Source organism: Hemitrygon akajei, chromosome 10 (assembly GCF_048418815.1).
Source record: "Hemitrygon akajei chromosome 10, sHemAka1.3, whole genome shotgun sequence".
Lineage (NCBI taxonomy): Eukaryota > Metazoa > Chordata > Chondrichthyes > Myliobatiformes > Dasyatidae > Hemitrygon > Hemitrygon akajei.
In genome coordinates this window covers 157,513,303-157,657,481 of record NC_133133.1, presented here as the reverse complement: position 1 = coordinate 157,657,481, position 144,179 = coordinate 157,513,303, and the positions used below count along the sequence as shown (strand labels likewise).

Below are 144,179 nucleotides of genomic sequence, written 5' to 3'. Positions count from 1 at the left end.
AATGCACCATCAGTAATTTCAAACAAAAATCTATAGTGATTCAATATCATAAATCAAATGCAATAAATAAGTTTCTTTTTCTAATCATCCTAATACCTGTAGTAGTGTTATTCTGTTGAGGGTCAGCTTGTCTCTCCACAAATTCCTGTTGCATTTTTAAGCATTATTTCAGTTGGAACAACCATCTTCACAATCTCATTTAAACTGTTTCTTGTTAGTAGCTGGGAATTCTACTCACCCCAGATTTGATACTTAAGTCTGCATCATCCAAATTCATGATACTGAACACTGTCCAGTTCACAGGAATCCAAACTATTCAAAATTTAAGAGCTGTCTTGTCAATTCATCCACTCAAATGACCTGTCAAGCTGAATAACTTTTAAATCAATTTAAATTTCTTTTTTTTTTTGTTTGTCATGTGGTATAAGAGCACAGCAACAAAATATTTTAACAAAGTCAAAGATTAAAGGAAGAGTCTTAAATTGTGCAGTCAAGCGATGCTCTGTCAGAAACTTCACAGAATTCAGTTAAATTACCTTCAAAATAGCATATGGAAGTCATTTGTAGGTTTTTTGAAAGACCCTTGATGCAAAGTGGAGGTTGTCCATTTGTCACAAGGAAAGGGTAAATTTGTACTATTTATGGAAATGCAGAATGACTGCTTACAAGTTAGTAGATATTTTGCTGGTTTAAGCTAAGTCAAGATGAGTTACTTGCTCAAACCAATGCAACAAAGCTAATAGGAAGTGTCTACAGCCAGTCCTCTGGTGGTGCCAGATATGGAAAAATATAAGAAGCAGCTCCATTGGAAAAAGCACTTCATATTTAAATGCGGATGTTTCATAACTGCTCGCCTGAATTTGCAAATTGTTTCCACAGATGATAACTGCTACACCTTCAGGTCAGAGAGTCAACATGATCAGCAAAGGATCTCAGTAGATCATATTTAAACTGTAGACCATATCAGTAGGAGAGTCAAGAACCAGAGGGCGCAGCCTCAGAATAGAGGGACGTCCTTTATAACAGAGATGGAGGAAGTTCCTTAGCCAAAGAGTGATAATTCAGTATAATTCATTGCCACAGCTATAGAGGCCAAGTCATTAGGTATATTTAAAGCAGAGATTGATAGAGGCTTGATTAGTAAGGGCGAAGACAGAAGAATGGGATTGAGAGGGGAAATAAATCAGCCATGTTTAAATGGTGGAGCAGCCTCGATGGGCCAACTGGCCTAATTCTACTGCTATGTCTTATGGTCTTATGTTTATCTTCACAGCTTTTGCTTTTTATCTTCTGGAATAAGGCTAAAGGAATTGAAGTAGTCATTGTGTCTCAAAGCTACTTGTCCCGGCCTAGACAGTTCCTCAAACATGTATAAACCACGCTATAAAAATGAAGTTAAATTCTTGAACCAAGATCTCATGTGACATTATTGCTCACTATGATTCCCCTCCATTACCGACCACCATGTTTCTTCTTCCCCTACATTTCATCCTGACAGATTTTCCTTGTGACCTCCACACTGGTTGCAGCTTCCCAGCACTTTCCAGTTACTGACTTCCTGGAGAGGCAGATCCTTTAAGGAGCTTCTTCCGTTTCTAGTCTCTTCCCTTTGCATGGGTTGTCCAGCACAGGGAGCACGGGAAAATTGATTATATATACAAATATTTCTATAGCCTTTCTTATTGTGTTTTGCCTGATATTTATCCAATGCATTACTACTGAGTGCCCATGGCCTTGCAGTTTGTCCTCATCTGAAAACAGGTGGAGGGTGACCGGAATGTTCAGGATATGCTTGAAGCAATAATTGCCATCACATTTATAGCAATGGCAAGGCCAATACAGTCAACAGCAGGTCTTCAGAGAAAGTAGAAGCAGGAATTGGACACTTGGCCCCTCAAACCTGCCCTGCCATTCAACACAATGTTTCATCTGTGACAGAATCAACTTCTCTTTTATGACACTCACGTTAAATGTCAATTCCTTGATTTGACAGATATTTATTGATCTCCATCTGGAATATGTCTAATGATCCAACTTTCACCAGCTGCAGTGCTGAGAATTCCAGATATTCAATACCCTTTGAGAGAAGAAATCTCTGCAGAGCTCAGTTTTAAATTGCCAGCCCGTTCTTTTGTAAATACATCATATTCGTAAATCTCCCACTAGTGAAAAAGACCTTAAATCCTTTCCACACTTACCCGTACATGGCAAACTGCAGCCTCCTTCAGTTCCAGCAACTCCACGCTCAACACATGAAAGTGTAGCCTACATCTCCAATTTACTTCAGAAGCTGCTTATCTGTCAGCTGGTGGAGGGAGGGATATGGGGGAGTGTCACCCTTCTTGATCTAAAAATGTTGGACACCACTTTATCTCACTTGAGCAAGTGCTGGAACGTGCCATTCTTAGAGGTTTGGATATGTTTCCATAAGGTGAGTTATCAAGGTCAAATGTGCATTAAGGAAGGTGAATGAGACAGTTGGAAGGAGTGGGACGTTCAAAAGGGACAGTGATGCAGAACAGTCAGGTTCTGATAACAAGGTCTCTCACTACTGAAGACACAGTATGCTTGCAAACTTTATCTCAGACACAAAAGAGCAGAAATCCAACTTGTATCAAGAATTCATGGATGATATGGTGACCAACCTAGCCTCCATGAATATGACGGTGACTGCTGCATGACCAAGTCTGCAGTGACACCTCTGACAAATTCCATGGCGACTGACACCACACCTCCTGATGCTCACATGGTGTACAAACAGGAGAGCGCAAAGTTAGTGTGAGTTAGAGTTTCTCTGGTGAACGATGAACTTTCCTAGGTTGACAGCATGGATGTGCCCTGGCTATTCATTTGTCAAATCCCCTGTAGCACAGAATGGCCTGGCCCATGGCACTTTCCCTATAAATAAAATTAACTGAAGAATTTTTATGAAGTCATGCCCTTTGGGGACTTGGGATATTTACCCTTCCCATTTTTTGAGTGGAACCCTGTTTATTCCACAAAAAGTTATTGCCACAAATTCTGGAAGATGTCAGATCCCACACATGGATCAAAGTAATTCAAATTCACATGCAGATCTGCTCCATGATATTATAGAATGATAGAGCTACACAGAATGGAAACAGACTTTTCAGCCCATCTCAAAACTTTACATCCCTTATCTAGGTCCCTTTTCTAATTACTGTAGATGAATGACTGATCAAAGTGATTCATATTATTGCAAGACTTTACTTTTGTGTAATAATCAGCTTTAATCAGGAACAACTTGAAATGAGAAGATCTTGATTATTCAGATTAAGGCAAAAACAAATGCTTGCTGTTAAATTTGCAACTCTTATCTTCCAGCTTTAAAACAGGAACAAACTTTACAGCAACAAATGAAACTTGGATTCATTGACTCATTCCCTTGGCCTGCTTACCTTGCCTGACCTAAACAATTCACATCTTGGATTGTGACCCACATGACTGCAATACATGAATTTGAGTTTCTTTGATCTATATGCAGCCTGAACTTTTCAGAACTTGTCACATCAATGCACGTAGGCTGAACCTGTCTACACCAGAAAAATGGGAAGGGGTTCATGAAGGGCAAGTGCTTGTGCCCCTTCCAGGTAGCCGAGACCACACACCAATTGTTCCAGTCTGCTCATTATCACAATTTTGTCTACCACCTATTTTAATTGCACTGTTGATTGCCTCAGAGAATTTTCAGAGTGAACATCATTAAATGAAGTTAGCTTGCGCGACTTAAAATCAGTCTACACATATTAACAGGGCGGTACATTGTGGCTGCAGCAGATGGTGGAAATCATTTTGGTAGTGATTGCAACTTAATAGAAGACGTGGCACAGTATGAGAGAGAGTAGGTGCTACACATTTTTTTTTAAAGATGCTGCTCAGAAAAACAAGCAGAGAAAGTAGGAAAAGAGGAAGGAGAGGCCCAGGAGACTCCAGACATGAGCTGAAAAGTCAAGCTGGGAACAACTGTGCAGAGGAATATTAAGAGTCAAGCCTTGAAGAAATGAATGAATTATAGCAAAAAATGTTCACTGAATTCATATGCATGATCAAGGTCAGTTATCAAACCATCTCCAGTCGCCTTATCCCAGCAAAACAACTATTAGTTTCTAACACTTTTCCACATATTCACACCTCCGTTGAAACAGTCTGCTAAAGCCCAACAGAGTCCTCTAAATCTTACAACCTTTGAGATTCTCAGAATGTGGCTTTTTTGTTTTAAGTGATTTTAAAATACCATTCCTAACAGCATTTGTAGACTTTCAATCAAGATTCAAAGTACATTGATTATCGAAGTACAACACTGAGATTCATTGTTCTACAGATAGGCACGAAACAAAGAAAACCTTGGAAACTGTTCAAGGGAAAACATCAACCCCCAATGCTTCCCCCCCCCCCCCCGAAAAAATCACACAGATGCCAATAAAATTGAGGGGAAAAACACAGAATATAAAACACCAAACCACAAAGTCATCAAAAGGGTCCAGTGAAATTCAGTCCAGCTCAACTGAGTGCCCTGTCATTCCTCATCTGCAGACCACAGAGTCAGGCCAAATCGTACAAAATAGCAATAAGAAACGGAGTGGCCAGAAACCAGAAACACATCAGAATGTGAACTACAGAGTCCAATCCACAAACTACGTCGATAAAGTCTTGCCCCAGACCCAGGAATTAAGATACCAGGCTTTAGATGTTTCAGAAAGGACAGGGAGGGGGACAAAAGAGCTGGGGACATGGCACTGCTGATCAGAGATAGTGTCACGGCTGCAGAAAAGGAGGAAGTCATGGAGGGGTTGTCTACTGAGTCCCTGTATGTGGAAGTTAAGGGAAGGGATCAATAACTCTACTGGGTGTTTTTTTTATAGACCACCAAACAGTAACAGGGATATCGAGGAACAGATAGGGAGACAGATTCTGGAATGGTGCAATAATAACAGGGTTGTCATTGATGGGAGATTTTAATTTCCCAAATATTGTTTAGCATCTCCCTAGAGCAAGGGTTTTAGATGGGGTGGAGTTTGTTAGGTGTGTTCAGGAAGGATTCCTGACACAATATGTAGATAAGCCTACAAGAGGAGAGGCTGTACTTGATCTGGTATTGGGAAATTAACCTGTTCAGGTGTCCGGTCTCTCAGTGGGAGAGTTTTTTGGAGATAGTGATCACAATTCTATCTCCTTTACCATAGCATTGGAGAGGGATAGGAAATTGGAGTAAGGGGAAATATGAAGCTATCAGGGAGGAACTTGGAAGCATAATTTGGAGCAGATGTTCTCAGGGAAATGTATGGCAGAAAAGTGGCAAATATTCAGAGGAGTTCTGCATAGTGCATTATAATGAGACAGGGAAAGGATGGTAAGGTACAGGAACCATAGTGTACAAAGGCTGTTGAAAATCTAATCAAGAAGAAAAGAAAAGCTTACAAAAGGTTCAAAGAGATCTAGAGGATTATAAGGCTAGCAGGAAGGAACTAAGATGTGAGAGAATAGGACCAATCAAGTGTGACAGTGGAAATGGGTGTATGGAACCGGAGGAGATAGTGGAGGTACTTAATGAATACTTTGCTTCAGTATTCACTATGGAAAAGGATCTTAGCAATTGTAAGGATGACTTACAGTGGACTGAAAAGCTTGAGCATATAGACATTAAGAAAGAGGATGTGCTGGAGCTTTTGGAAAGCATCATGTTGGATAAGTCACCTGTACCAGACCAGATATACCCCAGGCTACTCTCAGAAGCAAGGGAGGAGATTGCTGAGCCTTTAGCAATGATCTTTCCATCAATGGGGATGGGAGGGGTTCCGGAGGATTGGAGGGTTGTGGATGTTGTTCCCTTATTCAAGAAAGGGAGTAGAGATAGCCAAGGGAATTATAGATAAGTGAGTCTTACTTCAGTGGTTGGTAAGTTGGTGGAGAAGATCCTGAGAGGCATAATATGATTAGGAGTAGTCAGCATGGCTTTGTCAAAGGCAGGTCATGCCTTATGAGACTGATTGAATTTTTTTGAGAATGTGACTAAACACATGATGAAGGTAGAACAGTAGATGCAGTGTTTACGGATTTCAGCAAGGCATTTGATGCAGTACTCTATGAAAGGCTTATTGAGAAAGTAAGGAGGCATGGGATCCAAGGGACCTTGCTTTGTGGATCCAGAATTGGCTTGTCCACAGAAGGCAAAGAGTGGTTGTAGACAGGTCAAATTCTGCATGGAGGTCGGTGACCAGTGGTGTGCCTCAGGAATCTGTTCTGGGACCCCTTCTCTTCGTGATTTTTTATAAATGACCTGGATGAGGAAGTGGAGGGATCGGTTAGTAAATTTGCTGATGACACAAAGGTTAGAGGTGTTGTGGATAGTGTGGAGGGCTGTCAGAGATTACAACAGGACATTGATAGGATGCAAAACTGGGCTGAGAAGTGGCAGATGGAGTTCAAGTGTGAGGTGGTTCATTTTGGTAGGTCAGATATAATGGCAGAATATAGTATTAATTGTAAGTCTCTTGGCAGTGTGGAGGATCAGAGGGATCTTTGGTTCAGAGTCCATAGGATACTCAAAACTGCTGCGCAGGTTGACTCTGTGGTTAAGAAGGCATACAGTGTATTGGCCCTCATCAACCGTGAGATTGAGTTCAAGAACCGAGAAGCAATGTTGCAGCTATATAGGACCCTGGTCAGAACCCACTTGGAGTACTGTGCTCTGTTCTGGTCGCCTCACTACAGGAAGGATGTGGAAACTATAGAAAGGGTGCAGAGGAGATTTCAAGGATGTTACCTGGATTGGGAAGCATGCCTTATGAGAGTAGGTTGCATGAACTTGGCATTTTCTCCGTGGAATGACGGGGAGGAGAGGGGGGGAGAGAGAGGGGGAAGAGAGGGGGGGAGAGAGAGGGGGAAGAGAGAGGGGGAGGGGGAGAGGGGGAGGGGGAGGGAGGAAGAGAGAGAGGGGAAGAGGGGAGGGGGAAGAGAGAGGGGAGGGGGAAGAGAGGGGGAGGGGAGGGGGAGGGGAAGAGAAGGGGAGGGGAGAGGGAGGTGAGGGGGAGGCAGGAGAGGGGGGAGAGAAGGGAGGAGAGAGGGAGAGGAGAGGCAGAGGAGGAGGGGGAGAGGGGGAGGGAGAGGTGAGAGGGGGGGGAGTGGGGTGGAGAGGCAGAGACTAACAAGGATACTATATCTACTGTGCATTTACTGTGTGCTTACAGTACTAATGAAAGTTGACTGAATTCTCCAGCATTAAGATTGCACAACTAAACATAAATTCATCTTAAAGAAACGTTACCTTTTGTCTGGAGAAGTACATGTTTTCAACCCAAGCATATGCATAAGATAATGCCACCTATTTTGCGGGTTAACATTTTATTTTAAACTATCATCATCAGTCGTGGAAATATGTCTCAGTTGTCAGGATCTCCCAAATGAAGTTATTTCCCTCAATCACCCGGGAAATTATGAACATACTTCTTATCGATGAATAACTCCATTCCCAATGCTATCTTGTCTGATTTTAAATGTATCTTTTCCATTATGGTAATCAAATGATTGTATGCTAAAAAAGATCAGAGGTTTTAAATTGAAGACTTCAAACAGTACAGTCAAAGAGAATAATTTAAGTTATCAAATGCAGCAAAAACAAAATATATTGAGAATACTCAGCAGATAACATCTATAGAAGGGCAAACAGAATTCAGGTTTCAGGTCAATGACATTTCACCAGAACTACAAAAAGTTATACATATACATTTTAAGAGGTAGAGGAAGTGGGAAGGTCAGATGAATAGAATAGAATAGGACTAGGCCCACTGGTGCTTCTCTCTCTCTTCCCTTACTTCCATGGTCTTCGAGGCTCTCCTATCAGATTCCCCTTTCTCCAGCATTGAAACTACATATCAAGCCCTGAAGATTATAATGCACAAAATGATAATTTTATTGCCACGACACAAACAGCCAAAGAAATAAGGGCCAAAACGGAAGAGTGTTGGAGAATTAATACACAGGCAACCAAAAGTTTGACATTATGGATAGAGAGATGTTCTGGAAAGTGATTATGCTTTCTACTTTTGTGAAGCACATGCTATAGAAAGAATAATATCAAATAATTAACACTTCCTGGCTTTTGTCCCTTCATTTCATGTCCTTTACTTCAGATAATGATTCTGATTAATCATTGCACACTTCCTCCAGACCAGAATCAGGTTTAACATCACCAGCATGGGCCGTGAAGCTCGTTAACTCAGCAGCAGCAGTACAATATAATATATAATTATATAGAAAGAAAAAAATAAATACTGTAAGGAAATCAATTACAATCTGTATGTATAGTTTACTAAATAGTTAAGTTAAAAATAGTGCAAAAACAGAAATAATATAAAAAAGTGAGGCAGTGTTCATGGGTTCAAAGTCCATTTAGGAATTGCATGGTAGAGGGAAAAAAGCTACTCCTGAAGACAAATCTTGTTTTTTGATTTATCCTATTCTCCCTCACTCTGCACTCAGATCTCTCTTTTTTCTTCAATCTCTTTTGCCTTCCATGCTACATTGTTCTACCATTTTGTTCCCTCTCCTCATCCCCACCACCTCCCATCCATTCTTTTGCATCTTCAAACCTGCTCATCTCTAACTATTCACAACACTGATGGAAGCTTATTGAACAGCTCATTCATTTTGTTCCTTCCTCTACAGATGCTATCTGACTTGGGTGGATATTTCTTGCAATTGTTTTTTGATGACTTTTAAATTTAGATTTCAGGCGTCCATATTGGTTTCCTTTGGTATTCAACCTCACTGTCATTAGGTTTGTAACAAGATTTTAGCTGCCCTTCTGAACTGGAACCTTCTTTTCAGACGCTAGTTTACATTCCTCTTAAAAGTCCAAGGATAGCAAAACAATAATAATTCAAGGAAAAGAATTAAAGATCAGAATAAAATAGTTGAACACAGGCACAGATATAGATGACTCCAAAACATAGGAAAACAACTGGGGACTTCTTTCAAAATCTAGCTTCCTTTCAGTATCACAAGAAAACCACAACTTTGTATTGTACAGTTACAGCTTCAAGAGGAACAAAGAACTCTATGATACAGGAGCTAAAATGAACATAATTAACATTGAAATTGATTTGCTGTTTCTCCCAGAGTTCTAATTGGGAATGCCTTTATTGAGTGAAAACGGTTATGTTTTTGAAACTCCAAAACAGATCGATAAAAGAAACACGGGAACCATAGAACCATAGAAAATTACCGCACAGAAATAGGCCTTTTGGCCCTTCTTGGCTGTGCCGAACCATTTTTCTGCCTAGTCCCACTGACCTGCACCTGGCCCATATCCCTCCATACGCCTCTCATCCGTGTACCTGCCCAAGTTTTTCTTAAATGTTAAAAGTGAGCCCACATTTACCACTTCATCTGGCAGCTCATTCTACACTCCCACCACTCTCTGTGTGAAGAAGCACCCCCCCCATGCTCCCTTTAAACTTTTCCCTCTTTACCCTTAACCCATGTCCTCTGTTTCTTTTTCTCCCCTAGCCTCAGTGGAAAAAGCCTGTTTGCATTCACTCTGTCTATACCCATCATAATTTTAAATACCTCTATCTCCTCATTCTCCTACACTCCAGGGAATAAAGTCCTAACCTATTCAACCATACTCTAACTCAGTTTTTCAAGTCCCGGCAACATCCTTGTAAACCTTCTCTGCACTCTTTCAACCTTATTAATATTCTTCCTGTAATTAGGTGATCAAAACTGCACACAACCGTTGTTCTGGGTCCCCTTACTCTTCACTTGCCTTTTCCTTACTGAGGTGTGCACATACGATGTGATGTCATAAGGACATACAGGTATGCCACTCACGTACTTCTCACCTATAACCCGTAATGAAGTTTGTAAACAAAATATAGAACATGTTACATCTCAACTCACATGTTTGTGTTCTCTCTCTCTCTCTCTAGATATATATATATATATATATATATATATATATATATATATATATATATATATATATATATATACACACACACATACTATACTATTTAGCTGGTTCGTCCATCGTTGTCGATGAAGAATTCAACACCATTAGTCATGATGATGATGGTGTTGAGACTAGTCCTTGATTTGGATTTAAGTAAGGGAGAGTTGCGCAGCGTCAGCCTCACTCTCTCTTCCCAATTCCCATCTGGATCCAGTGGCAAGACAAGAGTTGAGATGGCTGGAGATGGGACTAGGTGCAGCGGATGACCAGGACGTCTTCTGTGTCTTGTCGTGCTCTTCGCGTTCCACAATGCTTGCAGAGACCGCCTTCTTGACCGTTGGACCTTCCGTTGGTCTCATCCGCTCGAGTCTGTTTTCACATGCTGGGATAGACAACTCCCTATCTCACCAAGGGTTTGAGACTCGTCGGCTACCCTCACCCGGTTTAGCCAGCTTGTCAAAGCCATTGCCCGGGGTGTGGCCGCTGTCACATGCAACCAGCTACAGGGAGTTATGGGGAGAACTACTATAGAGACTTCCACAACATAGCAAGTTTTAAATTGCTCCATTCAGGACTAAAGATTTAATTGCTGTGGAGAACTGCTTACTCATGTAGCATATCGCATCTCCTAACAAGAAAATCTATCTGCTTGGCAGGTAAGACTTGTGGCTGTGAAACAATCTTAGGTCCTGGGCATCCTCTGTGGCGGTTGTAGGACTTGACTCTGGGACTGCCAGAAGTGGACTTGAAAGCTCTGGACACCCTTCTTCTGGATGTGTTGACATCCCGAAAAGTACTTGACAGGGTGCTCGAACTGCTGATCTACTAGACAGAGCTTCAAGCCAACACCTCCATTTTGACCACAACTAAATGACCGGCATGCAGCTCCTCCATGTTTTATTTCTCAGCGCAGGTGGTACTCCAACTCTCAATCCCCACATAAGGCAACCCCCATCAAGAGTAAGTTTGTCTCAGCACTGGTAAAAAGGGGGAACTAGAATTTCTGCAGCATATTCTACCCATTTTGTGTGGCCATGTACACCCTAGACTATGTGGGGTCTTTTCAGTTTTCCTTTTTGATTATCTCTGCTGAAATCAGGAGATGTTCCAATTGCATTAGGGAGATTATATCAAGAAGGGAATCCTCTTTTTAAATGTTTCTGGCATTTCCTTTTCCAAGGGTAAATGGGACAATCCTTCAGCACTTCCATGAATAGTAGTACTCTTGAATTCTATCATGTAATTGGTGTCCTCCAAGAAGCAGAGCCCAGCTTTGTATTTGTGCTGCTGCTGTTGGTGAAATACACTTCTGTGGATTGAAAATGGACACTAGTGGTTAATGATCAGTAACGAGGGTCAGCTGCCTCCCATACAGGTACTCGTTGAAACATTTTACACCCCAAACCAGACTCAAGTCCTCTCTACCAATCTGTGCATAATTTTTCTCTGCATTGATAAGGGAACATGATGCAAAGGCTGCGAACACTCACTTCCATCTCTCATAACATATGACATGACAGCACATATACCGTAAGATGAGGCATCACAGGCAAGCTTCACTAGATGATGTGGATTATAATGTCGGAGTACAGTGTCTGACATCACCATTTCCTTTGCCTTTTGAAAAGCCACCCCACACTGCTTTGTCCATTGCTACTTTTTCCGATCTCTAGTAATGAGTTCAAGGGGTGAAGCACAGTAACCAAATTTGTCAGAAACCTGGAATCGAGAAAGCTTAAAAAGCACCACCTTTATAACATATTCTTTGGCCTTAGGGAATCATCTACCACTCCTTGAATTTTCTCTTCACTCTTGTAAAGTATCTTGATGCACAAGAATTTACACATCACCCAAACCTGCCTTTAGAATTTCGACCCACATGCTGATTGAAAGCTAGCTCTTTTTATGCTCCCCTAACGTTGATTGCCCAACTCAGAGAAAACTGCCGCAAAGTTCTGCTTGTTAAATCTTGAAAGCAGACCTGACTGAAAGGTCACCCTTTTTACACTCTGATCTGCTAATCTCTTTAACACTGCTTTGAGATTTTGGAGATGGTCCTTGTCACTCTCACCAGTAACGATGATGTCATTGAGTGTCTGGGCAGCTTGCTGGACCTGTTCTATAGTTTTATGCCAGAGTGCAGGTGCAGAAGCTTCTCCAGAAATAAGCCTATGACAGTGATAAAGCCCTTTGTGAGGGTTTATAGTGAGAAATACTTTGGCTCCTCTTCCATTTCCAACTGGAGGTGGGCCTCAGCTAAGTCCACTTTGCTGAATTGTTTCCCTCTAGGAAGGTTTGCAAAATAATCCTCTGTCCTCGGCAGAGGTTATTGATCTTCTTTCAGTACTGGGTTGATGGTGACCTTCAAATCAACACAGATCCTGACAGGCCCATGTTTCTTGGCTATTGTGTTCACTGGCATTGCCAGTGGGTTCCACCCAACCCTGGAAAAATAATTCTTTAGCTTCCATGCGATCTAGCTCACGGTCTGCTTTATCACAGAAGGTACAAGGAACCAGATGGGCTCTTTAAAAGTTGGGTGCAGCATTTTCATTTAACACATTTTACCCTTGATATGTTTGAGTTTTTCAATGCCATCCTCGAACACTGCTGTGGCATCATCCAGTACCTTTCTTAATTCACTTTCAGTTGACTCTATTTCAGGGGATGTGGCATGCAAATGGTGGATGGATCTCCAATCAAGTTGTTGCCTCAGCCCATTATAGCCCCACCATGCTGACCCTCCTGTTTTTTTTGAAATACAAGCCTAATGTTGCTTGTTTGTCATTGTATTTCACTATTACAAATGTTATTCCCATGGGAGTTACCTTTTCTCCAGTATACATTCTTAGTTGGCTATCTGCAGGCTTCATTTCAGTGTCTTTGAAATGCTGTTCAAACTCACTTTGTGGAAAGACTGAAACAGCTGAACCAGTGTCCAATCACAAACAAGAGAAAATCTGCAGATGCTGAAAACCCAAGCAACACACACAAAATGCTGGAGGAACTGGCCAGGTAGCATCTGGAAAAAAATACAGTCGACATTTTGGACTGAGACCCTTTGGCAGGACTTTGTGTGGAGCCAGTGTCCAATACCGTTGTCATTAATGTGCCATTCATTTCTGGTTTAAACCATATTTCTTGCCTCTTCATTTTCATATTGTAAATCTTAAGGCTACCCAATCCTGTGTCACTCTCATCGTTAATCAGATTTTTCATGAACGGCATGAAGATTAGTGCTTTTGAAACTGCATCTCGACTTTTTATCTTTATCTCTTCCCTGTGCAGCCATTGATTTTTGTCTGCTTGACTTGGTCTTTGTACGTGTCCAACTTTGTTGCAGTTCTTGCAAGTCTTTCCAATGTAACCAGCCGTTTCTGCTTTTTTAAATTGCTTTATTATCACTGAATAATCACTGTTTATGAACTCCTGAATTTTGTCCATTTTCTGCCTTTTTTTAAAGAACTGGAATGTCCCTTTCCCCTTCTGAAGAAAAAATGTGCAGCATTTTTTTGAAGAAAAACTCAAACATCATTCTCCCTTTCTGAAGGAAAACATGCTGCACTTTAATTTTTTAAAACACAATTGTCTCTCTCTCATCCTTACCGAAGAACAATGAGCTAGACAGTCATCTTCGGTTCATTTTCAAACTTCCTCATTGCCACTGTGACTAATCAAAAGAAAAAAACATAGGAGGTGGGGATTTCTGTCTTCTTAGTTTTTACTTTCCTTTCCTTTAGTGAGGCATGTACATACTGCATGACATGGTGTTGTAATGACATACACCATTCATATACTTCTTACATATAATTCGTAATGAATTATGTAAACAAAGAATGCTTACCTTAAACAAAGAATCAATAATTGGAAGCCCAAGAAGAGTTTATTCATCATATATGCCAGGAAAGCACTGGTTCCTTTTTCAAAGAATACTTAATCAAACAATACATTCACAATATGACTGGCAAGAAACAAACAGCAAGACAACTCAGAACTTTTTTGCTCACTGCAGTTTCAAGCATTGAGGCTTGGAGATGCAGGAAATGGCCAGGACTGAAAATAAAACAATTTTACTACTTCAACATGTTAGAACTTAGAAAGAATTTGAAGGTACTGGCAATCATCTTGATTGTTACAATGAAAATGAAGGTTTGGAGGATGCAAATGATGAAAGCATAGTATGAGGACAGTCTATTATCTGCACTAGGTGCCTGCACTAATATTGTTCATGTGCAGTCAATCGAAAGAACACGACAGTGTACATTGATTGAATTACTCCTTCGATAACCATTAGGAACTAATACAGTTTTAGAGTATTGCAGAAGTGTTCTAATGTGTTCTGTATTTCATTAAGTAATTTGTAATTTAGTTAAATAGCAGTTTGTCTTTTTTATACCTTTTCAACTATTTCCATGAAACTTTAGTTAATTGGGCCAGGATAGTCTGATCCAATGTGTTCCAATCAACCGGGATCCACTGTACATGCAAAGCGAGGCTCTCAGACCTGGACACAGTGAGGGTGCAAAATTACATTTGGCATTGGAGATGAGGGGGACAAAAAGCTGGTAATGACACCTAAAACCCTTACTGAGTAACTTATATCTTACATAAATACTTTTTGTTATGTGTTTCATAAGTAAAACGTTAAATTCCTAGCAAGAGTGACACTGGGAATTATTCATAGGTTTTTTTTTAGGTGCAGATGAATACAGGATGACAACACTGGTATTATTGCTATTTACATATTTGAAATACACTGGAAATAATTTGCATAATATATTGTAGCTATTTACTCTTGGGAATTGCATTCTAACATATTGGTGCTTAATGAACTCTGAAAAAAATTAATTTTCCACAGAGTAAATTACAGAATGCATTATAGCTGTTAAAGCAATCTTAAGGGAAATCGTAAGTTTCCACTGCAGCAACATGCTTGGTAAGTAATAAATTACATGTTATACTTATTTGCCTTAATTCATGCTAATTTTGCCCAATTAATGTATCACAGTAATTCGGAAGCCTGTCACAGGAGAGCTAATTATTTACTGGATTTTTGTCTTCTGTTTTCTGGGAGTTTACTAGCAAACAACCTAAAGACTGTCTTTCATTTGTAGTTGCTATGATATTCTTGGGCTTGTCTGACTTGGAGAACAACTTTTGACCCCTTTTTGAAATTGTTGAGATGACTTATTCTTATCGAAATTAGGCTTTGTTTACCTCTCTGCAGCATAAGCAGACACATTTAGTTTTACCTGAATCACTTCTGGCAGTTATAAAACATACATATCAAAATAAGAAAACAAAAATCAGAAGTGCCAACTTCTCTTAGTATTTTCTATTGTTTGTTTAATGTACTTACTAAGACAATAAGATTTAGGAGTAGAATTTGGCCATTTTGCCCATCAAGTCAGATCCGCCATTTCATGATGGCTGATCTATTTTCCCTCTCAATTCCAATCTCCTACCTTCTCCCCATATCCCCTCATGCCCTGACCAATCAAGAATCTATCGACCTCTGCCTTAAATATACCAATGACTTGGCCTCCAAGCCAACCGTGGCAACAAATTCCACAGATTCTTCACACTCTGGCTAAAGAAATCCATCCTCACCTCTATTCTAAAGGGACGCCCGTCTAGCCTGAAAGGATCTCCCAGGGTTACTACTACCCCAACAAAAACAAAACATGTCAGTTATTTCCAAAAGAAGCCTTCACTGAAAAATTTTTGAGAAGCATTTGCAAAGGTCTGACAAAAGCAAGGAAATTGTGTTGCTAATATCAGTTAGCTACTAAACGTTACTGGTCAGCAGCCAACTAAATTTTACTACAACACAATACATAACAACCATTTGAGGGAAAACAATTTGCCCCAGGAGTCAGAATTGAATGTCAACAGGCAACAGCCTCAGGTGAGTAATTTTTGACAGCAACTCCTAATGCAAATTAAACATGTGGCATGGACAATTTTAGTATTACTAATTGATCTCCCATGGTATTCCAGAACTGAGTCAGGAACATATGGTGGCAATAGGAAAAGATTTCCCAGCTACATCATTGAAGGATTCCTTAAAACGGATTAAAATGCACTCCCAGGACATGGCACAAATCTTAACTGTTTACTTTGCAAAACACCACTCCTGTGTAATGTGCTCAAATGCAAGCCATGGTTAATCCTGGTTGAGTATCCTTTATCCAAAATGCCTGGGCCAGAGGAATTGGGATTTTTTTTGGATTTTGGAATATATAATAAGATGGCTTGAGATCACCATCATTTTCAACTCTGAATTTATGTGCTATCAGTAAGCAGTCTTTGTCTTAGTTGTCCATCACACATATGTACGTAACAGTAAAAATTATAATGTACTATTGACATATTGAAAATATGTTGTATGTAGGCTAACAAAAGCAGCATCGGGAGAACACCTGAATCAGCTGTTTGAACAAAAAGAACAGCAGGTTTTCAGTTCCCCCTCCCTCCAGTGTCGTGCTTTGATTAAAAGACTACAGTACACTGTATTTGGATTTTACATTTTTTTTAGATTTTACGTAAGGTATGAAAACAATCAGCATTGGAGACAGACTTATTCTGCGTGCTAGTTTTTCATCAGCAATACGTTAAAAATTTAATGCTGTTATGTAAGGTATAAAAACAATTTGCATCATAGACTGGTTCCAATGCTAGATTTTCATGATCAGTAGATGCTTTAAAAATTTAATGCTATTTCTTTGCTTATATTTCTGCAACCAGCCTGCTGAATATTCGCAATTACCTTCAGTTTTCAGTTTGTCGTGATAGGTCTTCGCTTGCTTCATGATTGTCATACCGTTAAGTGGCATATGCTCACTCCATCGCTGGTGATACAGGATGGAGATCTTCATTTTTCACTTTATGCCGGTTTTCCATTTTTCCATAAACTTCTGTTCTTTACATATATGTTGCCGCTTCACAGAACTATCTATGATCCGTAGAGACCTGGAAACCTTCTTGGCACCTTGTCAAACTTTACATTTTTGACGTTGTGTCAGTGCTTAAAAAAAAATTCAGATTTTAGAAATTCGGATAAGGGGTATTTGACCTGTATTACCAAATGAAAGCCATAGATAAATTGGTGAGGATAACACAGAAATCAAAAGCCTATGCTATAAATTTGATGCCATAGATATGGATTGAATAACCATCAAAAGCACAGAACAGAATCTCAGGAAAAAGCATAGTAATTAGTCATTTCATGAAAATATGCCTGGGTTAGTGAAAGATCTTGAAAGAAGCAGTATTTTTGGATTTTCTGTATGTTTTTAATAAAGTTATTTTTCATGATAGAATCTTGTATATTTGGTAAGCTACGGTAGAGTAATAATAACAATATTACTGACAGGAGAAGGGGCAAAGGCGGACCACTGGCGCCTTAAAACCAGTTGCTCCGGGCAGATGGGGTTCGTTAACCACGGATGGTAGCTCATCTAGGAGAGGGAAAACTCTGATTTCAAACCTCCGCTGCCTTGCGGGTATACCCGCTCACGGGAAAGGCTTTGGGAGTAAACCCCAAGGAAAAATCCAGAGTCGGAGTCCCGAAGGTGGCTGATTGCTGTACCCGCCACTGGCACGGCAACTCCTGCGATGCTGCTGCCACCAAACTGTATCGACTTTTGTCGTTCCTTTGGACCTGTCATCAGCATGAAGAGGGGAGTCCCACTGCATGGGAAACGGACAGCTCTTCATATCAACTGCCCTGGAGAAGCCACTCCCAGAGACTACCAGAGGCACGGTATCCATGGTCAACCACGACCGACGGAGGTCACACAGTTATTAATAGTCGTTGATCTACATAAAGATGGTTTCTATTGCCTTCTCTCAGAGACATTTGCTACAATTCTTGTTATTTATTGACTGTAGATGCTTGGCCAATGTTTAGCAAGTCAACTCATTATACAAGGATTCATGCAAATGTTTGACTTAAGACATAGACATTGACCCACATTTGGTGAATGCTATTTAATTTGTATGAAATAATTTGACAAATACAATATTTAGATGACATGGTACAGAATTGGAAGCAAAAGAGGCTCTGATATTTACAGAGCTCCTTTAACAATTAGAGGACATCCCAATGCATTCTACAACCAGTTGAAATGTAATACATGGGAAGTACAGTAATTGCAATATAATAAGAAATATTTCAGCCGAGTTTTAAAATCAAGCAACTATATCCTATCAACATCAATAAACAGATAATTTATTTAAGAGATAAATTAGGGACAGGAATTTGAGAGAACTTGACTGCGGAATAAACATGAACTCGAGTAACAAAGATAATAGAGATAACTCCTTTAATCTATTTAGACACAATCTTGTCCCATTAGAATTTTACATTCAATTGAGAAAAAACGGGGCCTCAATTTAATCCAAAGATTAATCCAAAATAAAATCTAACCTCTGGAGATTAGATGTACTATTTAAATATAATCACATAAAGCTACATCTCTGCTTGACTGATCAACAAGGTATATGCATTTTAACGATGGACATAGGAAATTAATTGTCAAAATTTACACCTGTCTCTAAGATAACTGCATCACTTTTGGCAAAATCCTTGTGGATATAGGTAATGGACTGGGCTGATGATAGGGGGCAAGGATGAAATGAAAAGGGACTTCATGAACACATCCTCTCAGCTTCAGATACAAAGTGAACAAGGTTCAATGCCAAGGCACAGACCCAGTGGAATGTCATACTTTTGCATCGAGGGCAGAATTGTATTTAGCAACTGTCACGTTATCTTTTCAAAATCAGATAAGTTCTGAAGAGAGTTGGTAGCTCTGAATCAGGCATCCATGAGGCACTGTGGTCATCAGCAATAGACCATAATATTCCTCACCACAACTGAACAACCAAATCAACCCTGGAACTGTGGCCAGTGCAGAAGAATAGGCCTAAATGAAGCAACAACTGAAAATGAGGTGCCAATATGGTGAAGGTACATCACAAGACTGAACACATAATGGAGTGTGAAACCAACATATTATAAACAGAATTAAGTAACCACACAGACAGTTTGAAAATCTGAAGTTCTACCATCAAAATTTCCTCTAATTTTGAGGAAAATTAGAGCCTGGCAATAGTATTAAAACAAAATTAAAGCATCTGTAATCCTGATTCATGAATTGTAGTTTACACAAATCAAGGAAACAATCCTTCACTCAATTCATTTCACTAATAATGGAATAAAGATTGAGTGCACTGAAGACAAGAAGGCTCCTCATAATGTGGGAGCTTTGGTACTGAAGATCAGTACAGCAGAACTTGCCAATACAGCTTGATACAGCTACAGATATCTGCTGATGGAGTCCAAACAGACTAGGTATATTTTGGCAATAATACAAGCTAAAGGTAAATCAGAAAATTGCCACCTCTTCAATCTGCTCTGAGTCAAAGAGATGAAAGAAGTCATGCGGACCTACCATTAATCAACGAGTCTGTTTTCAATAAGGATCATTCAGCTTTAGACGTCATTGAAACCTTGGTCCAAAGTCCATTGACCATGAGTGGAATCAAGAAGCTCCATTTGGATTCACATCCTGCACAAAGAAAGATGCTTATAGCTTTTGGAAGTCAATCAGGATACAGCTGCATGAATTCCTCTTGGCAGTTTCATCTACTCAAACAGCAGGCAACGTAGCAACATTGTCATATCAAAAGTGAGGAATTTTGCTGTTGATGGCATAGTACTTGGGTTCAGCTGCAAATCATCAGATAAAGCAGCACTCAGAGCCAGCTTGCAACAAGACCTGATCAACGCCCATCCAGTAATGAACTGAAAAGTTTTAGATAACATTCATGCCATGCGTATCCCAGATAATGACTGTTGCCATCAGAAGACAGTACAATCACCTATGCTTCTTTAAACATTCAACATCACCTTCTCCCGTCACCAATATCTTGAGGAATCATTATTAATTAAACCAGTCAGGTGAATATAATAGCTATAAAAAGATTTCTAGTGTGTGGGAATCTTGCTGCAAATGACTTGCTTCTCCTCACTCCACAGAAATGCTTCCTCAGTAAGAAGCATTTAACAAGTGCAATGGAAAACTCTCCACTTGTCTGGATGAATGCAAAGTTCCATGATGCTCAGCACCATCTAGGGCAAAGCAGCCCACCATTATAATAAACTCCTCTTCTTCAAACCTGTTACTCCTAATACCTGATGAATAAAGGAAGCAAATAATTCAGAAACTAAATTACTTCCAATTCATATATCACATTCATCTTGACGTACACCAATTTGTCAGCAAAGCCAATATTCTGAAATTCTCTACCTAACTTCATTTATCTCTTCATCACAAAGAATCAGACAGTTCATCTCATCACCACCTTCTCAGGAGCAATTAAGGGTGGGCATTAATTAGATTAGATGGCAGAGTATGCCACCTATCACCAAGTATATCCTTATATAAAGAATGACACATCAAGGAACAAATGTCGAATGGTGAATACTGTTCAAGAAATACTGGACCACTCTAACACTGAAGAAATCATATGATATAAAATACAGGTGAAAGTAATATAGGTCGAAGTGAACATAATCTTCTAGAAATTATATTTTAAAAAGTTTCTTTTACTTCGAAAATTTCCTTCGATTCCTCCTCTGTTTATATAACTGCAGCTGCACAGAGCATGTTACACATCATTGGAACTTGAGCTTGCTCAATAAATCACCTGTATTTCTTGATCAACATCGATATTGTTTTATTTGGATTAAATTCCTCCCCTCCCCACCCCTTCCATTATAAAAATCGGTATTCACTTTTACACTGAATACTTCAGGTATCAATTAGTCACTGGAAGCATAGCTGGCTCTCATTGGAAAGAGGGTTTGATTATGACTTCAAGTTTTCCACCAACAACCATGCGGACACAGGAATGGATAACGAAATGAAAAATTGGTAGAATGTGTACCAAGTTGCAAGAGTTTTAAGGTATAATGTTACGATCCACTCCCAAGCATTTATTAGCCATTAAAATACAAAAAGACAACAAACTTGTTTTGAATTACTAAGCACATTTTACAATTTCTCTAGTAGTTTTCTTTGCTGGCATTTTACTGATCCTGAACAGAACTTCTTATTATAGATTATCAGATACTAGAGAAAAAATAAAATTTACCCTCCATTCATTTTCATATTAAGATAGCTGTTAAATCTATGTTTTAGCAATTTTGTAAATGGTATACTTTAAGTAAAATGATTTTTACAAGCTTTTGCAGATTTCTATTTCTATGAGTTGTTGGGCTTGAAATTCTGCCCTGTGTTCGTTTAGGAAGAGAGACAACTTACACCGGAATATTACAAAACGTGGCTTTATTGCAGAATTCGTAACTGGCACAGCGAATCCACGGAGTCGCTGGAGAAGGCGTTCTGTTTTCCCCTTACAATCTGCTCTTATTTATACCCCTTTTCCCCCCAGCACAACCCCGCTACATATTAGGTAATATCGGGCACTTGTGTCCATCTTATTGGCCCGCAGCCATATGCTCACGAGTTACCTGTTTCTTTTGTTTACTGAATCGCGTGACACTAATAGTATCGGTGTAGCGGGGTCCCCAGTTTCGCTCCCCCCTCCCTCGCATTCCGGCCTCCTAACATTATGTGTGTTACGTGAGCCACTCCTGACCTGTAATGGCAGTCTCGAATTAACCCCAACACTCCCTCCCTTGGCCTCCCAGAGGCCACATCCCCACATCCCTTACAATCTTTTCCGCGGCTGCCGGGATCAGGCAGAGAGGTGAGCGTCCCCCGGCACTCTTTGGCGTGTCCTCCCTATTTGCTTATCCTGATTTGTCCGACCTAGGGTCACAAAATATGGGTAGGGGTTCCCTAAACATCCGCAATTTTTACAAGTAGCATGCAACATTTCAGAAAACTTAATCAATAACAAATTCACAATCCCCCCCTTGCCATGGTCCATTTCAGTCCGTGTCCTCACATAGCGCGTCCGCTTTCCGGGAGGGCCGTGTCCTCCCCTTCCACCGGGAACAAGGGTGCCTGGTACGCCGGTGGAGGTCCATTCTTTCCAGTCAAGGCTCGATCTATAGTCCGGATGACTAGGGTCCTAATACAGGGTATGCAACAACAACCACACGTGATAAAGATAGCAATTTAAATAGACAGTCCTAGAGCCGACTGTCCCAGAAACGCTCCCCACTTGCCAGAGGTCTTATTTAGCCAGTAGAAAATGATGCCAGTTATTGTCCCCCTCCCTTCTTACCTTTTAATGCCCTGTTGGAGACCTCGGCGACAGGGTATGGACCATGCCACCGTTTTCTGTTCCAGGTGAGCTTCCCCGGGCCTCGGAGGAACACTTCCACTCCTACCTTGATGGTGTCCGACCCCTGCGGCTGCTCACTGTTAGATTATTGAACTCGCACAGTTATCAATTTTACCATATTTCTAAAAACTCTCATATACTCTGTTACTCAACACACAAATGTCTGAGTTTTGGTAACTCGAAATTGAAGTGCTCCATGGCTCCCTAGTACACAGAGAGGATCAAATGTGGGACGGTCGCCTTTCAAAACCTGACCTTCGCGTGGGAGATTTCTCCTCTTAACAACCAGTCTAAGGTAGGCGCCGTCATTATCCCTGTGTACTACGGTGTCCGCAACTTTTCTCCTCACTCCTGAGACTTTTATGCCCATCGTGGACGGCGGGTACCCTCACTCAGAAGACTTTTCCACGGGCGGAGAATTTTCCTAAAAACAGATAAGAGTTAGTACTTACCAGTCACGATTCTGCACCGGGAATGATCTCTCCCAGGGTAATTTGGGGTTGGTGAGGGTCCGTCAGCAGACAAGATCTAACTCAGTGATTTGACTATCTAGTGGAAGTCTTAGATATAACAGGCACTTCCTGACCTTAGTCGAGCTTGCGGCCGCAAGTTGTCTGCCGTCGGACCCGCCAGCCTGTGTTGTCTCTCCCTCCCCACGTCGGGGTCACCAAATGTTGGGCTTGAAATTCTGCCCTGTGTTCGTTTAGGAAGAGAGACAACTTACACCGGAATATTACAAAACGTGGCTTTATTGCAGAATTCGTAACTGGCACAGCGAATCCACGGAGTCGCTGGAGAAGGCGTTCTGTTTTCCCCTTACAATCTGCTCTTATTTATACCCCTTTTCCCCCCAGCACAACCCCGCTACATATTAGGTAATATCGGGCACTTGTGTCCATCTTATTGGCCCGCAGCCATATGCTCACGAGTTACCTGTTTCTTTTGTTTACTGAATCGCGTGACACTAATAGTATCGGTGTAGCGGGGTCCCCAGTTTCGCTCCCCCCTCCCTCGCATTCCGGCCTCCTAACATTATGTGTGTTACGTGAGCCACTCCTGACCTGTAATGGCAGTCTCGAATTAACCCCAACAGAGTGAAGGAATAATAAAAGAGATGGCATTGTACCAAAATATTACACAGTAAGAACCAACTTCTTTGATAAAGATTCAATATTTGAGAAGACATCAATCTTGATTCAACATGGTCCAAGAGAGAGGGACCCACTCCCCTGTTGAAAGACAATGCTCACACTTCAAAGATTCAAAGCACATTTATTATCAAAACAATGTATAAATTATACACCCTGAAATTTGTCTGCTTACAGGCAGCCACAAAGAAAGAAACCCAAATGACCCAATTTAAAAAAAACTTTTTTGATAACTAATGCTGCCAGAAATTGGTTCAACATACATATTTTTCCTCAGTTCAAGTGTCAGTGGCTATAACTGAAAGAATGGTTAATATTGTTTTCTCAACAGCAAATAATTATGATCTTTATAGGATTTATGCTGTACATTTTCAAAAATAGGAAAAATCATATCAAAGGTTCTTGTGCAACAAGCTAGGTTTATCCTGTACAAAATATGCATAAATTACAGCTGTAAAAATAGCACCTGGATTCTGAAATAGTACTTGGGAAAACAGCACCAACACACATGCTAGCAGCTGTCTACCTGAGATAACATTGTGACAATATTTAATCAAAGCATGCCCGTTGGGTCATCACCTTGCTGAATAACCCTTTGTACTAAGCCACAAGTAGTCACTTTATGCAAAATGAACAAATGAAAAATCAGGAATTTCAAACCAAAAAAGAAAGAACATTACAACTCACAAAGAAGTAATCCATTTTATTTTTAAACTCCCACTGACTTATCTACTGTCCACATTCTGCAACATCGGCCAGATGTATCACCGTAGATAACTCCCTCCTAAATCATTGGCATTCATTTTTTGCCAGAAAACTTGATCTACTGATAAATTATTTGATTTTGTTCAAAAGGGAAATTTCTTTTTCCTTCGTATTTCCTAATGTTCAAAGCTTGATAGAAATATATAAACTAGTTTAAATTAACGTATAAATTGAAGAGCCCTGTTGACATTTAAAAACAAGAAGTTTCTGTCAATAAGGTTACAAAAGAGATAGTTAGAGAAACAAAACCCTCTTTGATGCTCTGCCGAATTGGAAATACAGTTTCAAAACCCTTATTTTTTTACAAGGTGGACCAGATCTCATGCTGTGATGTCAGTAATGCAAAACATTAAACTACCCTGGTCTGCTTTGCTTTGAAGACAGCAAAAGAGATCTGAATTTCTCAATTGTTCAACTCCCTCAGACCTTAAGGAAGAGGCAACAAGGCACCCATACCCTTAGTTTGTCAACAAGAATCTTGATTCAACATCCTGGTTGTCAGCCCAATCATTTAGCGAATGAGTCAGCTACATCAAGCCCTAAAATACGGAAATGTTTTACATTTAAAGTATTATGCAATTATAATTGACAGTAGAGGCAGCTGTTATAGAAATTGTCCGGCAGAAGTAAATGACTAAAACTGTGTTTAGCAACACTTTGCAAATACAATCGCTTGAGTTGGTAAACTATGGCAACTAAGAATCAGACAGTTAGTGGAATTAAAGGCCCTGAAGCCTAAATGTTACCAGTCCAAATGGATTTATCACTTTGCAGCCTATATAAGGAAACATTAATTTTAGAGGACAAAATCCACTGAAAATAATTTAATTGCCTGATGAGGTTTCAAAGAGCCAGCCAAAAATAACTTGCAAACCAAATTCAAATTTTGGAGATATTTATTTCTAAAATGAATTACCAAGAAATGTGTGTCCAGCAGTGAGAGATCTCAACAAGCATCTCTGTGGTTCTTTGCTTAATATGACAGCAGTCAATGAAAGCTTTCCTCTCTTTCTCCATCGTAGCAGCTTTCTTTGATGGCACACTGTGATAAGCGGCTTTCTTCTGCCCGGGATGCACTTCCGTAATTGCGGAACACAAGCTTTTCCATAATATAACCCATCTCAGAATGAGTCCCATAGCAGTGGAAGCCAGCTGCCCTACACTCATCTCTGGACATCTGTACAGTAAAAGCCCCTACGTTAGCCCATTGTTTATTGATGACAGCTCTGTCTTCAATACGATAATTCCAAGCAAACTCATCACCAAAAGTTAACACCTCCCACAGCAACTGGATCCTCCACTTCCTGACCAACCAGTAAGGATAGACAGCAACAACTCCACCATGATCACTCTAACAACAGGGACTCCATAAGGTTGCGTCCTCAGTCCCCTACTCTATGATATCCCTGGCTGTGTGGCCATATTCTGCTGTGACTCCATCTACAAGTTTGCACCATAGTGGGCTGTATCACAAATAATGATGAGTCAGAGTATAGGAAGGAGATAACGAGCTTAGTAACATGGTGTTATGACAACAACATTTCCCTTAATGTCAACAAAACAAAAGGGCTGGCGATTGACTTCAGGAAGAGGAGTGGGGGGAGGGGGAGAAGGGCGGGGTTCCTGTTTACGTCGTCAATGAAGTAGAAAGCTTCCAGTTCCTAGATGGGCGAAGTAACATGTTCTGCGAAACTTGGGCTTGCTTGAGCAAGTCACAGCAAGTCCGGTCTGTGGTCCAGCTATGGAGCACCCAGAGAATGTTCTGTGCCTTATTTTGCTCTCAATGCTTTTTCCAAGTCATTATTGAGTCAAATTAATACAGCACAAGAACAGAGCCTTTGCCCCAACCCGTCCATGCCAACCAAGGTGTCCACCTAAACAAATCCTATTTGCGTGCATTAGCATTAGGCCCATATCACTCAAAACTTTTCCCATCTACGTAGATATCCAAATGTCTTTTAAATATCGTTACTGTTCTTGCCTCAAGCATTTTTATTGGTAGCTGGTTCCCTATACACACCACCCTTTACCTGAAATTGTCCATCTTTTAAATCTTACCCCTCTCACCTTAAATCTATGTCCTCTATTTTTTGATTCACTTAGCCTGGGAAAATGAACGTGTGCATTCACCCTGCCTATCCATTCATTATTTATACACCTCTACGGCCACCCTAAAGTCCCCTTTATCCTAAGATATAAAGGTCTGATTTGCTCAATCTCTTCCTATGATTCAGGTCCTTAGGTCCAGGAATATTCTTGTAAATCTTTGCATTCTTTCCAGCCTAACATTACTTGCTTCCCTCAGTTGCTGGACCAGTAATTATCAGGTTTCCTTGCCCATACTTGACAAATGTGTGAGAATCTGCAGACCATATTGAAGACTCGTGCAAGGCTAATGCTCAATTCGATAAAGAACAAAGAACGAGGGGATGAAAATAAATTATTGCTATTATACAGAAGTTGTCTTTGAAATAAAGCGGGGGTACACATTTGGAAAATCATAATTTTTTAAAAATTGATCTATTGAAGTGCAATACATGATGACAATTATACTTAGCTGCAAAAGTTTGGAAAATGTTATAAATACCACAGAAGGAAACAGACAATCAGAAATATTTCCATCTATGGAATAGCACTAAAGCTATTAATGCATTTCCCAAGTAAAATAGCAATATGAGGCTAATACAGGTAAAGCAGTTGAGAGACAGAAATTCTTTTCTTCTTAAACTGGAACATGTGTTTAAGGCAGCTTTCTTGTAAACTGAGGTCAAATTTATTTTGGAGTATCATGAATTAAATCTCAGTTAGCAGCCTAATGAAACAAATGGAAAAACATACTCAGAATCTACATTTTTTCCATAAAGTAATACGATTGAACTGTGCATACGGCTCTCAAGGGATCATGCAGCTCACTTTGGCCTGCTTTCTATTCACTCTATTAAAGCAAACGTTCCATCATTGATCGCGCTAAATAAGTTTATATTCTCAATATCTGATCACATGCCAACTTTACAGAGGTTTCATTAGAAAAGTAACACGCTTTAAAAAAACTTAACTCTATTTTGATCATTTCAAAATAGTCAAAAAGACAAAAAGTCCTAACAAAATTGTGTACTTAATCACACAAGTCAAATAAGGCAACTTTATGAGCAGGACACTGCTACGTTTATGCATTTTGGTAAAAAATACTAAACAATTTAGCAGTTCCAAAGAAAACTGTAAATGTGTTACATTTGCCTTGAAAGGCAGAAATTTGTTTGAATATATTCAGTAAAACACTTAGTGATAGTAACCTTTGATAGTAATGTTCAAAGTAATTTTATTATCAAAGTGCACCCTGAGATTCTTACAGACATTCACAATAAACAAAGGAATCAATGCAAAACAGCACATGACAGAGACAGATAAACAACCATGTGCAGAAATCAACTAATTGCAAATACAAAAAGAAAAAAAAGCAATGATCATCAAGAACATGAGTTGTAGAGTCCATAGGTTGTGGAATTAGTTCTGTGCTGAGGTGAGTGAAGTTATCCACACGTGTTCAGGAGCCTGATGGTTGAAGGATAATAACCGTTCCTGAACCTGGTAGTGTGCGATCCTAGGCTCCTGTACCTCCTTCCCAATGGCAATAGTGAGAAGAGAACATGGTCTAGATGGTCGGGGTCTGTGATGATGGATACTGCATTCACGTGATAGCACTCCTTGTAAGTATGTCTGATGGTGGGGAGTGTTTTACCCCTAATGGACTGGTTGTATTCACTGCTTTTTGAAGGATTTTCGATTTAAGGGTACTCAAGAGTCAGTATACTCTTCACTGTGCATCTATAGAAGTTTATAAAGGTTTAAGATGACATACCAAATTTGCACAAACTTCTAAGTAGAGAAGCTGCCGTGCTGTCTTTGTAATGGTACTTACATTCTGGACTCTGGACAGATTCTCTGGAACACTAATGCCAAGGAATTTAAAGTTGGTGACTTTATCCACCTCTGATCCCCTGATAAGGACTGTCCCACAACAGTGGTGTCGACAACAAACTCAAATATGGCATTGGAGCTGTCCTTGGCCTCAGGGTTCTAACTATAAACCAGGTAGTACAGGGGGGCCTGGTGGTGCACCTGTGCTGATAGAGATTGTGGAGGAAATGTTGTTGCCATTCCAAACTGACTGGGTTATGGAATTGAGGAAATCAAGGATCCAGTTGCACAAGGTCTAGGTCTTGGAGCTTATTAATTAGCTTTGAGGGAATGATATTATTGAATGCAGAGCTGTAGTCAAAGGAGAGCATCCTTATGATCTTCAGATATTCCAGGGCTGAGTGCAGAGCCAATGAAATAGCATCTGCTGATGGCCTGTTGTGACGGTGAGCAAATTGGAACAGGTCCAAGCTTCTCCTCAGGCAGGAGTTGATATGTTTCATCACCAATCTCTCAAGCATTTCATCACAGTGGATGCAAGTGCTACTGGACAATAGTCACTGAGGTAGGTTACCGAATTCTCCTTGGGCACTGGCATAATTGAAGCCTGCTTGAAGCAGAGAGGTTGAAACGAAAGGTTAAAGACATCAGTGGTGTCATCGGTGTGTGATCAGTTTATCAGCAATGTGAAGATTTTTACCTCATGGTTCAAACACTTCAATCTTTCTGCAAAATTAGAAATTTCAGACTGTAAGATTTTCCAAGTTAACAAGTTACTTCTAGAATACGCCTTCCTTTCCTGCTGGTTCTCACAACAGAGTCAGCAACAGGCACTGTCATGCATGTGGAACAAACCCCTTTATCTTTTAACATGGACCGCTATATTCCAAAGTTTTTGTTCTTTTTCATAATCATATTGAAAGAGCAGCTTTTTCCATTTTAAAATATGTATACTGATTGAAGTGAATAAAATTTTCCTCATCTGGAGAATCTGCCAAAAGTGACTTAAATTGTACACATTGTTGGCACAAAAATATCGCTCACATTTTCATGGACTGTTATAAATCTGAGCCCATTTTTCTTGCCAAAGTTTGACATCACAATGTGATCCTTAACAGCGAGGAGATAAATTCAACAGTCAATACAGAAATGTAATTGTCATGTGTATTATTTCTAATAAGAAATCTTTAATGAACATTCTATCAACAGGAAGGTCTAATTTGTGGTAAAAATGCTTTTAAATATAATTAATTGACAGTACAAATTAATATGCAGAATGATCAACAAGTCCAGAATTGTAGGTACTTAACAAGTACGTAACCTTGTTGCCTTGATTTTGCACTTGCCTGCTCACAAAATACAGCAGTAGCGAAAAAATTTGACAGTAGATAGAGAACCTTGCCAGATAAAAAATTAAGCACATACCATACAAAATGCACAAGAGAGCTTAAGTAGATTACAGAGTAGTTAGAAAGCTTGTATGATTCCTATCCATTTGTACCCGAGGACATTGCACTCAAGAACCAATCTCCCCTTCATCAAGGACATTGTCAAGAGATGTTTATGGAAGATGGTGGCATCCATTATTAAGGATTTGCGCCACCTGGAAATGAGTTCTTCTCATTACTACCATTGGTAAGCAAGTAGCCTGAAGACACACTCAACATTTTAAGAACAACTTCTTCCTCTCCGTTTTCAGGTTTCTTTACGGTCAATGAAGCCATGAACTCTAACTTATTCTTCCCCCTTTTCATTATTTATTTTTGTAGCTTTATGTCTTGCACTACAGTGCTGCCTAAAAACAACATGAAGCACGTTGGTGATGATAGACCCGCTTCGCCGCGATGGCGCTAAGACTGTGAAAACTGCCCCGGCTGCTCTGCTGTGTGCCTGCTAATATGATGAACTGATAAGCAAGACCTTAGGCCTACTCTGGGCTGCTCCAGGGTTCAGATCTGAGGACTCAATTTTGCCTCAGAATGTTGCTTACTCACTTCAATTGTTTGTATGATTTATGTTTTTCTTTCCCCCTTTCTCTTGCAAATCTGTCTTATATTTTTATTTTTTTCTTTAACTGGGTTCTCTCAGGTTTCTTGGTTTGTGGCTACCTGAAAGCAAACAAATCTCGAGTTCATATAATTTATACATTCTTTGATAATAAATATACTCAGAATCTTTGAGTCTGACACTGATTGAGGAGAAAGGAATCCTCTGTACTCATCCTCCTTTAGTTTGATTGAGTAATTTGCAATGAGAAACAGAAGTTGGAGGGTTAAATTTCAGGTTATATCAGGCAGAGGTCCACGTACCCCTTGCTTAATTGTATTGGTCCATGGCTTTTAAAAAAGGCTAGGAATCACTGGATTAGAGAAAGGAGAAAAATGTAAATGAAAATGAATTGAATAAGTAAAGAGTATGCCAGAGCAGAAGGCTAGGGTTGTAGTATGGTCTGATATGACAAAGAACGCAGCTACAAAAGGCTACAGCTCATATTTGACCTTCAACACCAAATTCTGCCTGGAAACGAAACTGGATGATTGGATAGAAAGCCCAGAAAGCAAAAAAAAAGCAAAAGTCAAAACAAGCCAGGTAATATCATCCACACAAATACATCCAAGACAGGCGACTGACATATCATTAGATATTTGCAACACCATGAGATTGAATGCAATTTCTGAAATAATTCAATTTTCTCACCTAAACCAGGTTCTCATTTTCAATTTCTCCTTACTGATATTCTTCTCTGAAGAATTCACATCATTATATAGCATTTTCCAGGATCAGAACAATGGTGTTCAAAAAGTACTCATTCCTTGCGTAAAGCAAGACAGAAACTGGATGCTTTTAATCATGCTTGTGAATAATAAAGGTGGTCACAAAGTATTATTTGATGTGCAGTATATTTCAAAATTCTTCACTAGTAGATCATAAGGACTGATCTATCTAATGGTGTTTGTAGCAGAGCAGGATTAATCTTTTCGAAGGGTGGGGATTGGCAATAACCCAATCCAACAAATAAGTAGGTAAATAAAAAAAATGCAGATTTGAATTGACCACATACCATTAGCCCCAACTTGAACTTCCAAGTAAATACAGTACTTGACAACATGCATTTAACATTTATTTACTTAGAATTGTTTCCATCATGTCAAAAATCCAAAATGCTCATTTATGTGTAAAGGATGAAGTTTCAGCAAGATGCACTAGAGCTACATTAGGCTGGAGAAATTGGCTTAAACAAGTGTTTGGGTGAGGAATGAGCACTGTGCAACAAAGGCTTCAATTTAATTCCTGGTAATTTAAAATAAAATACGATGGGATGCTGGTGCTAACTTGACAGTTCATTACTTATTTTGAAAAGCCTATTTTGAAGAGCATCAACCATGTATATTGCCCTTCAGTTTAGTGTCATTTGGTATCTTGTAAATGAGAAGTCTGCTGAGCTGAAAGTTGTCAATAATCCCTCCAGATGAAGGTTGTCAGTAATCCCCCTTTCCTTCCTGAGGCAGCAGAGTGAGTAATCCTGTAGAACAGTACAGAATTATAGAAGCAGTGGAAACTACCTCAGTAAATATATTTAAGATGAGGTTGGATAGATTTTTGCATTGTAGGGAAATTAAGGGTTAATGGGAAAAGGCAGGTCAATGGAGATGAGTGCACAGCCAGATCAGCCATGATCTTATTCAATAGCGGATCTGGTTCCATAGACCAGATGGCCAGCTCCTGCTTCTATTTCTTTGTTCTTAAGTTCAACAGGAAGTGTCATTCCACTTGGACTTTCAGACCCCGGCTCAGAGACTAGTTCACAGCAAAACACAAAGAGCCCCAATGTGAGCTTTACTCAGCATCAGCAACAAGGTTAGAGACAGAATGGTCTTAAAAAAACAGTTCACTAGAAGGAGAACTCGTATCATGTGTCTAAAGCGGAGGATAGAGATGAAGAGAGCAAGCCACCAACGTAGGCGAGAGGAATGGTTACATTCCACACAATTGCTGCCCAGCAACATTGAAAATAGAATAAATAATTGTCAAGCTCCAAAATCATGCTTTCTACATGCAAAGCATCAAAACCACATTATTAATCAGACAGTCAGTGGGCAGCGAAGGAGGCCCCATTACAATGGAGTCTTTACTGACAGCACTGGCAGCTGCAACAGAAGCTTTAAACTGTTTGGTTGATTTTAAAAGAAAAGGGCTTGAAGGATCTGATCTGCCAAAATAGTTACATGAAGCAATGGGAGTTCAAGGTTTCAGTCCTCAGTCAAGCTTGGCTTCGTAGTCCAGGCAACTGCTGTCATCTCAGGGTGTTGTCTACACACAAAAAAAATTACTGATGCCAGAGGTCCTAAACCCATTGCAGCAGGAGAATCGTTGGAATTTGCCAGAATAAACATCATAAGTGGTTTCAGTATAGTGATCCTTCATTATGGCCATTGGAGAACAATCTAATAAGAATTAGCAGAACATAACCAAAAAGAGAAATTAGGTGCCAAGTGTTTGCACAAGAGTAACTCAGTTGTGTAACTATTTGTTAAACATGACAGAAGTCCTTTAGAATAGATATGTGCATGTGTCATTTGGTCCAGCTGTTGCACTGGACTGTAGCAGTAACGGGCATCAAGTGTACAGCTCAAAGGGATTGCCCCAAATGCCAGATCTGGATCAGAAGGAGTGGTATACTCTAGCGAGAGGGTGAATATGGAAGGAGAATCTCTGCTCAATAGTTCAGCTTCAGAGATTATTTGATAACAAGATGAGCCTTGTCCTCCAGTCATAAGGCTTCTGTCCAGTAAACTGAGTGTAATACAATATTGGAATTTAATATTGGCTCAGAGCAAAGAATGTCTTTTGCTATCAAACTTGGCACTTAATATGCCCTTACAAAGTTTATGAAATGGTCATCAGTACATTTCCAAGGAAGAAATTGTTCTTTCTGAGCTGGGCATCAAAATAATAACCAGCCACTTAGACTGAATGTTGATCAATAAACAAAGGAAAGGATTTCCTGTTGAGAATCAATTACGTGAGTAGTTCAGCCATTAGAAAATAATGGACACCAACCAAACTCCAGCAATCCAGCAATGCTCATTTGTTGTAAAGCTGCAGGGGTAAGAAAATGAACATTACTCTGGAATGAATGCTGGATTCCTGCATGCAACTAATTGGAGTTATAACGTTACTAACATCAGTTTGCAGGAAATTATAGCCAGAACGACCTTCACTACCACAGATATCACACTGTAGAAAATCCAATGAAAGACGCCAATTCTATCTCCACCAGGTGGTAAAACAAAGGCACAATACACATGGTCAGCTACAAAGGTTGTTCGAACACAGCGATGACTCCTAAGCGCTGTAACACCTTCTTCCAATCCAAGCTGCTTTTGCAACTGCTCCTTCTAATCAATTAGACCTATGGCAAACTACTGTAGAATCAGAAAACACACTGTACTGACTTCTTGCACTTTAATGAAAGAAGATAAATTCCACACGAGAATTTTCCCCTTCTCTCTAGAGTTGATGTTAAATTTACACCATCTTGTTATTTAATGAGCAGTATCTAATCGCTTCAAGCTTTTCTGCTTAGAAACTGGATTACAAAAATCATTTTGAACATCTTCTAAAGTACAAATCATGAAGGAGAAAAATACAGCTCGCATTTTGATACATTTACACCCATTATTTAAGTATCAAACATCAGGAAGTTAGTCCAAACACTTCCTGTCATGATTCAGCATAAAGGAGCTGTCATTTCCTTATATATTGTGTATGTGATGACTCAGTGTGGAGCACATTAACACACTTCGATTGAAATGTCAGGAGCTGAGATTCTCCTCGAACAGTCAAGTAAAGCTTGTGTCGGTCTGAATGTAGGAAATTAGCATATGTTAAAGTTGCAGTGGGACAAGACTGCTCATAATACACACACACTGCATCATATATTTTTCTAAGACATCCATTTCAGTTATTTCAAGTTCTTAAAAATTTTCATTACCTGCTACCTTGAAAACAGAGTGAAGCATGAATGCATCAGCTTGCACTTACCTCTATGGCCCAACTTAGTCACTGCCTGTGGTCGCTTGGGCTGGTGCCAAAGAGAGGATTTCAGATAAAGACTTGGGACTTGTGTTTTGTTTCTATTCTCTCCCCTTCTTGACGGTCCGAGGCTCCAGTGGTAAAAGTTCTTTCAGACCAGACTACTTCCCACGAGCCACCAGATGAACGATAGCTCACCTGCCTAACTGTGATTAGGTGTTAAGGTTACTTGAAAAGACAAGTAAGCACAAGTAAAGCAAAGCTATTCCAGTTATTTCCCCCGACCACATGATCACTAATTTGTTTCACTGTAGAAGTATCTCATATTATTAGGACTTCAAAAATGGATGTGATCCAAATTTCTAGATATTTAGGATGAATTTAAAATCCAAAGCCTTTCTTAGTCTGAAGAATAGAGCCCCCGTTATAGATTATTATACCATATATAGAATCATACTCTGTTGTCAATTGGAAATATTTTTTTCTGACCCACTGTATTTGGGCATCCTGAGTTCATTTGCCAAACTGGATACCATTGTAAATGCTGCAGAAATCTTTTACTATATCAATTGCAAAAGCTAGTTCAAAATATTTGTGTAAATCAGCTGAGAGAAGGCAACTTAATAGGCACTAACGCAAACAAGAGGAAATCTGCAGATGCCGGAAATTCAAGCAACACACACAAAATGCTGGTGGAACGCAGCAGGCCAGGCAGCATCTATAGGAAGAAGCACGGTCGACGTTTCGGGCCGAGACCCTTTGTCGGGACTGACTGAAAGAGAAGATAGTAAGAGATTTGAAAGTAGGAGGGGAAGGGGGAATCCAAAATGATAGGAGAAGACAGGAGGGGGTGGAGTGAAGCTAAGAGCTGGAAAGGTGATTGGCAAAAGGGATACAGAGCTGGAGAAGGGAAAGGATCATGGGACGGGAAGCCTAGGGAGAAAGAAAGGGGGAGGGGAACACCAGAGGGAGATGGAGAACAGACAAAGAGTGATAGGCAAAGAGAGAACAAAAAGTGGGGGAGGGAATAAATAAATCAGGGAAGGGGTAAGAAGGGGAGGAGGGGCAATTACGGAAGTTAGAGAAATCAATGTTCATACCATCATGTTGGAGGCTACCCAGATGGAATACAAGGTGTTGTTCCTCCGACCTGAGTGTGGCTTCATCTTGAAAGTAGAGCAGGCCATGGATAGACATATCAGAATGGGAAGGGGATGTGGATTTAAAATGCATGGCCACTGGGAGATCCTGCTTTCTCTGGTGGACAGAGCATAGGTGTTCAGAAAAGGCACCCGTATGGGTCCCAGCTATGCCTGCCTTTTTGTTGGCTTTGTGGAACAGTCCGTGTTCCAAGCCTATATGCGTATCCATCCCCCTGTTCCTTCGCTACATCGACAACTGCATTGGTGCTGCATCCTGCACGCATGCCGAGTTCGTTGACTTCATTAACTTTGCCTCCAACTTCCAACCTGCCCTCAAATTTACCTGGTCCATTTCCCACACCTCCCTCCCCTTTCTGATCTTTCTGTCTCCATCTCTGGAGACGGCTTCTCTACTGATATCTACTATAAACCTACTGACTCGCACAGCTACCTGGACTATTCCTCTTCCCACCCTGTCTCTTGCAAGAATGCCATCCCCTTCTCACAATTCCTCCATCTCCGCCTCTCAGGATGAGGCTTTTCATTCCAGGACAAAGGAAATGTCTTCCTATTTTAAACAAAAGGGGTTCCCTTCCTCCACCATCAACTCTGTTCTCAAACGCATCTCTCCCATTTCCCGCACATCTGCCCTCACCCCATCCGCCCACCACCCCACTCAGGATAGGGTTCCCCTTGTCCTCACCTACCACCCCACCAGCCTCCAGGTCCAACGTATAATTCTCTGTAACTTCCGTTACCTCCAATGGGTTCCCACTAACAAGCACATCTCTCCCTGGCCCCCCTTCTGCTTTCCGCAGGGATCACTCCCTACGTGACTCCCTTGTCCGTTCGTCCCTCCCATCCCTTCCCACTAATCTCCCTCCTGGTACTTACCCTTGTTAGCGGAATAAGTGCTATACTTGCCCTTACACTTCCTCCCTCACCACCATTCAGGGCCCCAGACAGTCCTTCCAGGTGAGGCGACACTTCACCTGTGAGTCAGCTGGTGTGGTATACTGCATCCAGTGCTCCCAGTGCGGCCTTTTATATATTGGTGAGACCTGACGCAGACTAGGAGACCATTTTGCTGAACATCTACGCTCTGTCTGCCCCTCCTCCCCTTCTTACCCCATCCCTGGTTTATTTATTCCCCCCTTTTTGTTCTCTCTCTGCCTATCACTCTTTGCCTGTTCTCCATCTCCCTCTGGTGCTCCCCTCCCCCTTTCTTTCCCCCTAGGCCTCCCGTCCCATGATCCTTTCCCTTCTCCAGCTCTGTATCCCTTTTGCCAATCACCTTTCCAGCTCTTAGGGCTTCACTTCACCCCCTCCTGTCTTCTCCTATCATTTTGGAATTCCCCCTCCCCCTCCTACTTTCAAATCTCTTACTATCTTTTCTTTGAGATAGTCCTGACAAAGGGTCTTGGCCTGAAACCTCGACAGTGCATCTTTCTATAGATGCTGCCTGGCCTGTTGCATTCCACCAGCATTTTGTGTGTGTTGGTTAATAAGCACTAATATTTTTGCAAACTTTATAATACCATTGATTAAATTGGAGAAAGCAAATGATTCTGAAGTGGAGTTTGTTTCTCTCAACCTTCACCCAAGTTCTCCTTTCCAATTCAAGTAGTTCTACTAGGATGAAGTTTCTTCTGAATTCACAGACCTAAGGGAACTAGCCCAACTTCCCATGAAACAAAGTTTTGGAAATACTAACTATGTAGATGCTTATTACTTGAAAGTAAATTCATAAGTGATTTGCTTTCTGATATTTTTGATTTCTATGCAATATGCATTGTACTGTTACTGAAGTGAATCTTAACCTAATTATACATTAAAATATGGAATTTGAATAATTGGCTGCTCATTTAACCACCAAACTAAGCTTCAAATTCAAGGTGATAAGTCAGATGTCATGGACAAATACCAACATACTTCGATTGAAGTCTTCAGTCAAGCTCCAAATTTGAACCGCATCATTAAATTCACCATAATCATAATGAATCATTTGTCATTTGTTCTTCCATAAGGCAACAACTTAAATATAGCAAAATATCTTTTCTAACAAGGCCATCTTGAACAAGCATTCTTTCACATGTACACAATGTCCTCAGAAGAGATTCCTGAAAGAATGAGCTCAATGTTACATATCCCGTAACTGGATCACTTACTAGCAAAGATAGAGAGGTCCGCTGAAGTCTGATGGTACCATTTTTAAACGTTTTTATTTATAAAGGGGCACAAAAGTAAGGTTAATAGAAAAATTCAGATAACCTACGTCGTCAATACTCAATCTAAAGCGCAGGTATAGTAATAATCAATCAGAAATAAGCTCTATCGTTGTCTAGGGGATAATATATTGTCCATTTGGAAATATAAAAGTCATTCAAAAGTCTGCAGGCTTCAGCCTCTTGGGAACCGCTGGGTTTCCCGTGTTGGAGAGAGAGAGAGAGAGATTGGTGAGAAAAGGAACACTTGCCCGGGTCCTTACAAAGCAAAGCCGTGGAATCAGGGGAGCAGGCTTCCCTGTTGTTAGTTAAAAGCGATTTTCCGTGATTCCAGCCACAGATTCCCGATTCGGAATCTAACGCACATGGTTTCCTTCAAAATGGCTTCCCGCTACGACGGGATCGCTATCGTGTCTCCTTGGTGCGTCTGAAGGGGTCGTCCCCCCCCCCAGACCCTCCTTTATACTTCCTCACGGGATCGCAGGTGTCAATCAGGTTGCCGGTGTCAATCTCTCTCTCAACCAGCCCACTTTGCCCAAGGGCTTTACACGTGGTCTTCATGAGACAATAGTCAAGGTCGCCTTATTCTGCATCTCGGTGGAACGCGGGATTCAGCATGTCTCTCTCTTCTCTTGGGTCATTGACCTCCCCTTCACTAGGGCTCTTGCGATTCTCACAAAGGAGGGGGCTGGTATCATAACATCAATCAGAAACCCATTTATTTATTTAGAAATTGCGGGCGGGTGGGGAATGGAGAATTGGCTCTTCTGGCGCAATGAGCTGCATCACCCAGCAACCCACCTAATTTTAACCCTAGCCTAATCACAGGATAATTTACAATGACCAATTAACCTTCTAACTGGTACGTTTTTGGACTGAACGAGGAAACCAGGACACTTGAAACACATGTTGTCATGGGGAGAATGTATAAACTCCTTATAAGCAGTGACAGAACCGAACTCCAAACTCTGACACTCTCTGATGCAATAGTGTTGCACTAATCGGTGCATATTGCCACATGGTTCTCATTGTCTTTTCCATCATAAAGTCTTACAGGTTATTATCGTTATGAGCGAGAACAAAATGTGCACAAATATTCAACACATTAACTGGATTATGCAATCATACATTTCAAAGAAAACACAGTCAAAGTTTTAACTAAGTCTAATTGTTTTTATTTTAAAAATAGTCTTGGTTGGTTTTAGTACATGGCCTGGACCAATGCTCTAGTCTGTTAAAAACATAAGCTATAAAAATATATGGTCAGCCTTTGTTTCTCTCAGAAAGAGAAGCTACGTACAAATTAAAACAAATTATTTTTCCCCTATTAACCTGCATTGCTTTTCAACTTTATTTGACTTATTGCTATTCTACTCAATAAGTTTCCAGAAAAAAAGTTCTTAAATTAATGAAATATATGACTGTATTCAAAACCTCTCCTAATTCCCCATGCAGGTAGGCTTAAGTTGATTTATAATTTATAACAATTCATTCAAGAAAATAAGCAGAGATGAAGACTTGTTACAATTGTTCCTGTTTGATGGACACAACAAAAAGGAAGTTTTTACAAAACTTGTTTTTAAAGTCAAGGCACTAAATACAAAGATTATACACTTTGTTTACATTAAGTTCCTCCAAGGTTGTCGCAGGATTAGGAGGCTTGTGTGACTCAATGACCCACAGAGCTGTGCGGGCTGGAGTCGGGGCCTTGTGCTTTGGCTCTTGGTAGAGTATGCCAAACAGGTCATAAGGTAGAGGCCAGACAAAGCGTGATCCACTAGTCCTCCAGTTAAAAAAAGTTATTTAACAGCAATGAAGAATCCTTCTATATCTGTATGGACAGACAGAGATAGAGGGCCTTCATTGCTGCCCTAAACACCAGTGGCGTAACAGATAGCCAGTTATATTAATGAGCATATTGTTAATAATTTAGTAGGAAAAGCAACCAAACCCATTCCTCTAATTTGAATTTTTAAAAAAACAAAAATAATCAGGACCGAGAACTACAAGCCCAGATTATAAACTCTAAGTGTATAATCCAATTATCCAAAACACATTTAATAACAATACGTAACATTAATACATAAAAGTCTGTGCAGAATTTTTTTGAAACTATACATAATCTAATCATAGACAAGTAAAATATTCCATAGCAACATCTTTACCTAATAATAAAGCAACATTTGCAAGCTTTAATGAAGTTTTTCCTGCACATTTAACAAATAAACATGCCAGATCATTGCCCATAATAGTTCAGAGATGATTTTTATTTCCACAGTAATTGTTTTTAATACCGATGTAAAAGCTTATATGTATCTGGTCTGTTGAGAATAATCACATGGGTACATCACGTCCATGAGGAGGCATTATGTCGATTTTTGAAAAGCAAAGCTTTAAAAAAAATGTTAAGTCAGATGATCATGAAGGAAAGCATATCCCACAGCATTCCATACAGATTTCCAAGCAGTCTGAGGACTCACAGCAGGCATCCATCATGCCACAGTCCATATCACATGGGCAGTTGCAGTCATCCCCAAAGTCATCTGGTCCACAACAGCAGCAAGTGTTTTCAGATGTGCATATACCACACGAAGCTTGTCCCAGAATAATGTTGCAAAAGGTGACAAATTCACAGAATAGGCAGGCGAGAATGCAATGCACACAACCATCTTCAAGTGTACATCACCACCCATCCAGCCGATTATAAAATGGGAAAGAAAAAAGGAAAAGTCACATTAAATCAAATCATACTGACATAACTATCTTTTATTCCATAACCAACTTTTTTTTCAACCATCAGCATTAGTAACATTTAACGGAAATAGTCAAGAAGCTCAATATTCTATTGCTACATGCCTTATAACACTGCCCCACCACTATACCCATCCCACAAAAACATTGACACAAAATCCCACCTTGGTGATAGAGACTGAAGCACGATTTCTGTATGTCGTTAGTTAGAAGTGTTAAAAATTAAAAAGAGATCAAGATAGTCAAAATATTTCTGATTACTGTGTGCAATAACCCTAAACTTTCCAAGCCTTTTACATCCCCAAAATGTATTACATTAATTTAGAACAGCTTGGCTCAATCAATACATGCAATGGAGTTCTTTAGAATCTTATTTAGCCAGACATACTGAAAAAATAGTTTAAGCGTTTGATATAAGTCATAACCAAAACTCTTACATAGAAGCAGATGAGAAAGCAACTCTATTGAAGGATAAAATCATGCAGATGAAGGGAATACTCAACAGGACAGGTACCATCTATGATCACAAAAGCAGTTAATATTTCTTAACAGCAGACCTTCATTTGACACATCACTGATCCGGAACATTAATTCGTTTTTTACCCTCCGCAGATGCTAACTGATCTACTATTTCAAGGATTCTGCACATCTTTTTCTTGCTATACTGAAAACCGCACATTAAAAGATTATTACTTAATGCCCTCTAAACTTCATTCCAACTGACACTTTATTAAACTTCACCCAAGCAACACATGATAAACATCTTAGAATTATGTTAAAATGCTGTTGGTCTTTAACCTCATACCGATCACAAAAGCCCAATAGTAGCTTTGCATAAGAGACTGGGTTCAGTTTACATAGGAACCATGCACACACTGTACAAATATCTCAGGAATCTGGGTTCAGTTTGAACATGGATAGTAATTGGGAAGACCATATCCAATCCTCTACATCATCTACTTCCTTGATCATTTACATTAACATTTTAATTTTGCTTTTCTTTTATGCAACCAGAAATTTAACACAAGATTTGTGCAAACTTGCTAAATAAAAACAGAAACCTGGTTTATCCAAGTTAAAAGTAGTTTTTATAGCGCATCAATTTGAAGATGAATGATGTTTGGGCATACAAGTTGAATGATGCAAACACTTCAAAATTGAACTACGTATTTCAGCATCAATTTCAATGGTTTTCGCCTCAACAGTTAGCTTAAAATCGAACAAGACATTAACATATACAAGACAAACCTTGGTCCTGGTCATTTTATTTAGCTATGCTGGCAGAGTTCAGAACACTCTAAACAAATTTCCAGACATTCAGTTGTCTCACAGCAAGAATCAAAGAGTGTAAAGTCGAAGTCACAGGCACAGTTGAGATCCTCAGCAGGGGTCTCCTGAAGGCTGATGCAGCAACAGCCACAGCAAACACAGCAGGAATCACAGAAACCATGCTGACAGAAGGAGCAAACTTCAAGCAGCCCAAGGGTGAGCTCGGTGCAGTGACAGAAAAGACAGGCCAGAACCAAAGAAGCACAGCAGTCTAATGCAGAGAGAAAGATTTGAACAAAGTCAATAAAGTAAATGCAGCTTCACTGAAAAAAGCAGATTTAAAAATTTCTGTATGCATACTTACAACTATCTTTACATTGTATGTCTTTGAGTTCCCATATCCTACAGAACACATAGCATTACAGCTTAAATATTCACTTATCTATTACAAATGAAAAAATATCGTGGAGGCTGAAAAATGCTAGAAATACTCTGCAGGTTAGGCAGTACCCGTGGACAGAGAAATGGAATTAATGCTTTAAGTCATTGATTTGAAATGTTAGTGGATTCCTCCCATTACAGGTGCCTGGCCTGCAGAGAACGAAATACATTATGCTTTTAATTAAAATATTTGATTTCTTTCTTCATGCAGGATAGAGAAAGGAGTAAATTGAAAAGAGGAAAGAAGATTATAAGAGAAAAGAATAAATAATGTTGTTCCTTTGAACAAACAAGTTTTAGATTCAACAATTATGATGAACAGCTGAATGGCACCTTCCACAGTTAGCTGGAGTTTCAACTAAAAGGAGGCAAATCCTAATTATGCTTTTACATCCATCAACTGGGCCACTAGATTAAACACTGTGGGAAAGCACCAAATTTAAGGAGCCCAGTAAGGAGAGGAGCAAAGCTTCTAACCACACATTATTGCCCTCTTCACAAGAAAAACATGTCAGCAAAAACTTCAGTGTAGAAGTTAATAGGAACAGAAATAACAATCGAAAAGATTTCAGGTGCTTTTTCCTCACTATAAGTTGAAAGTTTCTACTGAAGAAATGGTTTATGTAACCAGTAAAGATGCAACAAATGCAACCAAAGTTTCCCGCAGCACCTGATCAGCTCAGTAACTTAAACTTCCTTTGTTTGCATGGGCTCCTTGGACTTCAATAACAACCTAGTAGGGCAACTTTCAGACACCAATGTGGAAATAAAAAATTACAACTATTAACTTTGTGCAAGGGAGGGAGTTGGGGGTTTGGGGTTTGATGTTCTAGCTGCTGTTTTCTCCCTGTGAGTGATCTGTTAGTTTTTGTGTGAGGAAGGGGGTGGGGGGTGGGGCTTGCAAGTTTTGCTTCCGTTTCTTTTTCGTGCGGGGGGAGTTGGTTGATGTCTTGGTTTTCAACAACTCCCATGGTTTATCCTTTTTCATGGCTATCTGAAGAAGACAAATATCAAAATTGTACATACGTACTTTGACAATAAAATGAACCTCTGAACTTTAACTTAAAACATTTCACAGAGCACAATATTAAGATTGTAATATACAGATGGCAGATCAAGCTTTTAAAAATCCATGTATTATATTTTTGTTTATCTAACGTAATTAAAACCTACACACACAAACTCAGAGCTGGGGAACAAAAACGGTGTAATATTTATTGTGGCTGACCATGGCAATAACAGCTCATTCAAAATGTTAATTTTCCAGAGTATTTTACAGCAATATTAATATGTACCTCAAGTTCTCACCGTGACAATTTTTCTCAATTATGTTAGAGAAGATTGCAAAAGAACATACTTCCAGAACAGTAGGGCATTGTTGATTTCAACCTCAAAATTTTGGCATCAACTCTTCCCGTACTGTCAGGTTGGTGGTATAATGACACCAAAATATTGGTTTTACAAGTACATAATCTAGATCGATATTTCACTGTCCCAAAATTGTGCAGATTATGCACATTAAATAAATGTACAATATTTCTTAATTTTAGTACAGAGTAGATCCTAAATTGATACCAGTAAGTGCCAATTTTCACTGACTGTAGAGCAATTTATTAACAGAACCTCATTGTAGTGCCTACTGGATCTTAAAATGTTTTAGATTCAGGAAGGTCTTTTTTCAAGTATCTAGAATATGGGGCTTAAGAATCAAGAGCACCCACTGGGGTGTGTGCAGAAGAGGTGCTACGCTGTAAATTATTTCACCCTGTTTCTGCTTCACTTGACCACATAGAAAGATTATCAGTAGGGGGTTTGAAAACAATACAATAAATTAATTGTAACTAACTGAAAAGGAAACCCACAGGTAAAATACTGACCTTGTAGGTCATATTAGATTCCAATAACTTCAGTGATAGTAAGTAAGCAAGCAAAGTGAATACCCACCAATACATTAGATCCTAGCAGTCTCCTGACAGGTAAGATAAAAATTACTTATGCAGACTTGCAATATTGAGTGGCCAATAACCATCCCATCTTGATCTGAGGTCATCTGTGCAGAAATCCAAGCCCGCAGACCATTAAACATAGGAGCAGAATTAGGCCTTCCATCCATCAAGTCTGCTCCGCCATTCCATCATGGCTGATTTATTATCCCTCTCAACCCTGTTCTCCTGCCTTCTCTCCACAACCTTTGATGTCATGACTAATCAAGAACCAATCAACCTCCACTTTAAATATACACAATGACTTGGTCTCCATGGCCATCTGGAGCAATGAATTCCACAGATTCACCAACCTTGGTCTAAATAAATTCCTTCTCGACTCTGTTCTAAATGGATATCACTCAATTCTGAGGCTGTGCCCTCTGGTCCTAGTCTCGCCCACTGTAGGAAACATCCTTTCCACCCTTACAGGATGCTTGCTCTTGTGTATTGCCACAAACAGTCGGCCATACTTACTGTAGCAAAGCATTTTCTCAAGAATGCTACTGATTCAGCACATCTCATTTCTGAAGCACCCCCTGTAGTACCCGACATTTCACCTTTGACTTATTACTCAAGGCAAGCAAAATTCCAAATTCACTGATCCGCCAGTGGTAGTCATTATGACAACTGTCATTCACTGCTTTAACCGCATACGCAAACAATAACTGCAAATGCCGACTTCTCTTATGGCTGACACCTGAACATTGTTCAAACAATGGGACTTACAAAGCACAGGAATATAGAAACGTGGGGGAGGGGGCAGCGGGGAAAGGAGCAAGGTTGCCAGACAGTATATTTCATTTGATTCGAAGTGGGCAAAATTGTGCACTAATGTTAAACACTGCATCAGCAAGGACCTGCAATCCACCACAATATAAAGCAGTGATGAATGCAGTTTCTAGTAACTTTTTCCTTTCATGTATAAATCATTATGTCAGAAAAGGATTCACAAAACAAAAAGCATAAAATCTCTGAATATTTATATTCTATTGATGGAATAATTGTGATTATTTTACAAATTCATACAAATTTCCTCATTTTTACCTCAAAACATTGCAGCATTAAGTCAACAAATGTCCGTAATCAACGATTTGGTTCTTTAAGAAAAAAATCAGTCATTAATATTCTATTTCAAGGAGTCCTCAGCTCACTTCCTTTATGTCTTGTACATCCTGTTTGGATTTCCTGAAAAATTAGTTGCTCCCTAAAGCCTATTAATTATCGTTAATATAACTGACTGTTAGGCCCCGAAGGCAGAAGCAGTAATTGACTCATCAATTTATCTCCACTTTCAGGTATTATCCAAGTTCATGACATCGATTAAAACACTATAATGTACTTTCTAGCTTCACTAAACCTGAAGTGATTCAAGAAAAAAAACAAAAAAAACACCAAGGACAAGAGTTAACTGGTATTTCATTGGTTAAATATGAATTCAGGAATTACTCGCATACTCCATTATTAAATGCAAATAAGGCACTGGTAAAATAAACTACTAGGTTTGGTTTAACCGAAAGAGAAATTTGCACATATGAATAAATCACATTTTTATTCAATGCAGATCAGAAACTGAACAGACTATTCTCCGTTTAAATGCAAATTAGAAAAGGAGCTAACTAAGCATTTGATTAATCCCATATATTTTAAACCTAGGGAAGGGATAACGTTCAGAGATTTTTATATTTAAGCAACATAAATATGAACCCTAGAAGAGATCAAAATAAAAAAAATTGAATACTTATTCCTCAAAAATATGCACAGTACCATTTGAATTATAGCACCATTGAGCGCCATTTGATGATCAGCACACAGTTAAGCAAGACTTTCTTCTCTTTAAGACTAAGAGTACATTTGTATAACACATGCTTCTGCTTCTCATCATGTAGAATCTGGACCAAAATATCTACTTGAAAGGTGAATTTTTATATATTTTTTAAAAACTATAAGAAGTGGTTTTACAGCCGAGTTCAATACTTAATACCCATCCTCAATTTCCCTTCAAAAGATGGAACACAGTCACCATCCAATCTGCTTTATTTTGGTATGAAGTTTAACACTTTTAACCGTATGAGGATAATGAACCAATGATGCACTTTCAAATCGGGATGTATGTGCTTTTTTTTTAATGTGTCTATTGTCTTTGACGTTATGGTAAATTAGATCCAAATCAAGATCAAGCGCAGAAGCTTTGTCAAGCCCCTCCATTTTGCAAATGGTACAGACTGCAACTATGAAGAACCATTGGTGGACAGATTGCTAATTATGCAAGCTGTTTTGGCCTTGATTAGTGGTTAGAATTCTAATTATGCAAGCTGTTTTCACCTTGATTGTACCAAACAACCCAAGCACTACCCTCTGCCAGACAAGCAAAAGGGAAGTTCTATCAAATTTCTTACTCATGCCTTCAAATTATGGGAAGACTTTAGACAGATAGGTGACCTAGCCACCACAGAACAACTACAAGTAATAAAACTACAAAGCCCAGATGTTGGTCCCTATAAGGTCTACAGACTTACACCCTCTTCCTTCCAGGAAAATGATTCAAGACTTGGCAATGGTAACTCCAATGCCAATTAGCCAGAGGTGACAAGACCGTCTTTTTGAACAGTCACAACTTGACACATAATATTATATATAAAATATTAGTTGGCTTTCTCCAGCAGTTAGATTCTCAATGTTTAGACTTTTAATACAAGTTTATCCTCAATTCAAAGGACTCTCTCAGCACCTCTTACTATATTTCCACTTGATATTAATAACTGACAGTGCAATGTTTCTTCTATTCCATTCTAGAAATATTGGATTGTAAAAAAACCTCAATTTACATTGGTTCAAAGCGTCTAAACTCTTTAATTTTGAACAGTTCTGGTTGAGCTGTAGCAGCTTTAGCACTGGTAACAAAACTCAGTCAAAATCATTGAAATGAAGTAAAGAAACAGGCCTTTCAGCCGAGTCCTTGCTGACTGTCAAGTAATGGATTTTACACTAACACTACCCTAACCCATTTTATTCCCTCTGGATTCCAATCAGGAAGAAGATTTAAAATTTGTCGGTCTGCATAATTTAGCTTAGAGCAGAGGGCAAAAGCAGTGAGAAAGTAATTCCTAGTCCCTCCCCTCACCCCCTAAAATGTAGTGGAAACTGGACATTGTAATCCACTTGGAAACAAAATTCAGAATAAGAGCACATAATTCTGAATGTTATTTGTTCTACAAAAACCAAGAACAAAATTCTGGCCCAGTTAACCATCGCTGCTTTAAAAAGGACTCTTGTTTTCCTCTTAAATCCACCCAAACTGCCACCCATTTTTGTGCATATAGGTCAAGGCTATGATAAAGACCATAATGACCATCAATATTTACATTTTTAAAGATAATTTATTCTCTAGGTTAATAAAATGATCACCCATAGAGGTCACTTAACCATTTGAAAAACTACAACAATCCAATATGTCCAGAAATAGAAACAGAAAATGTACTCTTGGCTAAATCTTATTGGATAAGAGGTCAGACTCCATCTTTTAGCAATGAATTGATATGGGAAGCCAATCAAAATGGTCCTCTTAAAGACTAAGAGTCATAGTCACAAAAAAATGCAGCACAGAAACAGGTCCATCTCATATATGTTGAACCACTTAATTGAAACATTAAGACCAGCACTGGGAGCCTGGACCTCCATAACCCTCACATCCATATACCTACCCAAACTTCTCTTAAACGTTGAAATCAAGCTTGCATGTATCACTTTGCTGGCAGCTTGTTCCACTTTCTCATGACCCTCAGTGAAGAAGTTTCCTCTCATGCTCCCCTTAAAGCTTTTAACCTTTCACCCAACCTCAGTGGGAAAAGCCTGCCTGCATTTACCCTATCTATGCCCCTCATGATTCCGATATCTCTATCAAATCTCCCCTCAATCTCCTAAATTTCAAGGAATAAAATCCTAACCTGTTCAATCTTTCCTTTCCATTGAAGTCCTCCAGTCCCAGTAACATCCTTGTAAATTTTCTGTACTCTTTCATCCTTATTTACATCTATCCTGTAGGTAGGGGACCAAAACTGCACACAATTCTAAAAATTAGGACTTACTAACATCTTACACAACTGCAACATAATATCCTATCTCCTGTACTCAGTACTTTGTTCTATGAAGGCCAATGTGCTAAAAAGCTTTATGACCCCATCAACCTGTGACACCACTTCCAATGAATTCTGGACCTGTATTCCCAGATCCCTTTGTCCTACTGCACTCAATGCCCTACCATTCACTGGAATATTGCCACAGTTTAATATTCATCTTATTCTCAGGAGTAACCTGAAATGAGGCAGGTTGAGTTTGTGCTTTATAATTGTACTCTCTATATTCAGCAATTGGCCGTACAATAAAGCAATAATTTAACTGACCTCACTGAAGAGTTTTAATCAACTGATTGAAACAATGGAGAAATAAATGTAAGGGTACACATAAAATACATGGCCACTTCCAATTTTAAAAACTATTGCATTCCTACCTTTTGTATTGATGGCACTGGATCGGTTGATGTGGGAAAACCCACAATTATACAGCGCATACTGACCTACCTACATTGCTGAATGTAGGTGATATTTAAAACAAATATCAATTAGTTGCAGCTACTCTGGTGTATATATATATTAATTGAAAGTGATGGCACAAGTAGATGGGGCCGTAAAAAAAAGCTTTTGGCACATTGGCCTTCCTAAATCAGAGTATCGAGTACAAGAGTTGGGATGCCATGTTGAAATTGTATATAACAAATGGTAAAACCTCATTTGGAGTATTGTGTGCAGTTTTGGTCACGTTACCTACAGGAAAGATGCAAACAAGTTTGAAAGAGTGCAGAGAAAATTTACAAGGATGTTGTTGGGTCTGGAGGGCCTGAGTTATAAGGAAAGATCGAATAGATTAGGACTTTATTTCTTAGATCATAGAAGAATGAGGGGAGATTTCATAGAGATATATAAAATTATGAGGGGTATAGATAGGGTAAATGCAAACAGACTTTTTCCACTGAGATGGGGTGCGACTACAACGAGAGGTCATGGATTAAGGGCAAAAGGTGAAAAGTTTAAGGGGAACACAAGGGGAGACTTCTTCAGAGTGTCGTGAGTGTGTGGAAAGAGCTGCCAGCGCAAGTGGTGACGTAAACTTGATTTCAATCTTTAAGTGAAGTTTGGATAGCTACATAGGTAGTAGGGATATGGAGCTCTCGGCATAGATTATCGGAGTAGGCAGTTTAGATGGTTCGGCATAGACTAGATGGGCCGAAGGACCTGTTTCTGTGCTGTGCTTTTCTCTGACTTTAAAACATACAGTATGCTGAGCCACGTCCACACAACTCTAGCGACCCAGGTTCAATCCTGACCTCCCCCCTCCCCCCCGCAGCTATCCCAGTGGAGACTGCACGTCTTCTCCATGACCACATCTATGTGCTCTACTTTCCTCTAATACAATGTCCTCTGCAAGTTAACTGGCCTACAAATTTCCACAGGAACGAGAAAAGTCCATGAGGAAGTCAAGGGGAACGTAGACGGAACAGAATGAGATTGGTGAAACTGGATGACTGATGTGCAATCTCTCAGTGGGCAGAATGTTCACTTCCACACTGTACAACTCAATCCAACTGTGCTTCAAAACAGTTTTTAAAAATTTACAGCAAAACTGACATCAGTCTCTTGTTCATTTGATAAGTGTTCAAGTATCCTTGGAATGATTATTATCACTACACAAGTATTTGGAATCATAGTGCACATCTGTATTTGGGCTTTGAGGATGGTTTATGTTACCACACCTGCAAAGTATAGAGCACGGGTCCAAATACTTAAGATCAGAGGACAATGGAAATAAAAATTGAGCTGAAAACTTATTCAACTCCCTTCTGTGTTAAACAAATTGTGTGCATGGAAATTGAAAATCATCCTTTTCCAGGTGCATATCTAGTAATGGATTTACAATCCAGAGCATTGAAAGTAAGCCTGGAATTGGTGCTTGGTTGCACTGGCCAAGAATTCTAATTGGAATACTGCCTGATTTTGCTCCACTAGCTTCTAGAACACTGTTAAACAAATAGTTTGTTTCCTCGTTTAGTTGCACAAGGGGTCTAAAATCCAAATCCAGTCAAGATGATGCCGAGCTGCTGTTGCCACTGAGGTAGTGGCTCAGACTTAATTGTTCTTTTTAAAAGTTTCGCAGGGTGTTTTTGGGGGCAGCATGTGGAGTTAAGTGACAGGTTAGGGTTTAGGGAAAGAGAGGAGGGGAGTTACAGGTTGGAGGTTAGCTGCAGTAAATGAGTTGTCGAGGCAAGAGCCAGAGTCCAGGCTGGAGCATTCTGCAGTAGAAGGTCAGTGTTCACTGTGGACTGATGTTGGGTCAGTAGGCCCCGGGGAACAAGGCCAGTGACAACCCAGGGCATTACGTCCCGGCATAGAAGGTCCATGTAATCATGTCCAATGTTGAAAATCCCATAATCAGCCAGTGCTCGGCTTGATACCAAAGGTCAAAACCTAATAATGGTCAAATATCAAAGTCGGTGAATCTAAATGTTGAGGCCTATGGTCAGTGGGAATGGAAGTAAGAAATCTGTGATTTGCGGGTCCAGGCCAGGGACTGGACGTTGGCATGTCCATCCTGGGAATGGAGACCCGTTCTTCTATAGATAGATGTACCATGGAGAGCATTCTGACAGGCTGCATCACTGTCTGGTATGGGGAGGGGGGAAATGGGGTGAGGCTACTGTACAGGACTGAAAGAAGCTGCAGAGGGTTGTAAATTATTAAGCTCCATGTTGGATACAAGCCTACAGAGTATCCGGGACATCCTCAAGGAGCGGTAATTCAGAAAGAGAGCGTCCATTATTAAGGACTCCCAGCACCCAGAGCATGCCTTTTTCTAATTGTTACCATCAGGCAGGAGGTACAGAAGCTTGAAGGCACACACTCAGCGATTCATGAACAGCTTCCTCCCCTCTGCCATCCGATTCCTAAATGGACATTGAACCCATGAACACTACCTCACATTTCTTTAGTATATCTTATTTCTGCTTTTGCACGATTTTTAATCTATTCAATACTGTATACATATACTGTAATTTATTTATCTTCTATAATATATATTGCATTGAACTGCTGCTGCTAAGTTAACAAATTTCACGCACATGCCAGTGATAATAAACCCGTTTCTGATTCTAATTCTTTGGGAATAGGAGGGAGAAAAGTGACCTGTTTGGCTGTTAAGTTTTGTTGCTGTTATTTGTGTTGTTCTGCTGAAGGCTGTAGGCATGCTATACTGGTGCCGGATTATGTGGCAACACTTAAACGTTGCCCCCAGCACATGCTTTGATTGCTGTTAGTTCTTGACACCAATGACACATTTCATTGCGTGTCAATGTACATGTGATAAATTAATGAATCTGAAATTTGGGCTGCTATCTAGACTTTTTACCGTATTGCAGAAGTTTAATGTCAAAATTATTTTTATTATAACTTTTTATTCAGTGAATGTACACAAAAGGGAGCAATGTCTACCCTAGAGCCTTTTTGTTAACTGTGCAAAATAAAGCATTTTAAATTCTACCACCCAGAAAATGCCATGGATTAGAGTGTGAGAGACAATCTTGTCACACTTCTTTTTTAATGATCTACACTACAAAAAAGGCTAAAATACACAAAAGTATTTTGCAATGCAACATTATAGAAGAAACCAAATAGGTTTTGTACCAGTCAGGCTTCATGAACTTTAAGAAATGCCAGCAGTTGTATGCCAAACCAACCCCTCTAGACCCAAGTGCCCTTAAATATCAGGAGGTTTAGAAATTCTGTACTTGCTGCACAAGTTCTACTAGTAATCTCTGTGAGTATGCTCGGAGTTTAGGTCTCCTCACGAAGAATACTGGAGATGCCAGTTATGCTAAGGAAGCAGCAAGCCAGGTTAGGCATGGTGCAAGAATACACGAGGCAATTTATTTCGATATACAGGAGTAGCTACAAGGCTGGGAGCAAGAAAAAAGGCAAATTAAATTATTTTAACACAGTATGCGTTTGCACTTTCAGTGTTTGGTGAGTTATTTCCGTTTATTTGTTCAAATGCTTTTTGCCACTACTTTCTGACGAGGTCGTGAACCGGGCTTATTCAGTTCACCCAGATAACCACATTCTGCTCCTATATCTTACAGTCTTGTGATCATATGGCAAGACTCCACTTCTGTGCACAGCCTCATAATATAACATTGAACTTAAGCTATTGAAGTCAGTGATGCTACAGATGGCAAGTCCATATTTTTCCTCCTCCTCCTTTTTAAGCAGTTCCGTGGGATGGAGGATGACTCAATCACTCCAACTGAAAGCTGCTTCTGCAGATGTTTTAACATGGGACAGCCATTAATCAGTGTCAACAGAATGTGGTATTGGCATTAAGGCCAGAAGCCCCAGATTGTCACTATTCTCACATGGTGGGCACCTACAGCCTATGACTGACAACAAGATCTGTCCCAATACATTTTGCCTATTACATTGCCAAACTAATCATTTCTGTGTTAGGGAATACACAGATAATGTGGATTTTCTCTTATTGTGAACAGATCTTATTCTACTCAAAATCATTCGAGGAGCTAAAACAATGCTAAAGCAGGAAGGCCATTTCGAACATTGGGCAGGCAATTTTCAAAGTCAAATGTTATACTGTCCTAAGTTAGATGATTTCAACCAAACAAGGGAAGGTTCGTTATACACTCTGGTATCATGAAGAGGTAAGATCAAGAACTAAGGACCATAGAATATTACAGCACAAAAACAGGCCTTTTGGCCCTTCTTGGCTGTGCCAAACCATTTTTCTGCCTAGTCCCACTGACCTGCACCTGGCCCATAGCCCTCCAAACCCCTCTCATCCATGTACCTGTCCAAGATTTTCTTATATGTTAAAAGTGAGCCCACATTCACCACTTCATCTGGCAGGTCATTCCACACTCCCACCACTCTCTGCGTGAAGAAGCCCCCCCAATTTTCCCTTTAAACTTTTCCCCCCTCACCCTTAACCCATGACCTCTGGTTTCTTTCTTCCCTGGCCTCAGTGGAAAAAGCCTGCTTGCATTCACTCTATCTATACCCATCATAATTTTATACACCTCTATCAAATCACCCCTCATTCTCCTATGCTCCAGGGAATAAAGTCCTAACCTATTCAACCTTTCTCTGTAACTCAGTTTCTCAAGTCCTGGCAACATCCTTGTAAACCTTCTCTGCACTCTTTCAACCTTATTAATATCCCTCTGTTCTACTGCACTCCTCAGTGTCCTACCATTTATCTTGTATGTTCTACTTTGGTTTGACCTTCCAAAGTGCAATACCTCACACTTGTCCACATTAAACTCCATCTCAATGGACCCAGCACTGATCCCTGTGGCACACCACTAGTCACAAGCCTCCACTCAGAGTAGCAATCCTCCACTACCACTCTCTGGCTTCTTCCATTGAGCCAATGTCTAATCCAATTTACTACCTCTCCATGTATACCTAGAGACTGAATCTACCTAACTAACCTCCCATGCAGGACCTTGTCAAAGGCCTTACTGAAGTCCATGTCATCCACTTTCCTGGTAACTTCCTCGAAAAACTCTAATAGATTGGTTAAACATGACTTACCATGCACAAAGCTATGCCAACTTTTTCTAATAAGTCCCTGTCTATCCAAATACTTGTAGATCCAATCTCTTAGTATTCCTTCCAATAATTTACCTACTACCGGTGTCAAACTTACCAGCCTAATCTCCCGGCTTACTTTTTGAGCCTTTTTTAAACAATGGAACCTCACTAAGTGTGAAAGTGCCCAAATCTTTATGAATGGTTCTTAAATATGCTTGGATGCAACATTGCAAGTTATTGCACCAATTTTACAAGGCCCTGCTCAAGATGAATTACCTCCCTAACTAAGAAAGAATAAATTCAGAATAGAATAACCAGACTGACGCCAAGGGTGGTTGGCTTGTTCTAAGAAAAGGGATTAAGCAGAGTCTCAAGCTTAAACCTAGAAGAATGGAGAGACAAGCTTACAGAGTGCATAAAATTCTTAAGGATCTTGACAGGGTAGGTTTGACAGTTAATATTTCCCATGGCTAGATTAGCCATATCCAGGGAGCACCTGTCTCAAAATAAGGAGTCTACCATTCAAAACTAGGGCAGAGTGACATTTCTTCACTGAGAAGGCAAAGAATCTTTGGAATTTTCCATCCAAGATACCAATGGTAAATCATTTATTGAGAACAAAGATGGTTATGGATAGTGGAGTAGTACAACAACAGCCTGTGGGAAGAGAGCCAATTTTGACATAGATCGGTGGAATAGGCATGGGGGGGGGGGGGTGAACAAGGGATGGGGGCTGTTGATTGGTTGAATCATTCTCAATGCTTCTACAAAATTTGTGCAACTTTTTAACCATTAAGTCTTCAAACTGATAGTCATATATCACGCAAGCAGATTTAGATCAGGAGTCTATAAGATATAGGAGTAGAACTGGACCATTGGAAAATCAAACTTGCTCCACCATTTCATCATGCTGATCCATTTTCCTTCTCAGCCCCAATCTCCTGCCTTCTCCCCATATCCCCTCATGCCCTGACCAATCAAGAATCAATCAACCTCTGCCTTAACTATAACCATTGACTTGGCCTCTACAGCCACCTATGGTAACAACTTCAATAGATTTACCACTCTGGCTGAAGAAATTCCTCCTCATCTCTATTCTAAAGGATGCCACTCTATTCTGAGGCTGTGCCTTCTGGTCCAGGACGCCACCACCATAGGAAACATCCTCTCCATATCATCCTACTGAGGCCTATCAACATTCAATAGTTTTCAATGAGGCCACTCCTCATTCTTCTGAATTCCAGTGAGTACAGGCCCAGAGTCATCAGACACTCTTCATATGACAAGACTTTAAATCCCAGAATCATTTTCGAGAACCTCCTTTGAACTCTTTCGAATGTCAACACATTCTTTCTACACTTGTAAGATAAGGGACCCAAAACTGCCACAATATTCCAAGTGAGGCCTCACCAGTGCTTTATAAAGCCTTAACATTACATCCTTGCTTTTATATTCTAGTCCTCTTGAAATGAATGCTAACATCGCATTTGTCTTCCTCACCTCAACCTGCAAATTAACCTTTATGGAATCCTGTACAAGAACTTCCAAATCCCTTTGCGCCTCACATTTTTTAAATTTTCTCTCCATTTGGAAAATAGTCTACCCTTTTACTACTTCTACCAATTGCATTTTATTCCATTTTCCACTTCTTTACCCATTCTCCTAATCTGTCTGTCCATCTGCAGCCCCTCAACTTCCACAAAACTATCTGCCCACCACACATCTTCATATCGTCCTCAAACTTTGCAACAAAGCCATCAACTCCATCATCCAAATCATTGCCATAAAACATAACAAGAAGTGGTCCCAACACAGATCCCTGTGGAACATCACTAGTCACATGCAGCCAACCAGAAAAGGCACCCTTTATTCCCACTCTTTGCCTCCTGCCAATCAATCTGTGTTAGTATCTTTCCTGTAATGCCATGGGCTCTTAACTTGTTTAGCAGCCTCATGTGTAAACCTTGTCAAAGGCCTTCTGAAATGCCAGTACACAACATCCATCGATTCTCCTTTGTCTATCCTGCTTGTTATTTCTTCAAAGAATTCCAACAGATTTGTCAGGCAAGATTTTCCCTAGTGGAAACCATGCTGATTATGGCTCATTTTATCATGTGCCTCCAAGCTCCCCAAAACCACATCCTTAACAATCGACTCCAATATCTTCCCAACCACTGAGTTCAGACTAACTGGTCTTTCTTTCCTTTCTTCTGCCTCTCTTCCTTTTTGAATACTAGAGTGATATCTGCAATTTTCCATTTCTTTGGAACCATGCAAGAATCAACTGATTCTTGAAAAATCATTCTTAATATATCTACAATCTCTTCAGAATCAGAATCAGGTTTATTATCACCAGCACATGTCATGAAATTTGTTAACTTAGTAGCAGCAGTTCAATGCAATACATAATATTTTTTTTTGCTTCTATAAGTTAATGAATTGCAGAATACATTTACTGAATAGATTAAGAGCTGTGCAAAAAAAAAAGAAATATATATTAAAAATGTGAGGTAGTGCTCACAGGTTCAATGTCCATTTAAGAATCAAATGGCAGAGGGGAAGAAGCTGTTCCTGAATCGCTGAGTGTGTATCTTCAGACTTCTGTACCTCCTACCTGATGGTAACAGTGAGAAAAGGGCATGCCCTGTGTGCTGGAGGTCCTTAATAATGGACGCTGCCTTTCTGAGATACTGCTCCCTGAAGATATCCTGGGTACTTTGTAGGCTATTACCCCAGATGGAGTTGACTAGATTTACAACCCTCTGCAGCTTCTTTCAGACCTGTGCAGTAGAACCCCCCATATCAGACAGTGATGCAGCCTGTCAGAATGCTCTCCACAGTATATCTATAGAAGCTTTTAAGTGTTTTTGCTGACATGCCCAATCTCTTCAACTCCTAATGAAGCATAGTTGCTGTCTTGCCTTCTTTATAACTGTATCGATATGTTGGGACCAGGTTAGATCCTCAGAGATCTTGACACCCAGTAACTTGAAACTGCTCACTCTCTTCACTTCTGATCTCTCTATGAGGATTGGTGTGTGTTCCTTCATCTTACCCTTCCTGAACTCCACAATAAGCTCTTTCATCATAGTGCCGTTGAGTGCTAGGTTGTTGCTGCGACACCACTCCACTAGTTGGCATATCTCACTCCTGTATGCCCTCTCATTTCCATCTGAGATTCTACCAACAATGGTTGTATTGTCGGCAAATTTATAACTGGTATTTGAGCTATGCATAGCCACACAGTCATGGGTATATAGGGAGTAGAGCAGTGGGCTAAACACACACCCCTGAGATGCACCAGCGCTGATCGTCAGCGAGGAGGATATGTTATCACCAATCCACAGAGACTGTGGTCTTCTGGTTAGGAAGTCGAGCATCCAATTGCAGAGGGAGGTACAGAGGCCCAGGTTCTGCAACTTCTCAATCAGGTTTTTGGGAACAATGGCATTAAATGCTGAGCTATAGTCGATGAACAGCATCCTGACATAGGTGTTCATGTTGTCCAGGTGGTGTAAGGCTGTGTGAAGAGCCATTGAAATTGCATCTGCCATTGACCTATTGTGGTGATAGGTAAATTGCAATGGGTCCAGGTCCTTGCTGAGGCAGGAGTTCAGTCTAGTCATGACCAACCTCTCAAAGAATTTCATCACTATAGATGTGAGTGCTCCCGGGCGATAGGCATTAAGGCAGCTCACATCTTTCTTCTTTTGCACTGGTATAATTGTTGCCTTTTTTGAAGCAAGTGGAAACTTCCGTCCATAGCAGTGAGAGGCTGAAAATGTCTTTGAATACTCCTGCTAGTTGGTTGGCACAAGTTTTCAGATCCTCAACGGGTACTCCATTGGGACCTTCCACCTTGCGAGAGATCACCCTCTTTAAAGGCAGCCTAACATCAGCCCCTGAGACAAAGATCACAGGGTCATCAGCTGCAGCAGGGATCTTCACAGCTGTAGTTATAATCTCCCTTTCAAAGTGGGCACAGAAGGCATTGAGTTCATCTGGTAGTGAAGCATCACTGCCATTTATGCTATTGGGTTTCGCTTTGTAGGAAGCCACCACTTTCGGAATCTTGGGGTGTACACCATCCAATCCAGGTGACTTATCTACCTTCAGACCTTCCAGTTTCCCAAGCACATTCTCCCCAGTAATGCACCTTCACTCACTTCTGAACTTCCAGCATACTGCTAGTGTGAAGACTGATAGAAAATATTTATTCAGTTGATCCACCATTACTATCTCTCCAGCAACATTTTCCAGTGATCCGATATCTACTTTCACCTCTTTTACTCACTTTATATATCTGAAGAAACTTTGTATCATCACAGATCCCTAAATTACCCTTGAAGTACTTTCAATTGCTATTTGCCGATGGGTCAGGATGGCCAGGCAAAGTAAAATGATTTTCAAGTTCACATGGAATCTGTATTATTTATTTTACTTGCTTGCAGCAGTTTGCTAAATAAATTCATTGACAATGTCAAACGAAAATTACGCTACGTCCCCAAGTATTTTTCTTCGTATGAATTATAAAAGCATGTCTTCTCAGAAAAAAAAATGTTAGCCTAGATATATGATTGAATTTTGTTCCAGAATGCTTAAAGTAAGTGTGCAAAAAAAAAAAAATTACAATTCTGGATGGTTAAACATACCTTCTGGTGTCGATGCTGGTTTCTGAGAATTTGTAGAGCTTAATTTGCTTTTTTTGCTGGCATTACTAGTAACTGAAAGGCTTGACTGGAGTTTTCTGTGCATTTTCTGAGAGACTGGAGCAGAAAGCTTTCTGTGGTCTGAAATCCCATGTGTCATCCCGTTGTGAATTCCATTTACATTACTCGGGCTTGTGTGGCCATTTTGTAATTTGCCAGTTTCCCCCTCGGTCTGTTCCAGTGCTGTCATGGATTGAGGTTGAGCTGAAAGTGTGAGAAGATGATTCAGATTAATCTCTCAAATAAAATATTTTCTCACATTTTGGAACAGGCAATGAATAGTAAAATTTTGAAAACTTGGGATTTCAGAGAATGTTGGATTGTTGTAACAATCTTTGAACAAAAACTTTAAGCCTAACATATCAGAATGAGAAAGGACCATTCTACAATACTTGGGGGGGGGGGGGGGGGAGGAGGGGAACTCAATGTAAAATAACATCCAACTGTATATGGGTAAACATTGCCCAACTAATATTAAAAAAAGACAATGACATTTGATGCACAATTTCTAAAGTTGGATCATTCTACAGGCAGAGAGTCCCCACAAAGCAATAATGAAACCTCAAAAATAACTATTTTAGTTGTTTAGGTATTTTTTCAGATGCTCTATGTTTGCACGACAAGGAGTCATCAAAAATAATTTTTCCTTCTACTTTTAACTTCAGAGAAACTATTAGGCAAACTACAATAAAAGCTTTGTTATCTGGCCCTTTGCAAACTGGGCACGGCTGACTATTTACTAAGCACATGCCTGTGATTTCTAAAGTAGCACGCAGACAGCTTTTACTCTGAAAGCTGAACAAATTCAGTAACAGCTTTTATGTATACAGCACTTTTTATATTACAAGACAATTCATATGTGCACCAACAAAAAAATTAACAAGCTACGTAAGGAGTCTGCAAGTCGAATAACTTAATTGAGTTAGGTTTAAAGGAAAATCGTAGCAAAGTGGAGACTGGTAGAGGAGCGAAAGGGAGACAGGTAGAAGAGCAGAGGTGATGTCAGACTAGGAGCCAATGGGAATAGCACATTCTTTGTAAATATCCCCATCACCTCTGGTGATTGGGGGGGGGGGGGGGGGAAGGATCTCATAGAAATATTCTGAATGTTAAAAGGCTTAAACAGATTAGATGTGACAAAGTTATTTCCCATGGGAGGGGCTTCTAAGACAAGAGGGCATGACTTCAGGATTGAAGGATGTCTATTTAGAACTGAGATGCGAAGAAATTACTTTAGTCTGAAGGTGGCAAATCTGTGAAATTTGTTGCCACGAGCAGCTGTGGAGGCCAAGTCACTGGATGAATTTAAGGCAGAGATAAAAAGATTCTTGATTAGCCAGGGCATCAAAGGGTATGGGGTGAAGGTAGGGGAGTGGGAATGACTGGAAGAATTGGATCAGAACATGATTGAATGACAGAGCAGACTCGATGGGCTGAATGGCCTACTCCTGCTCCAATATCTTATGAATTCTGCACACACGGTACTTTTGAAAAACTCTATCCAAGTTCATTTCTGTACTCTCCAAGTTCTGATCAAAACAGGTTTCTTAAATCTCAGATTGTGGTCACCACCCTCATGAAAAACCATTGTGTCACAGTGAAGGAACTATGAGTGAACAATGAATTCAACCAGCCCTTTTCTTCTCAATGTGACAGAGCAGCGAAGTCTCAGCCTTTGAAACAGACACCATCCCAAAATGTTGGTGCTTATGTGATCCTGCTTCAGGCTGTGTGAGAGATCTCCAATTAGTCTTGACGTGGACCTGCCTTCATTAGCACTACCAGACCACAGCTAATAGCTATTCAAGCTTACCCAACTCAGCTGTGTCCCTTCCTGTTGCTGGTTTCATCATTGTTCAAAACCAGAGCCTAGGAGCTGCTTTGAGAAAAGTTTTCTCCACCTTCTCAAACAAATAGCCCCATTGATCCCTCGCAGCGTTGCTTTCAACTTCACCCATTAAAATCAAATATTCTTTGATTTCAAAAAAATATACATGCCCAGAGTCAGTTACCAATTGGATATTCCAGTACCAGTCCATTATCCTATTAATGTTCTCAGTCAAAACAAAATCTGCAGATGCTAGAAATCCAAGCAACATATACAAAATACTGTAGGAACCCAGCAAACCAGGAAGCATCTATGGAAAAGAATATAGTCAATATTTTGGGCCAAGAACCTTCATCAGGACTGGAGGGAAAAAAAGATGAGGAATCAGAGTTAGGAGGAGTGGGGTGGTAAGGGGAGGAAGAAACACAAAGTGATAGGTGAAACTGGGGGGGAGGGGGAAGAGGGGTGAAGTATAGAGCTGGGAAGTTGACTGGTGAAAGAGAGACAGGACTGGATTAGGGGGAATCTGATAGGAGAAAACAGAAGGAAGAAAGAGGAGGAGAAGCTCCAGAGGGAGACGATAGACAGGTAATGAGATCAGGTGAGAGGGAAAAGGGAATAGGGAACAGTGAAGGAGACTGAGGGGTCAATACTGAAAGTTCAAGAAATTAATGTTCACGCTGTCAGGTTGAAGGCTACCCAGACGGAATATAAGGTGTTGTTCCTCCAACTTGAATGTGGCCTCACTGCGACAGTAGAGGAGGCCATGGGTTGGCATGTCAGAATGGGAATGGGAAGTGAAAGTGGAAGTCTCCCAATCAACATTGGGTCTCTCTGATATATAGGAGGAAACATTGGGAGCACCGGATATAGCAGATGACCCCAACAGACTCATAGATGAAGTGTCACCTCAGCTAGAAGGACTGTTTAGGGCCCTGAATGGTAGTAAGGGAGGTGGTATAGGGGCAGGTGTAGCATTTATACTGCTTACAAGGATAAATGCCAGGAGGGAGATCAGTGCAGAGGGACAATTGGACAAGGAAGTCACGTAGGAGTAGAAAATGGGGTGGGGGGAGAAGGGAGGGAAAGATGTGCTTGGTAGTGGGATCCCGTTGGAGATGGAAGACATTACAGAGAATTAGGTGCTGGATGCAGAGGTTGGTGGGGTGGTAGATGAGGACAAGAGGAACCCTATCCCTGTTGGGAGGATGGATGAGGGCAGACGTGCACAAAATTGAATAGATGTGGTTGAACACGAGGAAATCTGCAGATGCTGGAAATTCAAACAACAACACACACAAAATGCTGGTGGAACACAGCAGGCCAGGCAGCATCTGGGTGAGATGTGGTTGAAAGTGGCATTGATGGTGAAGGAAGGGAAACCACTTTCTTTGAAAGAGAACATTTCCTTTGTTCTGGAAAAAAAGCCTCATCCTGAGAACAGATGTTGCAGCGAAGGAGAAAAGGGAATGGCCTTTTTACAAGTAACGGGTGGAAAAAGGTATAGTCCGGGTAGCTGTGAGAGTCAGTGGGTTTATAATGGACATCAGTAGATAAACTGTCTCCAGAGATTGAGACAGCAAGATTGAGAAAGGGGAGGGTGGCATTGGAAATAGACCAAGTAAATTTGAGGGCAGGGTGGAAGTTGGAGGCAAAGTTGTTGAAGTGCTTTTTTTGGATCTCTGAATCACTTTAGATTTTCTGCAAGCATTGAAAGTCACAACCATCCATTGGGATGTTGTCACTTTAACAGCATCCTGCTCTCATTTACTTTATCGTTCAGCCCCAAACAATTAAGCCATCATTCTTGCACGTTTGGCTGTAAGTTTTCACACTAGTTGCTCCAAGTGCCTGTTCCTGCAGTGTTTTCCATGATATCCACACAGCCATAGCCTTTCCTGGTGATGACCTACTGGGAACTGCTTCTGGTCCAAGTGAGGCACAAAACTGCTAACTCTCTCACATCCCTCTACTGCATCAAATGAAAATGTGAAGATAGCAATTCTGATAGAAATGTTTTCGATCCCTATTCCACCAAGCATAGAACTTAAACAAGGTATTGATTGTAAATGTTTTAAGCCAGCCCCTACCCAACAACTTCATTTTCTGGGTGCATTTTGCCATATTTATTCAGCCCAACATCCCTATTAATTTGGGCCAAAATACACCTTGCTTATTCAACCATCTAACAAACTAGAGAAGGATTATAAAGTTATATTTTTCATTAGCAGGATTTCTCCAAAATTGAACCTATAGAGATTTTTTTGTTTGAACTGTTACTGAGAAGTCTTGAAAGATCATTACTAATGCCTCCATAATTTCTTCAGCCACCCTTTTCAAAAAATCTGAAATGCACACCGATTTGTCCTGGTGACTTATATATCTTCAGTCCTTTCAGTTTCCCCAAGAACCTTCTCTCTAGTAATGGTAATTTTGCAGTTTATGACACCTGACACCTGGAGTTTCCACCATACTGCTTGTGTCTTCCACATTGAAGACACTAAATACTTATTCAAAATACAAAGTATTGCAAAATAATTATTCAGTTCATCCACCATTTCATTGTCCCTCATTACTATTTCTCCAGCATCATTTTCCAGCGGTCCAATATCCACTTTTGCATCTCTTTTACACTTTATATATCTGAAGATACTTTTGGGATCCTCTTTAATGTTATTGGTCAGCTTACTTTCATATTTCATCTTGACCTTCTTAATGACTTTTGTTAGTTGCCATCTATTAGTATTTAAAAGATTCCCAATTCTCCAACTTCCCACTAATTTTTGCTCCATTATATGCCCTCTCTTTGGCTTTTATGTTTGCTTTGAATTCCCTTGTTAGCCATGGTTGTGTCATCTCACCTTTAGAATATTTCTTCCTCTTTGGGATGTATACGGTATATCCTGTGCCTTCTGAATTGCTTCCAGAAATTCCAGCCATTGCTGCTCTGCTGTTATCCCTGACAATATTCTTTTCCAATCAATTCTGTCCAACTTGTCTCTCATACCCCTAATTTCCTTTACTCCACTGTAATAATGATACATCGGACTTTAGCTTCCCCTGCTCAAATTTCAGGGTGAATTTGATCATATTATGATCACTTGCCCCTAAGGGTTTGTTTACCTTAAGCTCTCAAATCAATTCTGGTTCATTGCACAACACTCAATCCAGAATAGCTGATTCCCTAGAGGGCTCATCCACAAGATGCTCTAAAAGCCATATCATACACATTCTAGAAATTTCCCCTCCTGGAATCTAGCACAAACCTGATTTTCCCAATCTACCTGCAAATTGAAATCTCCCATGACTATTGTAACATTACCCTCTTGTCAAGCATTTTCTATCTCCTGTTGTTACTGTTTGGGAGTCTGTATATAACTCCCATCATGAGTTTTACCCAGTTCCTTAGCTCTATCCACAATAATTCAACACCTTCTGACCTTATGTTGCCTCTTTCTATTGATTTAATTTCACTTTTTACCAGCAAACCTACGCCACCCCCTCTGCCTTCCTGCCTTTCTTTTCAATACAATGTGTACCCTTGGATATTAAGCTCCCAGCTGTATTCTTCTTTCAGCCATGATTCAGTGATGCCTACAACATCATACCGCGGAGGTGCGTCGGCGCAGATTGGGGGACTGCTTCGCCGAGCACCTCCGCTCCATCCGCCACAACAGACAGGATCTCCTGGTTGCCACCCACTCCAGCTCTGTTTCACAATCCCATTTGGATATGTCCATACATGGCCTCCTTTACTGCCATGAGGAGGCCAAACTCAGGTTGAAAGAGCAACACCTCATATACCGTCTGGGTAATCTCCCCTTGGCATGAACATTGAATTCTCTAACTTCCAGTAATTCCCTCTCCCTTCCCCCATCCCAGTTTCACTCTGCCTCCTCCCCCAGCTGCTTATCACCTCTCTCATGATTCTACCTTCTTCTATTACACATTCCCCTTACATTCCTTCTTCACCTTTCCTGCCTATCCCCTCCCTGCTTCCCCTCCTCCACCCCTTGAGCTTTCCTCTGATTGGTGTTTCACCTGGCACCCACCAGCCTTCTCCTTCCCACCCTCCCCCAATCTTCTTTATAGGGTCCCTGCCCCCTCCCTCTTCAGTCCTGAAGGGTCTCGGCCCAAAACATTGACTGCTCGGTTCCACGGATGCTGCACAACCTGTTGAGTTCCTCCAGCTTGTTGTATGTGTTGCTTTGACCCCAGCATGTGCAGTGTATTTTGTGTTCTGTGAAATATAGTTTGGATATTTCCAACCACTTCCATACATCTTTGCCATTCATTTGTTATGCTCCATATCATAAGATGTAGGTGACCGTGGTCTTTCCATGACAATGATTGCTCTTTGCAAATTTTTCCACAGAAGCGGTTTGCCATTGCCTTTTTCTGGGCAATGTCAATACTGTCAGCCATTATCAATACTCTTCAGAGATTGTTTGTCAGGCATCAGTGGTCACATAACTCGGTCTTGGGATGTGCACCAGCTGCTCATTCCATTATCCACCACCTACTCCAGTGGTCCTGTAGCTTCTCATGGCCCTGATTGAGGACTAAGCAGGTGGCAGGTGCTACACCTTGTCCAAGTGTGACCTACAGGCTAACGGAGGGAAGGAATGCCTTACACCTCCTTTGGTAGGGACATACCTCAACCCTGTCACCCAGACCTATATGTTACATTGCTTAATATTACTGTAATACAAAGTCATCAACCAAGATATTAATTCTAGTGCTCTCTATCTTCAAATTATTTAACCATTTTCTTTTGCAGCCCCCCAGGGTCGACAAGGACTTACATCCACTCCAGCTTTGTGGGTTCCAAAGTAACTGAGCAGTTTGAAGTGGGAAAGCAGACACGGTAGGCAATTGAATAGATGGCAAGGTGGTGTATTCCTTTCATGTTAATACAGGGCAGCTGTGTTCTCAAACGAACAGAATCAAGACCCTCAGTATCATCCCAAATGCTTCTGAGTGGTTCTGATATTCCTTGATGTACAGGATCCACAATTTCCACTTCATCTGGAACTTTACCATTAGAATTCAATCCTACACCAAGCTTCATTTTCATCAAGTTCCTGCTTTAACCACCGTTCATAGGTGGGTTAACTACTTGTTACAATGCCATCAGAATTCTTACCCTCATCTTTAAATTCCCACATGGTCTTCCAAAACCATATCTCATATCACTTCCTAATTCACAACCATTATTTGCCAGCCTGTGACTTCTGTGTAACTTTCCACCCCTCCACTGGTGATGGACACGTACGTCACTATCCCTCAACTCTTTAAAACTGCCTTTCCCACTCAAGTTCCTCAAAACCCAACTTCAGTACTTAGCCAATTTCAGCATTATCATCTCAGTCTGTGTTTGATCTTAGCTTTAAAGTCCTCCAAAATTCCAAAGGACAGGCTGGCTGAAATAGGCTGTAGGGTCAGCACCTACACCCAATCCTAAACATCCACTTCTTCCCTCATTACTGCACCATGTTCTATTCTTGAGCTGCACAAGGAAGTGTCACACTTGTGTGCTCGACCATCTAGAAAGACCAAGGCAATAGATAAATTGGATTCCACCAACTGCAAAATCTGTTCCAGGCTATACCCTTTTCAAAACTGAATATCCATCACTACTGGATCAAAGTCCATGAAAATCCCAGCCGATCATCACTGTAGGTGGTCCATCACTGCTAGGATTGAAGCAGCTCCTGGAAGCCCACCACAACTTCAATTCCATACGACTTCACCAGCAACCTCCACATTTTACTGATGACAAAGATATTTAATTAACATTCAATTTTCATTTAAAGGATGTTATACTTGAAAATTGTTGCAATATATACAAAATCTGGGTGTTTAAAAATTACAAACATGAGAATATCTGCAGATGCTGGAAATCGAAAGCAACACAGTAAATGCTGCAGGAACTCAGTAGGCCAGGCAGATTCTATGGAAAATAGTAAACAGCCGACATTTCAGGCCGAGACCCTTCATCAGTCCTGAAAAGGAAAGAGAGAATTCAGAGTAAGGTGGGGGAGGGGGGAAAGAAGGTGGCAGGTGATAGGTGAAACTGGGAGAGGGTGAGGAGGCAAATAAAACGTGTGTCAAATTTATGTAATGTGCTCAGGGCCAAATTTTATGGGTTGTTTTATTTACCTACATTGGCAGAGAATACAAGTAATTCTTCATGTAGTTTTCTTGATTATGTAATCATGAAAGAATACAAATTAAAATATCGCACATAATGCTCTTTACGAGAGTGAATTTAAATTGAACAACCTGTCCCTTGTTTGCTTCTTCTCGCAAATAAAAGTTTTAAGTAGGAAACAGCTGAGCAGCACAAGGTCAATCCAGAAAACCAAAACATGTTTCCAGACTATTCTTCTTCTAATCCCAAGTCATTCTGGACACAGACAGCAAAAACCTGGCAAACTTCCACTATTAAATGACTATACAAACATTGCAAAATTGTCATTTCAGAAAGAAAGCAAATCAAGCATTTCCATAACATTGTGTAGTTCTGCATAATGATTGACAAGACTTGTTATTCTTGCTGGCACAGAGGAGATGTCAGGAAGTTTGCCAGGTTTTTTTAAAAACTCGGAGTGGGGAGTGCGTGGAATGGGCTGCCGACAACGGTGGTGGAGGCGGATATGATAGGGTCTTTTAAGAGACTTTTGGATAGGTACATGGAGCTTAGAAAAATAGAGGGCTACAGGTAAGCCTAGCAATTTCTAAGGTAGGGACATGTTCAGCACAACTTTGTGGGCTGAAGGGCCTTTATTGTGCTGTAGGTTTTCTATGTTTCTAAAACTAATCCCATTCAGCTAATGTTAGGGAAAAAAATAATTAAGTAGTCTTTAAATAACAAAACAGTTCAGTAAATTCCCTTATTTATCTTCTTATAATGGATTTATTTAAAACACCAGACACCACTCCTATGTCTGGTTCACATGAGAAAAGCATAAATTATACAAATCATGTATTTGAAACAAAAGTCACAGCTACTACCATACAAATTTACTAAAGGTAACAAAATTTACTCATCCTGTATCATACACCAAATACATTAGAAAATGACATTACTGTATAACATGTTGCTACAATGAAGGGCACATCAATATTTTTTGAAGAGCAGATCTAATCAATACAGAGCAACTTTAGAAATGTTTCCTCTGAAAGAGGAAGAGTTTATGTACAAGAGATTGGATGAAATAGCATGCTAACTAAAGCAATAGTTTTTTTTCCTATAATCTGTTCTTCTTGCAGTTCAAAAGAACAGAAACCTGGCAAGTGTTTAGACATGCTGTACCGAGGAAGTTGAGAAGGTTACAGATGTCTAACTTCCACTTTTGAGAATCTGGTCACAAAAGGATATTCCCAGCTGTACCTCTGCCTTCTATTGAGACAGCTGGCCATGTGCTTTTCTCAAGTTAATCGGTTTATCATGCCACCGCTGTATGTGTAACTGGACCATGATAGCTCTATATTTCTAATTTTTTTCCCCTCCAGACATAGGCCTATCCTTGCCAAGCAGAGGACGCTGCCAAAATACCATCATGAATACTGGCAGTTGTTGGTTACATGGGTACATCTGGATTTCTAAGTGATCATTCTTACAGGAACAAAATGTGTCGAAGAAACCACTATTTCTTTTTTTTTTGCAATTGCCCAGACACAGAAAAAACAAATCCCCTACCACAGAAGATGCCACAATGCATTATTAAAGAAAATCCATATAATAATAATAATAATAATAATAATAATAATATCATCTGTTGTCCTGGTAATGTTCTTGCTGACCAGCCCAAGTTTCTCCCAGAATTAGTGTTGACAATAAAAACAGAGGAAAGCAAATTACACAACATGGTGATTCTTCTCCAGCTTCATTCTGCATTGCAGAAGAATTAAACGAGGCTCAAATGAATTCAAATTAAGTTAGGTCACTGAATGAAACAAGGTAGGACATGCATCAGATCTCCATAAACTGTCCTGCATCTAAAAATTAATTGTTACCATGGATGTTCTCAACACAGATGAGAAAAAATAAAATCAACTGACATGGACTAGATTAATGTGGGACAAGGCTTGTTGAAGTATACCCAATTTAATATGACCAATTTAACTTTACCTGACAAAACTTAAAACCCTAGAGAAGAATTTGCTTGGGATTTTTTTTTTAATTGCATTTGTCGCATCACTAAAAGATACTTCAAAAGGGATGCAATTTAAAGAAACTGCGTTAGTCCTTCATTCTTTGTGGTGTAATGTTAAATTAGCAACGCACTATCCAGAGAAGTTACCGGACACCAATGCATCCCTAGTTGCAAGTACCACTGAGTCAGATTCATAGAACAATGCAGCAAAGCTACAGTCCCTTCAGCCCAATGAGTCCATGGTGCCCACACAGACAATCCAGCACTTGGCCCATATTGCTTTCAATGAACTATGCACCTGTATTCCTAGTTCTCTCTGTTCTATTACACTTAGCGCCTTACCCTTATCTGTAAGGAACAAAACCTTAGGAGTTCTCTTTCCAAAATTTATTTCCATTAAAATGTAGCTGATCCATCAGTACTTCAGGACATGCAACATCCAAAGTAATGCTCTACCGTCATCAGTTTTCATCAGGATCATTTTGTTCTTGAATAGATCCCAAGTCAGATACCCCTTTGTAGTGACCGTGGGGAAAACATCTCTGCAAAGGATTGTAATAAAGGAAAACAGCTCATCCATATCTCTGCTAAAACTTAGAAATTACTCAACACTTTAGAACACACTTCAAAGGATGCAAAATTCACGTGTCATATTTAGGCATACACTGGAATTTAGAATTTAGAAGGATGAGAGAGGATTTGATTGAAACATAAGATTATTAAGGGATTGGACAAGCTAGAGGCAGGACACATGTTCCCGATGTTGGGGGAGTCCAGAGCCAGAGGCCACAGTTTAAGAATAAGGGGTAGGCCATTTAGAAAGAGTTGAGGGAAAAACTTTTTCCACCCAGAGAGTTGTGGAAATGCTCTGCCTCAGAAGACAGTGGAGGCCAATTCTCTGGATGCTTTCAAGAAAGAGTTAGATAGACCTCTTAAAGATAGCGGAGTCAAGGGATATGGGGAGAAGACAGGAACTGGGTACTGATTGTGGATGATCAGCCATGATCACATTGAATGGCGGTGCTGGCTCGAAGGGCCGAATGGCCTACTCCTGCACCTATTGTCTATTAGGCAGTTTCTACATCAGTTCAGAACATAGGAAAATGGAACATTATTAACTGATAAGCACACTCAATGACAAAGTTCAGAGTTGACCAGCTAAGGCCATGACGACGCCTTGGAAGAATAGATCTAAACTACTTTTCCTTTAGAAAACCATATTTAGAAAATGGTTTGTGGCTATATTAAAAGATATATTATACTCCCTTTAAACTACCTGCATCTTTATCAAGCTTCAAACGCTGTTGCAAACTGAACTCCAACATTCAAACGTAGAATGTCCTGTACAAAGGAAAGTTTAGCTTGATTAAAATTTTCAACTGGTTTCATAATAAAGTAATTTCTGGCATTTATTGATAGAATGCAAAGTACATATTGCTCTGATAGAACTTCTCGAATGACATGGAAACACTTGGATTGCAAAAACATTGGTAATGTCTTTTTTGATAGCACTTCGCACTTTCAAAGTGTTGAAAGTTATTTTGCCACAGACTAGTTTCATGTACTTATGACATTAAACAGAAGTCATAGTACTGTAAAATGCTATGACATCTAGTTGATACAACAGCATAAGTATCCTGAGTTAAAAAGGCTAAGATGTCTATTAATTAAACTATTCCCTCCCACTGTGCTGACATTTAGAATTGCAGATGGTCAACATTCAAAACAGCTTGCCACAGAACAAACTTCTAATTCCTTCCCATTTTAAAATTATAATTTTTTTTGTTGTGCGAAATTAGTCTTTTACCCATTCCATGCATTCTTTGATGAAAAATGCTGGCAGCAAAGCTTCAAATAGATGAATTCTACAGGTTAAATACAACTTCTGGGGCCATGTTTTAGCATGCGCTTGTTTTTAATGATGAAAAGTCTGAGAAGTAATGACTTACAAATGTTTTCCATTCACTGCACTGCCCTTTGCTGAGATTTGGGCACTCTGTTTAAACCATCTCCTAAGCCTAAATTCCATTGCTCCGGCAGAACAGGCAGACTTTGTCTTCAGGAAAATTAAATCTCAAAAATCACAAACAGATGTGGAAAAGTCAACTGTCCACCGCTACACAGAATGCAAACAAAATATTGCTCAATTTAGTTTACAGATACCCGTCAAGATCCTGCTGCATTAGACAATTAGACGTCATTATCTTGATTTTACTAAGAAGCCAATTAATAATGCAAACTTTCTCTAAACATTTGTCATACCATTGACAGGAAGCTTGAGGAGATCCCATCCCCAATGGTATGAGATAAATACAAACATACAGTTATCCAAAATCAGTCTAAGCTTTGTATTTCTCAGAATGCCAAGTGGAACATTTAAAATGGAAAATGTGAGTCTTCAGTAGAGACTAGAACTTTATATAATCAGGGGCATTTACAAGTTCTCCCATGAGATTCTGCAAAAAAAAATGCTCCAAAACATTCAACTGTGCTAATGAGATAGCACTTCTTATAACTCCTGTTTTGCTTGGCACATGAACTTACTAATAACTAACAGTTGTGAACTCAGTCAGCTCCATCATAGGCACCAGCCTCTGTAGCATGTAGGGGATCTTCAAGGAGTGACGCCTCAAAGAGGCACCATCCATTTTTAAGGGCCCTCCCATCACTCTGGACACGCACTGTTCTCATTGCTACCATCAGGAAGCAGGTACAGGTGGCTGAAGGCACACACTAATACATGCTCACTGTAACTGAGTTTTTATTATGTATTGCATTGTACTGCCGCTACAAAAACAACATGCTTCATGACATATGCCGGTAATATCAAACCCAATTGCGATTTATTTGTTTTTAAATCTGATGCGACAAACAAGAACAGCTTTTATTGTCCATCTCTAATTGCCCTTAAGACAGCAGAGGTGAACTAACTGCCTTCCTAATTGCTGCACTTTTCTGATGAAGATACTATCGCTGTGCTATACTGGTACAGTGCTCCCATCAATGCAGGAACAACCATTTCCAAATCAGGATCATGTGTGAGCTAGAGTGAAACCTGCAGGCAAGTAAGATTTACCTTTGGACCATATGGGAGATAACGTCAGAGTAACCTGAGCACATAACAATAAAGCAATAATGTGTAAATAATATAAAGTCATCATTCACTGGTAGTGGAGGGAATGAATATTTAGGATCCAATCAAGCATACTGCTTTGATTCTATAAATCATTCAGGCAATTGGAAGCATTCCATCACACTCTTGCCTTGTGCCTTATAGATGGTGGAAGATTTTGGGGAAACCAGGAGGCAGGCTACTTGCCATAGAACTACAGTATCTGACCTGCTCTTGGAACCATATTACTACATGGCTGGTCTGGCTGAATTTCTGATCGATGGTATCCACAAGATATTGATGGAAGAATAGCAACGCCAATTAATCTTAATCCTATTCAGATGCTTATAATCTTCTTGGCATTGGAAACAAACTGTGACACAGTTATTACTTGCTTTTGCTTTCTCTCAGCCATGCCCAAAATTGCTTCAGCCTTGATGCAAGCAGGCATGTGCTTCTTCATTCGTGGAGTTGTGACTGAAATTATGCATAGTGTGATGAGGGAATATCCTGAACTCTTAACTCTTTGAAGGAAGGAATTTGGAAACACTGCACACAAAAAAGCACACAGGTGAAGTAGTATATTTAGAACCTATCAAAACATTCTTCATAACAAGTGATTACCAATTGGATTAAAGTGAACAATTGCCTCCAGACCACGCTGATCTTTTCAGATTTAAGTGTAACTTGTGGAGTGGTGCCAGGAAATAAAGAACAATAATCGTTGCTATAAGATCAAAGACTTGTACTGAGGGGAAAAACTACAGACTGATCTGTAGGTAATACTTGATTATCTTCCAAATGAACTGAACAAGCTATAACATTGCAGAATGCAAATTGGGGTCCTTCTATCACTGCCTACATAGAAAATATGAATAAGATCTTGCTACACAGACAAAATGCTAGAGGAACTCAGCAGACCAGGCTGCATCTATGGAAAGAGTATACCTGTAATCAACATTTCGGGCCAAGACCCTTCATCAGGACTGGAGAAAAAAAGTTGAGGAGTCAGAGTTAGAAGGGGGAGGGTGGGAAATGGAGGAAGAAACACGTGTTTTCAACAGGAAGGGCTTTCTGTTCATTACCCGTCTGCGGCTTCTGGCTCTCCCTCGGTGACTTATAGAACTATTCAGTCCCCACAATTCTATTCACATTTCACTCTCTGATTTTCTAAATTTACAATATACTGAAGTTGGATTTTTGAACTAATCTACAAAGCATTATGCATAGTGTAAAATAAATTCCAAAATCTGTCAACAATTTACTAAAAATTAAAAACCAAAATTGTGAGGCTGAAAAAGTATTCATGCCCTTTGTAATTATGACACTAATTATCCTCAGGTACAATACGCTGTATTACAATAACAAATTGGGTGAGTTGGCAATGAGAAAAATTAGAAGATCACCTTTTTTCAATTAATTCACAACAAGAAATACCCCCTCTCTCTGCAAGGTCCAACAGCATGGTAGACCTTCAGCAGAACAAACCAAAGGATTCAAGACAACTCAGAAATGATAATAGAGAAGTACAAACCTGTGGAAGGGTACAAGACTATCTCAAAGGCAGAGAACATACCTCAGAGCTCAATGCAGTAAATCATGAAAAAGTGGAAAAATATAGAACCATAGAACATTACAGCACAGAAACAGGCCTTTTGGCCCTTCTTGGCTGTGCCAAACCATTTTTCTGCCTAGTCCCACTGACCTGCACCTGGGCCATATCCCTCTAAACCCCTCTCATCCATACACCTGTCCAAGTTTTTCTTAAATGTCAAAAGTAAGCACGCATTCACCACTTCATCTGGCAGCTCATTCCACACTCCCACCACTCTCTGCATGAAGAAGCCTCCCCTAATGTTCCTTTTAAACTTTTCCCCTTCACCCTTAACCCATGACCTTTGGTTTTTTTTCTTCCCTGGCTTCAGTGGAAAAAGCCTGCTTGCATTCACTCTATCTATACCCATCATAATTTTATACACCTCTATCAAATCACCCCTCATTCTCCTATGCTCCAGGGAATAAAGTCCTAACCTATTCAACCTTTCTCTATAACTCAGTTTCTCAAGTCCCGGCAAAATCCTTGTAAAGCTTCTCTGCACTCTTTCAACCTTATTAATATCCTTCCTGTAATTAAGTGACCAAAACTGTACACAATACTCCAAATTCGGTCTCACTAATGTCTTATACAACCTCACCATTACATTCCAACTCTTATACTCAATACTTTGATTTATAAAGGCCAATGTACCAAAAGCTTTCTTTACAACCCTATCTACTTGTGAAGCCACTTTTAGGGAATTATGTATCTGCACTCCCAGATCCCTCTGCTCTACTGCACTCCTCAGTGTCCTACCATTTACCATGAAACCACAGCCACACTGCCTAGGTCAGGCTATCCTTTTAAACTTAGTCACCAGAGAAGAAAACATTTGTAAGAGAGGCTACTGTGATACCAACAGTCACAGAGTGATCTGCAGAAGTCGGTGGCTGCAACTGAAGATGAAGTTCATGGCTCCACAATCTCTAAATGGTATTTATGCAAGAGTGGGAAGGAAGAAGCCCTGGCTAAAGAAAAAGCATATCCTTGCCCATAAAGACTTTGCAAAATGTCATTTAGATAATCTAAAGATGTAGAAGAAGGTCTTGTGGTCGGATGAGACTAAAGTGGAACATTTTGACCTCAATGCTAAGCAGTACATATGGAGCAAATCTTATAATGTGCATCAGCCTGGCAACATTATTGTTAACGTAAAGTATGGTGGAGGTAGCATCATGCTATGGGGATGCTTCTCAGCATCAGGGACTGGAAATCTGGTCAGGAACGATGGGAAGATGAATACTGCTACATAAATACAGAGAGATCCTGGATTTTGGAAAAAAACTGCTGGTCTCCACCAGAATGTTTAAACTGCTGAGGAAGTTTGCCTTTCAGTAGGACAACGACCCAAAGTACATGCCAGAGAAACCATGGAGTGGCTTCAAATGAAGAAAATGAAGAACGCACAAAGGAAGAAAATTGATGTCCTTAAGTGACCCAGTCAGAGTCTTGACCGTAAACTGATTGAACATCTCTGGCATGACCTCAATATTGCTGTCCACCACCGCTCCTCAATTAACCTGGAACAGCTTGAGCAAATTTGCAAGGAGGAATGGGCAAATCTTTCTCCATCACATTGTGCAAAGCCAATAGAGACATATTGAAAAAGACTGGTGGCTGTAATATCTGTGAGAGGTGGTTCAACCAAGTACTGATCAAAGGGGGATGAATACATTTGAAATGCATACATTTTAGTTTTTGAATTTTTGTTTTTCATGCTTTATGATTTTCCCTGTTATTTTGAGCTCTGCTGTGGGGAATAAAAGGAGCATGTAATTCACAAATAAAAATGCTAAGATAAATTGATCAAAATCCCTGATTCAAATACTCATTTGTGAACAAAGTGTTGGGAGCTGAATACTTTTACAAGGCACTATATACTTCTCACCAAACAGCAAATACCAATGACTCTTTTTAAATGCTTTTTAATAAATGCTATGAAGTTGTCTGCAGTGCTCTGAAACAGACTGAAGTTTCTTTTCAATGCAATAACTAGAATTGAAAGCAAGGAATTATCATTTAACCGAACTCTAAAATTTGGCCAACAAGCAGTGCAGAAAGCATATTGTGCTACTAGGACAGATGTCAAACTATTAAGCTGGATTTATAAGTATTGGTGACTGCCAGAAAGATAAGCCACTAGCATAGGAGTACCAAAGTGATTGATGCTGGGGTGCTGATACATACAAATCTTTGTAACCAGAACGCAGTGGAGGCAAATCAACGATACTAAACACCGTGCCACAATACCAATTTTTTCAAACATCATGGAAGTGTGCAAAAATAAAATAATTTCAGTATGGATTAAGAGGAAATCCAAGTGTGGCATTGCAAATAAGATGCATGTCAAAAAACATCTGATTCATAAAACAAAGCAAAGCCAAGAAAAAAAAATTCTGGAACATGTGGCACAAACATGAACACTCATTTTATTCTATATACTTTATCACAAACATCCAGGACCTGAAAAATTCTATTTAAAAGCCAGCACTCTGTCTGGACATTCATAATTACATGTTAGGGACTCCCATGCGAGCATACACATATGTTCAAACAGGAATTCAAATGTACTCTTACTTATTATTATTGTTGTTTCTTTTTGCATTTGCACAGTTTGCTGTCTTCTGGACACTGGTTGAAAGTTCTTGTTTGGTGGTCATTCCTTATTCTGTTATAGTTACTATTCTATACATTTGTTGAGTATGCCCGCAAGAAAATGAATCACAGGGTTGTATATGGTGACATACATGTACTTTGATAAAATTATTTGGAACTTTGAAATTGTCAAAAAGCCCAATGAGAGAGAGGTTCATGGACCACAGTACCTTCAAAATGGACCAGAACAGCTTCAGGAAGAATTAGGTGGAATTAGCCATACAATAACTCAATTAAAGTCCATTTGTTTCTAAGTGTTAGAAATCTTTACATCAACATTTCATATGTTGCAATCTCTGAACTAAATAACTGTAACATCGACAAGTACAAATGGGAAGCTGGTCTGTGCGAGTCTGATTTGGAAGTTTAATTCTTTTACTTTCAGTGCCATAGTCCAAATCTATTGAAAGCATGAACAAACTAAGTATTGTTGCCTTGAGGCCGTATTTACACTCAGTTCATTTGAAGGTCGTGTTGCTCACCTGCCTGACCGCGGATTCCAAAAAAGAAACTCCATTGTAAACTCTGCCATAGGAGGGTCTTGTCCTCCTTTGAAACTTTACTATTGTCTGTCATTGAACATTGACATTTGCAAACAATGTATTTTCACAAAATAGTTAAAATTTGAAAAATGAAATTTTGTGTTTACAGTTGCCTTTATTTATATTACACACTGCACCTAAATATAACTGACAGATATTCTCTGCATCTTCCACCATCTCCAAAGGAGTCCTACCACTGAACACCTCCCCCCCCCCCCTTTCCACAGCAATTCCCATTCCTACATTTTGCTCCATGACTGCCTCGAGTCACGATGAGGCTGCTCCCAGGATGGAGGAGCAACAGCTTGCATTCCAACTGGGTAGCCTTCAACCTGATGGCATGAATATAGATTTCTCCATCCAGTAGAAAAAGACATTCCCTCCCATCTTTTTATGCCTGATATCTCCCCCGGTACGGTTCCAAAAACCTTAAAACTGTGCCCTCTCGTGTTAGCCATTTCAGCCTTGAGGAAAAAGCCTCTGACTATCCACACAATCAATGCCTCTCATCATCTTATACACCTCTATCAGGTCACCTCTCATCCTCCGTCTCTCCAAGGAAAAAACGCTGAGTTCACTCAACCTATTCTCAGAAGGCATGCTCCCCAATCCAGGCAACATCCTTTTAAATCTCCTCTGCACTCATTCTATGGTTTCCACATACTTCCTGTAGGGAGGTTACCAGATCTGAGCACAGAACTCCAAGTGTGGTCTGACCAGGATTCTATACAGCTGTAACATTACATCTCAGCTCTTAAGTTCAATCCCTCCATTGATGAAGGCCAATGAACCTTATGCCTTCTTAAACACAGAGTCAACCTGCGCAGCAGCTTGAATGTCCTATGGACCCTAAGATCCCTCTGATTCTCCACACTGCCAAGAGTCTTACCATTAATACTCTATTCTGCCATTATATTTGACCTAACAAAATGATAAACACCTCACACTTATCTGGGTTGAACTCCACCTGCCATTTCTCAGCCCAGTTTTGCATCCTATCACTATCCCGCTGTAACCTCTGACAGCCCCCAACAACAACACCCCCAACCTTTGTGTCATCAACAAACTTACTAACCCATCCCTCCACTTCCTCATCCAGGTCATTTATAAACATTGTGAAGAGTAGGGGTCCCAGAACAGATCCTTGAAGCACACCACTGGTCACTGACCTAAAATTCAGAATGACCTGTCTACAACCACTCTTTGCCTTCTGCGGGCAAGCCAATTCTGGATCCACAAAGCAAGATCCCCTTGGATCCCATGTCTCCTTTTTTTCCCAATAAGCGTTCCATGGGATACCTTCTCAACTGCCTATGTTCTTGAGGGAGAAACATCCAATATTCGTAGACAAGCACATGGATGAAAGAAAAACGGAGGGCTATGGGGAAGTAATTGCTACATTGATCTTGGAGTAGGTTAAAAGGTCAGCACTTCAATGGCCAAAGGACATGCACTGTACTGTTTGCAAGTCCTAAGATTTATGTTGTATCATGTGAAGGCAGTACTCTACATACATTTAAACAACTATGGGCATTGTTTGCGACATGATGCGTCCTTTCCACATTTACAGTGTGCTTCTGTTTTCTCTAAATTCATGGATTTGAAGATTCCAAATATATTCCACTGCTCCCTTGAGCAAAATGGGCCAGTAAATGCCAGAATTCTGTGGCAATGTTGTATTTCCAACAGATTTTGAGAACATCCTTGAATCTTTTCCTTTGCCCACTTGGTAATCTCTTCACTTGGAAGAACACAGAATAATATGTCTGTTTCAAAAGATTGGTGTGGCCTCGCCAAAGCAGATAATTAAGTGCAAGTACAGCCCCAATGCCAGGATGCCCAGGGATTGATGGTTTTACCAATGGATTTAGAATTATGCAGTCACGTCATTAATACTCTCTCTCTCTCCCCCCACTGCTCTGAGGGAGACAGTCTAAGGCAGAAGTTCCCAACTTGAGGCCCAAGGACCCCTTGGTTAATGTTAAGGGTCTGTGGCATTAAAAAAAAAGTTTAGGAACCCCTGGTCTAAACAAGGCCAGGCTTTTCAGAAATAGTTAGGTAACACTTCCCTACAAGAAAATGGTATATAAAAGTTTGAAAATCAAATGGAAATAAAATTAGCTGGAATAATTCTGAGGCTGACTTTTGTCAACATAAAGTAATTAAAGGATGAAAGGCCAATCAGCCATGCCTCACTGAAAGGCAGAACAAGCTCAAGATGCTAACCAGTTTACTGCTGTTCCTGTGATATGACGTTCTTAAAATCCCCTTTCAGTTTTTAGTAACAGACAATAGAATTAGCTTGTTTTTGAGTTTTTATTGGCAGGATGAAGCAGTAGCTTTGCTTGCCAAAGAAACCCATGAGGAGTACAACTGTATTAAATTTTATGTACCAAAAAAGTCAACTTAATCACTTTACTCCAGTCAAAACCATTAATGGGGGTTAAACTCCTGCACGCCTTTAAATCCTGCAGCAAAGTGAAACAATTCCCAAATCAGGGAAGTTTGCAACACTTAAAATAGACACAAATGCTAATTAAACTGACCCTCAAGGAACCTTACAAGCTACTGCCTTATCAGTATTAGTGACATCAGCAGTGTGTCACTCTCATCCTGTCTCACTTCCGGCAGGATTTCCATCCTTGTGGAAACTCTGGAGCTTTGAAGCATCACACCAAATAATTTTTAAAAAATAAACTCCAATGCAGGCAGCTGTGATTATAATTTATTTCTCAATGTGAGCATTGTTTGCCATTATTGTAATCCTCTTGCTCTAAATCAGGATGAGGCAGGTACAACCATAGGTTTGAGAATATGAAGTAGGCTGTGAGTAAAAGGCTGTTACTAATCTAAAGGCATTCTCTTTCAGATGAGAGTATTCATTCAATTCTATTGAAAGTTCTCTCCGTGTCCTCAGCAATTAACACCAACAAAACAATCGTTTTTCCCTTTGCCCCCTTGGAAACAATTTTAATGTACTAATTTGCTAAAATTCTTTAACTCTGAATTATAAATGTAATAAATTTGCTTTACCTTTTAACACTAAATTGAATTAAGCAAAAATTCAAATCAAGTACTTCACACAAAGTACAGAATCATACGGTAAGACCAGTAATGGCTCAACTTTTCCTAGCAGGTACAATCTCCAAAAAAAATCACAAGACAAACAGCTTAAAAAAAAACAAAATCACACATAAAATGCGAGAGGAATTCAACAGGTCAGGTAGCACTTACGGAAATAAATAAATAAATAAATAGTCAATGTTTTGGGTCGTGAACCTTCTTTGGGACCAGAAAGGAAAGGGGAAGACACCAGAATAAAAAGCTGAGGGGAGGCAGGGTGCAAAGGAGGTTAGCTGGAAGGTGAGAAAGGTCAAGGGTTGGGAAGAAGGAATCTGATGGGAAATTAGAGTGGCCCATAGGACAAAGGGAAAGAGGGGGAGGTAATAGGCAGGTGAAACAAGAGAAGGTGCCCCGAATAGGGAATAGAAGAGGTGAGGGGGAAGGAATTTTTTTTTAAAACAGAAGGAGAAATCTATATTCATGCTGTCAAGTTGGAGGCTTCCCAGACAGAATAGAAGGTGTTGCTCCTCCACCCTGAGGGTGGCCTTATCGGGGCACAAAAGGAAGCCATGGACCAACATGTCAGAAGCCATGGAAGTCGGAATTAAAAAGTTCGGTCACTGGAAAGTTACGCTTTTGGCAGATGGAGCAGAGCTGTTCAAAGAAATGGTTCCCCCAACGGGTCTCATCAATTTAGAGGAGGCCACATCAGGAACACCAGACACAATAGACGACAGCAGCAGATTTGCAGCTGAAGTGCTGCCTCACCTGGAAGGACTTTTTGGGGCCCTGAATGGAGGTGAAGGAGGAGATGAATGGGCAGGCGTAGCACTTTGGCCACTATATAAATACCAGGAGGGATATTAGTGGGAAAGGACGACAAAAAATAATTTACTAATTTAGAGGTGTTAATTATAAGCAACTTAAAATTGCTCAGTGAAAAAAGATAAACACAATGACATTTTGGATAATTCTGTATGAAAGAATAGATAACCAATAAATATGCATAAAGCTAGCTTCTAATTTATAAGGAAATATAGTTTATTAATTACTCATACCAATCAAAATAACAATTTCTCAAATCATATCATCTGGCAATCTGGGTAACAAAGGTAATACAATAGATTCCAATCAAGCTTGAGAACAAGCGGCAAAATAGGGTTAACTGCTTGTCAGTATATCAGAACCAAGCCCGAGCACTGGGTGGTCTCATGGGTGAAGTAATAAACTATCAAATAAGATTCAAATTCAGGAATAAGAAAAACATGTTTACTGAAGGCATATGACTGCATATTACTCCATAAGAATTTAGTTTTGAGAGGGTAAAGAAGGATGTGCCCATTAAGGTTTCAGACAGTCCAGTAATATTTGAAAATGTATCTACAAAGAACCAAAAGTTGACCTTTTGGATTCTTCTTCAAAAGTGTATTATTATAAGATTTACCATACTAACTTAGTGAAAGAAAGATGGGTAAATCTATGCCATGATTAGTTTAGATTTTAATTTAAAACTTATCTAATGAATACTTTCCACTGCATCAGTTTTACACAAGATAAAAGATATGGAATATATGAAAGAGAATTGTCCTAAACTTAGCTCATCATATATAACATTAAGATTTCTTCACGGTAATGTTTAAATGAATACACACAGAACCAATTCCACCAGTTTAATTTGTTCTTCAGTGCAACAAATTTTAAAGATCCCCACCAGGCTACACAAAATTAACTCATTTACAAGTTTGGCTCTATGATAATAAAAAAGCAGTATTTTTCCAGCAATACCTGCTATTTTTGACAAAAGTATTAATATTCTATGACAACCATCATACTGTTAAAGCAATGCTGTCAATGCATGTTAATTCAGTAACATTATCACATTTGACACAAGCTAACTGTGCATCATCATCATATCTGTAATTGTGGTATTATTGTAATACTGTCAGGCAGCAATTTGTTCCACAATGCTTTACATTAGTCAAAAGGCCTTTTGTGAACTTACTTCTAATGAGGTCACCAGTCGTGTCATTCATCTGGTTTGGTGGGTGTGGTGCATCCAAATGGATGGCCCAGTTACCTGATGGTGGTAAAGTCTCCTGCGGTGAAACTTTTCTCTCTTCTTCATGCTTATTGGCATCTGAAACCCAGAGACAATTATTCAACATTGTACCTGCCTCTCCATTTATTAAGAACAGTTTAAAGGAATCTCTACAATATTCCCATTATTTTGGTCATTGAAGATAACAGTAATTTCTCAAATGAATGATTAAAACAGCACTCTGGTCTATATTCCTGTATTCTATTGCAAGGAAAAGCAATTTACTCTGTTTCAACACATCGCACCACATGCAATTAAATGTAAACAGGTGAAAGTTAAATAACCCTACTTTGGAAGACTGGGAATTACAATGACAATTTAATAAAGGAACTGATTAAGAACATATTCAAGGATTCCCAACCTGGAAGCATACAAACTAACAACTAATACAATTCCAGAAAGAAAGACTCCTGCCCAACCAAAACATTTGGAGGAAGTCCCATCAAGTCCTACGATGTTCTCTCATGCTTACCAAAGACCCAACAGCTGTGAACTCAGAACGAGTCCCAATAATTAATTAAAACAGCTGAAGGTAATGAGTCACTATGTTTTTAGCATAGTGCTCCAGAGTTTGAACAGAAGACAATAGTGGCTATTCACATAATATTTGTACATAAAATCTTAAATATAACCTACAAAAATCTGCACACAACATTTAATGGTAATAAAGAATGCATTCTAAAGTATTCTTCAAAAACAGAACCTCTGAGGAAAAATTAATGGAAACCAAAATGTAAATGCGAAGTGAAAAGCTCCATCCGCCAAAAGCGAAACTTCCCAGTGGCCTAACATTTTAATTCTGATTCCCATTCTGACATATTGGAATTTTGCCTCCTCATATACCAAGATGAGGCCACCTTCAGGGTGAAGTGGCAACATCTTATATTCTGTCTGGATCACCTCCAACCTGATGGCATGAATACTGATTATTCCTTCAGATAAGAAGTATTTCCCTCCCCGTCCCCTCTTCTTCCATTACCTACTCCTCATCTGCCCATCATTTCTGTCTGGGTCTCCTCCTCCCTCCCTTTCTCCAATGGTCCACTCTCCGCTCCTATCAGATTCCTTCTTCTCTAGCCCTTGACCTTTCCCACCTACATGGCTTCACCCATCACCTTCTAGCTATCCTCCTTCCCTTCACCCCACCTTTTTTATTCTGGCATCTTCACCCTTCCTTTTCAGTCCTGAAGAGAAGTCTCGGCCTGAAACATCAACTGCTGTTTATTAATTTCCATGGATGCTGCCTGATCTCCTGAGTACCTCCAGATTTTGCTCTGTGCTGCAGGTGAAAAGCACTACACCTTTGAGAAACAAATTTCTACAAACCACATTAAACCAGGTAAAATTAATTTGAAATAAATCCTGGGTTTCAACTCAATATGCAGAGCAGCATTGACAACAGAAACAGATTTCAAACTACACAAGCAAAAATGGTACAATTTTGGTCAAGTTTGTGTTGGAGCATTGCATTAGATCTGTTAGAATACATTTCAACCTTAAGTGAATGAAAAATCAAGAACAGCAGATACTGGAAACCTGAAACAAAAATAAACTATTGTAAATACTTAACAGATTAAGCAGCATACATTGGAAGAGAAACTGAGTTCAGGTATCAGATTGAAGTCCCTTTTATCAGAAATGGGAAACAAATTACTTTCCTTCTTGATAAACTTTGGTTTCCCTTTACCTATAGCTGACAAAGCTCTCTTCTCCCCTCCTGGGTAGAGGGAGGGTAGAGTAATTTTGGGCCATACTTTTCATTCCATTCAATGGATGATCCTTCACATTTTCTGCCAGCCTCAACAGATTCCACCACCAAAACTATTTCTGCAAGATCTCCCCATCCTCAGCTCTCATGCACACATCCCCATGTTCAACGCAAGCCCAAATTGAAAAGGGATCTGAAGGGCAAGTTATTTTCCCCACAGAGGGTGCTGTTAATATAGAGCTACCATTGGAAGTTGAAGCAGAATCAATTACAGACTTCCACAGGCATTTGGATAGATAAAAGAAAGTCAGCAGATGCTGGAAATCCAACAAAACAGTCACAAAAATGATGGAGGAGCCTAGGCAGGAAGCATCTATGGAAATGAATAAACAGTTGACATTTCGGGCCAAGACCCTTCTTCAGGACTGGAAAGGAAGGGGGAAGTCAAAAATCAATACACAAGAAAGGAGTAAAAGCGCCACTTTTATTCTGTAATTACTTGAAAACACAATAAAAAAATCTTTTAAAAAAAAGAGTAAAAGTGCACGGACCAATTCAGACAAATGGGATTACAGTAGATAGGGATCAGAGTCAGCATGAATGAGCTGGACTCGCTGAAGGAGTATTTCTGTGCTGTACAGCAGAATGGACTATTCCCTTCAGGACTCCTTGGTCTATGTCCAGACCAACCATTCCCCTTCTTGTAACACCTTCCTAAGGCCGGCTGGTGGCGCAATGGCATCAGCGCCAGACTCCAGAGCAAAGACTCCCGAGTTCAAATCCAAGTCGGGTCACCCCCGAGCACGCTTTCCATCCGTGCCCGGTCGAGCGTCGAGCTAGCCACTCGGCCTCATTAAAAAAAAGGGTCAAGTCAGGAACGTTCATATTGTGACCCGGTTAATCCAAAGGAGACCAATCCTGACACCATGCGCCAGCCAAGAATGGCTGACTGTCTGGTGCGACACGCTAGAAAAAACCTTCCTACACAAATGCAAGAAATGAAAAATGCAAGACCTGACCTTATCCATCTTCCAAATCCATCAGTTAGCGAACCAAGAGAAGCAGCAATTCACTTGCACCTCCCCCTCACCCATTACCCATCCTCCCTAGTCTAGTGCACTGCAGTCTGCCGTTACAAAGTGATCCCTATTAAACTGAGGAAACCAAACGCAGATAGGGTCATTGCTTTAAGAAGTACCTGCATTTAGTCAACAGGAATGATTCGCTTTAGCTTTCACTCATTTTGTTCTGTCTGCAGCCTCCTCACCTGTTGTTCAATGCAGGTCATCATATCATCTTCCACTTAGATATGTTGCAATCTTTCAAACTCAATATTGAACTCAAAATTTTAGGTACCAGGTTTTCTTTGTCTGTATCAGCACTGGTCATTTCTGCTCCAAGCCATCCATTCATCTGTGATATTAGCCCTGTTGTTCTCTCCTCATTAGCACAGAATCTGGTTGCTATGCACATCCAATGGTTCTGCCTTTCACTCCATCTCATGTTCCTCTGCCTGTATTCTCACTTTCTAAGTACAAACACTTCATTAAAGATATCTTTACTGCAGCCTGGAAATTGAATTTTGTAACTCCAGACCTTTTTCTGTTGATACCAAAACTGGCCATCTCTCTACTTTACACCACCTACCCCACCCCACTACTTACTTGTACCCTGAACAGCTCAGCACATTAGAGTCGGCTAGACTACGCAACAGCACACACACTTTGAAGTTGAACTCAAACTAAAAAACAATATATTATGGAAGTGTGTATATAATCACCATATGCTATCTCAAGCTTCATTTTCTTGCAGGCATTTACAGAGAAAAAAGAAATAAAATAGAATTTATGAAAAGTTACAGATAAAGCCAACTGAAGTGAGAAGATGATAAATAGTGCAAATAAAATGAAATAAATAATACTGAGAATATGGAATTGTAGAGTGCTTGAAAGTGAGTCTGCAGGTTGTGGAATCAGTTCAGAGTTGAGGTGAGTGAAGTTATCTACACTATTTCAGGAGCTTCATAGTTGTAGGGCAATAATTGTTCCTGAAGCTGGTGGTGTGGACCCAAGGCTCTTGCACCTCCTGCCCAATAGTTGTTGCAAGAAGAGAGCTTGGTTTGGATGGTGAGTGGTCCTTCATGATAGCTGATGCTTTCTTAGGCAGCACTCCTTGTAAATGTGCTCAACGATGGGGATGTTAAAATTGTCAACGTTAGCAACACGTAACACAGAGAAAATTAGCTGTCCATTCAATGGCAGCATTATTTCTCCCTATTATACATTGATTCTGCTTCACTCAGTGTCCTCCCCTACCTTCTCTGCCACAGGCATATTGACTTTCTCTCTCAGTACCATGAACCGTCTTTAACCTGAAATGCTAACTGGTTCTCTTTCCACAGATGTCAATCGATTTGCTGAGTTCTTCCAGCATTCGTTCCAGGTTCCAGCATCCGCAATTTGTTTCCCCAAACATAACTTTGTCTGAACCTTCCTCCCCAACCATACATACCCCCCACCCCAACAACATTCTCTGCAATGTTAAGTTAACTTGTTTCCTGCCTTTTCCAGTCCTGACAAAAGGTCTCAGATCTCAGGAATTCACTTGGTTCTTTCCACACATCTTTCTGACCTGAGTGTTTCGGCATTTTCAGCTCTTATTTCAATTGTAGGAACTGGTTCCTAAAATACTAAAAATGTACTTAATGTGCAGCAGTAGAGGCTGGATTATAAAATGGGATGGCATGATAGTGCAGTGGCTAGAACAAAGCTTTACAGTAACAGTAACCTCGGTTCAATTCCCGCCACTGCCTGTAAGAAGATTGAAGGAGTTGGTACTTTCTCCCTTGACCACACGGATTTTCTCCAGGTGCTCTGGCATCCTCCCACAGTCCAAAGATGTACCAGTTGGTTGGTTAACTGGTCATTCTAAATTGTCCTATGATTAGGCTAGGGTTAAATCGGGAGATCGCTGGGCAGAATGGCTCAAAGGTTTGGAAGGACCTATTCCATGCTGCATCTCAATAAATATAAAAGGAAAAATCCAAAACAAGTTCTTAACCATTACACTTCAAAACTGTGGTGAAAGTAAATTCATAACCTTAGCAATATTTCAAACCAAAACAAATTCAAAGATATTAAACTGCAAATTTGCCAAGAAGTTCTTTCCTTGAGTGAAATTTCAATAAATATATTTTGGAAACAGAAGTGGATCAAAATTCTTGAAAATATTATTTGTCTTTATTGCCCTTATCAGAAGGAAATTTGAGTTTATCATAGTCTTTCTATATACAGTGGCCTATCACATGCCTATATTACAAATTCTTATTTAAACACAACTGTATCAGAGTTGAATATTCCTCCCAGATCTCAGAATACTTTCAATGCATATCCATCTTAATGCTATCATTAAGCAATTCAAGTTTCCAAACTCAGTCTTTTGCAGCCAGTCCATTAAGGCTGCTATATTTTTATAGATTCACAGGGTGACTTGCGTTCCTTCTGCAAAATGTACAAGGACCATGTGAAACTGCATTGTCTGGATAGTTTGGTCCGAGCAATATGACTGAACAGATTTCATGTCTTGGAGTAAAATCCTGATACTGTAACTAAAGCTAACAAACCAATTTATTCCAGTGCATGGCATGAGACATGCAAAGTCCAACTGATTGTTCAAAGCATTTTAGGAACTGTGGATCAACCTTTCAAAACTTCTGTAAATCCAGGAAAGGATTTTCCTGTAGTCCAGTAGGACCTTCCACTCAGTTTCTGGATGGAGGGCCACTCAAGTGGACTGCATCATCTTGAATTATAACAAGTTTCTTGATAGTGTTTGGTGCAGCATCAATAGGACAATAAGAGACATTTGCATCACAATTCTGATTTATGCCTTGTCGATAATGGGAAGGTTCTAAGATATCAGGGGGCAAGTCACTCACCGCAGGATATCTAATCTCTGACCTGCTCTTGCAGAGGTGGCAATAATGTAGCTGGCCCAGTGGAATTTCTGGTCAGTGATGCCCTTAAATTACCGATGGCAAGGGTTTCTGTCATGTTCATGTCATTGAATGTCAAGGATCTGTGGTGAACTAGATATACCTGTCTTTTGAGGGCGGCAAGCGCCTCCTCGTAGGTGGATAGGTCCCTGACGAACGAATAAACTTTTGGGGCGACCCTCGAGAGGAGAAGTCGGAGCCGAACAGCCGAGTCGGTGGCACGAACCTCCTCTAAGTACAATTGGAAGCACACCAGCCAGTGTTCAAAGGCAAGAGCTGCTCCAGGGTCTTGGGGGTCCAAGTCCAGGCGTTCTGGGCGTAAAACGGTTTCCATGTTGTAATTTCAGTCAATAAAATTGATGCACCATCAATAACTCACGCTGAGACTTAGGAAGTGAGATATCGGCTTTTATTGACTGAAGAACAACACTACATCCTGGGAAAATGAGGGAGAGCAGCAGACCACAGTCGCCTTTATACAGGGGTCTGTGGGAGGAGCCACAGGGGCAGTCAGCAGGGTCTGTGGGAGGAGCCACAGGAGCAGTCAGACAGGTATATCTAGTTCACCACAGGATCATAGCTGGAATCTCTTTTATTGGAGATGAGCTTTGACTGGTACATCTGTATTGGCATATGCCTGAATATTGTCCAAGTATTGTTGCTTACAGTCATGGGCTAATCTGTTTGCTGATGCGCATTGAATTGAATATAATAAACTATCATTATACTAATAAGCAGGCATCCTGAATTTGGGTTTTATCAAAACCACTTTGTTCTAAGTCTAAATCAACAGCTTTATCCAAAACCAAAGTTAGAGTGACTGCTTTTGACATCAAGGCTGCATTTGACCAAGACCACCATCAAAGGACCCAGGCAAAATATCTATAAGTCAATAGACTTAGACCATAAGACATAGGAAAAGAAATATGCCTTTGCACCCATTGAGTCTGCTCTGCCATTCAATCATGACTGATTTATTTTCCCTCATCCCCATTCTCCTGCCTTATCACTGTATCTTTTGATGCCCTTAATGGTCAAGGGCCTAACAACCTCCTCCTTAAATATATCCAATGTCTTGGCCTCCACAGCCATCTGTAGCGATCAATTCCACTGATTTCATCATCCTCTCAATAAAGAAATTCCTCATCTATTCTAAAGGGGCTTGCTTCCATTCTGAGGCTGTGCCCTCTGTTCCAAGAATCTCCAGCTATTTGGATGCCATGGCAGTGCAGAGGTTAGCCAAGTACTATTACAACTCAGAGCATCAGAGTTCCAGCACTGTCTCCAAGGGGTTTGTACATTCTTTCCATGACCATGTGAGTTTCCTTTGGGTGCCCTGGTTTCCTCCCATGGTCCAAAGACAAAACCAGTTAATAGGTTAATTGGTCATTGTCTTGTGATTAGGCTAATGGTTAAACAGGTGGGTTGTTGGACAGCACAGCTCATTGGGCCAGAGGTGTATGTTCTGCACTACATCTCTCAATTAATAAATATTGGGAACATCCTCCCCATGTCTATTCAGTCTAGGTCTTTCAATATCAAGTAGGTTTCAATGAGATCCCCCTTCATTCTTTCAAAATCCAGGGAATACAGACACAGAGCTATTAAATAGTCTTCCTGCATTAACCCTTTCATTCTCAGAATCATTCTCATGAACCTCTCCAATGTCAGCACATTCTTTCAAGTGCAGTCCAACCAATGGCTTATAAAGTCTTAGCACTACATCCTTGCTTTTATATTTCAGTCCTCTGGAAATGAATGGTAACTTTGCATTTGCCTTCCTTACTACCAACTCAACCTGCAAGTTAACCTTTAGTGAATCCTGTAATATGACTCCCTTTGCATCTCCCAATTCTAAAGTTGCTCCCCATCTAGAAAATAATCCAGGTCTTTATTCCTTTTCACTTACGTGCATGACTATATACTTCCCTACACTGTATTCTTTCTGTCACTTCTTTGGCCATTCTCCTAAACTGTCCAAGTCATTCTGAAGACTTCCTGTTTGCTCAAAACCTACCTGCCATTCCATCCATCTTTGTATCATCCATATATTTAGCTATCAAGCCATCATTTCTTTCTTCAAGATTATTAACCGATAATATAAAAGTAGCAGACCAAACACAAACCTCTGCAGAGCTCCATTAATCACTGGCACTTAACTAGAAAAAAAATAAACCTTTTATTCCTACTCTTTGGTTGACTATCAGAAGGTAACCTTTTGTCCATACTGGTACCTTTCCTATAATACCATGGGCTATTACCTTGTTTCACAACCTCACATGCAGCACGTTGTCAAAGGCCTTCTGAAAATCCAAGGTAGCATCATCGGCATTCTCCTTTGTCTACCCTGCCTGCTTGTTTCTCATCAGAATCCATCATTAAGGATAAGGTAATTGTAGGCGCATGATAAAAAAGGCCAAAGACAGCGTAGTTTCCTAAAGCGGAAAATCTTGCCTGATTAATCTGTTGCAATAGTTTATCTCATCAACTACTGAAGTCAAGCCAACTGGCTTACAATTTCCCATCTTTCACCTCCCTCCCTTCTTAAAGAGTGGAAGGACTTGTGATGTTCCAGTTGTGCGGAACTATTCCAAAATTGGTGGTTCTTCAAAGGACACAACTAATACCTCCACAATCTCTTCATTTACCTCTTTCGGAACTCTAGGGTGTTGTCCAGGAGACCTATCTACATTGAGATCTTTCAGCTTCCTAAACATTACAAGGAGAAAATATAACTTGCTTTGCTTTTAAGACTCCAGCATGAAATCCTTCATGAACCAAGGACTTGTCAGAATATAGTTACAATTTGAGAGACCAGAGAGATGACATGTGTACTGGAAAAGTGTGATTCTTAGAATTTCCATTAGCTTTCAGTTGATGAAAAAAAACCATTGGCTGAACAGGTCTAACATGTTAGGACATTCAGCACAGATTTTTGGATGAAGTTGTTTGTACAAATTAGAAAGTGGGGGAATTGAGAGAGAAGTGGGGTATGGGGAACATGGAACAGCAAAGAGGAATGGGATCAGCAGCTGGGGAACAGATTTTGTGATAGAGATGGAACATAAAAAGTTTGATCTTCTCATTAAGTGAAATTTCCATTGCCACTTTACATTTTCTTTCTCAGGAGAAAAGGAAACAATCAAATTCTTAAAACATGGGATTAATTTTTTTTCTCACCATGTTTCATAGGAACCAAAATTTCAAAAGGGAATGAGCTCAAGTTCAATTTCAGTTTATGGTCATTCAACCACATACACGTATACCACTAAACAAAACAACATTCCTCTAGACCAAGGTGCACAAAACAGTGCATATAACTCAAATGTAACACAAAGTAATGTTACCACAAATGAATAACAAGGTGCATTTATGGCACAATTTAAAAAGTAAAGTATAACACTACTAGCGCATCATACATTATCATACCTGGGTGGTAGCAAGGAGTTCAATAGTCTTATGGCCGGAGGGAAGAAGCCATTTACCATCCTAAGCCTTTGTCCTAAAGTTACAGTACCTGCTGCCTGATGGTAGAGGTTCAAAGAGATTGCTGGACAGATGGGAAGGATCACTGACAATGCCAAATGCCCTGTGGATGCAGCACTCCTGATAAATATCTCTGATGGGTAAAACAGAGACCCCGATGATCCTCTCAGCAATCCTTAGAAGGGACTTGCAGTCAGATGCCTCGCTATTCCCGTATCAGATGGTGACACTCTTGATGGTGCTTCTGCAAAAATCTGTTACAATAGTGTGGGGGTGGGGGGAGTTGGTAGAGAGCTTCACTGGTCTCAATCTCCTCAGGAAGTGGAGATGCTGCCGTAGTTTCTTGACCAAAGAGATGGCGCTGAAGGACCACATGAGATCATCCGTTATGTGCACTCCCAGCAACTTGGTGCTCCTAACTCTCTCCATGGAGGAACCGTGTAAGTGCAACGAGGAGTGATCAACCTGCACTTTCCTAAAGTTCACAATAACCACTTTAGTCTTGTCTACTTTGAGACTCAAGTTGTTATGGTCACACCATCCCACCAGTTGCTCTAGCTCCTCGCTGTATGCAGTCCCATGATTGTTGTTAATGAGGCCAATTGTGTCTTTATCAAACTTGATGATTTGATTTGGATTGGATCTAGCAGTGCAGTCGTGTGTCAGCAGTGGGCTCTGGGGAGCACCGGTGCTCACCATAATGGATCCAGAGATGTTTCTGCCGCCACAGACTTACTGTGACCTTTCTGTCAAGATGTCCAGGATCCATGTAGAGAGGTGTCAAGATACAACGAGAAGTTTACCCACCAGCTTCTGAAGGATGATCATATTAAACACCAAGATGAAGTTGATAAACAACATTCCGGCATATGAGGTGCCGTTTTCCAGGTGGGACAGGACAGAGTGGAGTGCAGGGGCTCGGGCATCATCAGTGAACCAATTTGAGCAACAAGCAAACTGGAAAGGGTCCAATGTGGCAGAAGATAGGATATAATGTGATCCATAACTGGCTGCTCAAAGCATTTAATTGTTGTTGAAGTCAGTGTCATCAGATGGTAATCTTTGAGATTACTCTTTCACCCCCAGGCAGCTGGATGATGGGGTGCCTTGAAGCCATATGGGACAGTGGAGTTTTCGAGAGAGACAATGAAGATGTCTGTTAGAAGCTCAGTTAACTGGGTTGCATAGTCCCTCAATACCCATCCACATGGTATGTTAGCAGGCCCAGTAGCTTTACATGGGTTGACCCTGGCTAAGTTCTTCTTCACTTCAGCTGTGGCTAGAGAGAGTGCCTGCTTCTCGGGGAGAGGGGCTTCCTTGCCAGCACACCTTTCTGTGCTTCAAACTGAGCATAAAAGACATTCAGACTTTCAGGAAGAGAAGCGCCACAGTCACGGACAGGCAGGATTCAGCTGCAGTCCTTTCTGCTCTGAGTGCCCTGCCACATATCTCTGGTGTCACAGAAATGGCTGTGTATTCTCTGAAAACCCTGTTTTGCCTTCCTGATGTCATGGGAAGGCACAGCTCTTACAGACCTGAGGGCCGTCTCATCCCTCAATCTGAAGGGAGCATCCCAATCTGTTAGCCATGTCCTGACCTCTGCTGTCAGCTATGGCTTCTGATTCGATAGACAGATAGATACTTTATTGTTCCCAAAGGAAATTACAGTGTCACAGTAACATTATAAGTGCATAGGTACAAATATTAGAAGAGAAGCAAGAAATAATAAAAAATAAGTTACCTCAAACAGTCCAACAAGAGTGGGGTCATCACTTCCCAGCTATAGGTTGACTCATTAAAGAGCCAAATGGCCAAGGTTAGGAATGACCTCAGAAAGGGTCCTTTGGAGCAGCGCAGTTCTCGTAAGTCTATTACTAAAAGTGTTCCTATGTTCAGCCAAGGTGGCATGCAGAGGGTGAGAAACATTGTCCAAAATTGCCAGGATTTTCAACAGAGTCTTTTGTTCTACCACAGCCTCTAGTGTGACCAGTTTGACTCCTATAACAGAGCCAGTCTCAATCAGTTTATTGAGCCTGTTGGCATCACTCGTGTTGATACCATTGCCCCAGCACACCATCTTATGGAAGATTATACTGGTGAATTTCTGTGGATGACATGACTCAGTGTTGTATCTAAGGTTCCAGATATACAGGGTAAACAGGAAGGGAGCCAATACAAGCAACACACACAAAATGTTGAAGGAACTCAGCAGGCAAGGCAGCATCTATGGAAAAGAGTACAGTTGATATTTCAGGCCAGGACCCTTCTGCAGGACTCATTGTGTGTGTTGCTTGGATTTGCAGCATCTGCAGATTTTCTCTTGTGTGTGAAGGGAGCCAACAGAGTCTTCTGTGGGCCCCCAGTGCTGCTTATAGCCATGTCTGACACACAGCTCTGAAGCCACACAAACTGTGGCCTGCCAGTCAGGTAACCCATTATCCAGGATACAATGGAAGTGCCAACCTGCATTGAACAGAGCTTCCCCCCCCAGCCACGAAGACTGTATGGCATTGAAGGCACTTGAGAAATCAAAAGAAACAAAATTCTCAGAGCTGCCCTGCTTATCCAAATGGGAGTAAGCTCTGCTCAGCAGGTTGATGACAACGTTGTCTACTCCAATGTACTCCTGGCAGGCAAACTGCAGGGTATCAAGGGCTGATCTAACCAGGGGTGAGGTGAGCCAGGACCTGCCTCTCTAGGGTCTTCATGACGTGCAACATCAGGACCACTGGACGGTAGTCATTCAAGACTTTTTGTTGGCCCTTCTTGGGTACTGGGACCACACATTATGTTTTCCACACATTTGGTAGCCTTTCCAGGCTGCGACTCAGGTTGAAAATCCTTTGAGAACACCACACATCTGCTCAACAGGCTCCCTCACAAACTGGGGGGTTCACACCACCCGGTCCCAACGCTTTGCCATGTCCGAGTTTCCCCACAGCCCTTCTCACCTGCCCCTCACATAGACATGTTTAATATTGGTGACGTCTTCAACACTCTCCTCTGTAGCCAATCACAGACCTCGTGTATTCATCAATGTTAATATGATGGTCACAGGTAGCTGCCTCCCTCACCATGTCCCGTCCATTTTCCAAACAGTCCTGCGAAGCTGAGATAACTCCTTCTGGTCAGGTCTTTATCTCCCATTAAACTGGTATGACTTGTTTCACCAGTACGAAGGAATCAACACAGTAGGTAAGTGGTCAGTAAGTTCGAGGTGAGAGCTGGGAGCAGCTTTGTATACACCAAATCTAACGTGTTCTCACCTCTGGTGGCAAAGTCAACATGCTGATAGAAATTAGGCAACACTGTTTTCAAGTTAGCATGGTTGAAGTTGCCAGCAGCAATAAAGAACCCATTGGGGTGTGTGGCTTGCACATTACTGATGGTGCTGCAGAGCTCAACACAGTGCATCCGCAGCATTAATACGGGGTAAGTGGGGGGGGGGGGGGGTTGCACAAGCACAATCACTACAGCAGTGAACTCCCTCCGTAAATTAATGAAACTTAAATAGTTAATTAAGTATTTATATATTCTATAAAAATAGTAAGTTCCAATGATTAAAAACTGACCACACATCATAATTTTTTCACAGTTAGTTGCTTCTAATCTTACCAAACGTTGCTATTATTGTCAGAAGAAACAAGGCAACATTGTTTTGTCTTAGACTTCAGAGATAAACAAAAATGTCAATTTCGCTGCTCTTATCAGAATGTAATGAATTTGCTAACCTCAAACGAAATTACTGTGTTACTGATTGATTTCATGTGTAACAACAAAGCAATATTGAAAAGCCAAGCGAAGTTGAGGTTTTATAAAGAAAGGCAGTGGAAGTAAAGCATCTATTCAGTAAACAGCTGCTTAACACAGAGCACAAATACTGGCAAAATATAACTCTGGCACAGCCAAGCATTAATTTCATGCATTCAAACTGTACTTTTGCTTGAGCTAGATCTTACATGAAATCAGCTGACTTTAAGTTTTATGCTGCTTGCCATATTGCTTGTTCACTTGGTGTTAAACAGCTGTTTACCAAATAGTTGCCTTTTACTTCCACTGCATTAATTTATAAAACCTCAAGTTTTCTTGGCTTTTCAATATTGCATTGTTGTTACATATGAAGTCAATTAGGAATGCAGTTAATTCTGTTCAAGGTTAGCAAATTCATATATTCTGATAAGAGCAGAGAAACTGAGGCTTCAGTTTATGAGTGAAGTTTAAGACAACAAGATGTTGCCTTCTTTCTTCTGAAGTAAAATCAACAAAATGATGGTAAAGGCAGCAATAGAAACCATGGTCCAATCAAATTTTCAGGAGTCTTAAATTAAGAAAGCAGCCATTTCAATAACAATCTACTTCAAAGGGGCTTTCAAGTGATTTGATTAATTTAAATTTTAATTACTTTTTTTTAATGAAAAAATTGTTAAATTCCAACAACACATTAGACCCCTTTAAATATGTTCTTTTTGAAAGACAGGCATTACAAAATTCTTTTTTTTGAAGATAGTTTTCCCCCCCAATACAATTCGTTTCTGGACGCACATATCGAAGTATCAGTGTAACTCTGAAAGCCACCGAGAGTACCACAACCTTCAAGGCGGTGTGCACCACGAAATGAAAGTAATTAACTTAAAACACACGAAAATACTCGTGGGGAAACTATTTACTTCAATTATCAAGAAAAATGTGTATCCTTAAGATATTCTAAAAGTTCAAGTTAAACGCAAACTAAAAAAAAAACTCAACTTTCAATCAAGTCCTGACTTTAAAAATACTTCCTTCGCCAATCAAATGCATATTTTATTATAGACGTCTGGTTGGTCTTTCTAAAATAGCCACACGTTTAATAGAAACGTAAAATTTCCTGTATAAATTTAGAGGCGATATTTTTCCAATTATTCTAATTCTCATTCTAATAAAATCGACACTGAGCCTACCCTGATCAAACCATGGTCTTCAAGTTTAGACCGAACTGCGCTCACAGTCAAAGGCTAGATAATACACCAGTAAAAGACAATTTACGCTTGTCCTGCTGGAACCCAGACCGCCAACCCAAAGCCTCCTTACCATCGGTGTGGAGCAAAAGGCTGTTTTCTGTGCAAGTGCCGTCTTCTGGCCTTTCTGGCCCGATGGACTCCTTCACCTGGGACATCAGCTAAAGCAGCTCACTCAGGCACTGATCCCAGAATCAGAACCAGCCTCCCTTAGAAAACACAAGAGGAGAGACGGAGAAAAAACAAACTCAGAGAACTAACCCCTTGAAATGTTTTAAGGGAAAAAAAGCTTCTACAACCCTACCGTTTTTGACGTGCTGAGTTTAATTTACAACATGATCACTTCGTTCCCACTGTGAGCCATCACATAACCACATCAACAGTTGTTTCAAATTCCGAAAATCAACAGTAACTGTACATGGGACAGTTCCAGACACCGAAATTAATCGAAGGGCAAGCAGATAATCTTCAAACACCGCAACACGGCTAGTCTGGACCCTACATTTTTCGTGGGTTACGTACCTGGAAATCATTCCCAGTCACTTGTATTTTTCCCAAGGTGATTTTATTGGGTTAATAAAAAGTTACAAAGTATCCGGACGGCGCCACTCGGTTCCCGCTACTACTCCAGCCCAGCCCAGCCCAGCCCCTAAGGTAAACGGTGCCTGACGAGCGCGGCACGCACACTGGCGAGCCTGCAAATCCCACACTATGTCTTCCAACTCATTTCTTCACTTTCTCTCACAGGGACCCCTTTTTCTTCTTCCCATTTCTCCCCAGACTCCAGTTTTCATCACTTCCGGATACCGATGGTATCCAGCGCTGGAATAAAGCCATCGGGAGCGCTAAGCGCCCGCAGGGTCCACATGTCCGCCTCAATCTCATCACTTTATTTCCTTAATCTGGTTTGATATCAATTCAATTATATATTTCTTTTATGTAGACAATTGCAGAAAAATATACTTCAGATAGATTCAGCGAACTCCTTCACTGAAAGCTTTATATTAACAGCTGCATACTGTAAGACTGCTGATTTGTTTTGGGATTAAACTGTTGAGCCTATCCAGATATTATGTCGGAAAGCAACAGAACAACTTGACAATTTTTTTTAATCAATTGACGCCGTTGGGACTCAGGGTGCAGGACATAAAGTTTCTGCCTTTGGACCTTCACTCAGTCTTTACACAACCAACCAAAATGAGAAATACAAAATAATCTTCTGGGAGAATCAGTGGGTCAAACAGCATCTGTGGAATGAAGGGAAATGCAACTATCCAGTTGGAAACCCTGCATCCTGTATCTGCAATCTGGTGTCTCCAAGTAGCACAAATTTACCCTTACATTGTGGACTACAGGAGGAATGGAGAGAGGCTAACCTCTATTGACATCAATGGATCTGGGGTTGCGAGAGCGAACAACTTTAAGTTCCCTGGCATACACATCACCGAGGATCTCACATGGTCTGTACGTACCGGCAGTGTGGTGAAAAAGGCACAACAGCACCCCTTTCACATCAGAAGGTTGAAGAAGTTTGATTTGGGTCCCTAAATCCTAAGGACTTTCTACAGGGGCACAATTGAGAGCATCCTGACTGGCTGCATCGCTGCCTGGTAGAGGAACTGTACCTCCCTCAATCACAGGACGCTGCAGAGAGTGGTGCAAACAGCCCAGAGCATCTGTAGATGTGAACTTCCCACCATTCAGCATATTACAGAGACAGGTGTGCAAAAAGGGCCCAAAGGATCATTGGAGACACAAGTGACTCCAACCACAAACTGTTCCAGCTGCTACCATCTGGAAAATGGTACCGCAGCATAAAAGCCAGGACCAACAGGGCTGGACAGCTTCTTCCACCAGGCCATCAGACTGATTAATTCATGCTGATACAATTGTATTTCTATGCTATATTGATTGTCCTGTTGTACGTACTATTTATTACTATAATTACTATAAATTGCACATTCAGATGGAGACATAACATAAAGATTTTTATTCCTCATGTATATGAAGGAAGGAAGTAATAAAGTCAATTCAATTCAATTCATTCAATCTGCACTTCAAAACAAAGTTATTTCAATTCTTAGTAATCTGGTAATATACATTCCTTTTTCTCAGCTTCTTAGTTAACCCCTTCAGCCCGGTACATTCTTGATTGATAAATAAAGCCATTGAGAGATCCACCACAGATAGGGCAGAAGATGCCAATAGATCATATGGGATCCTCTGCTCTCCTCCTGTGTATTCTGGGCCTCTGTGGTTTCAACACTATCTTTGCAATCTGACCAGCCATGTCTCATGGATTCTCCTTAGTTGTTGGGGAAATTACACTTTTTCAAATGAGTTACTTGAGTAATTGTGTCCATTTGGTAAACCACAGAGTCCTTGAAACAGTCCAGGAATGTTCAGTTTAGTTCATCTCCATTCAATTCAGTGCTGTGTCTTTTGTTTTGCTTTACAGTCCACCCTGATCAAAATTGCACAAAATATCTATTAAAAAAAGGAGAGCCTGAAACCAGAAACGTGGAGTGCAGAGTCCAATCCACAAATTGTGTCACTTAAAACATGTCCAAACCCAAGACTGGCCCATCTGCCAGCATAACTTCATAAAGAGCAAAAATTGCCTGATCTTCTCACTTGCTCCCGTCCTCCTGACCACTTGAGAAAGGACTGCAGCAATAGCTGCGGAAAGAGTGTGCTGACATAAATGGGGTTGGTGGCCGTTCAGTCAGCAGGACACGAAGGAACAGCTGTGGTCCACATTTCCAGGAATTGATCAAAACTGTAGTATCCCAGTATTCCCCAGGAGAGCTCTGTGAAATGTAGAGAAAAGAGGAGGCATGTGGTTGATCCTACCACCCCAATCCCTCTCTGCATAACTTTTGATTGTCCACAAAGCTGTAATACATCACATTACTGAGGCCCTGTTCCTTTTTGCTATGATCTTTAGAAACAATAAATTATTGTGCCAGAAAGACTGCTGAGTAACTTGTTTGCATATGTATGGCACTTCATGTTACCATACAAAAAGCTTAGTTTGCACAGAGAGAACGGATCAAAAGTGTTTAGAGATTTTAAACATGTCCAATTGTGTAATCTGAATAAAACTGTCTGCACCTTTGGGATTTATGAAGCAACACATATATACTCAAAATAAGATACAACTTCTGCTTTTTGATCAGATCATCTTGAGATAGTATTTGACCATCTGGGATGAGATCCAGAAATCATGATATTGTGATGTTAAAGATCGTCTCAGCCAACTAACAGCCAAGCAAAGGAGGGAGAAAGAAATGAGGGCCTGTTTGCCCTTACTACGCAATGAGGAGGATTGTCACCTCAAAAGCAAGCCCACATCAGGAGTACTACAGTCAGCAGCAGATATTGTCAGGTGGACCACTTGGACAAGAGAGGCGGTAAGGGAAAGATAACAGAAGTTATTAAATCTCATTGGATTATGGGCTGATTGACTTCCAGGATTGCCACAGTGCTCAATTTGAGATTTACAAAGGAATGAGATCCTGGTATCAGTTATTACCTCAAGGTTACTATCGTCATTCAATGTCTGTAGTGAGATGCTGAAGATGTTCTATAGGTCAGTTGTGGAGAGCGCCCTCTTCTTTGTGGTGGCGTGTTGGGGAGGAAGCATTAAGAAGAGGGACGCCTCACGTCTTAATAAGCTGGTAAGGAAGGCGGGCTCTGTCGTGGGCAAAGTACTGGAGAGTTTAACATCAGTAGCTGAGCGAAGGGTGCTGAGTAGGCTACGGTCAATTATGGATAACTCTGAACATCCTTTACATAGCACCATCCAGAGACAGAGAAGCAGTTTCAGCGACAGGATACTATCGATGCAATGCTCCTCAGACAGGATGAAGAGGTCAATACTCCCCAATGCCATTAGGCTTTACAATTCTACCGCCAGGACTTAAGAACTTTTTAAAAGCTATTATTAATGCTTTTTGAGATAGTGATTTAGATGCATATCATATTTTTTACTGAGTTAAGTATTGTATGTAATTAGTTTTGCTACAACAAGTGTATGGGACATTGGAAAAAAAGTTGAATTTCCCCATGGGGATGAATAAAGTATCTATCTATCTATCTATCTATCTATCTATCTATCTTTAAACCTTCAGTGATGGTGTTTCCCTATAGAATAAGGAAATGCTGTCTTTTGTAGTTTATTAGAAAACAGAAACATAGAAAACCTACAGCACAATACAGGCCCTTGGGCCCACAAAGTTGTGCCGAACAAGTCCCTACCTTAAAATTACTAAGGTTACCCACAGCCCTCTATTTTTCTAAGTTCCATGTACCTTTCCAAAAGTCTCTTAAAAGACTTTATCGTGTCCGCCTCCACCGCTGTTGCCGCCGCAGCAATATTAAATATCATTAGGCATTCTGCACAGCTGTAACTATAAGTAAGCAGGCACTAGTCTTATTAAGGATGAGGAGAATAAATTTGCATTTATTAGTACCAAATACAAACTAAAGTACTAGTTACATGCTCTAGATTTAGCGATAAGTCATTTGTGTATTACACTTACTTTTCTCTTCCCTGCGAATCTTCCTGGTGGACCTTTGTCTCTCATGATCCACAGCCGCTGTCTGGAACAATATTCATTTCACTTCTCTGACTCGTTTTGTAAAAAAATGAGTGTTCCAGGGCATCATGTGAGTACTGGCCATTACATCACTGGCACTTAGGGCAGCAATGAAGGTCCTCTAAGGAGACTTCATTGTTGTTTCTGTAACAACTTTCTTTGATCAGTCAGAGTTGTTAGCCCTGAGCTGAACCTGGAGGACCACTCTTAGTCAGACCTCTACCCTTTGACCTGTCTGTCATGGGTGACCCTACCAAGACCCAAAGCACAAGGACCTGACTCCAGACCAGAACATAGCTCTCTGGGTCATTGAGGCACACAAGCCTCTAATCCCTACAAAAAGGCAGTGGTCCTCTTGGAACTATGTAAGGGTTGTGCAATCAATCAAGCTGTGGCAAATATTGAGGAGTTTTTGATGGTGGTGACAGTCATTCAATAATGGAGGCTGATTATATGCTTAAAATTTTAAAAATGCAAGAAAGCAGTATGATTAAAGCACCGTAGAAAACTTGAGATGATTAGTGATTCTTGAAAAATCATTACTAATGCCTCCATGATCCCTTCAGCCACTTCTTTCAGAACTCTGGGGTGTACACCATCTGGTCCAGGAGACTTATCAACCTTCAGACCTTTCTGTCTCCCAGGAACCTTCTCTTTAGTTATGGTAACTTCACACTTCATACCACGGCACCTGCAACTTCCACCATACTGTTAGTCCCTTCCACGTTGAAGGCTGATGCAAAATACTTATTCATTTCATCCACCATTTCCCTGTCCCCCATTGTTACCTCTCCAGCATCGTTTTCCAGTGGTCCGATATCCACTGTAGCCTCACCTTTACACTTTATGTATCTGAAGAAACTTTTCGTATCACCTTTAATAGTATTGGCTCATGTACTTTCATATTCCATCTTTACCTTTTTAATGACTTTTTTAGTTGCCTTCAGTTGGCTTTTAAAAGCTTCCCAATCCTTTAACTTCCCAATAATTTTCACTCTATTAAATGCCCTCTCTTAGGCTTTTATGTTGGTTTTGACTTCTTTTGTTAGCCATGGTTGTGTCATCTTGCCTTAAGAATACTTCCTCCTCTTTAGGATGAATATATAATGTGCCTTCCATACTGCTTCCAGAAATCCCAGCCATTACTGCTCTACAGTCACCCCTGCCACTGTTCTTTTCCAATCAATTTTGGGAACTCCTCTTTCAGGCCTCTGTAATTCCCTTTACTCTACTATAACACTGATTCATCTGACTTTAGCTTCTCCTTCTCAAACTTCAGGTTGACTTTGATCATATTATGATCACTTTCCCTTAAGGGTTCTTTTATCTTAAGCTCTCCCATCAATTCTGGTTCAATGCAGAACACACAGTCCAGAATAGCTCATCGTCTCGTGGGCTCAATCACAAGCTGCTCTTAAATTACATCTTGTAGACACTCCAGAAATTGCCCCTCCTGGAATCCAGCACCAACTTGATTTTCCCAATCTACCTGCAAATTGAGATCTCCAATGACTATTGTAAAATTATCCTATTGGCATGCACTTTCAATTTTCCATTGTAATTTGTAAGCCACTAATTACAAGGTTTGGGAATCTGTATAAAACTCCCCTCAAGGTCTTTTTACCCTTGCAGTTCCCTTGCTCTCTCAACAATGATTCAACACCTTCCAACCCTTTGTCACCTCCTTCTAATGATTTGATTTCATTTTTTACCAACAGAGCAACACCACCCCTCTGCCTTCCTGCCTATCCTTTTGATACAATGTGTATCCTTAGACATTAAGCTCCCACCTATAATCTTTCAGCCATGATTCAGTGATGCCTGCAAAATCATACCTGCCAATCTGCAAATGTGCTGCAAATTCATCTACCATATTCTGTATACTACACACATTCAGATACAATATCTTCAGGCCTGTATTTCCCCTTTTTGATTTTGTCCGCCTTTTCCATTGCAACTCATCCTGTTGACTGCAGTTTCGCCCTATCAACAGCCTCTCCTCATTACATACTGCTTTTATTTGTAAATCAGCTACCTCATCATCAGTATTATTATCTGCCTTTCCTACGCTATTTCTTGCATTAAATATTTGCAGCTCAGGACACTAATTGCACCATGCTCAACCTTTTGATTCTTAACTTTGTCTTAGGCCTTACCAACATTTGCTTCCAAAACCTCTCCACAAACTGTTCTGGCACTCTGGTTCCCATCCCCCTTCAACTCTAGTTTAAACCCCACAATGCAGCATTAACAAACCTTCCCACTAAGATACTTGCCCCCCTCCAGTTCTGGTGCAAACCATCCCTTCTGTATAGTTCCCACCTTTTCTGGATGAAAGGCCAATGATCCAAAAATCGTATGCCCTCCTTCCTACACCAACTCCTTAACTATGTACTAGACTGTATAATCTTCCTAGTTCTAGCCTTGCTAGCATGTGGCATGGGTAGCAATCCTGAGATTACACCCTGGAGATCCTGCCCTTAACTTAATACCTAACTCTCTGAACTCCCCATGCAGAATCTCATTTCTTGTCCTACCCATGTCATTGGACCATGACTTGGACCATGACTTCTGACTGTTCATCCTCCCTCTTAAGAATACTAAGGACTCAATCTGAGATATCTCGGACCCTGGCACCCAGAAGGCAACATACTCTACAGATGCAGAAGGCTTTTCTCCCTGAAACATTAACTTAGTTCCTTTTCTCATTCCTTGAGTGTTTCCAGAAATTTCTATTTTTAATCCAATACAATCTAAAATTTTGGGATAGGAATGAACTACAACATGAGTACATGTTCTATTCAATCTGAGTTTGAGGTAATGTCTTAACTGAAATGATAAATAGAGACATCAGAAGAAGTGTGATTGCTCGATTTATCTTAACAAAGGATGATCAAAGAAAAGACCAAATATCAGAAATTGTGCCTTGGGGAATACAAGTAAAGGGCAGCTCAAACTAGCCTAAAGAAATTATGTGGAAGTATTAGATTTGCTGACCATGAAATTCTAAACTCAAACGAAGACCTTAAGCCCTGTCAGATATAAATAGCCATGAGTGCTCTCACTAAAGGGAGATTATACTGTAACTACCCAGTCTTCAAGGACTAGTTCACTTCCTGCTTATTCTCCATTACGAGTTTAGCTGCAATTTCCCACACTTTGAAGGCTGGTTCCCCTTCCTTACCAAGGAGAAGCAAACAAAGTAGATCAAGGACAGCTCATTTATTTTCGGTGATATGCACTTAAATCCAAACAACATTCTTACAACACATTTAAAAACTCACAAAGAGAGTTACAAATTACAAACCATTTCTAGACCACAAAGTATTTCCAAAACACAGATACAATTCCAATAAATTAAAAAGACGTACCAGTGATATAAATGAACAAATCATCCATCACAAAAAATTGAAGCCAGAGGAATAGGTTCTATGTCATCCCGTGTTTCTTTCACGCTTCTTGATGTTCCTTTCTCCATTCCTAATAAGTCTGAACATTTATACCCTTCTGCTACTTGAGTGAGTTCACACGTATATGGTATTACAAGTTCAAGTTCAGTTTATTGTCATTCAGTTGTACACAAGTACACTGCAAAACAAAACGTTCCTCCAGACCAAGATGTACAACATGATACATATAATTCATGAACATAGCACTTAAATTAATCTTACCACAAATCAATAACAATAATAAGGTGCATATACAAGTAAAATAGCAAACACTATAATGCTACTTGTGCTTCATATGTGATGAGACTGTATGACGAGATTCATACATGGTGACAGGGAGTTCAATAGTCTGACGGCCTGGGGGAATAAGCTGTATCCCATTCTAACAGGTCTTGTCCTAATGTTATGGTATCTCCTGCCTGATGATAGAGGGTTAAAGAGATTGTCGGCCAGATGAAAGAGATCATTGACAAAGCTAAGGGCCCTGCATGTGCAGTGGTCCTGATAACTATCTCTGATGAGTGGAAGAGAATTTTGCATGATCCTCTCAGCAGACCTTGCTATACTTTGTAAGAACTTCTGGTCAGATGCCTTGCAATTCTTGTACCAGATGGTAATGTAACTGGTCAGGACATTCTCAAAAGTGCTCGTGTAAAAACTGATTAGAATGGGTGGCAGGGAGGGAGTGAGCCTCACTCACCTCAATCTCCTCAGGAAGGGGAGACACAGCTGTACTTCCTTAACCAAAGCTGTTGAGTTGAGAGACATGGTGAGATCATCTGTTATGTGCACTCCTAGAAACTCACTCCTTCAAGAGTGAAGCCATACATGCGCAGTGAGGACTGGTCAGCCTGCACGTTCCTAAAGTCCACAATCATCTGTTTTGCCTTGTCCACGTTGACACTCAATTTGTTGTGCACGCACCATTTTACCAGCTGCTCTCCCTCTTCTCTGAATGCTGTCCTGTCATCAATGTTGATGAGGGCAACCACTGTTGTGTCATCCAATAAAATTGATAATTCTGTTCCAACCACATCTAGCAATACAGTCATCTGTTAGCAGTGTGAACAGCAGCAGGCAGAGTACGCAGCCCTGGGGAGCACCGATGTTCAGCATGATGAAGCTAGAGCTGCTTCTGTCAACACAGACTGACTGGGGCCTCTCTGTCGAGAAGCCCAGGATTCAGTTACAGAGAGATGATCATATTAAGCGCTGAGCTGAAATTGATAAACAGTATCCAGTCATATGAGGCACCATTTTCCAGGTGGGTCAGACTGGAGTGGAGGGCAAAAGCTATGGCATCATCACTGGACTGATTTGAGCGATAAGCAAACTAGAAAGGGTCTAGTGTAGCAAGAAGATGGGATTTAAGATGATCCATATATAGGCATCTGTTAGTCTCGTGAGACCATGGATTTGCGCCTTGGAAGGTTTCCAGGGTGCAGGCCTGGGCAGGTTTGTATGGGAGACCGGCAGTTGCCCATGCTTCAAGTTTCCCCGCTCCACACCACCGACGTTGTCCAAGGGAAGGGCACTAGGACCCATACTTGGCACCGGTGATGTCGCAGAACAATGTGTGGTTAAATGCCTTGCTCAAGGACACAACGCACATGATCCATAACCAGCTCCTCAAAGCACTTCATTATTGTTGAGGTCAGTGCCATTGGACAGTAGTCATTGAGACAGGTTACTGTCACCCTCTTGGGCACCTGGATGATGGAGTCCACCTTGAAGCCTGTGGGGACAGTGAACTCTTCCAGAGATAGGTTGAAGATGCCAGCTAGAACCTCTGTTAATGGGGCAGAACAGTTTCTCAGTACCTGACCAGTTATATTATTAGTCCCCATAGCTTTATATGGGTTGACATCTGCTAAGGGCCTCCTCACATCAGCTGTTGCCAGACAGAGTGCCAGCTACATGGGGGGGAGGGGATTCCTCACTGGCACATCATTTTTTGTGTCAAACAGATTGTAAAAGGCATTCAAACTATCATGAAGAGAAGTGTCACTTTCATTGATGTACAGAATGGACTTGTAGTCTGAAATGGACTAAATGGCCTGTCACATGCACTCATGTCTCTGGTGTCACTGAAATGGTTGTACATTCTCTGTGCATAATGCTGTTTGGCTTTCCAATGGTGCAGGAAAGTACAGCTCTTGCTGACCTGAGAGCTGTATTAACACCCTGGTCTGAAGGCAGCATCCTGATTTCTCAGCTGTGCCCAGACAGATCTCTGCTGTCAGTCATGGCTTCTGATTTTCCCTCACATACAGCACCACCAATAAATTTCTCCACGTAATCAGTCAAAGATCTTGCATATTCATCGATGTTAATGTGATGGTCATAGGTAGCCACCTTCTTGAACATCTTCCAGTCCCTGTTTTCAAAATAGTCCTGTAATGCTGAGGTTGCTCCTTCGGGTCAGGTCTTTATCTCCCAATGAGCTGGTTTGACAAATACCTATAATCAATGCCATGAAGCTAACTTCTTCGAGTACATAAACTCCCAGCTTATTAATAGATCAGTTATTGTTAAAGCTAAGTTGTATTCATCTAGTCTGCAAGCTTTCTTGAATGAAATAATTTTTAAAAATCAGATCAAGTTTTTCATTCAAACCATACATGGATGCAGCCAAATGAAACAACTATTCCCTGGGGCCAAGGTGCAAAACTAAGCAACTTAGTCAGTGTTGTGGGTTTTAAAACAAGCCAAATGAAATAACTGATTGTATTATACTGCACCTCTTGAGCAGCAAGACAGGAGTTATGGGCTAATAGTCTGCTCAATAGAAGGAGCTTGTTTGCAAAGCTGTGTTTTTAGCTTTAAGCTGATTGCTGCTTGCCATTTATATTTTAACTGGCGCCCGTTTACGGCCAGAGGCTAAACAATGTTAGTTGGAGGTTTGCTTGCTTTTGTGTATTTATTATTTCAGTAATATTGTAAATACATCGCTTGATTAAGTATTCTTTGGTGTTTACACAATGCATTGTGGGTTATATGTAAGAGGAACATGAATAGTATATGCTATTATGACACTGCATCTCGCTAAAAGTAAAACTAAGGATGTACATGAGTTATCCAGGCTCTGTGTTTTTCTTGCAATTAGTGTTTTATGTTTTGGAGTTACAAAACATAACAGTGGTGATTAGGAAGTTTTAAACAAACCCAAGACAACTACCTTCCTGTTGCAGCTCAGCAAGATATTTGAGTTTTAAAAAAATCACAGCACACATACTTCAGAAAGGAAAAGATGATCAAGTTAAAGAAAAAGGCAGAAATGGATGAATTCTCAAAGTCATAAACAGTGAGTACCAGATTATAATAACAAATGAAAAAAAAGCAGAAAGTGCTGGCTACATTGGAAAGATAGATGTGTTCTATTGCACAAGTGAAAACTGAATGAATTGAGCAGTACTTTGAAGCAAATGAAATAGCCAATGACAAGCTAGTGCCAATCTTGCTGAGTCCATTGGATACAAAGGCATACAGTTTAGTTAGAAGTTTAACCCTTCCAACCAAACCAGGCAAAATGAGTTTTGCTGATCTCGTGAAGTAATACTGGAAAAATTAGAACTGAAGCCATTGTTCAATTTAGAATGCTTTAAGTTTCATAAGCAGAAACAAAATGACGGAAGTCCACTTCAGCATATTTGGCTAAATTGAACAAATTATCTGAGTATTGTCAGTTCAGTATTGAGCTTAATGATATACTGAGAGATCATTTAGCGTGGGGGTCTTTCAAAAAAACATTCAAAAATAGCTCCTAACTAAAGCACAACTCACATTTAAAAGAGCAATTGAGATTAAATTGAATTGCAGTCAGGAATGAAAGTCAGCGTGAAAAAAATTGCTGTGTCTATATGGAGGACTGCCAGGCTGAAAAAAATTGTGTTACCATTGTGCCAGGGGCTCACATACACCAGACCAATGCAGGTTTAAAGGTGAAAATTGCAGAAAATGCAACATACAGTGTCTCTAAAAAGTATTCACTCCCCTCCCCCTTGGAAATTTTCAGGTTTTATTGTTTCACAACATTGAATCACAATGGATTTAATTTGGCATTTTGACACTGAGCAGAAAAAGACTCTTTTGTGTCAAAGTGAAAACAGTTCTCTACAAAACTCTAATTTTGAAATATAAAGCAGATCTCTATTTTTGAAATATACAACACAAAATAATTGATTGGATAAGTATTCACCCCCTTCAGGTCATTATTTAGTAGATGCACCTTTGGCAGCAATTTTACAGCATTGAATCTGTGTGAGTCTCTATCAGCTGAACACTGCAATCTTTCACGATTCTTCTTTATCCCATTATGATAGTAACCTCCCTGTTTGCTGGAGAAATTGTGGAAGTCAAAATGCAAATCATTATCATATTTTTTGGGACTGCCCTGTTATCAAAAACTATTGGAGGGGATACACAATGCCCTACAAGACATCTTGAAATGTGAAATACCCTTAGAGAGTAAGACCATATATTTTGGATATATACCTCAAGAATGGTTGAAAAGAGATAAATATTTAATGAATATACTGTTGGTGGCTGGTAAAAAAAACTCTTACTAGGAAATGGTTATCACAAGAGAGCCCAACTTTAAATGCATGGATGGAAATTACAATGGGCATTTACAAAATGGAGAAGATAACAGCATCTGTTAATCATAAGCTGGAACAATTTGATTCATACTGGGAAAAATGGTTTAACTACATTATGCCTCATAGGCCTGATTTTATTCTCACAAATCAATGAATCTGTTGTAAAACAAAAGATCACTCCCTACTTGTACATAGTTCTTTCCTTTTGCTTGTTTTTTCTTTCCACTCTTTTCTATGTGTATACCTCAGATAAATATTTTGTGGAGATTTGTGATTTATATGATTATATGATATATATGTACAATGTCTGAAATACATCTTATGGAAATGTTTGTTTGATGATGAACTTCAATTAAAAAAAATTACAAAAATGAAAACTGTTCAGACTCTGTCAGATTGCATGGGAATCATGAGTAGATGGCCCTTTTCAAGTCCAGCCTAAATTCTCAATTGGATTGAGATCTGGACTCTGACTTGACCACTCCAGGACATTAACTTTGCTGTTTTTAAGCCATTCCTGGGTAGCTTTGGCTTTATACTTTGGTTCATTGTCTTGCTGCAAAACAAATCTTCTCCCAAGTCACAGTTCTCTTGCAGAATACATCAGGATTTCCTCCAGGATTTCCCTGTATTTTGCTGCATTTATTTTATCCTCTATCTTCACAAGCCTTCCAGGGACTGCTTCAGTGAGTCATCCCCACAGCATGATGCAGCCACCACCATGCTTCATTGTAGGGATGGTATGTTTTGGATGATGTGCAATGCATGGATTATGCCAAACATAGTGTTTAGTCTAATAGCCAAAAAGCTCAATTTTGGTTTCATCAGACCATAGAACCTTCTTCCAGCTGACTTTAGAGTCTCCCACATGCCTTCTGACAAATTCCAGCCAAGATTTCATGTGAGTTTTTTTCAGCAATGACTTTCTCTTAGCCACTCTCCCATAAAGCTGCGACTGGTGAAGCCCCCAGTCAACAGTTGATGTAGGTACAATCTCTCCCATCTCAGCCACTGAAGCTTATAACTCCTCCAGGGTTGTCATAGGTCTCTTGATGGTCTCCCTCACTAGTCCGCTTCTTGCACAGTCACTCAGTTTTTGAGGATGACCTGCTCTAGGCAGCTTTTCAGCTGTGCCATATTCTTTCCATTTCTTGATGATTGATGGAACTGTAACCCAAAGGATATTCAATGACTTGGAAGTTTTCTTGTATCCATCTCCTGACTTGTGCTTTGCAATAACCTTTTTGCAGAGTTGTTTGGAGTGTTTATTTTGTCTTCATGGTGTAGTTTTTGCCAGGATACTGACTCACTAGCAGTTGGACATTCCAGACACAGGTGTATTTTACTACAATCAATTGGAACGCCTTGACTGCACACAGGTTTCCAAAACCAGATCTCCATTTAACTAATTTTGTGACTTCTAAAACCAATTGGCTGCACCAGCGATGACTTGGTGTGCCATATTAAAGTGGGGGGGGGGGTGAATATTTATGCAATTAATTATTTTGTTTTTATATTTGTAATTAATTTAGATCAGTTTGCTGAGATCTGTTTTCACTTTGACACAAATGACTTTTTTTCTGTTGATGTCAAAAAAGCCAAATTAAATCCATTGTAATTCAATTTTGTAAAACAATAAAACATGAAAACTTCTGAGGGGGGTGAATATTTTTTTCTAGGCACTGTAGTGGGACACATAGTAAAAAGAGGATATCGGGTAGACAAAAATAAATGGACTGCACATGGAAGAGAAAAAGATAAAAAGTCGAGTTGCAGTTTCAGAAAGAGCACCAATCTATATGATGAAAAAAATCTGAAAATAATGAGTGGAAAAGGAGTGGGTAGCCTCAAAATATACAATGTGAAAACTAACACAAGGCAAATAATTTGGCTTACACTGGAAGTGAATGGCAAATTAACTGAAATGGAATTGGATAGCGGCTCAGCTGTTTCAGTCCTTCCACAAAAAGAGCTTGAAAGGCTTTTCAAAGAGACTGAACTGTAGCTGCAGATATCCGACAAGACACTTACACTGAGGAAAAGATAACTTCTGATGGAATGGCATTTGAAACTGTGAAATACAACAACCAAAAAGCCACATTGGGCTTGTATATGGTAAAAACAAGAGGACCAGCATTGTGGGGTTGTGATTTGCTGAGCCAACTACACCACAATTGAAGATTGATCCAACATGCCATATGGCCGGCAATAGAGTCAACTGAAAATGACTTAAGAAAGGTACTGGATGCTGCCACAGCAGTGTTTAAGGATAGCATTGGCTAACTCAAATATATCAAGGAAAAAATAGTGTTAAATGAAAATGCCACACCAAAGTTTTTCAAAGCCTTTCATGATAAAATAGCCAGTGAGCGAGATCACAAGGAGACTGAAGGAATTATTTCCAAGATTTTGTAGAGCCCATGAGCAATACCAGCAGTCAGAGTAGCCAAGAGGAATGGGTCTTCAGCTAGGATTTGTGGTGATCTTAATCTCACTATCAACCCGGCTACAAATGGCTTTGTGGGAAGGTTTATCCGGAGTCTAAGGAGTGAACTGTGAGAAATGTCAGGAGAACATATTATACTGACACTGAATCAGAAGCTCACCAATTTCTTCTTTGCATATTGCAGTGCAGCACACTCCACAACCAACAACTCACCAGCTATGATATTCCTGGGTCGTCCCTAGCATTGATGCTTGGATCTCCTCAAACCCAATCTTAGAAGACTCCTTAAAAAAAGGAAGTTCAATGTTTCACTCTTGGACAAGCAGTCTGGCAATGGACTACAAAGGTGATCAAAAGTGTTGACTTGGAAAGCTTAAGGACAGAACCGGACTACTCTCCTGCACAGTAGAGATTGCCACTGATATCACCTGTAGATGACACATCTATCCGTTGAGGAGAGCAGAGAAACTTATTAGAGAAGAAAGGTGTCCAGAGTCGTCAGAACTACTTCCTGTAGTCCCAGAGTCAACTCCTATAAAGGAGACCTCAGAACCTAAGATTGTGTCACAGCCACTAGTCTCACCTGCCAAGCAGAGACATCCCTCTTCTCAGGAAAGACTTTATTTCACAAGAGTAAGAAAGTCTCCACAGCAATTAAATCTTTAGGCCTGAAAAGGTCAGTTTAAAATTTGCTATGCTGTGGATGTCAGTATAGTGGTTGTATATAATATTATGTAGTATATTATTATAGTTATATGCTGTAGTATATAAATTATCATATATAATATCATATACTATTGGATCCCTGACTTCCTAACTGGAAGATCATAGTCTATATGGATTAGAAATAACATTTCCACCCTTGCGCACCTCAGGGGTGTTTGCTTAACCCACTGCTCTACGCTCTCTATACCCATGACTGTGTGGCTAGGCATAGCTCAAATGCCATCCATAAATTTGCCAATGATACTACCACTGTTTTGCAGAATCTCAGATGGTGACGAGAGGATGTACAGGAGCGAGATATACCAGCTAGTTGAATGATGTCGTAGCAAAATTCTTGCACTCAGTGTTAGTAGGACCAAAGAGCTGATTGTGGACTTCAGAAAGGATAGAACTTAGGAACATAAGCCAATCCTCATAAATGGATCAGAAGTGGAGAGAGTGAGCAATTTCAAGTTCCTGGGTGTCAATTTCTCTGAGGATTTAACCTAGCCACTACATATTTGTGTAAACATGCATTGATGTAGCTATGAAGAAGGCAAGACAGTGGCTATATTTCATTACAAGTTTAAGAGATTTGGTTTGTTACTTAAATCATTCAAAAACCTCTACATTTGTACTGTGGAAAGCATTCTGACTGCTGTATCACCATCTGGTATGGGGGTCTACTGCACAGGATTGAAGTAAGTTGCAGAAAGTCGTAAAATTAGTCAGCTCCATCATGGGTACTGGCTTCCGTAGAATCCAAGACATCTTCAAGGATTGGTGCCTCAGGAATGCGGCAGCCATCATTTAGGAGACGTATCGCCCAGGACAAGCCTTCTTCTCATTGTTACCATCAGGAAGGAGGTATAGAAGTCTGAAGGCACACACTCAGTGATTCAGGAACAGCTTCTACCCCTCTGCTATCTGATTTCTAAATGGACATGGAACCCATGAACACTACCTCACTACTTTTTTTTTTCTGTTTTTGAGCTACTAATTTTAACTTAACTATTTAATATACACATATATAATTACTGCAGTTCAGTAATTTTCCATATTTATCATGTATGGCATTGTACTGCTGCCACAAAGTTAACAAATTCCACAACATATGCCAGTGATGATAAATCTGATTCTGATATATATATATGTTCAGTTACATCCTGTACTGAGTTGGAGTTTATAGCTAAACATGGACATGTGTTCTGTATTTAATATTTGAATAATTTTGTAAATACATTGTCTGATTAGGCATTCTTTGTTGTTCACATAATGCACTTCAGGTTATATGAAATAAATGCCTGAATAGCGTATGTCATCGTGCCACAGTGGCATACGCACGTCTCGCTAAAAGTAAAACTAAGAACATTCATGAGTTATCCTGGCTCTATATTTTTCTTGCAATTAGTTTAAAACATAACACTTAGAACTGTCTGACCTTACAAATGGCATGTGTTGTGTTTAGAAAGCCGAGCTTGGTAAAACATGAGATCCTTGGCTGAGGAAGCAAATATCTATCACAAACAGAGGAGAGAGAAGAAATGCACCTAGTATCACAAGTTAACACCTGCGTATAGTTAGCATAATTATTTATTGTGCCCGCAATCAGCGATCTGAGTTGAATCTGGGTTGACTGCAAGGAGTTTGTATGTTCTCACCGTGACCACATGTGTTTCCTATGTGTACTCCAGTTTCCATATTCCAAATATGTATGGGTTAGAGTTAGTAAGTTGTGGGCATGCTATATTAGTGACAGAAGAGGGTGCCAGCACTTGTGGCCTGCCCGCAGCCATATTCAGACACAAATGACGCATTTCACTGTTGTGATACACGTGTGACAAATGAAGCCAATCTTTGATAACTATGCGAATGCACTGATTGGGAGAAGCAAACCTGTTAAAATGCTCTTTGAACTTGAGGGAGAGGAATGTGCTATTCATTACTGTGATGAGGCTGAGAATGGTTACAAGATAGTACCAAGTGGAACTTAATATGCATATGCAAGCTAACAGGAGACTCTGAATTACTTTTTGTGCTGAATGTAATATTATCAACAGAATAAATATATTTGATCTGTCAACAGGTTCTCTGTAGTGCAAATTGAAAAAATTGGGGGAAAGGCAAGTCCTTATGGATGCCCACCTTTGAATCCTCAGCAGCTGCTTAAATTCTGTAGAAGAGTACTTGAAATCAATTGTTTGTTAAGAAGCAATTATTACCTCATGTGATGAAACTGTATCTTGTTATTGAACAAATATTGCATCAGTGACTGACTAATCTGAGTATGGAGTAAGATACTGTTAATGAGCCTCATTATAAACTTCTGCCCTGCACATGCTACATCAAGTTTTTAAAGGTTTAAACAGATTTCAATCAACTTTTGAATGATGTGATTGTCAGAAATATTAAGTGGAGCTTTTAAATGTTTTTGTTTGCAATTTTGAGGGTGCAGCATATCCTCCTATGTATTTTTTTGTTACTTAGATTGGTAAGGCATGGAGGGATATGGGCCTGATGCAGGCAAAAGGGATTGGCATTGATAGGCAAGAATTTTGCACTCAACGTCAGTAAGACCGAGGAAATAATTGTGGACTTCGAGGAAGCACACATTACTCCTCATCGAGGGAGCGGAAGTGGAAAGGGTGAGCAATGTCAAGTTCACGGGTGCCAAGATCTCTGAGAATCTGTCCTGAGCCCAACATATTGATGCAATTACAAAGAAGGCACAACAGCAGCTATACTTCATTCGTAGTTTGAGGAAAATAGGTATGTCATCAAAAATATTCTGAAATTTCTACAGAAGTAATGTGGAGAGCATTTTAACTGGGTGCATCATCATCTGGTATGAGGGGAAGGGGGCACTGCACAGGAATGGAAAAAGTTGCAGAAAGCTGTAAACTCCCCAGCATCCAGGATACCTTTAAAAGGAGATGCCTCAAAAAGGCGGTAGCTATCATTAAGTATCGCCATCACCCAGGACATGCCCTCTTCTCATTGCTACCATCGAGGAGGAGGTACAGGAGCATGAAGACCACACACTCAATATCTCAGGAACGGATCCTTCCCCTCCACCATCAGATTTCTGAATGGACAATGAACCCGTGAACACTTCCTCCGTATTTTCCCCTCGCTTTTTGAACTGAGTATTTAATTTGATTTTCTTTTTTATATATACTTATTGTAATTTATAGTAAATATTATTATGTATTGCAATATACTGCTGCCACATAACAACAAATTCCATGATTTACGTCAGTGATATTAAACCTGATTCTGATTCTGATTTGAAAAGGATCAGGGGCAGAGTGTGCCTGAAGAGGTTGTTTTTGCATTGTACATTTCTATAATTCTTTGAATCTATGATTCTACCCTCCTCCACCCCCAAGTGCTACACCTTCCCTCAGGCCGTCAGTACAGGATCAAATAGAAGTCAGGAACTCTCCTGTAAACAATAACTGGATCCAGGGTCAGGTGTTAACTTTAAATGTGAGACTTTAGTTAATCAAAGTTTTAAGGAGTTTGGGGCAATGGCATTTGCTCACAGACCACCCAAAATCTCTTTGAAAGACAAGGGACACAATGAACAGAATATGCCTGAATATGGAGCAAAAACAAAATGCTGGAGAAACTCAACAGGACAGGGAAGGAAAATGGACAGTTAAAGTTTCAGGTTGAGACCCTTCACCTGGACTGAAAGGATAGAAAGAAGAAAATCAATCTGAAGAACATAGAACCTGCCTCTGACATCCTCTTATACTTTCCTCCAATCTTCTTTAAAGTATGTAGTCTTATACTAGCCATTACCACCATGGGGAAAAATACTGGCTGACACTCTACCTGGGCCTCTTCTAATCTTGTACACCTCTAGCAAGTCTCCTCTCATTCTCCTTCACTCCAAAGAGAAAAACCCTAGCTCACTCAACCTTTCCTCATAACACATGCTCTCTAATCCAGGCAACATCCAGGTAAATCTCCTCTGCACCCTCTCTAAAGCTTCCACATCCTCTTTATAATGAAGTAACCAGAACTGAAAACAGTACTCCATATTCCATGAAAAAAAGCAGAGAGTTCAAGAAGATCTCTGCTTCTTTCTCTACAAAAGAACCAACCAATTCCCCTCCACCACCACCACCCTCTTCTGGCTGGCAGAACTAGCTGTCACCTTCAATATTTTCTGCTTCAGCTTCTCCCACTTTCTCCGGACTCAAGGTGTAGCCATAGGCACCTGCATGGGCCCCAGCTATGCCTGCCTGTTCATTGGCTACATGGGACAGTCCATATTCCAAGCCTTCCCTGGTAACATTCCACAACTCTTAGAAAACTGCACAGGTGCTGCTTCATGCATCTATGATCTCGTCAATTTCATCAACTTTGCTGCCAACTTCCACCCTGCCCTTAATTTCCCTTGGTCCCTCCCCCTTCTCAATCTCTCTGTCTCTATCTCTGGAGACAAACTGTCTACTGACACCTTTTATAAACCTACCAACTATTTTTACTGTGCCCATAGTCTGTTTTTTAATCAATTATGCTATTATTTGCACTGTTGTAACTATATGTTGTAATTATGTGGTTTTGTGCAGGTCTTGTAGCTTTAGTTTTTGGTCTTGTTTTTGTCTGGTGGATTTGGAGCTCCTTTCCGGAGAATGCGCTAAGACGGTAGCGTGATATTAATACGTAGCAGCCTCTCCGGACTCTGGATTGGGGATTGCCAAATGTTACATGGATTTTCTGGTGTAGTCTGTTTTGTCATATGCTTTTGTGATATCATTCTGGGGGAACGTTATCTCATTTTTTAACTGCATTGCATTTGTGGTTTCTAAATGACAATAAACTGAATCTGAACCTGAATTCCCATGGCTATATTGACTCTTCCCACCCTGTCTCCTGTAAAAATGTTATTGCCTTTTCTGCTTTCCTTCATCTCCACTGCATCTGTTCCTAGAATGAGGCTTTCCTTTCCAGGATATCAGAAATCACCCAATCCTTCTGCTGCCTTAATAGGGATAGAGTCCCTCTTGACCTAACCTACCACCCAAAGAGTCTCCACATCCAACATATCATTCTCTGCAACTTACAGCATCTCCAAAGGAATCCTGTCACCAAACATATCTTTACTTCTCCCCAACTCATCGCTTTCTGCAGGAATCACACCTTCCATTATTTCCTAGTCCATTCATCTCTCCCAACCAATCTCCCTCCTAGCATTTATTCCTGTGTGGCTAGGCATAGCTTAAGTACCATCTACAAATTTGCTGATGATACAATCATTCTTGATAGAATCTCAGGTGGTGACAAGAGGGCGTATAGGAGTGAGATATGCCAGCTCGTGGAATGGTGCCGCAGCAACATCCTGGCACACAATGTCGGTAAGACGGAAGAGCTGATTGTGGACTTCAGGAAGGGTAAGATGAAGGAACACATACCAATCCTCATAGAAGGATCAGAAGTGGAGAGAGTGAGCAGTTTCAAGTTCCTAGTTCCTGGGTGTCAAGATCTCTAAAGATCTAACCTGGTCCCAACATACTAATGCAGTTATAAAGAAGGCAAGACAGCAGCTATACTTCATTAAGAGTTTGAAGAGATTTGGCATGTCAACAAGTACACTCAAAAACTTCTATAGCTGTACCATGGAGAGCACTCTGACAGGCTGCATCACTGTCTGGTATGGAGGGGTTACTGCACAAGACCAAAAGAAGCTGCAGAATGTTGTAAGTCTAGTCAGCTCCATCATGGGTACTAGTCTACAAAGCACCCAGTACGTCTTTAGGGAGCAGTGTCTCAAAAAGGCAGCATCCATTATTGTTATGATCCCAGCCCCCTCCCTTGTGAGAATCGCAAGAGCCCTAGTGAAGGGGGGGGGGGGGTCAATGACCCAAGAGAGAGACGTGCGGAAGTTCACGTTTCCATAGGGATGGAAAAAAAAGGCGACTTTGACTATTGTCTCATGGAGACCACGTGAAAAGCCCTCGGGCAAAGTGGGCTGGTTGACAGAGAGATCACATCACCTGCAAACTGATTGACACCTGCGATCCCGTGAAGAAGTATAAAGGAGGGTCTGAGGGGGGGACAACCCTCAGACGCACCAAGGAAGCACGATACCGATTCCCGTGGGAGCGGGAAACCATTTTGAAGGAAGCCACGTGCGTTAGATTCCAAATTTTGAATCTGTGGCTGGAACCAACGGAAGACCGCTTTTAACTAACAACGGGGAAGCCTGCTCCCCTGATTCCAAGGATTTGCTCCGTAAAGACAACGGGCAAGTGTTTATCCTTTCTCAACCGTCTCTCTCTCTCCACAACGTGAAACCCCAGCGGTTCCCAAAAGGGAAAAGCCTGCAGACTTCTGAGTTACTCTCTATATTTCAATTGGACTCAGTATTATCCCCTAGACAACGATAGAGCTTATTTCTGATTGATTATTACTATACCTGTGCTGTAGATTGAGTAGTGACGACTTATATTAGCTGAATGTTTGTATTAACCTTACTTTTGTGCCCCTTTATAAATAAAAACGTTTAAAAATGGTACCATCAGACTTCAGCAGACATATCTATCTTTGCTGGTAAGTGACTCAGTTACGGAGTTCGTAACAACACCCAGGACGTCTTTAGGGAGCGGTGTCTCAAAAAGGCAGCATCCATTATTAAGGACCTCCAGCACCCAGGGCATGCCCTTTTCTCACGGTTACCATCAGGTAGGAGGTACAAAAGCCTGAAGGCACACTCTCAGCGATTCAGGAACAGCTTCTTCCCCTCTGCCATCAGCTTCATAAATGGACTTTGAAGCTTTGGACACTACCTCACTTTTTTTAATATACAGCACTTCTCTTTTGCACATTTTTTAAATCTATTCAATACACATACTTGATTTACTTGTTTATTTATTATGTTTTATTTTATTATTTTTTTCTCTCTGTGCTAGATTATGTATTGCATTGAACTGCTGCTGCTAAGTTAACAAATTTCACATTACATGCTGATGATAATAAACCTGATTCTGATTCTGCAAGTAGTCAAAATGCTACACTTGCATTTTCAGCTCCTCTCTCACCTCTGTTTAGAGCCCTACACAGTTCTTCCAGGTGATGCAACACTTCACCTGAGAATCTGTTGGGGTCATCTATTGTATCCGGAGCTCCCGTTGCTGTCTCCTCTACATTGGTGAGACTTGTCGTAAATCGGCAGACTGCTTCATTGACTCCATCCGCCAAAGGAGGAATTTTCCAGCAGCCAACCATTTTAATTCCTTTTTCCATTCCCATTCCGACCATGGCCTCCGCTTGTGCCATGATGAGGCCATCCTCAGGGCAGTGGAGCAACACCTTATATTCCATCTGGGTAGAGTCCAACCTGATGGCATGAATATCAATTTCTTTAAGTAATTTTTCCCCTATCCCTTCCCTCTTCTTCAGTTTCCCACTCTGGCCTCTTACTTCTTCTCGCCTGCCTATCACCTCCACCTGGGGCCCCTCGGTTTTCCCTTTCTCTCATGCTCCACTCTTCTCTCCTATCGAACTCCTTCCTCTCCATTCCTTTAGCTTTCCCATCACCTATCACCTTCTAGGTGGCCTCCTTTCCCTCCCCACCTTTTTATTCTGGTGTCTTCCTCCTTCCTTTCCAGTCCTGAAGAAGAGTCTCAGCCTGAAACGTTGATTGATTATTTATTTCTACAGATGATTCCTGATCTACTGAGTTCCTCCAGCATTTTGTGTGTGTTGCTTTGGATTTCTAGCATCTGCAGACTTTCTTGTGTTTATAATGCTCCATATTGTCTAAACAGAGTTTTACAGAGCTGTGACATTATTTTGCAGCTTCTAATCCATCCTTCCACTTCTTTATCTTAGACATTTATAAAAATCACAACGAATGGTGGTGGGTGGGAGGGGTTGTCGCAGAACGGATCCTTGCAAAACACCACTGTTCAAGGATCTCTGGACAAACTGCACTCTATCTCCTACCACTTTCTATAACATCAATTCCAAAAACCTCACAGCCAAGTTTTCTTGGATCCAATGCCTACTGACTTTCTGAAGGAACTTACCATGGGGAACCTTGTCAATCACCTTACTAAAATCCATATACACCACATCCACTGCTCTACCTTCATCAGCCTGCTTTGTCACTTCCTCAGAAAAGTCAATCAGGCTTGTGAGGCATGACCTGTCACTCACAAAGACATGCTGACTGTCCATAAAATGACTAGGCTTCTCAAAATGTCCGTGAATCCTGTCTCTAAGAAACTTCTCCAATAGTTTGCCCACCACTGACGTAAGACTCACTGGTCTATAATTCTCAGGATCATTCCTATTAATTTTCTTGAAGCAAGGAATAAGATTCACCATTCTCCACTCCTCCAGTGCTACTCCTGTAGCCAGTGAGGATACAATGATCATCCCGCACTTCCTGTAGCTAACTGGGGGTATATCCCAGGGACTTATCTATCCTAATGTTTTTCAAACGTTCCAACACTGCCTCTTTTGTAACCTCAAAATATTCCAGCATATTAGCACTGACCTCACATTCATCAAGGTCCCTCTGGTGAATTCTGAAGCAAGGTATTAATTAAGGACCTCCCCTACCTCCTCTGACTCCAGACGTATGTTTCCTCTTTTATCCATTATTGGTCCTACCCTCACTCTAGTCATCCTCCAGTTCTCCACGTGCATCTAGAACACTTTGGGGTTTTTCTTAACCTGACTCACCAAGTCTTGATGAGGAAGCCACAGATATCAGGCAGACAATCTCTGAACAATATTGATAATGGCTGGGGTCACCCATCTTGTAAAGACACTGCTCGGAAGAAGGCAATGGCAAACCACTTCTGTAGAAAAATTTCACAAGAACAATCATGGTCATGATCACCCATGTCATATGACATGGCACATAACAAATAAACAAACTCACCAAAGTCTTTTCATGTTCCGTTTTGGCTCTCTTAATACATTCTTAAACTCCATCCTGGCTATCTTAAATCTCTCAAGAGCCCTGTCTGATCTTTGCTTCCAAAACCGTAAGTATGCTTCTTTCATTCTTTTGACTAAATGCTCCACCTCTCTTATCAACCATGGTTCCTTCATCCCAAGATATGCTTTCAAGACTCTATCTTATAACATCATAATTGTTCTATCCCCAATTAAATACTTTCCCATAGTGTCTGCTCCTCTCCCTGTGGTAAAGGCCAAAGAGTTGTGGTCACTGTCTCCGAAGTGCTCGGTCACCAAGATATGGGTCAGCTAACCAGGTTCATTGCCTAGTACTAGATCCGAGTAGTAGAGGTGATGAGAAGGGACGGAGAAAGAGCTGGCAAGCAATATGTGAAGAAGGACAGATGGCAAATGGTGGAAATCTGGAGAAACATACAACCCAGGAACTCATAGCTTCCATGGTGAGAAATGGACAGTTGTTTCAGTTCAAGGCACTTCAGCTGGACTCAGCAATAGGAGGAGTGATCAATGGAGAATAAATAGTGGAAGTCATAGTAGATCTGGTGAAGAGGAGTGATTGGCAGATAGAATGCAAAAGAGTGGAAATAGAGACAGAGGCTGGGGTGGGGGGGGTGGTAGATGGGTCAGCAAACGGCCACAGATCTGATAGAAGAAGGTGGAGCATGGAACCATTTAAGAGAGGTGGGGTGTGCAGATGGGAACAGTGGGATAAGGGGTATGTGGGTGATGATCACACAGAGTGCGTGAGAGAGAGGAAATATAGGGGTCTGAGGGAGGATTGTGAGGTGCTTGTTGAGGAATTGGGGAGGTCAGGAGGAGAAAGAAATGTGACAGAGGATGATCAGATTAGCTAACTTTGGAGAATTCAGTGCTCCAGCTATTGAGTTGGGCACTCTCCACGTGGAATATGAGGCGCTGTTTCTGTCAGTTCTGGTTAAAGCCTCACGCTGTCAGTGGAGGAAGCTGAGGTCATGAGAAAGGGAATGAAAATGGCTCCGTAAGGGCATGGTAAACAGAATACAGGTGCTCTGCAATGTGCTCTGTACATGGTGTCATCAATGTAGGCACTGCCACATTAAAAGCAATACGCTAAACAAGGCTGAAGAAGATGTGTGCGTGATTCTCTTCCACACGTGGAAATACATTTCAGGGCACTTTGCTTTTGGCCACTGAAAGACTGATTGGGCTAAACGTGATCAATCTTCACCTTATATAATTCCCTGGCTCTAAGAATAAGCCAGAAAATTATAGGCCAGTGACTCTGACATCAGGAGTGGGAAATTTATTGGAAGGCACTCTAAGGAGCTGAATATGTAAGGATTTGGATAGACAGGGACTGAGTAGGGATAGTCAGCATAGCTTTGAGCAAGGTAGGTCAAACAATCTTCCACTAAGGTGAGGTGAGAGCACAACTAAAGGTCATGGGTTATGCTTAAGGGGAACATGAGGTGAACTTCTTCACTCAGAGAGTGATGACAGTGTGGAATGAGCTGCCAGCGCAAGTAGTGGATGTGGGTTTGATTTCAGCATTTAAGAGAAATTAATGGGATAGGAGAGGTATAGAGTGCCATTGTTCGGGTGCAGGTCGAGGGGGGCTGATTAATGGTTTGTCATAGACTAGATGGGCTGAATAGCCTGTTTCTGTGCTGCAGTGTTCTATGACTGTATGACTCTTGCATTCCTTACTCAAGGTACCTTAGAGATTGAAAAGCACGTTAATTTTGTAGATAATGCGTTATCTTAATTTGACACAGAGGGCTTTAGAAGTGTGGGAGTTAACTTGGCTAGATATGCTACAATATTAGGATTGAGAAAGAAGAATTACCTTCTCAAAAATGCCAGGTGCCAAGAAATTAATTGAAAGATTTTGCACTGACCTATCCCAGTTCTGCAGCATTTAACTCTCACAGCTATCTTGACTATACCTCTTTCCAGCCTGTCACTTGTAAAGGTACTTTTCCTCAGTTCCTACGTCTCCACCACATATGTTCTCAGGATGAGGCTTTCCATCCCAGAACATCAGAGATGTCTTCCTTTTTAAAGAATGGAGTTTCCCTTCTTTTACCATCGATAGCCCCTCACCCTATTCTCCTCCATTTCCCTGATATCTGCCATAACAGGGATAGAGTTGCCTACCACCATGAGTCTTCGCATCCAGCTCATTATTCTCCGCAAATTCCACTATCTTCACAGGATCCAACCACACTCTTCCCTTCCCTCCACTCTCTGCTTTCTTCAGGGATCACTCTCTCCGTGACTCCCTTGCCCACATGTCCCTCCCCACTGATCTGCCACCTGGCAGTAATCTCTAAAAATGGGACAGGTACTACACTTGCCCCTTCACCTACTCCATCACCATCTTTCAGAGCCCCAGTCCTTCACCTGAGGGTAGTTTGTTATCCAGTGCCCCTGGTGTGGTTTCTTCTCTATCGGGAAGACCCCACGTAGAATAGAGCACCTTTGCCCTGTCTGCCACAACAGGCAGGATTTCTTACTGGCCACTCAGTTTAATTCTACTTTCCATTTCCTTTCCAACATGTTGGTTCACGGCCTCCTCAACTGCCATGATGAAACCACTTGGAGGTAGATATTCCATCTACCCAGATGGGTAACCAGGTAGCCTCCAACCTGGACATTGATTTCTCCAACATCTAGTAAATTCTCCCCCTCCCCCTTCTCCCTTTTTCATTCCTCATTCTGGCTCCTTTCATATTGTTTCCCCTCTCCTCGCCTGCTTATCACCACCCTCTGCTCCCCCACATCCTTATTCTTTTTCTCCTAACAGATTCCTTCTTCTTCAGCCCTTTATCTTTCCTACCTATTGTCTCCTAGCTTTTCTCTTCCTTCCTCCTCCCCCACCCACCCATCTTCCCTTGCAGCTGGCTTCACCTGTCAGCCTGTCCTCTTTCCCCCCACCCCACCTTCTTTTGGCTCCCTTCCCGCTTCCATTCCAGTCCAGACAAGGGGCCTCTGCCCAAAACATTGGCTGCTTATTCCCCTCCATAGATGTTGCCTGCCTGCTGAATTCCTCCAACGTTTTGTGTGTATTGCTCTAGATTTCCAGCATCTGCACAATCTCTTGTGTTTATTATTTCAGCATTTATTGTAAGCAATAAAGTGGGTGCACATTTCAGTGGTACAATTTTAAGTGAGGTAATATAGCGAGCTACTGCCTGTTCTGCAGCTGTAGGAAATTCTGCAGCTCTTTTTTTGATAAAGGGCTCTTGTCACATTCTGACCAACATGACTCACTGATCCAACATCAGCAAAATACTGCCCATTAATCTTATTGTTATTCATAAGATTTGCTGCACGTGAGTTGCCACAGTTGTCAACCAAAGAACGGGAACTGCATTTCAAAAGGAATTAATTAGTTGTGTAGCACTTTGAATTGTTCTTCTGAGTCAATGGAAACAAAAATCTAAAACAGGAAAGATCTAAAACAGGCAGCTAACTCATTATCATCTGTTTTACACTATCACACAAAGTCAAGATCTACCCAATTACATTCACATTACACTGTAAGTAAGCATCTATCAAGATCCTTCTCAGTAACTGAGTCTGTCATCAGAAAGGAAAGCAGAAATTGGAAAAGGATGTTCCTTGGTCTTTAATGGTCATTTGCACAATTGTGACAGGAGCAGCCAACAGCTTCAGCAAGGGCATCACATTAGACTCAACAAGTCAGAAAGAACTTCAGACGTATTTTTAAACAAATGCTTTTATTTGGAAAAGTGAAAGTCCACATTTAGTAGCAATAACCTCATGGCAACGAGAGCTTACGGGAAATTGCATAAAACCATAGAATAAATAGCTAGACTGACAAAAGACTACCCAAGATTACCTAGACACATGGTGATATACGCTAGGACATACAGTATGTCCATCTGTAATTGTCTTAATATCAAGAAAGAGTTGCTGTGTCATGGCTAGCTTACATAACTAGGAACCAGGTCTAGATTACCACTTAAAATCTTTGTCAATAAAGTCATTTTTCTTTCCAATTCTAATTATTTTAAGCCCTCTGAAACAAAAAGTACGTTTGCTTTTTTCTGCCACAGGACAAGTTTTGCTTAGTTATCATTTCTGTTAGTGATCAGATTTTTAAACTCTACTATGGGGAACAAGGAAATGGGGAACAATTTATTATGGGGAACAAGGAAATGGCAGACAAGCTTTGGATCTGTCTTCACTAGGGAAGACACAAACAATCTCCCAGATGTAATAGTGGCCAAAGGAAATAGGGTAAAGGATGAACTGAAGGAAATTTATATTAGGCAAGAAACGGTGTTGGATAGACTGTTGAGTCTGAAGGCTGATAAGTCCCGGGGACCTGATGGTCTGCATCCCAGGGTACTTAAAGAGGTGGCTCTAGAAATCGTGGAGGCATTGGTAATCATTTTCCAATGTTCTATAGATTCAGGAACAGTTCCTGCTGATTGGAGGGTGGCTAACGTTGTCCCACTTTTCAAGAAAGGAGAGAGAGAGAAAACAGGGAATTATAGACTAGTTAGCCTGACGTCAGTGGTGGGAAAGATGCTGGAGTCAATTATAAAAGAGGAAATTACAACACATTTGGTTAGCAGTAGAAGGATCAGTCCGAGTCAGCATGGATTTATGAAGGGAAAATCCTGCTTGACTAATCTTCTGGAGTTTTTTTGAGGATGTAACTATGAAAATGGACAAGGGAGAGCCAGTGGATGTAGTGTACCTGGACTTCCAGAAAGCTTTTGATAAAGTCCCACATAGGAGATTAGTGGGCAAAATTAGGGCACATGGTATTGGGGGCAGAGTATTGACATGGATTGAAAATTGGCTGGCTGACAGGAAACAAAGAGTAGTGATTAACGGGTCCCTTTCGGAATGGCAGGCTGTGACCAGTGGGGTACCGTAAAGTTCGGTGCTGGGACCGCAGCTGTTTACGATATACATTAATGATTTAGATGAAGAGATTAAAAGTAACATTAGCAAATTTGCTGATGACACAAAGCTGGGTGGCAGTGTAAAATGTCAGGAGGATGTTATGAGAATGCAGAGGTACTTGGACAGGTTGGGTGAGTGGGCAAATGTATGGCAGATGCAGTTTAATGTGGATAAATGTGAGGTTATCCACTTTGGTGGCAAGAACAGGAAGGCAGATTACTATCTAAATGGAGTCAAGTTAGGAAAAAGGGAAGTACAACGCAATCTAGGTGTTCTTGTACATCAGTCAATGAAAGCAAGCATGCAGGTACAGCAGGCAGTGAAGAAAGCTAATGGCATGCTGGCCTTTATAACAAGAGGAATTGAGTATAGGAGTAAAGAGGTCCTTCTGCAGCTGTACAGGGCCCTGGTGAGACCCCACCTGGAGTATTGTGTGCAGTTTTGGTCTCCAAATTTGAGGAAGGACATTCTTGCTATTGAGGGAGTGCAGCGTTGGTTCACAAGGTTAATTCCCGGAATGGCGGGACTGTCATATGTTGAAAGATTGGAGCGACTGGGCTTGTATACACTGGAATTTAGAAGGATGAGAGGGGATCTGATTGAAACATATAAGATTATTAAGGGATTGGACACGCTGGAGGCAGGAAGCATGTTCCCGCTGATGGGTGAGTCCAGAACTAGAGGCCACAGTTTAAGAATAAGGGGTAGGCCATTTAGAACAGAGATGCGGAAAACTTTTTCACCCAGAGAGTGGTGGATATGTGGAATGCTCTGCCCTAGAAGGCAGTGGAGGCCAAGTCTCTGGATGCATTCAAGAGAGAGTTAGATAGAGCTCTTATAGATAGTGGGGTCAAGGGATATGGGGAGAGGGCAGGAATGGAGTACTGATTGTGTATGATCAGCCATGATCACAGTGAATGGCGGTGCTGGCTAGAAGGGCCGAATGGCCTACTCCTGCACCTACTGTCTATTGTCTATTATTGTCTATTCAGCAAAGTAGACAGAGAAATCCACACAGCTTAGGTCAGAACTGCTCCTGTAAAGTACAAAAAAAATCACTGCAGGAAACCCATTAACAGAGATGAGTGATTGTGTTGTGGTGTGTTAAAACTTTGTAAAAGTTGATTGAAGTCTGAACAATTTCAAGTGAAACTTTAACTCTTTGTGAGTTCGCAGCATGTAAGACGTCTGTACAAGTAGTTAAACACTATGGGTTTGTTAAATGTTTGCTAACAGTGCCTGGATTTTTTCTTGGCCTCAAGGCACCAATGGCATGAGAACAAAAAATAATAAATCAGGCTTAAGTTACTTTGTTGTGCTTGTACACATTTCCTAGATGCTCAAATTGCCTGGGCCTTTTGGATCTGATGAAAAGCAACCCACTACAGTAATAGCAGCAGAGACTTAGTGGCTCCAGGAACACAGAGGCATAGGAGTAGGAGTAGGCAACCACCCACCTCAAGTCTACTCCTCTATTCAGTATGATCCTATCTAACCTCCCACAGCACCTTCTGTGCCAGACCTCCCTCATCCTAACTTCCCAGATCTTTTGAACATGCATCTGTTTCCAATAACCTGGCCTCCATAACCCACAAGGATGGAAAATTCTAGAGGTTCAGCACCCTCTCTGAGAATAAATTCCTCACAGATATTTAACACCTATAATATTCTACATAAATCTTTCAAAGTATTATGCAGGAGAATAAAGGATGACTTAGAAAAATAGAAATAAAAATATAACTTGCTCTCTCATATGATATATCTTAATTGCAAGTAATGCAGTCATTTAGTCGAAATGACAATTTGAACTACATTAGAGAGAAAAATGTGTACATACTACTGTTGGTGTACAAACTTAGCACTCCGGTACAGTCTCTTGAATGCTAACTTCAAGTAAGACCACAGAAGAACTTCTATACAGCAAATCTGATCTCCTTTTATGTGAAAATGATATATCATTCTTCATTGTTAATGGAATCATTCACTTTCCTAGAGTTAGACAAAGTCACGGTGGATTATGAATCTTTTGATTGAAGGTGTACATAGACATAATTAGCAATTCTTTCATCTAAAGGAGAAAACTATGGGGTTCAAAATATTCACCACAATTCAACTGGACACCAGCAAAACACTTTCTGAAGGACATAGCAAAAATAATCTAACTTTGAGGACAGTCAGTTTTCAGCAATTTGACAAACATCAACTACCAAGTAAATGCTGGTCTAAGAGTTTATGCCTCCATATTTAGTTGCCTTTTTACCAACTGCATAAATTCCACTAGGATCTGCACTGGGTGGATTTGGCAGATACGATTCTTTAACTGTGTACTAGTGTTCCACTGATTTAATTGATACTTGACCAGGACTCTGTAGCAAAAAGAAACACTTTTGCATATTGGTAATGATTGACTTCTCACCAAATTCTGAAACAGCACAGCAATAAAGAATTCAGCAAATGCGGAGCAACAAACAATCTGCTGGAGTAATTCAGTGGGTTAAACAACATCTGTAAGGGGAAATGAATTGTCGATATTTTTGGTGAAGATCCTGAATCAAGATTGAAAGTAGAGAGAGAATATAGCACGTATGGAACGGAGAGGTGCAAAAAGGGACCGTAGGTGATTGGTGGACAGAGGGAAGGACAGCAGGGGAGGTGGAATTCAAAGACAGAATCAGGTGCATGATGGATAGAGGCTGGCAAAAATAGGCATTTGGTGCTAGGTAGAGATAATGGAGTTGGAGACAAGTGGGAACAGAAAGGCTACAGGATCTAGAATCGAATAAGTAAGGAAGATGATCATGGAAACAAATTGGGGCTAGTTGAAGGGCAGATGAAACCAAAGGACGGAGTAGGTTATCTGGTAAGTAAGATGTGTGGGTAGTGGGTAGAATGAATCTGGAGGATGAAGATGGGTAATAGGGAAGGGCAGGTATGGGAAAGGGAACAAACATGAAAGGATCAGACAAGGATGGGAAGATGAGCAGAGTAGGTTACGGGAAACACTGGCAACAAAGGCTACCAGAAATAGAAAAATTCAGTGTTCAGACCATTGGGTTGTAGACTACCCAGAAAGACTTTGAGGTAATACATACAAAATGATAGAGGAACTCAGCAGGCCAGGCAGCATCAATGGAAAAGAGTAAACAGTCGACATTTCAAGCCGAGACCCTTTATTCTTTAGTTTTTCCTTTTAGTTTATGTTCTCATGGTAGAGAAGCTGGAGGACAGACAGATCAGTGTGGAAGGTGTTTAGAAATGGCATGCAACCCGAAATATTGTTGTAAGTTAATTAGGAAATAACACATTTTTGAAGTAACCGACTTTCAAGTGCCTTTAGATGGGAGACATTTAGTTGAAGGAAGTACATTCGGAAATCCTCTTCCATACCATTGGTCCACTTACCTTGGCCAGTGATGTTTATTGTTTGAAGGACTGAAAGCATGGTAAAATAGAAGTATGAGTTTTTGTACTGAAGGTCTAAATCAAAGCAAATATTTGAATGGAACTAATAAGAAAATGAAGCAACGAAACTGCTTGTAACCTTTTTGACACTTAATATGCTATTAACATTCTTCAGCCAAGGACCATTAACTGCTTTAATTGTACAGAGCTAGTAACCTTGGCACTATCCCAGAAATTACACTTAAGGAGTACAATGATTGAGATGGAACTGAAATCAATATACAAAGATGCACTTTGGTGTAGGCTGAATGACGGATATAGGAACAATTTACATTTTACAACCAGAAACGTTGAAAGACACTTTGGCATTGTTGCCTTTGCTGATGGTGGACTATATTTTACCAGCTCATTGTCCGGATATAAGTGTGCAACTATATTTTCAAATAGATTCTATCTACAGAAAAACTGATGGTTATGGTTGAATTGCTAGGAGATATACAGGACCTTGAGAATTTGGAGTCTGATGGATATTCACTTCCTGGGCCAGTGGGCCTTATGTTTGCTATATTCAGCTCACTGAACTCAGCAGATCAAACAGTTCAAGTTAAACTTCCAACTACATGTATGCTATCTTGAGCTTCTGGTCATAAGCAGGAGCCAGTCCTCAGTTCCTGAAATGTAAATGGAAAGCAGTAATCAATTTGAAGTTACAAATACAGTTTTCCAGACAAGCTCTCTGTCGAGCAGAGAGCCCATTACATCTGAGTGCAGCTGCTGGAAAGGTGCAGCGTAAGACAATGGATTATTTAATTTGACATGTTTCAAACAGAGAACACTGACTAAGCTGTTCAATTCAAGGGAGCTTGCAGATAGATTGAAAAAAAACTTAGCAAATGAATAAGTGATCTATTTTGTATATAGAGAGTATCTGAAGAAATGTAAGCATGTGAGGGAAACCAGATGGCAAAAAAACTGTAAACTGTAGAGAGCAGTTCAGACTTATTGGGGTAAGGAACATCAAGAAGCATGAAAGAAATACTGGGTGAAATGGAATCTATTCCTCCGGCTTCAAGATTCAGGATTCAAGAATATTTAATGTTGTTTACGATACACAATTGTAAAGGAGAATAAAGTAGTTGTTATTCCAGATCTAAAGTAGCACAAAACATAAGACCAAGAAGACAATAATAAAAGTACAATAAATATAAATTCCTAAGCTATCTTACATACGTAGATTGATTGTATGTCCATAATGCGATGCTAGGCACAGGAGTGTGTGTACACAAGCTGACTCTTGACAGGAAATGATAATGAAGTGATGTTGAGAATGTGCAGAGTGGGTTAGTGGGTGAAGGTGTTTATTAGTCTTACTGCTTGAGGAAAGTAGCTATTTTTAAGTCTGGTGGTCCTGACGTGGATGCTACATGGCCTCCTCCCTGACAGGAATGGGTCAAACAGTCCATCAGCCAGGTGTGTGTGATCCTTTATGATGTTACTGTCCCTTTTCTGGCACTTTTCTGTATATACAGTACGTTCTCTGTTGTGATAAGGCCACACTCAGGTCGGAGGAACAACACCTTATATTCCCTTATACACCTTATATCAACTGTGCATTTTTCCATAGATACTGCCTTACTTGTGAGTTCCTCCAGAATCTTGTGTGTGTTACTGGTACCTTTGATGCTGTTTTTTCTTGTATAGTCAATAATGCTTTTGATGCCCAACCACATACACTGAGAATTGTTATTAAACAGAAATTCTTGAACTTTTTGTGCGTAGGCAGTCTTTGCCCTCTTGATACCTAGGTCAAGGCTTTTCCTGCTGCTCTGAAAGCTATTCAGTCTCCTGACTTGAAGACAGGGTCCTGGGCTTTTAGTAGGGAGCACATCTCTGCATTCAGCCAGGACTTCTGTTTGGGTCATGAGATGACCATTCTCAAGGTACCGACATCATCTACATACTTACAGATGTAGCTGGTGACAGATGAGGCATGTTCCTTGAGGTATGAGTCTTCTCCATTAGGGTCGGTCCCCACTTATTCCATTCAAAACAGTTCTGAAACATAGAGATTTCTGGGACAGATAATTTGTCTGTCTGCATCATTGGTATTTCTTTTAGCCTTATAAGAATTGTACCTATGTTATGAAAATCATTTATGTTTTAAGAATTGCTTTGTAGTTTGTAGTCTGTAAGGTAGAAATCCTCTGTGAGTTTTAAATGTGTTTTAAAAATCTTTTGTATGGTATTTAATTGTGTATCACTGAAAATAAATGATCTGTGTTTTAAACTTTGTAAGTTGGAAGTATCTTCTCATTGGTAGGGAGAGGGGACCCCACTGCTCAAACGGTGAGTATTGGCAGCCTAACATACCATGGAGAGTAAACAGGGAAGGAAACTAGTCTTTGAAGATCGGGTAATTACAGTATATTCTTCTTTAGTGAGGATATTTATATTTATATCCAATAGGGCTTAAGGTTTTCATTTGAGTTTAGAACTTTATGGTCATCAAATCCAATACCATCACACAAGAACCAATGAGCAATAAACTCAAGAGATTCTGTTATTGATAAAGGGGCCCAGCCCAAAATGTTGACATTTTATTCCTTTCCCTAGACGCTGCATGACTGTTGAGTTCCTTCAGCATTTTGTAAGTGTTATCATTTAACAACAATAAGTAATTATTAGCATGTACAAGAAAATAGTGAGCATCTGACAAAAGTAGACAGAAAGAGCAATGTTTTGAGGGACATGGAGAATTTCAATGTGCAATGTGGCAGATTGGGAAAATTAGGTTGGTACTGGAGCCTAATAGAAAAAAAAAATTGCAATGTGCCTACAAAATGTTTTTTTAGAGCTGCTTGGTCATTGAGCCCATGAAGGAAGAGGCAATTCCAGATTGGGTGCTGTGTAATGAAACAGATTTAATTAGGGAGCATAAGGTAAAGGAACCTTCAGGAGGCAGTGAACATAATATGATAGAATTCATCCTGCAGTTTTTGAGGAAGAAGTTAAAATTGTACATATTGATATCACCACTGAGTAAAATTAACTACAGTGGCATGAGAAAGGAGCTGGCCAAAATTGATTGGGGTTTCTGGGAGCAATTTTGATGTTGCAGGATCAGTTCATCCCAAAGAAGAAGCATTCAAAAGGCACTCATGACTCACAATGGAAATCAATGACAGCATAAAAGCCAAAAAAGAAGGCATATTATATAGCAAAAATGAGTGGGAAGCTAGAGGATTGAAAATATTTAAAAACAAACAGAAGACCACTAATCATCAATCAGGATAAAGAAGATGAAATATGGAAGTAAGTTAGTCAATAAAATAAAAAGAGAACATCAGAAGGTTTTTTAGATATACTGTATAAAGAGTAAAAGGGAGGCAGGAGAGGACATCAGATCACTGAAAAATGATGCTTGTGAGGTCATAATGGAGAACAAAGATATGGCAGATGAAAGGAATAAATATTTTCCATCAGTGTTCACTGTGGAAGATATCAGCAGGAAACCAGAATTTCAAGAATGTCAGGGGGCTGAAATGAGTGTAGTTGCTACTACGTAGGAGAAAGTGGTTGGGAAGCTGAAAGGTCTGAAGGTAGATTGGTCTCCTGGACCAGATGGACTACACTCCAGGTTTCAGAAAGCGGAGCTCAAGAAATTGTGGCATCCTCAACTGGGACCTATCAGAACTCAGTAGACTCTGTGGGACTGGAAAATTGCAAATGTCACTCCACTCTTCAGGAAGAGAGGAAAGCAAAAGGCAGGAAATTATAGGCCATTTAGCCTGACTTTAGTGGTTTGGAAGATGTTGGAGTCTATTATTAAGGATGAGATTTTAGAGTACGTGGAATCACATGATAAAATAGGTCGATGTCTGCATGACTTCCTTCAAGGGAAATCCAGCCTGACACAATCTATTGGAATTTTCTGAGAAAATAACAGGCAGGACAGACAAAGGAGAGTCAGTGGATGTCTGTTACTTGGATTTTCAGAAGGCCTTTGACAGGTACAGCACATGAGATTGCTAAGCAAGATAGGAGCCCATGGTTTTACAAGGAAGATACTAGCATGGGCAGAAGATTGGCTGACTGGCAGAAGGCACAGACTGGGAATAAAGGGAGGCTTTTCTGGTTGACTGCCAGTGACTGGTGATGTTTTGCAATGTCAGTGATTACTTTTCACATTATATGTTAATGATCTGGATGATGGAATTGATTCTATTGTGGCCAAGTTTGTGGATGATACAAAGATAAGTGAAGGGGCAGATAGTATTCAAGAAGCAGGGAGCCTGCAGAAGTACTTGGACAGATTATGAGAATGAGCAAAGAAATGGCAAATGACATGCAGTGTAGTGAATTTTAAGGTCATGTACTTTGCCTTAAGGAATGAAAGCGTAGACTATTTTCTAAACAGGAACTGAATTCAGACATTGGTTTTGCAAAGGGACTTGGGAGTCATAGTGCAAGATTCCCTAAAGTTGAATTTGCAGGCTGAGTCAGTTGTAGAGAATCCAAATGCAATGTTAGCATTCATTTCAAGAGGACTAGAAGATAAAAAGAAGGATCTAAGGCTAAGGGTTCATATGGCATTGGTTGGACCACATTTGGAGTATTGTGAACAGTTTAGGGATGCATGTAAATTGATTTAAAGAGGACCCAGAGGAGGCTCAGGATAATTATTCAGGGAGTGAAAGGGTTAACATATGAGGAGCATTTGATTGCTTTGGATTTGTACTCACTTGAGGTTAGAGAATGGGGAGATCACAATGAAACCTACTGCATATTGAAAGACCTAGATAGAGTAGATGTGGGGAGAATATTTCCAATAGTCGGAGAGTCTGAGATGATAAGGAATTTCTTTAGCCAGAGCGTGGTGAAGTGGAATTTTTTCTAACTGCAGATGTTTGTAAAGGCTGTCATTGGATATATTTAAAGTAGAGGTTGATAGGTGGTTGATTAGTAAAGGCATCCAAAGTTGAGGTGAGAAGACAGGAGAATGGGGCCGAGAAGGATAATAAATCAGCGTTGAACAAATGGTGAAGTAGACTAGATAAACTGAATGATCTAATTCTGTTCCTTTTGTCTTAAGTCACATGGTCTTATGACTGTAGAAATATAAAATTATGTTAAACAATATTTTCCTCTCAATCTGTAGTTTATTTGGAGATCAAACGTAGATTGAATAGACAAGCTTTTGCCACTGATCCGTGTGTGAACTGAAGATTGCTTATTTATTTATTTATTTATTTATTAATTATTCTTATTATTATTTCTTTCTTTTTGTATTTGCATTGTTTGCTTTCTTTTGCTCACTGGTTGAATGCCCAGCTGATGTGGCTTTCATTGATTCTATGATGATAATTATTCTATAATGGACTTATTGAGCATGCCCACAAGAAAACTTATCTCACTGTTCTATACGGTGACATACATGTACTTTGATAATAAATTTACTTTGGACTTTGACATTCTAGAATAAGATACTATCATATTGATGACTGAGTTATGTTAATTTATTTTAGTCACAACTTATATTAGCTAACCCATGAAATTTGTAATATTCTCTCCCAGACAACCATCATACGTATTAACTGGATGCAGGTCAGATAGAAAGACTAGCTAGATCTGAAAGCATCATTCATTTTGTTACAATTTCTCTTGTCTTTGAATCTGATCATGGCTAAATAAAATGGGCTGGAGGTTGATGCTGGGTGATTTAAACAGTGCAGGATTAGTAGAAGTCTTATCACCAATCATTTTAACTCACTTTACACATCAAAAGCTATATTCAGCAAAGACATTTTATCCACTCTTTGCATGGTTTGATTTGACTAGGAACATCTATGGATTCCCCAACTGGAAGTGCTCACATCAGACATTTCTAATGGCATGCCATCAGAATAGGAACTCAAGCTTTTAGACCAGAACTTTGCAAGATAATGTTAGTTAATATGGCTCCAATCTAAAGTAATCCCATCTCATGTCAACTATGCACTAAGTCATTGTCCTCCTGCTTCCTTGCTCTCAGAACTTCATTGATGCCTATTTCAACAGCATAAAAGAAACTTGCTTTGCTTTTGCATCCTCCTTCCCTTTAGACTCCCAAACAAATAGCATAGACATTGCCTCATGACCCACTGTACTTTGCATTTAAGTTTAAGCCTATACATAATACTTTACACACCCCGTCACATAGGTTGCACATGGCACACTGCAAGGAAGTAGAAAATTATTTTTGCTCCTGGCTGGTATAGCAAATTCAGCTCAAAAATACAGTTGTCAGTAAATAAACATTTTAAAAACCTTCAGGAACAATTCCCCACCCTCTGAAGTGAGGCTCCACAACTTCATATTCTGGGTTTCAATGAATGCATGTCATGTCACTGTCACAGATCTTCTGTTAACAGGGACTTGGGGCTTGAATTATGAGCTCTAAATGTCAAGATTAATATGCATCATAGCCGAAATCCAACAATTTCCTGACATGCAAATAATTTCAATGGGAAGTCTCACTGTAAGGTTGTAATTTTTCTAGTTTTACAGAGGATAAGGAGAAGTGATGCAAATTGTCCAGCAATCTGTAAAGGTTCACAGTTCATTGTTTATCTTATTTTAAGAACAGATTTTTTAAAAAAAGATATTATTCTGAAGCAATTTCTGGACCAGGATATTGTCCTGCTTACTGTTGTCAGAGCTACTTAAATTCTTTTGATTTTTTTCTCTGTTGCCAGTTTTCACTCCCCACTCTCCAGCCAGCGATATGAGCATGGCATCAGTTTAAAATCTGGTCGTGTCCTCACAAGCTGTCTAAAGCTGCATTATTCCTACCTGGCAACCGTGAAATTTCATTGACTTTGAAACTGGCCAAGCTTCCTGCTGAAGGCAGGCAATGACCTAATTTAACATCAAAAGCAGCAGAACAGTAATTCCATTGATGGGATGATGTCATTGCAATGTCTGAATTCTGGATGCCTGAACACCAGACAGATCATACCAGAGGACAAGGAGTGGCCAGAGGAGATCATCTTAAACTTTTCAAAGGTTAAAATTAATCCTGTAAATTCACTCTGATTCTACCATGGAACTGTAGCATCACAGTTATGTTAATGAATTTGTAATTCGGGGACAGGACAAATGGCCCTAAGAAATAAATTTGGAGATTACTAGTGCAGGGCAGCAGAATGAGACCATGACTCATTCTCAGGCTTTGTCGCATGCAGAGCAGAAGAGAGAAGTCCAAGGTGAACTGGCTGTCAGATGTCAGTGCATCTGACCGTTCGCTCCATTGCTGGGTTCAGCAGGGTAGTGCCTCACTGAAGGGGAAATCTGGAGTCACATTACTTCTGACTCTCAACTTTCAGCCTGAGGTGGCTGACAAAGAACAATGACTACCTGACGAATGAGTTACCAACCTGTGGCACAGCACAGGCTGAATGGGCAGAAGAGCCTGTTTCTGTGCTAGTTTTCTATGACTCTGACCCCATGGAAAAAGTTATAAGCAGCTAAACATCAACTTACTTTATTCAATTAATTTTTTTAATGATTTTAGTTTATAGTCATTAAATTGTTTGTTGTCTCTGACACATTCCTGGTCATGAATGGCAATCAAGGCTTTCTGAGATCCTTTCTGAAAGCAGGCATAGTCCTTGTTTGAAACTTCAAATCAACAACAGCTTTCACAGGAGAAAAGTCACGTCATTCTCACTTTCCCCTCTTAGCTATTCTCTCTCACCTGGATTCACCTATCCCTTGCCAGTTTTTGCTACTTTGTGCCTGTTTGGTATGAAAACAGCTCCGCACACGACCATAAGGAAGTTCAGAGAGCTGTGGACACAGCTCAGCACTTCATGGAAACCAGCCATCCCCACCCCCCTCTAAAGCCTTTGTCTGTTCTTCGTGCTTCCTCAGTAAGTAGCCAGTGTAACCAAGTACCCCACCTATCCCAGCGGACAACTGTTCCTCTTCCCTCTCCCACTGGGCAGAGGATGCAAAAGCCTAAAACCTCCAGGCTCAGGGACAACTTGTACCCCACTGTTGTAAAACTATTAAATAGCTCCCTGGTATGATAAGATGGACTCTTGACTGCTCAATAAAGTGCAGGATTATGATCGTGCATTTTATTGTTTACCTGCTCAACACTTTCTCTGTAGCTGTTATACTTTATCCTACATGGTTATCGTTTAACTCAATGCACTGTGTGATGGATTGATCTGTATGAACAATACGCAAGACAAACTTTTCACTGTATCTTGGTACATGTGGCAATAAATCAATTCCACTATCTTTGATTTTGGCTTCTTTCCAGTTCTAATGAAGGGTCTCAGCCCAAAACACTGGCCGTTAATTTCCCTCCATAGATGCTGCCTGACCTGCTGAGTTCATCGAGCATGTTATGTGTGCTGTTCCAGAAGGTCAGCTCCTGAAATCTTCCACATCTGCAAAAAATAAGTGCAGGCAGACACCATGAACAGTTAGTCTGGCTGATGGGCTGGGGCAGGAAGATGCAATATCATTAGGAATTACAACCTAGTTTCAGTAATGCTGATCATGATACTAAATGATTATTCTAAAAACCTATCTTCTGTTGTGTCATTAAAGAACGGCATCTGACATCCTTACTCACTCTGGTCAACATGCTAATACAATCACACAGCACAGGACTGGACTCAAATGACCCCCTCTTATAGCCCAGGAAGTCTCTCAACTGCACTGTATTGCCATTTCAGAACATAAACTGGTTAATGTCAATCCTGGATCTAAAGTTCCTTTTTCAACCTTCACCAGAAGTACAGCAGCAATTAATAAAGGCAGATTACCTCCACATCTTCAGGATAATTAGGAATACAGAACAAATGCTGCCCTTACCAACAACACTCCCATGTAGATTGTGACAAAAGACCTTGATGAGGATGGTTAGAACCCAAATGGTTAGGAGACAAAGATTAAGATACAGTCTGAAACTGGAATGAGAACTGAGCATGAAGCAAAACACTAGGCAATATCTCTAGTTGAGATAGCAATTGAGCACTGAGTTCCAGTCAGGTGCTCTTTAAACGCTGAATCCTAATCAGGACGGTCCTGACCCCTTAAAGGGTCCGCACTATCCATATTCCAGAGCGTTGGAGCATCTGAACTCTGAAAGCTGGTGCATTTGGGTGCATCTCGTAACAGGGCCCCCTCCCCTACAGCCAACTCCTGATGGCCCAGGCTGCACGGAGAGATGGTGATGGTAGCCGTGGATGAGAAACGGATCTTTTTTCAGGCACTTAGCACCTCTTCTCGGGTCCGAATCCTTCCCAGCCCACAAGGTATTGCCAAACACTCCAAACAGCTTGTGAGTCCAAAATTCTTCTCACCGTGAATACCTGTTCCCCACTGATAAACCTCAGTGGTGGCGAGGCTGATGGTAGTGGGACTAAGGGGCTGGTCAAGTCAAGCCGAGTTTATTGTCATTTAGCTATATACATATAGTTAATATATAACCATATAATGTATATAGAAATGAGGCAATGCTTCTTCAAACCAGGGTGTAAAGCACAGTAGTATACATAACACATATAACAGATGATAACTTACGAAGGTAAGGGCAAAATCTACAGAAGAATCACACATAAATAACAAACTAAAGTGCATTAATATTAAATATTGTAAGGTACGGAACATATTAACTAGTGACACTTCGAATATGATGCAGCTAGGATTTCAGAAGCCTCATGGACTGAGGGAAGAAACTATTTCTCATCCTGTCCATTCTCGTTTTTATGTATCGTAGTCTGCTGCCCAACAGTAGAAAGTCAAAAGGATGCTGGATAGATGGGTGAGATCCTTAATGAAACTAAGGGCTGTGTGTACAAGTATGCAGTGCTCCTGATAAATGTCCCTGATAGATGGTAAGGAGATCCCCATGATCCTCTCAGCCATTCTCACAGTCCTTTGTAGGGACTTCTAGTCCGATATTTGACTGCTCCCGTACCAGGTAGAGATACAATTTGTCAGGACACTTTCAATGGTGCTCCTGTAAAATGCAGTTAAAATGGAGGGGTGGAGACTTGCTTGCCTCAATCTTCTTAGGAAGTGGAAGTGACGCTGTGCGTTCTTGTTCAGGGAGGTGAGGTTATCCGTGATGTGAACTCCCAGGAACTTGGTACACTTAACTTATGGAGGAGCCATCTATTCGCTGGGGGGTGGGGGTGGTTAGTTCACATCTGCATCTTCCTGAAGTCCACAATGATTTCCTTGGTCTTCTCCATGTTCAGACTTCAGTTGTTCTTCTCACACCAGTCCACCAGCAGCTCCACTTCCTCTCTATACTCCATCTTGTCATTGTTCATGATAAGGCCAGCTACTGTTGTGTCAACCGCAAACTTGATGACACAGTTTGAGCTGGATCCTGTGACACAGTCATGCGTCAGCAGTGTGAACAGCAGTGGCCTGAGCACATGGCCTAGGGGAGCACTAGTGCTCAGTATAATGGGACTAGAGACATTGTTTCCAACACGGACTGACTGTGGCCTTACTGTTAAGAAGTCCAGTATCCAGTTGCAGAGGGAGGTGTTGATACACAGAGAGGACAGTTTCCCCTCCAGTTTCTGGGGTATGATGGTGTTGAACACCAAATGAATGTCTATAAACAGCAGTTTGGCATATGAGACCCCATTTTCTAGGTGGGACAGGACAGAGTGGAGGACTGCGTATATTGCATTATCAGTGGATCAATTTGAATGATGAACCAACTGGAAAGGGTCAAACGTAGCCGGGAGATAGGCTTTAATATGCTCCATGACCAGCCGCTCAAAGCATTTCATAATAGTTGATGTTAATGCACTGGATGATAGTCATTTAGGCAGGTTACTGACCCCTTCTTTGGCATTGGAACGATGGTTGCCACTTTGAAAACCAAGGGCACAATGGATTGTTCCTGAGAGATGTTGAACATATCCATCAGCCGGACTGTGCAGTCCTTCAGAATCCAACCTGGTATTTTATTGGGCCATGCTGCTTTGCACAGGTTGACTCTGGCCAGGATCTTCCTTGCTAACAGTTTGTTCTGCGCATCAAGCCAGGCATAGAAGACATTCAGCCTCTCAGGGATTGAAGCATCCTGGTCACTGACGCTCAGGGTAGATTTGTAGTCTGAAATCCTCTGAATTCCCTGCTACATGTACCTTTTGTCTTCGGCATCACAGAAGTGGATGTAAATTCTCTGAGAAAGCTCCCACTTCTTCTTCCTGATGGAACGGGAAAGCACAGTCCTTGCTTGCCTGAGAGCTGTCATATTCCCCGATCTAAAAGCAGCATCACAATCCCTCAGCCGTGCACGGACCTCTGCAGTAAGCCATGGCTTCTGATTTACCCTCTCCCGGATTTGTCCTCAGTGCACTTCTTTATGTAGCTGGTCACAGAATCTAAATACTCCTTGTGTTAATATGGTTGCCATAGGTAGCAGCCTCCCTGAACACTTTCCAGATCGTGTTATCAAAGCAGTCCTTCGGTGAAAAGATTGCACCCTCAGGCCGGGTTTTCACCAGCTTTAGAACTGGTTTGACCTGTTTGATCACTGGCTTGTGTGCTGGAATTAATGTTACAGATAAATGATCTGACAGTCCAACGTGGGGTTCAGGGACTGCTTCATAGGCACCTGCTATGCTAGTATAAACCAGGTCTAGTGTATTTTCACAACTGGTAGCAAAACCAACATGCTAGTGGAATTTAGACAGGACTGTCTTTAGGTTCGCATGGTTAAAATCGCCTGAAATAATGAAGATACCATCAGAGCGTTTGGTTTGAAAGTCACTGATAGTGCAGTAGAACTCGAGCGGTGCCTCATCATCATTAGAGGGAAGGACATGTATAGCTACCAACACAATTGTAGTGAACTCCCTCAGTATATAAGGTGGTCTGCACTTCACAAAAATGAACTTAATCATCAGTGAACAATGGGATGGCACTGCTAAACCCTCTCTACACCAGGTCTTATTTATGTAAATATAGATGCCACCACTACAGGTCATGCCTGAGATCACTGACAGGCTGACAGGCTTTAATTTAGAGATGTGGAAAGTGGGATTGATCTTCAGGGTCTTGGGGAGCTGCAAGGTGTAAGCCACTATGTTTATTTTCTTGAGGACTTTGAAGCGGCCAATGAAATTGGGTGCCAACTTTCTACACTCCACCTGGAGAGGCAATTCCTGAGTGGACAGCCAGGACTGTTGTTCGGGCGGCAAAGCAGGTCCCTGTCTTCTCCTTCGGTTAGGCTTGGTTTCTGCCATCCGGGTAGAGGCCAACAAGATCTCTCTTGCTGTAGTCCATTTCTGCTTGCGGTGCTGGACAAGATATTCAGCTGCAGGTACCCCAACCTCGGCCTCCTGTTCCGGGAAGAGTGGCGGAGGATACCCAAATAAGCTCTCGAACAGTGACATCCCATGCGGCGAATGCTGTAAGGTGTTGTGGGCAACCTCATCAAATGGTCGCACCACTCACCGGGTCTTCCTGAGGCCAGGCTTCTTAGGGTTCATTCCAAATCTTGGTTGACCCGCTCCGCCTGGCAGTTGGACTGTGGGTGAAACCCAGAGGGAAGACTCACTTTTGCCCCAAGTAGCTTACAGAATGTCCTCCAGAAACATCATGCAAATTGTCCACTGGGAATCCATGGATTCTGAAGAACTGGTCCAGGATAATTTTGGCTGTCTCCACTGCAGATAGTAGTTTGTCCAAGGCAATGAATTTGCAGGCTATGAGAAGTTATCGACAATTACCATGACGACAATATTCCCCTTGGATGGCTGAAGACCCATAACGAAGTCCATGGAGATTTGCACCCATGGCCTTTCCTCAACAGGTAGATGGTGGAGAAGCCCTTAAGGTCGGATACATGGTTCCTTGTTCTGAGTGACAACCTCACATGCCTGCATAATATTTCCAAATCTCTTTCACCATCCTGGGTTACCAATATCTTCTCTCAATGAACTCAAGAGTCCTGACAATTCCTGGATGAACAGTCACTCTCGATGAATTTCCCCATTGAGTACTTGAGGCTGGATGGATCTTGGGACGAAAAGCTGACCCAGAAGACCTCTCTTAGGAATCTCTCCTTGTGCTTGGGCCTTGCGAACAAGAGTGTCAATTCCCCAATTCATTGGCGCTGTCATCTTGGCTTGGGGCAAAATGGTGGTAGGCTGCTCTCCTCATTTGGGTTCATAAAACTGATGGGACAAGGCATCTGGTTTCTATTTTTGTGACCCTGGTTGATATATCCTGGGGCAAGTTGTCTATAAAGACCTGAAAACCTGCTGGAGCATTTGCAAGGCTGAAGGGCACAACCAGCTATTTGTAGTGTCTGTCAGTGTATTGAATGCAGTCTTCCACTTATCGCCTTCCTTAATACGGACCAGATTGTACTTACTCCAGAGGTCTAGCTTAGTGAATACTCTTGCCCCTTTATATACTCTTCGATTGCACTTCTCGCTGGGCTAAGAGCACATATAACCGACCCTGCGGGGGACAAGTATCAGGTAGAAGATCTCTGGCATAGTCATAGGGTCAGTGTGGTGGAAGAGACAAGGCCTTTCCCTTGCTGAAGACTCTTCCAAGTCCTTGTATATGGAAGGAACTTCAACTGGTCAGGGTGTTGCAAGTTTTTCTGAACCCTCCTTCAAGGATAACTCCTGAGGCTTCTTAGGTGGATGGTGTGGTTCGACCGACCTCTGAGTCTCCTCGCTAGGTTCACTAGACTCTTTCATTGAACTAGTGGACAATTCAGAGCCCAAATCTTGGTCCGTATCTTCCAGCTATGGCAACAATGTGTTACAGTGGGTCTTTGCGCCGCGAGGAAGAGGCTTCAGAAGTCTGCGTTTAGGAGTCTGGCAGCTGGATCCATTAGGTTTAGCTGCAAGAGTTTCCAACTGCTTGGGCACCTCCTTGGTTTTCATCTGAGCTAGAGATTTCCTCTGTCTAATCCCAGCGTGCCCCCAACTAGACAGGGTCAGGACTTGCACAGCCCCGTTGGTCAAGCAACTTGTCTGTCTCTAGGTCTCCAGAAGACCTCTCCTGCACTGAGGTCTGTACCCTTGTTGGACTTTGATCTTGGAAGACTCTGGAGTCAGATCTCCACGTCCCAAACATACCCTTTTACAATGGCTGGACCTGCAACGATTTTCCCTTCCTTCCAGTTCATAGAAGTGTTATGCTGGTACAAACAAGTGTTGCCAAGGATCAGAGGTATGAGAGGTGAGTCAGTGATGTGGAAACTAATGTGTCCTCCACATGATCCCCTATCCTCATCTGCAAAACCACAGTCTGTTGCTGGATTTACCCAGAGCTAATGGATGGCCAACAAAGACAGTTGCGAGCATAGACAGGCTCAACTCTCACAGTGTTATGTTGAGCCAATGGGCTATCCCCAAGTCCAGTAAATTACCAGCTGCCCCAGAGTCCACAAAAACCCTCTCTGTCACAGTCCTCCCAGCACAGGAGGGTCTTAACAGCTCTGGCAGCTGTAGCCTCAGGCATTCAGCCTGCAGGTGACCCATCTCCCAGCAGTAATAGCAGCAGCCTTTTCTCCAATGCCAGGACTTCTCATTGGTGGAGAGTTCAGTGCAGCCACTTTGCATGGGCTCATCAGGATCTTGGGCCAAGCCTGGGCTAGTCTTCTTTGACCTCTTGATGTAGATCCACTTTTGCTCTGCCAGATGATTATCAATGAACTAGTTGATCAGAACCTCTACATCCTTTGCCAGCTCTCCCAAGGCAAGGGCATCCTTCAGTTTGTCTCGGAGTCTGTGGTGGTATAGAGAGGTCAAGGCTTCCCTGTTCCAGCCACTCTCTTGGGCCAATGTTCAATACTCAATAGTGTTGTCGGCCGCTGACAAACTGCCCTGTCGCATCGTCACCAGATAGTCAGAGGTTTGGCTTCCCCAGCGGGGTGATGGAGTGCCTTCCTCATGGCAGCCTTGAATTCCTCCGACTCCGGGTAAAGTTTCTGACCTTCATTCCCAATGCATGGTGGCCCGAGACAGGGCTCTCCCAGTCAGAAGAGAGATAATGAAGCTCACCTTCCCACACTCCGACAGGAAGCTGGAGTTCAGACTCTATACCACCGCAGACTCCGAGACAAACTGAAGGATGCCCTTTGGTGAGAAAGCCGTGGCATAAACCCAGGTCACCGTTGAGCCTGTCCGGGGTTGAAAAATTTCCTAGCTCTGCAGAGCGACCGACAGCCTCTTCCGAGAAACTTCGGTTACTCCTTGCGAAAGCTGATGCATGGTGACCTGGAAGCTGTATATCTTCATGCTCTGCATAGAAATCCTTTTGCTGTGGCTGGCCACAGAAGACAAAAGGTTCTGATAGCATGCTGGGTCCATGTTGGATCAACCGTATGGTGACAAGAGACCTTGACGAGGATGGTTAGGACCCAAAGGCTGGAGCATACGGGGCAGGGAATCGAGACACGGTATGAATCTGGAATGAGAACTGAACTCAAAACAAAAGGCAGGACGATGTCTCTAGTTAAGCTTACAATTGAGCATTGAGATT

The 144,179-nt window shown here is 40.7% G+C and overlaps 1 protein-coding gene across 3 annotated transcripts; it reads right to left on the bottom strand.

Annotated features, from left to right (window-relative positions):
* Positions 1-38,683: 38,683 nt before the first annotated feature.
* Positions 38,684-96,387, bottom strand: mdfic (MyoD family inhibitor domain containing). 3 transcript variants are annotated; one of them, XM_073059494.1, is made up of 6 exons: positions 96,098-96,387; positions 95,649-95,784; positions 81,298-81,432; positions 58,280-58,540; positions 41,531-41,822; positions 40,064-40,200 (listed from the first exon to the last, which is right to left on the bottom strand). In XM_073059494.1, exons 2-5 carry the CDS (start codon positions 95,731-95,733, stop codon positions 41,551-41,553), a joined length of 753 nt encoding a protein of 250 aa, XP_072915595.1. In that variant the 5' UTR covers positions 95,734-95,784; positions 96,098-96,387; the 3' UTR covers positions 40,064-40,200; positions 41,531-41,550. The 3 variants fall into 3 exon arrangements, with proteins under 3 accessions (XP_072915598.1, XP_072915595.1, XP_072915596.1); XM_073059495.1 differs by having other exon boundaries at positions 95,649-95,780; XM_073059497.1 differs by lacking the exon at positions 41,531-41,822 and having other exon boundaries at positions 38,684-40,200; positions 96,098-96,383.
* Between the last annotated feature and the right edge of the window lie 47,792 nt (positions 96,388-144,179).

Coding starts and splice junctions, on each gene's coding strand:
- mdfic (XM_073059494.1), bottom strand. CDS start 95,733: ATGTCCCAGGTGAAGGAGTCCATCGGGCCAGAAAGGCCAGAAGACGGC. Junction 81,433..95,648: donor CCTTTTGCTCCACACCGATG/GTAAGGAGGCTT, acceptor TCTGGGTTTCAG/ATGCCAATAAGCATGAAGAA. Junction 58,541..81,297: donor GACTGGTGACCTCATTAGAA/GTAAGTTCACAA, acceptor TCACACTTTCAG/CTCAACCTCAATCCATGACA.